General features: G+C 35.8%; 2 protein-coding genes across 15 annotated transcripts; one reads left to right on the top strand and one right to left on the bottom strand.

Moving 5' to 3' along the window:
- Nucleotides 1–13,109: 13,109 nt before the first annotated feature.
- Nucleotides 13,110–117,432, bottom strand: ZNF644 (zinc finger protein 644). Of its 14 annotated transcripts, XM_032867092.1 has the most exons (9): nucleotides 117,155–117,432; nucleotides 115,768–116,361; nucleotides 113,177–113,328; nucleotides 83,602–83,662; nucleotides 31,633–34,670; nucleotides 30,848–31,453; nucleotides 28,797–28,919; nucleotides 14,154–14,256; nucleotides 13,110–13,364 (listed from the first exon to the last, which is right to left on the bottom strand). In XM_032867092.1, the coding sequence occupies exons 4-9, from the start codon at nucleotides 83,643–83,645 to the stop codon at nucleotides 13,172–13,174; spliced, it is 4,107 nt and encodes a 1,368-aa protein (XP_032722983.1). In that variant the 5' UTR covers nucleotides 83,646–83,662; nucleotides 113,177–113,328; nucleotides 115,768–116,361; nucleotides 117,155–117,432; the 3' UTR covers nucleotides 13,110–13,171. The 14 variants fall into 14 exon arrangements, with proteins under 14 accessions (XP_032722983.1, XP_032722987.1, XP_032722982.1 ...); XM_032867096.1 differs by lacking the exon at nucleotides 113,177–113,328 and having other exon boundaries at nucleotides 116,305–116,361; XM_032867091.1 differs by lacking the exon at nucleotides 113,177–113,328.
- LOC116873486 (60S ribosomal protein L37a-like) lies at nucleotides 42,766–78,693 on the top strand. The gene is made up of 2 exons (XM_032867274.1): nucleotides 42,766–42,924; nucleotides 78,354–78,693. The coding sequence occupies exons 1-2, from the start codon at nucleotides 42,766–42,768 to the stop codon at nucleotides 78,654–78,656; spliced, it is 462 nt and encodes a 153-aa protein (XP_032723165.1). The 3' UTR covers nucleotides 78,657–78,693.
- Nucleotides 117,433–144,179: the final 26,747 nt, after the last annotated feature.

The raw sequence follows: 144,179 nt of genomic DNA on the forward strand, positions 1-144,179 counted from the left end.
AGGTCTTGCTGCTCCTTCAGCACACCAGACATGCTCTGCTTGCAGAATTTGCACTTGTTCCTTCAGCCCATTATACGTCTCCCCAAGATAATTACGTAACTAACTCCCTCACCTTCTTTGGCAACTTTCTCTAATGTTACTTTCTCATAGACACTGAAATCTTCAAGATTTAGAACATGGGGAGTGTTGCAGAGACAGACCAGGAGCTAAAAATCTTTGAGGCTGTGGTATCCAGGGGAACCACTGGATGGCTACAATGGGCTTGAGGAGTGAGCGGTCTGATAGGACAAGCTTCAAAACTGAGAGTTTTAGGGAGGACAGAGGGAGGAGTCTAGAAGAAGCAATGAAGGACAAATAGGATCAGACCTTTCTTTCCTTTGAAAAGTTAAATAAAATATGGAATTGATTAGGGATACTGGTAGATCTTACATAAAGTTAGCCCTAACTGAATCCATTTACCATTAACTGCACACACTACATTTTGAACGTGTTTTTAGGCAATTCAGAGGATCATCCAGAAAATGGGTCAGGAAAATAAAGTAAAATTTACTGTTGTGCCTGTATTACTATTGAGAACCCTGTGATTATAGCAGTAATTATGTGAGGAATTAACTTCCTGTTAAACTGTGTGGGTCCCAAACCACACAGCAGACTACCTACTCTACTAGAGTTCCCAATCATCAATTCAAACAGCCACGTTAGCTTCAGACTTAAGGACATTTGCCTCCTGTGTCAAAATAGGAAATAGAGCAGTAGCTCTTTAAAGCTATATATAGACCTTTAAAGTTATATATAAGAGAATATAAGTTTCTCCATCTTCTCAGTGAATGGCCTTAAGTCCTTATTGTATTGGCCTTCTGGGTGAGGTCTCATAAGCTAGATCTCTAATATTTGGAACTCAAAGGGCTTAAATATACTATGTAAATGATAGCATGAGTCTTGGTAAACCACATTCACACATTTTTCACCCTTGGTAAGTGTTTTGGTTCTGAAATGGCATCAAAATACATGTTTTAAATTAGCAGCTTGGTTACTTTGAAGAGAGAAAAATGGGCAACAAAATGTCACCTGAAAACAAAAAACTGAAAAGCAGAATATAATATTTAAATCACAGGGTAAATAATATACTCATTTTAATCATCTGTTGAGGCGACTGGCTGGTTTAGTTGGTAGAGCATGCAACTCTTGATCTCGGGGGGTGGTTTCTGGGTTCATGCTGTATGCTGGGTATAGAGATTACTTAAAAAAATAAAATCTTAAAAAAGAAATCTGTATTTTAGACTAATTTCTAAAAAAATAAAATACTTTCATTTCTTATCTTGTTCTATGAATCTTTATAAAATATATATCTAGTGACTGCAATGAGTAGGAAGCACTCTTCTGATATTCTGAAAGGACTGACTTATATGTAGAAAAAAAAGAGTTGAGGCAGATAAAAAGAACATTGTTTTGAACATAAATACCATGTGCTGTAACATGATTTCATAATGGTTTAAGAAAATAATATACTACTCCAATTATATGAACTTTTCTCCTATTAATCAAAAAAGGGCTTTCATGTAAATTACATGTCTTATAGACTGTGCAACATACTGAAGTTTACCAGTGACTACAAAATCACTGGAGAAGTGATCTGGGTGAACTGGGAAAGTTATACATTCACAATAATTTATGGATTAGTTTCTGAAGTTTGGGTCAAGATCCCTAAAAACTGACACAAAGAAAAAATGTGAAAGTCTTTAACAATGCTGGGAAAGAAGAGAGTGTATTTTGATTAATCAGAAACTATGAGTAATCCTGCAAAAAACAGATGATAAATGGAATCTGCCTCAAAAAGGAAATCCAAACCCACCCACTGTACTTAAATACACAGGACTTTATGTATTCTTCACATAGACTGTAAAAAGATATGTACTAAAGGACAGAGATTTGGGGCACCTTAGTGGCTCAGTCATTTGATCATCTGACTCTTGGTTTCGGCTAAAGTCATGATCTCAAGGTCGTGGGCTCTGTGCTCAGCATGAAGTCTGCTTGGAATTCTCTCTCCCTCTCCCTATATCCCTCCCCCACCACTTATGCCATCTCTCTAAATAAATAAAACAATTTAATAAATATGGAAGCCAAACTTGAGAGGGTTGAAAAATACACATTGCTGAATAGGAAGGAAGTAAATCATGCTAAGGTTCTTGTGCTGGTGGAGGAAAAGACAGATATTGATTATAGTAGATGCTAATTAAAAATTATTAACTGTTAAAAGTTTTAAGGGTGAGGAAATTATAGGACAGGTGTGATTTTAACAATTTCCTTTTCCTCTACTCTCAACACTATTAAACTTTAAGTTTTTTTCTAAGCCAGATGACTGTTGAGACTTAGAGGTAAACTGGTGTAAATGCGAGACATGGGGCTCTCTTGCAGTCCTATCTGAGAGAAAAGGGAACTGATACAGAACTTTGTTCTTCATGTGTTGAAGCTCAAGGGTTAGGACTAGAAGATGGTGGGTCCTAGAAAGAGCTTGATAATCAGAGCTATCTGGCCCCTATGTAAGCATATTATATCCTTTTCAAGACCAAAAGGAACTGAATGGGTAAACTGAATCCTCCTTGCTCCGGAGATGGATATTATAGAGTGCAGAGAGACATCGGGGATATCCTTCAGGTACCTCAGCAAGGGATTGCCACTTCACTTTTCATTACTTGGAAGTCTGTTAATATAAAGGATATCCCCATATCCCAACAAACAGATCTGAACCCACTGAGCTGAAAAAGAAAAATAAGCTACTTAAGGCAGCCCAGCAACCAGAGAGGAAATCAGCAAAATAATCAAAACATATACTCAGTAAAACAGAAATACTAGAGAACATGAAAACATAAATGAAAATAAATCACAGCACATAAGGAGATTCAAGTGCAGTGCGCACACACATATGTGCGCATGCACACACACACACGTTTCCGAAAGCTTAGTAACGTATTTTTGAAACAAAATTTTATTTTATTTTGAAACAAAACTTAAGTGAATTTAAGAGGAGCTCATTCACTGTAAGTGCAAAAAATATTTCAAAGTACAAGGCAAATATACATAAATGAAAATCATGAGGGTGTAGATTTGAAAAATAGGTCAAGGAAATACAAAATGCAGATAATAGAAATTCTGGAAGGAGAAAAACAAAAGCAGATGGAAAAGATAAAACTATTCAAAAGATAATAGAAAATTTTACCTGAGTTACAGAAAGCTTGGATTCTGCTAAGTTCCAGGTTGCACTGGTGAGAAAAGCACACATTTAGGCATGCTTGGCAAAGTTCTAGAATTCTAAGGATAAAAAGACAATCTTATAAATATCCAGGTAGAAAAAGCAAGTTACTTAAAGGAAAAAACTCAGATTGGCAATGAAACAACACATCTACGCACCATGAGACAAATAGCATCTACCCATTCTGAGAGAAGAGGACTGCCTCTGAAGAGTCTTTAGTCAGTGAACTTATTATTCACCTTTCAGAGCAAAAGTAAAAAACAAGCTAAAAAGAGACCTCAAGATGGAATAAGAGAAATGGAAACACTGGTTAGCCACGTGAAATTAAACAAATGAATAAGGCCAGACATCTCACTGTTATGAAAATAGGGAATTAAAACTTTTGAAGCACAATAGCAAGGCAGTAATATCACTCTAAATATCGCACTCTGAGAGAACAGTAAAGAGGATAAGTATATTCTAAAGAGGGACAGGGAATTTTGCTCTGCCAGTTTCAGAATATAGCCTAAAAAACCCCCTGTAATCAAACAAATACAATATTTGTTTAGTATAGACTTAGAAAAAAGACAAAAACAAAACAACACACACAAAAAACAGTTGAACAGAACAGAGATTCAGGTGCAGATCCCAGGTTACCTGACATTTAATATGTGACAAAAGTAGTAGTTCAATTCTGTTGGACAAAGAACAGTATAAAAAATTGGTGTTGTACAGCTATCTTTCCATTATGGAAGGAGAGAGAAACAGACACCTACACTACACCAGAAGCAAAAACAAATTTCAAATGGATTAAAGACTTAGTTTTTTTTGTTTTGCTTTGTTTTGTTTAAGGATTTCATTTATTTATTTCACAGACAGAGACCACAAATAGGCAGAAAGGCAGGCAGAGAGAGAGGAAGGGAAGCAGGCTCCCTGCTGAGCAGAGAGCCCGATGCGGGGCTCGACCCGAGGACCCTGGGATCATGACCCGAGCTGAGGGCAGGTGGGCTTTAACCCACTGAGCCACCCAGGTATTCCAAAGACTTAGTTTATTTTTATTTTTATTTATTTTTATTTTTTTAAAGATTTATTTATTTATCTGACAGACAAAGATCACAAGTAGGCAGAGAGGCAGGCAGAGAGAGAGGGAGGGGGAAGCAGGCTCCCCACTGAGCAGAGAGCCCGATGCGGGGCTCGACCCCAGAACCCTGGTATCATGACCTGAGCCGAAGGCAGAGGCTTAACCCACTGAGCCACCCAGGTGCCCCACAAAGACTTAGTTTAAGTTAAAGTGTTAGTCCATTCTGATTGGTATTAAAAAAAGAAAACACCACAAACTGGGTAGCTTATAAACAAAAAAGAAACATTTATTGCTCATAGGTCTGGAGGCTAGAAGTCCAAGATCTGGATGCTAGCATGGTCAGACTGTAGTGAGCCCTCTTAAAAGTCACAGATATCTCATGTGGTGGAAAGGGCTAGAAATCTTTTTTTAAAAGCACTAATCTTGTTCATGAGGGCTCTACTCTCATGACCTTATCAGCCCCAAAGGTCCCATCTATTCATACCATCACCTTTGGTGGTTAGGATTTCAACATAAGAATTTGGCGGTGGGGATGGGTAGGGTGGGGAAAACAACACAAAAAAGAGACCACAGTAAAGCCTTAATTTGAAAAAGTACATATATTCCAAGAGAATCTAGAAACTGTATTAAACGAAAGAGGTATTTTTCTTTGTCCTATAAAACCTCAATACAAATATATATATATAATATACATACATATTATATATATGTATTTAACAAAGAATACTCAAATTCAATAAAAGATAGGAAAGGAAAAGAAACATTAAGAAAATATAATACATAGAAAGTATAAGATAATATAGACAGAATAAGCATAAACATATACATAAGCACAAAAAAATGAGTGGTTATATTAACCTATTCATCTCAAACTGGGCTATATGTTATTGACAAAAGGCAAACCCAAAATAAAACGACATTAGAAAAGAGGTGCAAAAAAGCATATCAGGTAAATAATAAAAATTAAAAATGGGGCTTCTTGGTGGTGTTTCTATTGCATCCAAGTAGATTCAATAGTCATCATGAACCTTTATATATTCAAGAACTGTGACTGGAAATATAGAAAAAGCAAAATCTGAGGATGAAGAGAAAGAGACATAGTAGCAATCATACTGGGATCCTAACATAATTTTCACAGAACCTGGCAGGTGAAGTACATGACACAGGAGTATGATATAATTTAAATGGCATTGTTTAAATCCTGAATGTACATATATATATATATACATATACATACACACACACTTTCTGTGTACTTATATATACACACATATAACACTTATGTACTTGGCATGTTTTTAATATATGACTTGTATCACAAATATATCTACATATATATAATTCTGTACCCCAAAACTCAGAGATTATACATTGTTTTCTTACATGAGATATCACCAACAAGTAACTATATATCTTAGGCTACACAGAAAATTCCAACAAATTCCCCAAAGGTAAAAACTGGCTAAAAAAGAAACTGAAATGGAAACATAAGGTAATAAATAACGATGAGAGCTCTATATATTTAAATCCATGAGATATGATCAATTTTGATATGCTTCTGAAAACATACAGCCTTATGTATGGTTTTTAGAAACCAAAAGCTTGAACGAAAATAAGGCTTAAGTTGTGGAAGGTAGAAAAATAGAGGTGATGAAAAAAATACCAAGTAGAAGTTCTTGAAAAGACTAACAAAAACAGATAAAAACTTCAGTAACTTTAATTAAGGAAAAAAGCTAAGCTTGAAGTAAACACTAGTAATGTGAGCGAACTATTGACAGATGTGGAGATTAAACAACTTGTAGGAGAATACTATGTATAACTTATTCCAAAATTTTAGAAAATCTAGAAAAAACAGGTACTCTTCTAGGAAAAAATATAACTAAACTTGCTTCAGAGAGGGGAAAAAATTAACCAATGATTATAAAAGAAATAGTAAAAGTAATCAAAAGATTTCTCTTTCAAAGGTATTAGGCTCATGAGTTTATGGATGAGTACTATCAAATCTTTAAGAAAGCAAAACTGCCTATGTTAAGAGAATTCTTTCAGAGCATAGGCACATACATTTAAACTTCCCAACTCATTTTATGAGGTCAGCATAACTTGGGTACCAAATCCAGACAAATACAGCAGAAGAAAAAAGTAAAGTCCAATATCAATAACAGACATCAAAAAATACTTTAATGAAATAGAAGCAAATTAAGTTCACAGTATGAAGCAAAGCAAAGACTAAGGACACATTTAAGGATGGTTCAATGTGGAAAAGTCTGTTAATTTTTTTTTGCTAACACCAACAGATTAAATAAGAAAAATCATATGCAAATCTCAATAGAGGCTGAAGACACAAGTGTTAACACTGAGAGTCCATTTTTTATTTAAAAGAAAGTAAAAAACCCTTATCCAATAAGAAATAAACCCTTTTTAACTCAATAAACTGTGTCTACAAGTAACTTCCAGTGAATTATATTTAATGATGCAACAAAAGTATCTCCATTACAATCAGAAGCAAGACAGTAATGTAATCTATCACCACTAATATTCAATATCATACTAGAGATCCTTGATAATGTAAGAACACAAGAAAAAGACTAAGGATAAATATTGGGAAGGAAGAGAAAATATCACAATTTGCAGATGATATGATTGTCTATAGAAATGTCAAAAGATTAAGTGAAAAAATATTAGAATAAAATTATGAGTTCAGCAATGTGAGAGTATATAAACGACTGCTACACAGAGAATCAGTACTTTCCCTTTACATCAGCAATATTCAACTAAAAATTCTGAAAAGAATCCACTCACAATAGCAGCAAAAGCTTAAATATATGGAAACAAATTTTAAATGTGCAATTCTTTATGAAGAAAACTGTAAGACTTTCATGTAAGATATGAAGATAAATGAAAAAAATAACAAATTCCTTAAAAAGACCCATATTTTCCTATTCTCCACAAATTACTTCATAAATTCAGTACAGTTCTAAGCAAAATCTCAGAGTTCAAATGGAATTTGACAAACTAATTCTTTTTTCAACAAACTAACTTTAAAAATACAGATCTGGAAGAGCAAAAACAGTTAATACTATATGATTTCACTCCTATGTGGAATTTAAGAAACAAAACAAACAAGGAAAGGGAAAAAAACCCAGAGATATAAGTAAACCAAGAAACAGACTTGTACCTATAGAGAACTGATGGTTACAAAATGAGAGGGGAGTGGGTAGATGGATTACATAGGTGATAGGGATTAAGGAGAGCACTTGTGAAGAGTACTGAATGTTGTATGGAAGTACCGAATTACTATATTGTACACCAGTAACTAATATAACACTGTATGTTAACTAACTAGAACTTAAATAAAAACTTTTTTAAAAAGCCAAAATTTATTTTTAAGAAGAAAAGCAAGGGGAATGTATCCCATAAAGTATTAACATTTGCTTTGAAATAACAGCTTATTCACTTAATCATTAAGTGAATACTGACTGGATGTACACTATCAGAATTATTTTTTAAAAAAATTTTAGTTATTTATTTGAGAGAGAGGGAGAGAGAAAGAGTGCTTGTGAGCATGGGGAGAAGCAGAGGGAGAGGGACAATCAGACCCCATGCTGAGTACAGAGTACAGAGCCCAAGGCAGGGCTCCATCCCACCACCCTAAAATCATGACCTGAGCCGAAACTGAGAGTTGGACACTTTAACCCACTGAGTCACCCAGGTGCCCCTAGAACGCTTATAGGAAAAGAGAACTGAAAAACACACACAAAATCCTCTCTGCCAGAAATTTATATAAGGACTTCTGATTCTGATAATAGTAGACTACCTAATTTCAAGAACTTCTCTCACTGAAGTCAACTAAAAAGGTCGGATTAATAAAAACAAAAACATCACATAAGCAATAAAAATATAACACAAGAGTAAAAAATTAACCAGTCACACTCTAAGGGAAGACAAGAAACCCTGTGGGACCACCTAATAAAGCCTTTTATTTTTGCCCAGAGGGCATATACTATCTGGAAGAAATAGCTATGAAACTAAGTTGCAATTTCGGTGGCTGCATGGAGCTAGTAGAATGAACTATATATATTCACAGCGTAAAAGGTGAACCAAAGGCATATGAACTTTCCCATAATCTAGCTCTTACAGAGCCTGACTTTGTGTCATCTAGTAGACTAAGAAAATACAAATCTGGAATTTGGGTTTAACATGTTCTAAACTGGTAGAACTCTTACTCATCTGGCAGAAGTAAATGAAAATCCTATGGGAAAAGATACTATCCTAGGTTTCAAAATAGTGCTACAATAGTTTTCAAATATAATGTCGAAAAATAACGTACTATTAAACATCTAGGCAAATAAAACAAGATACCATGAATAAGAAGTAGGGAAAGCAACTATCAATAAGCCCAGACCCACAATTATTTGGAATTATCAGAAGGAGAATATATAAATAACTATGTAGACCATATTTAAGGAAATAATAGTCAAACAAGCTATGAGAAACAATAAAAAGCGTATCTGAAAAAGAACCAACAGAAATTCTAGATCTGAAAAATATACAACCAAAATTAAGACTTCAGTAAATGGGGTTAGTAACTGAGAAAATGAGTAAACTAGAAGTTGGGTGAAAATAAATTAACTGAAATGTAGCATCAACAGACAGAAAACTGAGAAGAAATGGTTAAAAAAAAAAAAAAAAAACCTAGAGGACACAGTGAGAAGGATTTAACATACATTTAGTTCCAAAAGAAAGAGAATGAGGCAGAAGAAATAGCTGTGAGACAATGGCTAGGAAATTTCCAATGCCCAGCAGAGATCCCAAACTTGACAACAGTAAAAAAATAAATTCCCACCCATATAGCAAAACTTTAGAAAACTAGAGATAAAATTAAGTAAATATATGAAAAGTAATCGGGAAATACAGAACAGCTTATTTTAAAATGATTAACAGCTGAACTTAGAAGAATAATGAGACAACTGGTGGCTGGGGGCCCTTAAATAGGTTCAGGATGGGAGCTGATCACTAGAAAAACTAACACATGATTAGAGGACTACAACTTCTAGCTCCCCTCCCCACCATCCCTACTATAAGTTTATCCTAGAAGTTCATCCCTTCTATAAGTTTATAAGACCAAAGGGAGGGGGAAAAGAGCTTGAGATTGAGTTAACCACCAATGTCCAGTGATTTAATCAATCATGCCTATGTAATAAAACTTCCATAATAATGTCTAAGCAATGGGGGTTCAAAGAGCTTCCAGGCTGGTAAACACATCAAGATGCTGGGAGGGCGGTGCACTCTGAGAGGGCAGGGAAGCTCCATGCCACCTTCTTCCCTGCATAACTTGCATGTCTTTCCATTTGTCTGTTCCTGAGTTATGTCCTTTATTTATTTTAAAGATTTTATTTATTTATCATTTGAGAAAGGGAGGGGGAGCAAAAGGAGAGAGGGACAAGCAGACTGCGCTTAGCACAGAGCCTGGTGTGGAGCTCTATTACAGGACGCTGAGATTATGACCTGAGCCAAAATCAAGACTTGGACACTCAATTGACTAAGCCACCCCGGTGCCTTCTGAGTTATGTCCTTTATAATGAACTGTGAAAGTCATATGTTTTCCCTGAGTTCTGTAGGCTCTCCTAAGAAATTATTGAGTTTGAAGAGGGTGTTGTGGGAACCCTCGATTTATAGCCAGTTGGTCAGAATTACAAGTGACTCAATACTTGTAACTGGCATCTGAAGTGTGGGGACTGAGCTCTTTAACCTAAGGAGTCTGCTGCTAACTCTAGGTAGTTAATGTTAGAATTGAATCCAATTCCTGGATACCCAGATTGCACCTGGAGAATGAGAAAATTTGCTGTTGGTATTGGAAAAAGCTCCAGATCTAGTATTCAAAGCTTAGTCTATACATTGCACCACTCAAATTTAAAACTGGGAAAGCAGAATACATTATATTACATACAATCATAGGTACACTGAAATGATAAGACAAGAGAAAGAAATATAACAAGCTATTACAAGTAAATGTCTTTGAGTGATTATACCAAGGTAATGTCTCCATTTTTTACTTTTTCGTTTTCGTAATAGTTCCAAAATGAGCATATAATAAACTTTCTTAGGAAAAAAAAATCAAAGCTATCTTTAAGACTAATAGATTTTAACTATACAGTTCTTGAGTTTATATGCATGTCCATAAGAAAAATCTATTAAATTACTACTGAAAAACTATCATTTCCTTAACCAATAATTAAATGTGAACTCCAAAATAGAGATATTCGCTACACCAACATTCTAATATATTCTAAAGAAGCATAGTAGAAAATATTACTTTTAGAGAAGTTAACCTTTTTGTTTTGATGCTGTTAAATAAATCAATACTTTTAATCAGATTTTTTTAAAAAAGAAAAAACTCTAATACTGTAAAAGCTCAAATATTTTAGATAATGATAAAAAAAAGAATTAAAAGAAAATTAGGCAATAGTCAATACTGAATCATGCCATATTCTGATACCATGTAACTTGAGACAATATAATTTCTTTTCTAGTGCAAGCCAAACGAAAATAAGTCTTAATTCTCTAGTTGTCAACTAAAAGATAAACTTGGCTTCCAAAAGAATTTTTAAAAATTTGAAACCTAAATATCTTTACCATGAATAGTGTTTTTTACTTTACTTTACTTTCCAGGAATCCCTCTAGTTTACTGTTTTTAATCTTAAATTTTCCATTTAATTCTTCTCACATGTAGAAAAAGAAATGCTTATTTTAAATAGCTTAACAAAAAAATTTAATATAGATTTGCTTATAAAATCTGTGATCAAACTACCTATTCTATCTGTATTCTGACATCTTGATCGTTTGCTTAATAAAAGTCACAGAATTATAAAGATTAGAGCTGAAAGGGGTTATAGTGATTGCTAGTCTTTCCCTCCCCAAACTGTAATTTTTAAAAAATTTCTGAACTCTACTTGCTATGTAAGTAATTCTTCCAATTTAAAAAATATATTCATTTATAACTATGAATGAAACATGCTCCGTAGGAGACAACTAGTATATACAGACTTCGTATAATTTTAGTTGGAAGTAAAGAAATCTGAAATTTTAATTAGTTTCATATTTATAGAGAAATACAGTTGCATTAGGCATTTCAAAATATAAAAGTAACTTAGAAGTACTTTTCCCTTATCTAGTACCCCAGAGATCCGGAGACCCTTGGTTAATAAGAATGATCCATCTAATCCAACTTCTTAATTTCCTATATAAGGTATACAAATAAAGTAACCTGCTAAGTATAAGCAGTTTAAATAAAATAAAACACAACCTCAAGTGGACTATTTCCACCAGTGATAAAAATAAGAAATGCTTCACAATATAGACATTATAATTTTCTTTTAAGTCTTTTTTATTTAGAGATTTTTCTGGTAAGGAGATATACCATAGGAAAGCAATTTCACTGGCAGTGAGGTATGTATATACTCTACCAAAATACTCCTTATTTTAACTGTTTTTAACTTTATTTACATTTGAAGAAAATTATCAATGCATATCCTTATTTCAACTATAGTATTAGCCATACTACATGAAATAAAATGAAATGGTGCTTGCATACAAAAACTATTATTTGTAAAGGAATCTGACTGTAGATTAAAAGAAATATTTTGTTTTTGGAAAGAGTTTAAAAGAATCACAATTTATCATGACCAAGACATCTGCACCATATTTTCCATTCCTCACAGCACATTTATTTCAGTAATTCCGTTATGTCGATTCTTAGCATGAGCATAGTGTTACACGATTTTCGTACATATAATCACATCCAAAACAAGTTCTAAAATTTAAATTGTAAACATTCTCATCATACGTAGAAATATTTCAATTGGTGTATTAAGTTTTGCTAACTGATCAAATTTGGAATATAAATGAGAAAGCCTATTCTAAGTTGTGTAGTGAGCATTGTTTATTAATTACATTTCTACAATGTTAAATAAAGTAAGAGGCAAACCTGTCCTGTAAGCATGTCAAAGTTTAGGTAAAACATTAAAAAGAAACAAATCTGTTAACAAAAGGATGTCTTGCAATAAAGAACATTAGATTTTTTAAATCTATTATGATACAAAAATGTAAAGGGTAAATAGCATCTTTGTTGACAAAGTAGGAGGTAGCATGGATGCACCACTTTATTGTCTGAGAAATGCAACTGGAGTAAAGAATATTTCCTTACCACAAATAATTTCCAGGACTATGTACATATTTCTTTTAGAAATACTTGTTTAAACAAATCTCCCTCCACTTTTTAGTATAAAAAAAACCGTTCCATGTGATTTTAAAAAAACACTTACACATCTAGATAGAATAGTACTCTGCCCTATTTGAGTGAACAGTCTCAAACTATGAAGTACATGATATTTAATGCCCTAAGTTGAGTAAATTTAGTTTAGCGGTTCCTGGTATTATACAAAACACTAAATACATACAAACAAAATATAATATCTTATTTTTCAATGCAAGTCTTGTGGGGAATAAAGAGAACCTTGATTCCGGTAACACTGAAGAAAATGTAATTTTCCAATTAAGTCTGTCTATCCATGTGTAACAGTTTACTAATGACTGCTTACATGTACTGATCTTTCATTGAGTGAACACAGTTAACTGACAAAACTTAGTAAACCTTAAAAACACATCCTCCATCCTATATAAAATATATAGACTACTTACTGTTTGAAGTACTCAGTTTGCTCTGATGTCACTGTAATTCACTTTTCCCCATTTTCCTGCTTTAGTATTTATAAACGGATAATTTAACGTGGCTTTAAAAAAAAAGACAAAGAATTTCAAATTTACATCCAATTTAAATTTGCTATTTAAAAGGTTTCCTTGTTCTATGAAGCTGCTTCTGCCATTAGTAGAGAAAATGAAGTTTCTGTAATGGAGGCAGGCTTTTTAAGTAGTGACGTGACTTCCACCATGCCAGCTCCAGTCCGTGGAAGATTAGCGTTTACAATGTGTCGTTGTAAGTGCTTAATCCAGTCTTCCTGAACAGACAGTGGTCCACGAAAGACTAGGCCACAAAACCTATAGAAGAAGTTGATAACAGTTCTCTTAACATGACCAATTCCCTTTATTTAAAACCAATTCACATAAAATCCATATACATAAGAAGTAGGCTTCACTATATCTTGGAGATACTATCACAAACTGGACTACTTAACAAAAGTTCTTAAATACATATAAAGTCAAAATTATTTAATACAATATAAAACTGCCAATTCATGTGCTTAACAGCTATATTACCTGTAGTAATATTTGTAGAGGTAGAACCATTATTATTAAATTAAAATTAATTAAAAGGTCTTAATACCTATACAACTCAATACATTTAAAACAACTATAATACCAAAATGTACCATTCTTTTCAAATGACCCTTCCCCAACTCAGAATTCCTTAAACTGCATGAGGATGAGTAGAGAAGAAGGTGGGAATAAGTTTGTATAGCTACACTTAGAAGTATGAGTGGAGAGAAATGTATTCCCAAGAAATAGAAACGCAAGACAAATTAAAATTTTTTCAAACCAAACCAAAGTACATAAATGCAAAAGCAAAGCAAATAAATAAAACACCACAACAAAAAAGCTCCTTTCATAAATCACAGTATCATCAAAGTTCTGATATAATATAAAAAATTTATTCATCTGTTGTGAAATAGTGTATTATGAGCTAAGTAAGATTTTAAGCCTGTCTTCAAAACTTCATTTATAACTTGATAGCTGAGAATGCACCTTCTGCCACAAATTAAAAATCCCTAATATGTCTCAAAGCAAAATCTGAAGAAACAGAGCAGATACGGCAACATAAGCACATACCTGCATCGGAGAATGTAAACCTCGTCAGCACCATGAGGTAATGACAGCATCTTCTTCTTGCTTCCAGATCTTGACCTTGATTTCTTTTGCTTACAATCTAAGGCTAAAAAAGGGAAGAGAAAGACTTAGCATTTCATATATATTCTAAAATAGAAATACATACTTCTAGAGAGGTCAGACCATCTAAACCAAGTTAGAAAAAGTCTATATTCATTTGTATTCCCTGAAGCATGCACTAAACTTGCAGCTGGGTCTTTATTATTATCTGTATGCATTCGTCCTGCACTACTTTTCAAATAATGCTTTATCATATACCAAACTAGAACTGAGAGAATGTAACTAAACTCGAAATTACTAAATTGTCCAATTATCACAATGATAATCTTTCCTCTTATGATCGTAAGTATGTTATTTTCATATCTAATTACTCTTCCTTATTTCCAGGAAATTACAACCCTTTATTTAAGATCATTAAATTAAGTTTCCATCTGATTACTATTCCATTAAGTAGGTCTCATATGCTTTGAAAACTTAGTAAAGAATCATCAACATCATAAAAAGTCAATGAGAAATCAATTTTATAGCAAATACGTATCAAATAGCTCTTAAAATTATATGCTGGCCCAACATTTGGAAGGGCAAAAAAAGCTCAACTCTCATTTTTTTAAAACTCAACCTGTATTTCATGTACAGTAATGTTTTATTTTATTAAGAAATAAATGTAAATCCAGATTATCTCACATAAATTTACAAATGGACTGGAAACGTAATGCTAATTATTCTTTACATTTTTAAAATAATTTTACATTTTCTCCTACAACTTATTTTTAAAATGTGATTAAAGGAGGAAAAAGATTTTTATATTAAAAGTGGATCAAAACTTTGTGCTGTTCTTGAAATTTTTCTATTACTTGACTTCTCCTTCAATCACGTATTCTAAAAAATCTAATTTAATAAAGGGAAAAAAGGTATTTTTTTTATAAGTAGGAATGATAGGACATAACATTTTATTGGTCTTTGAATATAACTACACCATTCCTTCGGACAAAGGGATGACAATATTCCAGGGTGCTGCTGGTCAATTAGCAGGAAGAGAAGGTAAGAGTTTATCTCTAGGGATCTAAGGGGGAGGGAAACAAATGTAACAGAAAAGTTACACAAATGGCTTTTCTTCTGTTAACCTGTCACATGAAATCCCCTAAAATTCTAGGTAAGAGAGAATAGGAACTGGCTATTCAAGGATTCTATGAAATGAGTTGTTCCAAGTCCAGATTCCAAAAGAATAGATGCTACTATTACAAAACCAGTAAACACAGTTCCTTACAGTAGTCAAGTGGCAATGCTAACAGAAATGTCATATAGAAAATTAAAAACCATGAGAAGCCTAGATAAATCTCATTCAAGCCGCTGCTTTCTGTTTCTTGTCACCTGCCTCTTTAAAAGTAAAAATCCTGCTTGGGCCCAGAGTATTCCCTTGCTTATGCTCAGAAGAAGAATCTAGTAAGTAAAGAACTGCAGGAAATCAAGTTAAGAATGGCGAATTTAAAGCTAAACAACCAAAATCTGGAATAGAAAAATCTTACAAATTATTAATTATATCAATCAAGAGCCTGGCACATAGAAACTCAACAAATATTTCTGGTGTAAAAAACAAAGGAAAACCCAAATTTTTAACCTTTGACATTTAGACAGCATATGAATGGAAATTTGTTCTACCACTATGCAATACAGGTAGCATTCCTGCAAAACACCTATGGGTCATTTGTTTAAATGAGTATGTTGCTAACAGTCACATAGAAATTCTTCATTGATCAGTCTACAGATGTGGAAACTAAGTTCTTCACAACCAGTAGGAAGAGTGAGGTATCAAGTACTTTGTAATTAGTACCTTCTGTTTCCTAGTTGCACTGGTAAGCAATCTGAATTTAAGTGGATTTTAAAGCATAGAGCAATTCATACACTAGAAGTAAAGAGTTTAGGGAACTCAAAGGGTTAAGTGCTACTAGATGTCAGCTATTCTTTCCCTATCTAAAAGGTAAACCACACACACAATCCCTGTCTTTGTTATGTGGAACAGAGTAAGCATTTGGTTTATCATGAGATTATAGGGAGAATCTTACTTTGATGAGCTTGCTGGTTGTCAAAATTGCCACAGTGTATTCAAATTCCTTTTAAAATGTAAATAAATTACTGTAGGATACAAACAGAATGCATTATAACAATCCTTTAAAAATCTGTTCACAGAATGCTAATGTTAAATGTGTAAAGCAAATTGAGGGAAAAGGGCAGAGGGTGATGGGCAAGTAGGCAATAGAATGTTTTGTCAGTTATATTTAGATGCTATAATTTTTAAAAAATGGAAATGGACATTTGAGATATAGAAATGTTTTGACTTTAATACAGGAAAAAGAAATTTTCTGACTTTTGATGTTGTATGGGCTCTAGAAACCGAGGTTTTATGAATGATCAGATCTAAATTTTAAATGACAATGTCACAGGCTTTCATAGTAATTTAATTTTTGAAAGTATGACTTTGGAAAGTAGGAGAACTCTGCCAGCATATGATTGAGAATCTCCATTACCCAGGATTCCAAGTAAGTTTAGAGAACCACATGCATTGGGCATCCTTGGAAGTTTGTCCATAAAGTAAGGATATGAAAAACTTGGGACCTCGGGTAGTTACACCTAAATACCTTGGTGTCTTAATATCTCCATGATCATTTTTAAATTTCTTATCCCCTGAAACATCACTTATTTATTTTAGATGGTAAAACATGAATACATTTTACAAGAATAGTTTTTTCTAATACCAACATCCAAACTTCACCCCTGCATTACTGCCCAAACATTTTAGAAAAATCTGCAAAAAAATGAGTATTTAATATGTTAATATGCACACAAAGGGGACATCCATATAGTATTTTCTACATGAAAAAGATGATTTACACAAAATGTTCCACTAAATGAAAAAGATGATGCACAAACATATTATACAAATGTTCTCATTCAACAATTTTTATTGTATCTAAAGGGAAAAGCAGTTTTATTCTGGCCTGCACCAGGAGTCACTAGAACATTAAAAACAGAACACTAACCCATCCAGTTTTAGTATAATGGGGCTTATCAATATTTGTGATAAATAGCCAAAGGTTTAACAAAGTTGTTTATATTAATAATCTGCCAAATACATAACTTTATATAAAGTCTTTCTTTGTAACAGGATTTTATTTGTTAGTGTCAAAAAGTAAAAACACGCACACTTTTTTATCTCTTCCAAAATATTTTAAATCTACCAATGTTTCTATACTTAAAATTTACACAAAATACTAGACTGGTTTTAGAATCTTGATTTTCTTCTCCTGGAGTTTAACTGCATTTTAGAAAGGAACAAAATCATTCAAACCGTCCTAAGGCACCTATGGGGGGGGGGGGCTGAAAAGTGATCAATTTTAACTAGAAGACTGTTGAAAACATCTTTGCAGTTATCTGATTTATAAAGGATCTGATTTGCTACTGAGAGTATTTTACTTGTAAGGAGAATAAATTATCCTGTAAGGCTATATACAAAGTTTTAGAGTATACCTTTCCTTTCAGTAAAACAGCTGTTTGATCAAATAGGAATGAAAGAGAAATAGAGTAGACTTATGGATGCTCAAAAAGAACACCATACTGCTATGCTACAAAATACAACAACAGCAAAAGCAAGAACAACAACAACAAATGTGTCTAAAGCACTAAACCAAATCAGTTAAAAGCAAATCAATGAGTAACACAAGAGATACAAATTTGAGTTTGTTTTCTGAGCCTTATTTAGTTTTATACCTAGAAGAAAAAGAATTTACTTTGGGCTCCAACAATAAGTCCTTTTGACCTTTCCACCTTTCTTCCCATTACATACATCTGTTTGAATTTCATTTTCTTTTTAGTTCACTACACAAATGACCTCCAAATACGAGAATTTATTTCTTAGAAACATCTGAAGCTTCAGTGTGGTAAAGAAGCACATCATAACTAAGTTGACATTTACCTCCAAAATATTTTTATTTGCAGTCATCCTCTCCTACAATTGAAAGTCCCATCTCATTTGTTTTGTTCCTAGCTGGTTTTTGGCATCTCTGGAGTAAAGTGAAAATTAATACAATGGCTAGGTTATATACATCCAAAATAAGAGGTATGGTATAGCTCTACTAGAGGGTAGAAAAGGTCTTCTTCATCTAGTTGGCCTGTATAAGATGGTAGGCAGCAACAACAGCTAAGAACTCATTCAGGAAGACAGTAAGAATAAAAAGATGGAAGCATGTAAGACCTCATTCCACCACCATTAACACACTGGTAGTGGGGTAAGTTACGGCAATGCAAAAGTTGGGAGGAGAATGCATATGTCCCAAGGGGCACAGAAATTTGAGATGATAAATAAACTCAGTTCTAGTTGCTATAATTAATCCTTCAAAGTTCATAAGTCCCAATCATATAAAGAACTGTGCAAAGAGCATTTTCTTTCCCTCAGCCCCAACCAAAAGGGAACATCGCTTTTGGGGGGATGGGAGAAGAAACATGTTACCTTGTATAAAATAGGGATGGGGGAGAGAGGAAGCCAAATTCTTATTTCTTCAGTATACGCTCTTTTCTTTGCAAAAAGTGCCTATAAGACTTCATGGGTATATGACTTGTGCAGTCACATAGGATCCCATACTTGGTAAATACTGTTGTCGTATGCGGTCTTCAAATTCTTAATAGTTTTTTAACATGAGACGTTACATCTTCATTTTGCACTGGATCCTGCATATTACGTAGCGAGATCTGGTTCCTGAGTACCTGCCACTCTAAATGAGAAAGGCAGCCCCTCAGCTCCACCTCTTAATCTCTTGGCTCATTAAAAAAAATAGCTATTAAGAGAAAAATCATTAAATCCCAATCTCTATAGTCCATTAAAATGGAAAGGACTTTCCTACTCCCTATACCAATTTTTTGTTTCTAGGTATACTGCCATAATCAAAACAGTCATTATTCCCAAGATACATATAAAGCAGTTTAAGGGGTTTATTGTCATGGAAAGCAATGTTTCCCTTCTAATCAGAATTAAGCATATAGATAGATATACAATTAGCAACCTCAGAAGTATATTTCTACCATTATTTTCTCTTGACAGTTTCACTCCAAAATTGGATATTTTTTCCAGGATCCTACATGTTACTTTCATCAATTTTTAGAGTTTCCATTCTCAGTAACTAAAAGTATAACTAACCCAGAATCACAGAGCAATCATGGCAAAGTTAATTAGATCCTGCATGATTTAACATTCTACCTAGAAGAGGAAGGAATGCAAAATATGTGAAAAGCAGATTTCCTTTGCTTTAAGTATGAGGTTTATTACTTAAAGTATTAATCTAGAAGAGGCAGGTAGCTTGAGTTTGCCCTACATATTAAGGATTATATTAAGGGTAGGGAACAGCCTTCTATCCTTGGTTCAGAGAATGAGTTCAAGCAAATGAAGGTAGCCTTTATTTAAGCTTAGGTCTACTTGGGAGAAAAAAGGTACATTCAATTTGTAGAAGTCTCTGCTATTTCAAAGTAGGGGAGATATTTGTAAAAGAATATTCTGAGCAACAGTCCCTTAGGTGAAGGAAAAAGCTAAAAGTAAGTATACTTCAACACAGATTTTTATAAACAAAGAAACTGCAAGCAGACTAGTTTTTCCAGCTTGTCAAAAGCTAAAAGCTAACAATACCCTGGATATAAGTTGTTTACTGGTCAGTTAAGAGTTAATAAGGATAGCAAATTTATTATTTCTCTGTGGTAACAGGTTAGGAAAAAAACATTTAAAATTCCTTAAGTGGGTTGGACTTGCATGCTGTTTTACTAAAGCAAAATATGCACTTACCAATATCAACCACTCTTCCAAAACTAAGACACATCTAAAATTGGAATAAACATTAAAATATATAACTAATCTGTTATAAAACTTTTGTTTAGAATTATTTGTATATAATCACACTCCCTTGACCCCTAAAAGCCTCAGTATTTTCAAAATAAATCATTTTATATTTAGTAGGAGTAATTAAATACATGTTTCTGATTATAAAATTAGGTAATGAAACCACATTACTTTAATATTGCCATAAATTATCTTTACTATAAGCATGTCCAAGTTATACAGGGCGCACAATAATTATAACGGTATATCTAAAGGTCACAAATGCACAAATCCCAATAGATCTGATTTTTTTTTTAAAGTAATTTTGAAGTGTTTACACATTCCAGCCAAAACCCAAACTATAATCAAACATGGTGCTGACCAGGTACCTTCTGCTTTGAGTTAACTTCCAGCTAAGGCCACGATTAAATATATATTCTAAACATTGCACAGCAAAAATTAAACTTATTCCTCAAAGTCCAGACACAACAAAGAAAGAGTGAATACTATTTTTCCACTTCTCAGATACATGAGGGAACAATAGCCTCCATCAAGTCATCCTCTTGCCCTTACCTCCAAAAGAAAGTCTGTGTATTGTTTTATTATTTCCATAAATCATTTAATGGCCAGAACATGCCTTGTTACTTGTAAGGTATAATTATATCTTAATCCAGATTATAAATAGCATTAGAAAATTCATGTTAGAAATCATAGCAAACAGAAAACATTACAACAAAGGATATAAAGGTATTAGACATGTTAAAAAATCCAAATATATAAAAATCTAGGTTAATACAATTGTTAAAAAAAATCAAACACGATATAAAAAGCAAAACTCAGAAATTGTAACAGAATGAACAAGAATGGTAGGGGACTAGTTAAGATTTTTATGAAAAACAAGTGGTTAGTAAAAAAAGATTATCAACCAAATAGAGTTCTCAAATTTTATAACTAATGACATCAAAAGCAGGCATCATAAAATGTAAATATTTGGGGCTACAATGGTACAAAACTCTTCAGGGTTCCACTCTCCTATACACAAATTTACTGACTGAATAAGTGTGGTTATTTGCTTTGTTACAGTGAATAGCTAGATGATAACATATTGCTGGATAAGTAATGAAGTCTATCTACCTTTTGCTTAGAAACACCATGGTAGCAGATTCAGACTATACTGACTGGTATAACCACCCTCCTGGTAACATGATTTAAAATCTGAGTCATCTCTATCTCTGTCCTCTTACTCTTCCATCTCTAACCAATCTGCCAAATTCTTATCTTACTTCCATAATATTACCTTTCCTTTACATTCATAGTCATTGTCCTGGTTCAGGACTCCTAAAATGACCTCACCTACAATTTCTCCACCTCCCCAGCAAATCCTTTAACTTTTCTCAAATTCTTAAAAACAAAAACAAACAAAAAATCCTCCAAACCCCCACAAAACTTCACTTTTTCCTTACTACAAAGTTAATTCCATCACCAGAGATTAGCATTCCATATCCTTTATCCGTCCATCTCTACTTCCTACTTCCTCATATTTTCAATAAACTTCCCACTGTCCCAAGTTGCTCCCTCCAGTAGGTAAGCTTCTTCCCTACCCCATCCCTATCTCCATTTCAATTAGCTATCCTCAGGGTCCAAATCAAAAGTTACTTCCAAAAGCCTTGCTGGGTCCTGGTCCAGCTGAAAAAGTACCTTCCCCCCTCCTCTGAACTTCCACAGTATATCATGAGGAGAGGTGTACCTCTCCAATGGCCCTTAAAATTTGTCCTGTATTACAGTTATGTGTAATGTGCTTCTACTATAAGATCCAATTTATCTCTGTAGTACTTACTAGCACAATGCATAAACCAAGCAAGAACTGAAAAAATTGCTTGTTGAATTAGTGAATAAATCAGACAATCAATTTTTAGTATTGTGGGCAAACAGCCCATTTCTTGCTGGAATTATAAAACATTAAGGGTGACTCTTATTTACCAAATGATTAAATTATAGTCAGTCTACAGTTTCACAAGGCAGAAATAACATTTTAGAAACATCATCAAAATGGTTAGGATAAAATTAAGTGTGAAACTAGTCTTTGAATACCTGGAAAATTTATTCTACTTGAACAATTTAATGTGCTAATGTTGAATGATGGTACGTTATTGTGCAAATATATAGAGACATACACTTTTAATGAGGAACAGTACTACAGAGTAAGTTAGAGCCAAGAAAATATAGAAACCTATCTTCCACTTTATCAGGGATAACTTTAAAATAAAGTTTGACCACATTATTCCCCTATTTTAAAAAATCCTTCCATGATTTCCTAAAATTTTTAGCAAGGATTCAAAGCGTCAACTCTTTCTTTCATTACTGTGTTCCCAAATACCTGTAATTCAATCTTCCAGTACCTTCTGAACTCAAAATTTCATCCCTTTGTGTCTCAACTATGTCCTTCGCTCTACCTAGAATGTTCTATTTCATCTCTTCCTCCTAAAACTACTCATCCATCAAGTCTAGGGTCTAGTTGAAACCTTATCAACTTTTCCATGTTAGTGCAGTTGTACTTATCCCCCAGGATCATGAGTATGTTTATGCAGCTCAAGTAAAGGGTCTTACCGCCTCAGAGCTAGCACTGTCCTGGTATACGATATAGTAACTAAAATTTTGTTTAAAGAATGAAAATTTTCTGACTACCAGTTTTAATCTCTCACTTTAAACATACTGACAAGAAATATAGCAACATGAACTACTCTTACTTTTCCTTTTTCCTTCTTTTTGAGGCTCTATTTAAAAATGAGACAAATTGTGAGAACAGCAGGAAAAAAGAACCCAACTTAATTCCCAGCTCCCCTCAAAAAGCCCAAAGTAAAATAAACACCTTTATCTCCTACAGCACATATACTTTACTTCCATTCACTTGTATATTACCTTGCATAGCTCTAATTTTGATAGTTTTATACGTGTTGCCAATAATGCTCTCCTAAGTTCTCTGATAACAGGGACAGGTTTTCATACTTCTCCTGTATCCTCCATATAGCCTAGTCTAGAGTAATTACAAAGGTATCTCTTTTAACTAAAAGCTAGTTTGCTCCTTTAAAGTTTGATCATAAGATAAAAAATGTTCTGTTTCTACTACCTTTTCAGGCGGAATGAATCACTACAAAAACATGCAATTTCCTCAAGATGCAATATAATAATTTTTAAAAAACTGCAGAGACACTCACAAAAAGACAAATACTTTAATGCTATCTTGAGCTTTCACAATACTATTTTTTTCTTTCCACCACAGGAGAAAAGTGTTCCTATAGCACTTTCCACAATAGAAGAATTACTTTCTGGTGGCTTATCCACGCACTCAGCACCTGGCACTGTGTTACACATTCATTAGCACTGCTTGTTGTAGGCCTCTATGGTCAATTATATTAAAGCTGAAAATAGTCAAAAGACCCTATTAAGTAACACACAATCTACTAATCCACTTAAAAGTGGATGGTATGAAAAATAAAACACTGACTTTACTAAAAAAAGAATGCGGATATATTGCACTGGTGGTATTGACCGAAAGACTTTCTAGTATCAATTTTTAAGTTCTCTTTTTCTCATTGGAAGTTGTTTATTAATTATGATGGTGGTGAGTCTATTGGTGTAGAATAGCAATAATCCTGCATTACTTCTAAAATGTCATGGAAGTATTCTGAAGGTAATGAAATGAAGCCCTTCCCCCAAATATATTTACATATAAAAATGTTTTCAGGGGCACCTAGGTGGCTGAGTCAGTTAAGTATTCAACTCTTGGTTTTGGCTCTGGTCACGATCTCAGGGTTGTGGGATCAATCCCTGTGTTGGGCTCTGCGCTGGACATGTGCAACCTACTTGGCCTTCTCTCTTTCCCTTTTCCTCTGCCCCACCCCTTCTTAAAAAGAAAAAAAAAATTTTTTTTCTTGCATTAATTTTAAGTAACTAGAAATCTCCAATTTACTTTAAATATTGGAGGCCAGCATTTTATTTTAAAAATATGATCTACAGATAAACATTTGAATACAAAGAGTAAAGAAAAATTACTGTTGCCATAGAAGTAGTATTGTGATTTCTTAAATGTTACTATTGTTGATTTTGGTCAGTACTAGTCCCTAAGAGAAAAAGTTACTTAAGGGGAGTGTTTTCAACCTGTGGGTATTAACTTCTTAGTAGGTACTAAATCAATTTACTGGGTCATGACTAGCATTATTTTTAATGAAATAGAATAAAATAGAAATATTAGAGTATATCACATTCAATTCAGGTGAATAATGAGTGAACAAATGAGTATGTGTATTAATATGGGTTTGTATACAGGGTCAAGATGTAAAATGGAACTCCAATAAAAGTGCTGAACACCACTGTTACTCTTTCTTCTTTCCAAGAGATAACATGGCTCTGTACCACAGGAAAGCATAGTGCAAACATGCATTTACCTTACTGATACATTTCCTTTCACAACAACCTACTCAGACTTTAATTATTTCCTTCTCTTTACTTATTAGAATTCACTCTTACTTTGATCTCAAAATATTTTTCTTTTCTGGTTCTTTTTAATGGCATTGATAGAATATACTCTGCCTTAAAAAATTTTAAATATTTTAGAAACTTTAATAACAAAAGTGATCATATAATTTATTGTCCAATCTGGGACACTTATGAAAAGAGGTACTTTTCTATTACTTGGTTGGGACAACAGAGCTAACCCAGTGTGTACAGTCACTCTATTAATAACTTAGTAATGCTGTGTTTTTAATACTGCCAGTATAAAAAGGATATCATTTAATTTAAATATTAAACACAAAAAAGTCAATAGTAAAATTAAAAGTCTAAAAGCATTTAATATGAACTACATAAGATTTCTGATTCTTAATGAAAATTATGTAATGTTCTTATTACATTGTAGAAAGAATTAACCAGAAAAAATTTACATGAGCAGTTTAATCTAAAGAGAACAAAACCTGAAAAAGAATTTTATTAAGAGTGTAGTCTATCTTAACTGTAATAAATTCCTATTTAGAAGTATGCCTTGAATTTACAATAAAGTAAACCCTTTGGCACTATTCTCTTTAGACAAAAATCCATTTTAAAAAAAGTTTAAAAAAATGCTTCATAAATGATTATCCACAATTGCATGGAAATTATTATATAAATTATTTGAACCTGCTCTATGGATTATAAATTGGATCAGTTCTGGGCAAAATGAAGTCTATTCTTTTTTGACAGTTTAACTCTGTCCCAAGTATGGCTATCCTTCCATGTCTTCAATTCTAAGCTTTCTTACTTTATTACTCATCATGTCCTTTTACTAAAATTATGAAGCATATTATATTTTAATTTATATTTGTGACCATATAAATTAGTTTTGATGTTACACAGTTCCAGCATTTTAACTATTTTCTAACTCATATTAAAAAAAAAAAAAAAAGATTTCTTAGGGTTCCTGATACCTAGTTCTGTGTCCTTTCTACTACATTCTACTTCATTTTTCTTTTGTCATCTCCTCTTTCTCAGCTTTCCACCAGAGGAAGAAGGGTCTAGAGATGATAACCTTCAAGAGATACAAAACTTGTGTACAGAAAACTTTTTATCTATGGCTGAATAAGTACATGTTTCTGGGATGGGGCCCACAGCTTTCATAATTCTCAAAGAGGTCAATGATCCAAAAAAGATTGAGAACTATCACATCAGAATTATGTGATTCCTCAAACAAATAGCTATTTGGGGAAGCAGAGGAGCATCCTTTTTGGTCTATTCAGGCTAGCTAGAATATTTACCTCCCCCAACAGACTGCTAGTTCCCATAGAAGAGGTGGCTTGGGGATTTGTTCTATCCTAGGTAACCATGCAGACCAAAGACCGAAGACCGCAGACCATAGACCTCAGACTGCAGACTGCTAGCATTTACTCTAGGGATACCTAAGCTTTTTCTTCAAGAGGAGGCCACATCCACATGAATGAAGACTACTTGAATTAAGTACCAGACATTCTTATGGAGGCTTTAGTCCTACATATTTTCTTACATTGTTTCAGCTTTATAATCTACTTGGATTAAGGTAAGGTTTTTTAAACACAATTTTGTATTTCTTTCATCAAAACATCATCAACATATTCTTGAAAAATAATGCTTGCTATTCATATGAATTGATGAATCTCTTATAACAATCCAGTGGAACTCTCCAGAAACTAAAGGTTGGGACCACTAACTTATACCATGAAACTGATATGGGGAAAGAAAATAGGCAGGTGGAATTTATAAATATAAAATACAATGTTCCCACTTGGAAAATGAAAAATGTCACTAAAGCTGATAAAAAAAACTTCTTAGTAGGCATAAGTAAGTAGCAAATACATATTCCATGTAGCTCTACTGGTCAAGAAGCTTTCAAAAAATCAGGGGGAAAGTATCAGAATTTCTTAAAAAAAAAAAAAAGGGTGCATGCATTTTAAAATTTTTCTTAAAAGTAGGTGTGGGCTGTAAAAAATGCCATCCTAGACTTTCTTCAGGTTTTCATTTCCTTTCTCTTTGCCTTAGGACTGCCAAACACACAATTTATATTTTCTAATACTTCTGACATTTTGGTTAGTATTAAAGTTCTTTAAAAAGTAATATCCTCGGGGCGCCTGGGTGGCTCAGTGGGTTAAAGCCTCTGCCTTTGGCTCAGGTCATGATCTCAGGGTCCTGGGGTTGAGCCCTGCATCGGGCTCTCTGCTCAGCGGGGAGCCTGCTTCTCCCTCTCTGACTGCCTCTCTGCCTACTTGTGATCTCTGTCTGTCGAATAAATAAATAAAATCTTAAAAAAAAAAGTAACATCCTCTTTTTTTCCTTGATGCCCAAAGAAACATATCCCCATTCATCCTATATTACTTTTTTTCTTTAATGACATTTTTTAGATAATAAAGTATTTTTGATAATGCACCCTTGGTCAGTGAAGGGTTATGCTCAGTTATTTATAAATAATTAAACCTACATTTCGAAAGATTTTCAGATGAGGTAAAGCCATTTTTTAATGGCATACAAAATCTGTACTGGAGAGATGTACCTCATTGAGTATTTGCCATTATCTGTCTGAATAGTCAGACTGAAACATTTCTCTAAAGTCCTCTAAAATCTACTCCAGGCCTGTTTCTTGGGTCCCTGTTCTTTCTAAGACTCTTATTTATTCAGTCTTCAGCAGAATGCTCCCCACCTTAAAGTGAACTTCATTTTAGGATTTCCAATTACTTATGTTCTATACGTTGCAGACAATAGTGATTACAAACAGAGGTCTAGGATAAGACAGCCTCGATTTTTCAACTTTGTTATTAATAACTACATAAGTTTGGGTAACTTGCTTAAGTTCTCTAAGCCCCAGTATCCTATAAAATTATTGTACCTACAACTCATACGGTGGTTGTGAAGCTATATATTATGCATGAAAATTGCACAGCACAGTGCCTGACACATAGTAAATGTTCGATAAATGTTAGTGATTATGATAACAATGATGAATTTCTGTTTCCACAGTCTTTTATTTTTACTGCCTCCCTGCTTCTAATGTCAGCAATCACCTTCCAAGGCTGATGAAGGTAGGAATAATCTCACAAAAACTAAAATTTCACAGTAAGAGGTTATAATCCAGTAAAGTAAAACTCACTCTATCCTTTTTAATACAGTCAGCGGTCATCCCTGGTCATTTGTATATCAAGTCAAAGGATAAAGCAAAGAAGCAGAAGAAAGAAAGACATTAGTATGAATACAAGTGTTTCTTTGGTAGCAAGAACATATTGGATGTAAGCCATAGAAAGACATGAGGAAGAACGAAAAAGGTTGGGAAAACAACAGCTAGAAGAAAGCAGAAGGCAGTGATCTCAAAGAGCAAGAGAAATAAAGAGATTGGAAGGAGAATTTTAGTCAAAAGGATTTATGTGGATATATTTAGGAAACAGGGTATATTTTAAGACGTGAGCAAAATGGGATTTGCTAAAGCAGGGTAGCTTGAAAGGCTACAAATGAAAAGAGCAAGGCATTTTGTAGGGTAAGAAGCAGTATTACATGTGAGTAATTTAATAAAATTCTTCACAGGCTAGCAATATGAAGAGGTTATCTGCAAGGTTGGGCTAACCAACCAAAAATAACACAGAAATGTGCATGTTAACATTTATGTGCTTGGCTATATTTATTAATCCTAAACATAGTTTAGGAGCACTAAAAGAAAAATCTATTCAGTTGTCAACATGGACCATTATTAAGGCTTGTCTCTTTAAAGACCTGATCTATAAACTAATGAAAATTCCTTAAGTTTTGCTTAGTTTTCTAATTAACCTACATATTTGAAATTTCACAATAATTTCCTTTCCTAATAACGCATTTCCTCAAGCTAGAACTACAATCTATTTTACCAAAGAGAGGTGCCTTACTGGAATCCACTAATAAAAATAAATTTAAAAAATCAAAAATTGTATAATTTAAAAATCAATGGGAGTTCTGTAGACTCAAAAGTTCCACACCTCTGTTGGTTTTCTTTTCCCCTAAATCAAGTCGATAAGAGCCAAATGAAAAAGAATAACTTCCTTAAAATTATATCTAACAGTTTACAAGTTGCTGAAATTTAATGTATATTCAGTCTCAACTGTGCTTACCAAAGAAAGCTATAAATATCATCTGAACTAGCACCAGTCTGGTGAGAAAAAAAGTGTACTGTACCAAGCAGACTTGCTGTGTTATCTGTTCAAACATACCTGTACCAGTCAAAAGTCCAGCACTCTTCTTTCGTGCATAAGCGCGTAAGTGGTTGGACAGGCTAACAGCACTTGTAAACGTCGTATTGCAATGCACACATGTTCTAAGCTTCACAGGCATACCTATCATTCAAAAGAAAACTATAATCCAGTTCTCACTTCAAAAAGTGAAATTTTCTTAGCTAAAAGCGTGAAGAAAAGTACCACAGTAAGGATGGTTTTAAAAAACGTTCATTGAATTAGCTTAACTTAAAATAAGGAGGGGGAATTAAGTTAATTAACTATGATTAGTTTGTTGTTAGTATTTAGAGCCAACCCATGCTCTTTGGAAATGTGGAAGAGGAGTGCCATGAACCTCTGAGCTCCTCTGGATTTAACACTTCTTATCACTTTCTTGCAGATTTCTGTGTTACGCAGATCATTTCCTAAACCTAAAATACAATCCTGTGATTTGAAGAGCACAGTTCAGTTGAGAAGTTTCAAAGCTTACAACATTACCAATAAAAAGAATTAAAAAGTCTAGTTGACAAAGTGGTAATTAAAGTGTTTTACCCACAAAACCGTAAAAGGCTCAATACTAAATTAGGCTTTCTGATGAAGGCTGGGAGAAAAGGTGGTAAAACACACCATTGAGCAGCTGTTAGACACAACATTTTATTCAGGGCATTTTATGTTCATTACTCTGAATGCGCAATCAATAATGAAAGTTAATGATTTGAAGTTTTTTGCTAAAATCTTTGTGCTAAATAAATGATCAACAAGCTAACATCTTAGTCATCACCGGAAAGAAAACATGTTGAAACAATAAGAAACTCCTAACTTCAAAGACAATCCTCACTCCCCCAACACCTTTCAGTTGGTTTCTTCAACAGTAACTATGATAATCAGCCACAAATACACTTTCCATCTCTCAAGTGTACCACACGTTAGTCAACACAGCTAACACACCTTCCTTACATTTTCTCCTTCTCAAAAAGGTGGAAGATTTGACTTTGAAAGACTCACTTCATACAAAAGAAAGAACCCTATTAACCACAAACCCATACAAGATAGTTTTGCAGACCACTTATAACACAAGGTAATCTTTCCTTAAATCAAAACTGCATACAAATATCTGGGCTACCCCAATGTCTGCCAGAGCAAGCAAATCAACATTACCATAATTATATTCATTATTAATCCATTGACCAGTTACTTTTACCTTAGACACATTCAACTCAGGGCTAAGTTATAAGACCATCTAAGTTCGTTTTCAACATTTTTAACCTCCAAAAGAAACCTACAAAGACACTTAAAATTTTTCTAGTCTAAAAGTATAAGCCAGACTTAGCAAGAACACATACAGTTTTCTATTTTACCTGCTACATCACTTGCTGGCACACACAAACTATTCTTTTGAAAAGGAAAAACTATTGGTGCACAAGCACTAACCTAAACCATCTGTTCTGTTCCTTTAGACCACCACTGTAAAATCTAAAACCCCAAACAAATGCTTTATACTCACAACAGTTCTCCAAAACCAAACTATCCCACAATATAATGAGGAACTGGAGAGGGAGATGTTTCTTCGGGTTAATCACAACACACAACAGACACCAATCCATTCAGTTTAACGAGTCTATTTTTTGTTTGTTTATTTGTTTGAGCAGAAGGAAAACCAACAGCTTTTACAACACATTATCACCTTGGAGCACTGGCATATATAGGACAGGTATGCCATTTCAGTAACGCTACGCTTTTTGAACAACGTCGGCCTCCCATCCATAGGACCATCCCCCAGCCACAGCAAATTTTATTTTTACAGATCAGCTTTTTGTTTGTTTTTGTTCTCACCTTACATTCTGACCAAGAAATGAGGCACAGAGAATTCCGTGCTGATGAACATCAACTGATGACTTACATAGAAATGACAGTATAACCAATCTCTGTTCTGCAAAAAAAGCAGCTTAAGTAAAAGGATCCTAAGAAAGTATTTTCTACAAATATTCCATACAAGTAAGCATAATAAATTGTGTTTAAATTCTATACGACAGTCATAGGCATCCTCTTACCTGAGTGCATAGTCAAATCCATCCTTTGTGGCTGATACATCAACGGACTGTCTTCACTTAATGGAAGAACACACTTCTGAACAAATCTCTTCCTTGCAGTTTGATTATGAATTTTTTGAGGAGACATAGCAGAATTCCTTTCTTCTCCCATCCTTTTATTTTTAAGCAGTTCTATCAGTGTAAGAGACTGATTCTTTTTTCCACTGGGTAGTTCTGGTTTTGTTTCATCGTATTCATTTAAGAAACTCAGCCCTTCTTCTTCTGATGCAGACACTGATAAAGCTTCAGTCTTTAGGCCATTACGGTATGCTTCAAGAGGTATAACATTTTGAGATAGAAAGTCATCACTTGATGCAAGTTTTTGAGCTACAAATGGTCTGGGAATAATACGACGACTGTTCAATGCTTTCAAGATCTTTTCATATTTTTCTTCATTTTGCATCATCTCATTCAGAACACAGATTGGAGATTTGTGAGCATCCCATTTGGTCTTTCCAAGTCTTTTCAGATGGCCTCTAACATGATTCGATAATCCAATTTTAGTATCAAACCAACCACCACAGAGCTGACAAGTGTGTTCAGAAGTGGTTTCAGACTTCTCTATAGCTAAAAAAAATTTTTTAAGAGTAACATCAGAATCTTTTATAAAGTGATCATTGTAAAGCCAATTAATTCTGAAATACAAAATTAGATGATTCTAAAAAGACCAAATTTGAGCAAAACCTTCGAATCCTTTGAACTTGAATACAGACATATTAACCCATATTATCCGCATGGAAACTTACCTTTTCTAACTCGCTTAACAGGTGTCCCTGTGCCAGTTCTTTTGAAATGTTGCATTTTGTCACTTGTGGCTATTTGTTCTGGTGATACAACATGTCGGGCTTCATAGCTTAGTCCAGCTCTGTGAAGATGTCCTCGGACATGATTTGACAATCCAACACCTGTTTCAAATGTTGCTGGGCAGTAAGGACATGATTTCTTCTCAAGAGACAAATCAGTCCAGTGAAAAACAGAACTATGCTTTGACAATGAAGTTTCCGCATTTTCTAAATGCTGAGGATCATGTATGTCATGCAAAAAGTTATTAGTTCCAGCATCTTCATAATATTCAAAATAAAAGCCATCATTTTGATCATAACTAAGGGTAGCATTTTCTCCGGGCTCTTGACCTTCCACCTTGCTTTTAAACAGCGGGAATAAGTTTACATGTTCTTGATTAATATCATTATAGGTTTCATCTTCTATAGCCTGTGTAGTGTAGTCACCTAGCTCAACATTATCCCAGGAACTTTCATCTTCTGTTTCATAGCTATCTTTCTTTTCAGCGGAATTAAGTTTTTGCAGAACAACAACAGTCATTTTATGCAAGAAATCTGGATAGCTATCCAAGTCTTCTCCTCCAACAGAACTTTCCTTCTTAGACTCCTTAACTACTCTCTTTACAGCTACACGCCTGTGTTCTTTGAAGCTTTCCGGCCTTTTGGTGTCAGAGTTTTGAGGGTCTGAAATGAAACTATTGTTGTGAGAATTACCTGATGACGAGAACAGATGTAAAGAATTTAATGAACTGGGCTCTTCTTTTTTGAAATGTAGAGGATATGATTCACCTGATTTTTTGATCATCCTGTAGTTTTCATATTTGTGTCTATATAAATAGTTGCTGTTTGCCTTGGCATTAGATTTTTCTTTTGCTGCTTGATGGAAATACTTCGGTTTTTGGTCAGTGCTGCTTTTAATCATAACAGTCTTGTGAGAATTGTTTTGATTGCACATGTTTACACCTGACTGGGCAATGCTTTTCCGAGCTTTTTGTATTCTGTGTGGTCTCTTATGGAATTTGGAAAAATTACTTGATTGTGAGGATGATCCAAATGTTCGCTTTACATCTTGTTTTAAAGCAGAGTTCTTTGGAAATGTCGTTGACTGTTGTTTAATTAATGGTTTAGTGCTATCAATATCGATAGGTTCTTCGAGAACGTCACTTTTTCTTTTATCAAGTCCAAGAGGACTACCAAATGAATCAATGCATGATGATGAATGCAAGTATTCCACGTGTTTTTTTAAAATACTTCTAGCTGAAGTAGTAAAAGGACACATCTTACATATGTAGGTGGCTGATTTTTTGGATGATCCTATAATAGAATCTTTCATGAAAGTCTTTTTTTGCGTTTTTCTCTGGGCTACATCAGAACTGACGATAGGGCATTTTACCACTGCTCCATGGGCAATGCCTCGATGGCATTCTAATTCATTTTCTGTCACTGCCATGAAGTTACACTCTTCACAACAGTAGTACCTTTTATCTTTTTCATGGGTTTTAGCATGCTGCACAAATGTCTTAGGGCAATTGGTACCAAACACACACTGTGGGCACTGTAATCGTGCACTTCTTCCTTCATCCTGAAGTTCTTTCAATTCACGAATTTCCTCCATCAACTTCTGTCTTCTTTCTTGGTGAATAATCATATGCTTTAGAAGTGAGTTACGATCTCGGAATGTCCGTCCACATTCTCTACAAGCATATGGCCTTGGGACATTAAGATGGCGAAAGTGGCTATTCCCATCTAAATGATACATCATATGCCTGTGGAGGTGCTTTTTCTCCCTAAAATTCACATTGCACTTTGTACAGGGGTAGAACGATGGCTCTTCAGTGCTGAAAGTAGCAGGTGACTCGGAATCACTTTCTTCACATTTCTTTTTTAAGGTATTTGAAAGAAAAGTGCTACTATGAACAGGTGAACTGTCTTCTCCACACTTATCTGGGTTATAAATTAGATGCTGAAAAGCATCCACAGATTCCAAGTCTTCATCAGTTGATTCAGGCTTCACTTTTGATAATGCATATTTCTGTGAGTCTATTGCTTGTAGTTCTTCATTCTGTTCCAGAAAGTCTACCTCTAGCATTTTTGACTTATTGGGTATACAATTAGAATCACTAAAACAATCCTCAGTATAACGAGTAATCTTGCTTACATCCATTTTTCGCTTTCTCTTTTTCTCTAGACCTACTTTAGAGTGAACTGGAGCTTTATCCACTGTGTCTTCATTAGTCATAAGAAACTGAATGAACTCTTTTTGGGGATCCCAGTTTGTGTCATTTTCTGACCTAAATTCATCTGTACCTGAGGAAATTCCTGTCAATGTATCGACACAATCATCTTTTACCAATAAATCGTCACTATCCTCACCCACCTCTACTTGACTTATTAAAGTGCTCTCTGACTTTATACTACTCCCTACTGAATTCTGAATGTCACAACCAATGGAAGCAGAGGTAGGTAGTTTTTTAATGGAATGGGTTGGATTTTTAGCATGTGCTACATCTGATAACAAAAATAAAACTTGGTGTTGACTTGCTTTCTGTGGTGTAGATAGTTGAAGATCAGGTGCCACCTTCAAAGTTGAACAAGATTCTGTTGTTGGCTGATCCACAGGTTGTCCAGTGGTTAATGAAACGCTGCCTTTATTCATATTGGAAGTCTTAGCTAAGGAGGAGTGTAAAACTGGTCCATTAACAGCAGCTCCTTTAGGCAAGATAAAGTTTTCACTAGGAACAGTAGGAGCACCAGCATGTATAAACAGAGTAGACTGGCCTCCACTTAAGGCTTTTTCAGATTTGTCCTTTGACAGTTCTTCAGGCAGAGTGAGCGTATTATTTATCTGAAATGATGTTTGACAATCTTTTGGTTTATGAACTCCACTCTCTTTGTCTGAGATAAAACTGTTGTTATCTAGGAGTTCTTCTTTAGCACCAGTAATATCGGTGTTTATCTTCACATCATCCATATTGTTGGCAAGCCCATTTAACACATTTAGTCTAGAAAATGGAAGAAAAAAAATTTAGATTTGCATGAAAGAAAAAATTCTATTAGAATGTACGGAGAGTTCAAAGCACACATTTTTATTAGTGTAACTCCACTGTTTATAACAAGATCCTAATAATTTTCTAAGAATGAAGAAACACTTTAAGGAATGTGAAAGACTTTAAAAGTATCTCAAAGGTTAATTTTTTTCTTGTGCTAAGCAACAACCACCCCATATTGCATATCTACAAAATGTCTAGGGAACAGCAACATTAGAATTGGCCACATTATACTGTAATTGCCTGTCTCCTTGGAAGAATGTAAGCTCTTCGAGGGCAGGTACTATACACAGTCACTCTCATATCTCTAAAATCTAGCGCAGTGCTTGGCACAGGTGCTTAGGCAGTATTTGGTGAATAAAGTACTACCATGTTGAATGAATAAAAACACAACTGCAAGATCAAAGCCAAAGTATGCAAGAGGAAAAACAGTTTTCTTCCTATGAAATGTAGACACCCCATTCAAATAACACAAATTCCATCATAGTTCTGACTTCTTGACCCAGCAATGACAGCAAGGCCTTCAAAATGTCCAATAATCCTCAAGTACAATATAAAGAACCTGCTGCTTGGCAACCCTAGGTATGAACTATCTGAAGTGCTGGATAAAACTCTGTACTTCTTTTCCTTTTGTACAGGTAGCAAGTACAGTTTATTCATTCTCCAAGTATTTACTGAGCCCTTACCATGTGCCAGGCACTGCTTTATTATTGGGAATACCAGCAGTAAACAAAACAGACGAGGTTCCTGCTCTCTGATAAAGAATAGTCTCCCATTTTTCCCCCCACAGTATTTTTAATTTGTATAACAAATAACACTATTTTAAGACACGAGGAACTTAATTGATATTTAGAAATTAAAATATTTTCAATACAGTTCATTATTTCTAATATCTTTCATGGTACTAAATATATGCTCTGTAAAATATTAAGTCTAGTTAAAGAATAAAAATATTATTTCTAATTACTTTCTTATTTCACAATTTAGAATAAGCTCTTCTAAGTATGAGCTTACTCTTTCCACAAGATGTGTTCTTCATTACAACAAATATTACAAACAAATACAACAAATATCTGTCTTTGGCATTATTATTTATACCAACAATTTTTCTGCCCCTCCTAGGCCTCAGAATTCTGTTTTGAGATTGGCAAACTTCCACAGTAATAAAAATAGACGTCCAATAAGATCATATTCAATGACATCACCCCAAAATGGTGCTAATGCAGCACCCAGCAGGAGTCTCTACATCACATACACAGAAGTTAAAAATGGGCAGCACATAAACATGTGTTAGGGAAGAGTGTGCAAATGTCAATGAAAAGCAAAGCAAACCTTGACGCTATAACTATTACCCATTCCTGACATTTCTCATGAAATTACATAGAAAAAGTAAAACGTTCAAAAAGGAATGATCTCACAAATCTGAAGTGGACAACAGAATTTTTAAAAAACTAGCCTGCAAGACACTTACTTTGTATTCCTGTTTATTATCATCACAGAGGTAGACAAATATATGCTCAGTCAATTTGAAAGCCTATATTAGTATTTCTCAACAGGAAGCAATGCTGCTAACGAAGTGGTAAATTCAGTGTTAATGAGTGGCTTCACTGTTACCACCTCAGAGGTAAAACCTTCTATGTTCCATGTTCCACCCATCTGTTCTGGTGTTAGAGGTTCAGAGATGGAACAGACGCTTCCCATTTAAAGCAACTTCATTGGTACCCCCTGAACAGCAGGGTGACAAACTATGAGAATATCATGTCTGCTTGGAGACTGCATTCTCATTACCAGAATGGCTTTATAGGAGCCTTCCAAAAGTTCACATTCTAAAGATACCAAACTGGTTTGCTCAGAAACATAGTAAGAATATATGTATATGACATCTTCTGTCTATAAAATACATCTAGCAGAAGGAAAAACAAAAGATCAAATATTGTTAAAATATAAAATGAAGACTTTAACAAAGTTTTCCTTCACACCTAAAGAAATATACCTTATCTGTCCCCAAATTAATGATTACCTCTACTCAAAAATAGAGGTTATTCTTTTTCAGAATATTTATTAGCACATTAATATTAAAAATGTACCCCATCAGTTAAAAAGTATGTTATAAGAAATGGCTCCTAGCTAGTATCTTAGCAACAATAAAAATTTTTTCCTAGTTTAATTTTCAGAGTATATCTTAACTAAAAAGTGTTACAAATACATTTTTTCTTAAGAGTATTCAAAACTTATAGCTGTTGCATTGAGATATAACGCAGAACACTGAACCATCAAAATACTTTGCAGTGAATAATGGATCTAGAACTTTGACATCAAAAATTATTTCCCTACATTCATGGATGGTTATGTAGCATGGAGGCAAGAAAGCATTTAACCTACAAGTTAATTTCACACTTACAAACACTTTTTCCAACTATCTTTATGTAGTTAAATATATGTAACAGAGCCATCAACACCAGTTTATGTTAACAAAACTAAGTGGGGGACATATGTGAGGGTAGACATTATTCATTAAGTTCAAAAAAAGGGAAACTAATATATTAAAATAATCAAACCAATGTTATATTGCTTCGACTCCTTAAATTTCAGTGACTCTGCTATATCAATTAGGATATTTAAATAAAATGCTTAGATACTTTTACTTTATCCTCCTCCATGTAATCATATAACCGTAGAATTTTTCTTTTAAATGAATTTTAAAATATTCCTTAAAAAATTCACACACTTTATAAAAAGCTGTAAATGGAACTTTAAATCTACATAAAACATATTTCAGTTTCTTGAAAATCATAATGAGTTCTACAGCTATAACTGCCTGTAGTTATATACTATGAGCATTAAAAAAAAAACAGTACAAAGGTCAGATCTGTCTTCAAGATGACAGATCATCACTTTTATGCCTCAAGCTAGACTTATTGTCTTAGAAATTTCAAACATCAGTATTTTTGCAAACTATCAGCACTTGCTATAACACCCTCACTACACTACATCTTGAGGTTACTATAGAAGAAATGAGGTGATAATTGCATATTAACATAATTATTCTGTAATCCCTCTGAGCAAGCTTCCTAGGTCACTCAGTAATTCAGATTAGATACAACCTTCCTGTCATCAAATCTATGCTGTCCACTTTCTGTTCATGAATAATTTTTTATAGAAAATTAGCTTAATTTCATTCTTTTATGTACATTATTAATTGTATTTATTGCTAGTAGGTTAATATTTTGTGGGCACTTATTACATAATACCAACCTTTGTCATGTAGTATAATTTCATACGAAAATATAATACAATTTGCCCTCATTCCACATTAGCTCATTAATAGCTATATTGCCCTACTAGCTGAGTTACAGTTAAGATATGTCGGATTTTCACAAACCCCAAGTTCATTTAAATTATCCTTAAGAACACAAGACATCTTCAGTTAGTCATATATAAGAATGGGTCAAGAAGAGAAAAACATTCACAACTGCCATTCTAATTGCAAAACAAATCTTAATTAACTGAAATACTATGTGTATAATTACTGTGATATTTAAGTCTATATATATGTATACAGTGTACAAATATATAAATGCAAGCCTCACCTAATACATATTTCAAGTGAAGACATAGTATACTATTTAACCATATCATCTAGGCAGTATCCTACTCTGGATATCATTGAAAGAAAATACTAAAAAAATACAGAAATTCGTAAGGGTATCCAGCATGCCACATGATGAAATAAAGAGAAAACCTGGTATGCTTAGAATAACAATTAGCCAATACAGTTAACAATCTTCAACTGTTCAAAGGTGTGGCATATAAAAGATATGATCGAAGTGTCTGAATCACAAAGATGGATTTCATCTCAAGATTAAATAAACTAAAAACAGGAAACAGTCAACCTATTGCAAAGGGTTGTCTTACACAATAGTGAACTGAATGGCTCAGCAGTTTAGATTACTGTCACTAACACTGTAGAAGGTAATATGGCGCTGGTGATTGGATAAGATGATTTCTAACATCCTCTCTGATATGTACTATATATGTTAAATTTTTGGTTATTACATTATTAACACTTAACATTACTTGAAATAATGAGCTAAAAATGAAGTGAAAATTATACTATCGGACTTCAAAAAGATCCTCTAAATTCATAATTACTTGAAATAATCCCTTAGTTAAATTATAATATGTTGATAAGCTGATTCTTGAACAATGATATGGTACTAAATGACTAACACACCGAGGCCACAGAACTATCTGCAATCATGAAAACTACATAAAAAGGTTTTTTCCTATTGGTAATACAAAAAAAAAAAAAAAAAAAAAAAAGTCAATGAGCTCAAATAAATAGAAAATACATAAATAATGAACAGGAAAAATAAAGCAAGACTATGGATTCTGAAAAACAATCTGAGGGTTTTGAAGGGGCGGGGGGTGGGAGGTTGGGGGATCCAGGTGGTGGGTATTGGAGAGGGCACGGATTGCATGGAGCACTGGGTGTGGTGCAAAAATAATGAATATTGTTACACTGAAAAAATAAAAAATTTAAAAAAATAAAAGATAATATGAATTTAACAGAAAAAAAAAAGAAAAAAAAATAAAGCAAGAATACATTGGGCACATAATGCTTTCTTCCCAAGCAGCATGCAATACTACCATTACAAACTAATGATCTTTATGTAATTTTACCACCTACCATCAAATTACAATGAACTTATTGAATAGTTTCATTCCTGATACCATGAATTATCTTCATTATTTAGTAGGAAAATGTTAAAAATAGTAAGGTACTAAATCATAAACACCTCATAACACAAAGTTACCCTTACTGCTGAGTATACTAAACATAATCTGACACATCTCAAGAAGCAGGTAACTACAAGGACAAAAGGTGGTGGGGAGCTGCAAAGGCCTAACTTTAGCAACCTGACAAAATTATACAATAATGTGAAGTAAGAGTATTCAAAAAAAACAAATGGATAGTCACTAAATGAAGGCTAATTTCCTAATGAAGAGCTTTGTATTTTTAAGAGGTAAGGCAATAAATTACAGTTGCAACCAAAGGAAAATGCTAAATCATATTCAGCATGGAATGACAGCTTATTGTATTGTTTATGCTTTCATACAGTCAGAACAAGATAAGTGATCACTGGGACACCTGAATGGCTCAGTCAGTTAAGCACCTAACTTCAGTTCAGGTCACGATCTCAGGGTCCTGGAATCGAGCCTCGTGTAGGCTCCCCAACTCAGCAGGGGGCCTGCTTCTCCCTCTGTGCTCCCCCTCACTCCTGCTCATGCTCTCTCCCTCTCTCTCTCTCAAATAAATAAAAAAACTTAGAGAAAAATGTTAAGTGATAATCAGAGCTTTGTTAGGGTAAATAATGTACATATGCACTACTTCAACAATAACAATTCATGTAGGTTTTTTTTTTAATGAGTGATAACCTCTTTATATATTTTTCAAACAGAGCAAATGTTTGAAAACAATTATATAATTAACATAAATCATAAATGTGTCACTCCAAAGGTAGTGTGTCAACTCTACCCTCCACCAACAGATTATTAACTAAGATTAATTGTTATTTTACTTTGGGTCTTCCAGTGTCATTTGATCAGTTTACTCTTTGTGCTTAGAGTTTTGAGATATTTTATAAACATAAACCCATTGTGTCCAATAAATGCAAAAGAAGTGTAAGTGTTAAAAGTCCTTGGAAGACCAAACATAATTATATTAGAAGTGAAAATAGAGATAATAGTAATACCTAAAGTGGTAATATAAATATTATATACGCATATGGAATAACTTCTTGAAAGCTGAAATAATTGTGAAGGACAAAGAGATTTCACCATTGAGAAATTACTGTGCCTACACATCTGACAATAATCGGCAAGAGATAAGGAAACATGACAAAAGAAGTTCTTAAGAACAAAATCAGCATCAATGTTAGATGTCTGTTTGCCAATGGTTTTCAGGAAAGACTAGGAATTTGCTCAAGAACTTAAAAATAATAATGTTCAAAGTGTTGCAGATGAAACTTCTACCCCAACCATGTATGATTCCACAGGACAAAGGTCCATTAGAATATGCACATCAAAGTCAGTGACATTATTGCAAACGCAAACAATTGGGCTTTGAAGAAATTTCCCACAAAAGTAGAAGAGATAATCTGGCATCAAAAGACTGCCTGAAACATAACAGATGTCTCCTTCTAATACTCAATAATTTTGCTCTTTCAAATTCAAAACCTCACATATTCAACTGTTTGTATATTTTTGAAAAACTTTTGTAGATTTTACAGTTAAACTCTTATTACTAAAGTTCCATTAATTCATATAGTAATCACATATTAGTCATATTTATAAAGTACAAAGCTATTTATGGTCAGGGAAATAAACTTGAACATTATGAGGTCGAGAGAATAAATTCTGTAACTGAATTATAATTTAATTTTATTGAAAGGTGCTAAGATTGTAAAAAGAAAACTGCAATTCTGTAACAATCTGTAATGACTACTTAGCCTTTTACCTGTATTATGTACATTTAAACTCTAGTAGGTAAATTCAAACTTATATATAGATGGGAAAGTTTGACACTCTAAGAACTAGAAAAATGAAACACAACCAGAAGTTTTACTTTCTATAAAATTATTTTCATTAAATCTGAACTCTTACTGATACCATTTACTCAACTTACCTTTTCTTCTTTCTCTAAAATCAGCCCCCCAAATACAATTATCTTCTAAGAAAAATATTCCAAAGTAATCAATATTCTACAATAATCTTCACTTAGGATGGTAAAAATTCAAATACAAGAAATCTGCTTTCCTTAAAACAAAATATGCAGGAAGATGCACCTCTCTTGCACCAATGTCTTAAAAAAACAAAAAGAACATATTTTGGTGATGGCAAATCACAAACTGGCCATGACATTTTTCTGATTTAACAAGTTTTCCTTACTACATGTTCAATTCTGGAGTTTCATGTATAAAACCAAAGACATTTATTTACTGTGAATATAAATAATAACAAAATTTCTCCAAAATGTTAAAGAAAATGTTATCTAATATTTAGGAAATGCAATTACTTATTACTAATAATCAAACTTAAATGGCTCTCTTCAAACAAGTGTGATTTAAAAGAATTTCCTTTTACTTTACTCCTATGAAGAGAGAAAGATGGCAAGGTCAAAAGTAGCAATTGTGAACCAGAAGAAACTTACAGAACCCATGATTTCCAATTTATTCAATATCCATAATGCCGAAATTATGAATATTATATTATTGTTTTATAAAAGGTGACTAAAGCATAATTGAGATTAGGGGTGCCTGGGTGGCTCAGTGGGTTAAGCCTCTGCCTTTGTCTCAGGTCATGGTCTCAGGGTCCTGGGATTGAAACCCGCATTGGGCTCTCTGCTCAGCAGGGAGCCTGCTCCCCCCTCCCCCGCCTGCCTCCCTGCCTACTTGTGATCGTTCTCAAAAAAAAAAAGAGATTATTTCAGAGAAAATTTTAATTATTATGATTAATCAAATGTTATTGCTGTCAATTTTTTTTCTTACTGTATTGCTATCTAAGGAAGACTATATATAGGACACTTATGCATAGTGTATAGTATAATACACATAGTATAAAAAACTACTATCAGTAAAAGGCAATAAATTATGTCCCCAGTGAGTAATATGGATTATACTTTTTATGGTTCAGAGGAAATAGAAGGTTCTATAAAATACCATGGATAAGAAAAGCCTCAGAAAAATGAGAGTGTTAACTAAATTTTATAGTGTACTGAGCCAGGAGAATCACTCTTTGGTGTCAGACATGCCAGAGTTTGAAAAATGGCTCCACAACGTCCACCTTGTAGCAAAGTTACTTCCACTTTTCTTAAACTTCAGTTGCTTCATCAATAAAGTACATATGAAACCTACTAAGAGGACTGTGAGGATTAAATAAGACAATATAAAACATGCAGCAACGGACCTGGTATTTAGTAATTACTCACTAATATAGGGAATGTTAATTCCCTATAACCCTGCCATAAACTTGTTTCATTTATGGAATGATGACAGTGAATTTGTACGTTGCTCCTACTGATGAAGGAGGGCCTTATAAGCAGAAATTTATTCTGGGAAGAGATACCTGGTACCTTAAAACCACTGCTAAGATAAATGGGCAGAAGCTAAACCATCAGAAGAAACACATCTTAGGAGTTGCTGGGGCTGTAAGAATAACACTCTTGTGGGGATAAAGCAGGGCTTCAGTAATTCAATAAGCAATAAAAAGGGGAATTACAGTGCTTGACCAGTGCTCCAAGGAAAAAGAACATGAAGAGGCCACTCAGGATTTAGGAGTTTGATTCCTTAGGGTCCATTAGGACATGAATTTAATTGTCGTCTCTCATAAAATGTCAATGAAATGAAAGCAGATGAACTAGAACAGAGAGACATACCAAAGTGGTTAAAACCGTAAACTAGAACAGTCACAGATGAGGACTGCTGGAAAGAATGGAGAGGGAGATCCCAAATAAAACAAACAAAAACAGGGGCACCTGGGTTGCTCAGTGGGTTAAGCCTCTGTCTTCAGCTCTGGTCACAATCTCAGGGTCCTGAGATTGAGCCCCACATTGGGCTCTCTGTTCAGTGGGGAGCCTGCTTCTCCCTCTCTTTCTGTCTGCCCCTCTGCTACTTGTGATCTCTCTCTCTGTCAAATAAATAAATAAAATCTAAAAAATCTATAAAAACAGATTTTATACCAAAAAATATAAATCACAAAAGCAACAGATTTTTCACTGTCAAGAGTTAACTATTATGTCAAGGGTACAATAACATCAGAATTTGGGGTTAAAATTATTTTGAGTATAGAATCTTATACAGAGACAGAATACATAATATTCAAGTGTAATGGCATAGGGTCTCTAAGTTCACCACTCACCTACCATCTCAGAAGTTTTTCCAAAAGGCTGAATGTGGGGGAGAGGTGTGTCTTGAAAATGGCTAAAATTATTATGTTAAGTGTATGAAATAATGTATAAACTTAAGTGTTCGTCAGAATTATAAGGTTAACCACTAGAAGAACAAAAAGTAAATACACTTAAGATCCTCAAATTCTATAAACTATTGTGTTTTAAGTAAAGAAGTATAATATGCTCTGAGCAAGAGGGTGCCAAAGAACTTTGAAATAAAAAATGACTACACAGCAACAACAATAACAACAAAAGAACTCTCAGTGGGTGAGTTGAAAAGCAGAGTGAATATGGCTGATGAAATGGGGTATTCTTACAAAGACTTCTTAAAAAAGGGAGTAAAAAAACCCATGAAATTCAGATCCCCAGATTATACCAAGTAGGAATTATAGGAAAAAGCAAAACAAAGCAAAGCCCAGGGGACTAAAGAAGAGGACACAATAGAAAATCTTTCAGAGCTCAAAAAATACAGAAGTCTTTAGATTAATAGGACCCAAACAGTGCTCAGTGGATGAAGAAAAAAATATACTTCTTGACAAGTCCTGGGAAAATTTCAGAACTTTAAGAATAAAAGGTAGAATTCTACTCACTTCCAGAAAACAAGATAAAAACAAAAACTAGACTACCTAAAAAACAATAACACACAATTCTTCATTGGCAGTGTCATCAGATTTTGGGGATCAAATCCCACATTGGGCTACCTGCTCTGGGAAGCCTGTTTTTCCCTCTCCCACTGTGTCTCTCTCTGTCAAAGAAGTACAGTCTTATAAATAAATAGCCAACATTTAAAAATAAAAATAAATAAATAAATAAAATCTGTCTGAATAAATTATCTCATCTATGTTTTCTACTCTCTCCTACTTCAGTTGCCAATGTAGTAATAGTCTGGTGTTCTATTCCTTTTTCTTATTCATACAAACATATGACATGTTTGTTTTCTGATTTTCTTTATAGAAGTGGGATTATATAATATACATGCTACCATAAATAACCCTGTACAGATAGCCTTATAGTATTGTTTTTATTTCAATGATATAGATTTTTCAAAGTTCCATGTGTATTTTTGTTTACTACACATTTCCAAATCATTCCCCAAATTTCTATCAATAAGTCAATCTACCGCCAATGTGTAAGAATGCCTATTTTTCCCACAGTCTTAAAATTTTTTGCCAGCATCATGGTGAAAGATGTGAAAATACTTTTCAACCCAGAATTCGATAACTAGCTAAAGTACCACTCAAGCATAACAACAGAATATAGACATTTTGGACAAGCAAGGATTCCAATAGTTTATCATCCACTCATAGAGTAATTCTCCAGCACAGAAACAAGAATACATAAAAAGAAAGACACAAGAATCAATAAACAGCAGTGCCTGGGTGGCTCAGTTAGTTAAGCGTCTGCCTTCGGCTCAGGTCATGACCCCAGGGTCCTGGGATCAAGCCCCACATCAGGCTCCCAGCTCTATAAAGAGCCTGCTTCTCCCCCTGCTTGTGCTCTCTCTCTCTGTCAAATAAATAAAATCTTTTTAAAAAGTCAATAAACATTAGTAAGCAATTAAACCACTGAAAAAGGCAACTAAATGTAGTAACTATTAATTGTTCAAAAAGATTACTATGAAAAGAGAGTTATATTGTATATAATAATACAGAAACTAAGAAGCTCAAAAGATTTCACCATGGAAGGTTAGACTAGTGGACACTGATTCAAAGAAAATCTTTTAAAAAATGTATTAAAATGCTAAGGGTGCCCAAATAAAATAGTGAAATAAGATATATAAAATTTCAAATCTGTAGAATTAAAAAGTAAAGAAAATTTGATTAAATTAAAATAAAAAAGTAACAACAGAAGACATCAAAGAGAAAATAAAAGCAGAGAAATCCAAACACAGTCTTCTCAATAAATATTAAAAGTTTATAAATTAAGAAAAAGGCATTCATACTTGTTTTATTTTGATATATGCTATATGCTGTTTATAAAGGAAAAGGAAATGCTGAGGATAATAGATGATAAAAAGATTAAGCAAATGTTAATAATAACCATCTACTATCAGAACAATCTAATAGAATTTAAGGCAAAAAGCACTACACCTGCTAAAGATGAGTATTATATATAATAAGATACAATTCACCAAGAAGATATAATATTCATGAGCTCCTCTGCACACAACAAAATGGCTACATAATAATACATAATTATAATAATACATAAATAATAAATATCTACAAGTGTTAAGCAAAACTGACAGTCACAGAGGGAGGCTTTAAAATTTCTCCCCAAAAGTCAACAATCAAAGACAATATTCCAGTTTTACCTAACTCTTCCTTCAAGATCACCCTTCTTGCACTTGAGAAAGGTTCCCAACAAACCTGCAACCTTCCCTGTCTCTGTTAGTTATAACCTTGGAGCAATCTTCTTCATTCATTTATTCACACTTCATACCAAAACTATCAAGAAATCTTATTGCCACCATCTTTAAATTATATCCAGAATCCAATCACTTCTCACTACTACTACATCCAGATAGATCCACTATTATCTCTCCCCTGTACTATTTCAATAGCTTCTTAAATTGGTCTTAGTGCATTTACCTTTACGAACGTACTGTTTACTCTTAATACCAAAACCACAGGAATCGTTTTAAAACCTAAGACAGGTAACGTTCCTCAAAAATCCTTCAATAACTGTTGATCTTATCCTCTTAGAGAAAAAAACACAACATCTTTATAATAGCCTTAATGCCCTACAAAGAACCTATCCAGCAACATTTTGATCTCACTTTACTCCTCCCCACAACTCACTTACCCAGTTCAAGTCACACTGGCTTTCTTACTAGCCCTTGAACACATTCTCTCCCATATTAAGGTCTTAGTATTATTGATTATTCTCCAGCTAGAATGCTCTTGCTCCCAGATACTCATGGCAAATTCCCTCATTTAATTCAAGCCTTTGATCAAACATTTTCTTTTGAATAATGCCTACCTAGACCATTTTATTAAAATTATATCCCAAACTCCCTTACCTTCTCTTATCTGTGGGCAATCTCAAATAAACCTACACTGGCTTACCCCCTCCTTTTTTTTTTTTTTTTTTACCTCAAAATGCTTATCACTTTCTAATATACTGTGTAATATTTATTATGGTTATTGTCTGTATATCCTTCCTACAGAACTAAGGGCATAGATCTTTCTATTTGTTACGGAATCTCTCAAAGGTCTAGAAGAATGCCACCATTCAGAACCTTGGTATTGTGCATTGCTTTGATAATGCTCTACGTAAAAACCTCTGGGTACTAAGTAAAAAGGAGGTTTGGGAAATAGGTATTTCCTTACCACGGCAGCAAAGCAAACAACATGGAAAGGCTATATAGTCTTAGCTCATTGAAAAACTCAAGGCAAAAGTCCAGTGCTTTGTCCCTTTCACTTTGCCTGCTAACCCACCATACTCACTTTCCCTTTTTTCATACCCCCCACAATCCATTTCCCAGTTTTAGAATTAAAATTCAGAAATGAAAAGGCTCTCAACAGCTAAAAGCATGATACCTGAATTTGAAAAGTAAAGCCAAATTTTTACTGACAAAGGGTTACTTTGATTTAGCTGGGAAGACTGGCTGAATGAATTAAATCTACAGTGCAAAGATTTTGAAGAAATTAGATTTACAGCACCTACACAATACATAAACACTGATAATTATTTTCACTCATGACAAAAAAATCCAAATGCCAACTTAAAGACACCAGTTTTTCAAAATTCTATTACGAAATAATAAGGAAAAAAGTGTAAAAACTATGATCAAATATATAGATAGCACCATACAACAAGAAACCAACATTCTTATTTTAAACATATATACGTTTTCTTACTTCAAAACATTAAGTAGAACATTTATAAAACCTGACTATATATTGTAATAACCATGGAGAAATTCCCAATAGAGACAGAAATCTTATAGACTGTATTCTCCGGCCACCATGCAACGAAACTAAAAATTAGGTATTAAAGAGTTGATTAACACGTCAATTACATCTCAATAAAACTGGGGGAAAAGAATATCTACTAAAACAAAGCAAACAAAAAGAGTTAGTGAGCTAGAAAAAGGTCAGAATAAAGTAAGAATGAAGAAAGGAAACACAAGAAGATAGAAAACCAAGAAAGGAACAGAGCCAAAGGATGATACAATAAAAAGATCCAGCATATATTTAATGGGAATCCCAGAAGTTAAGGAAAGAGAAAATAGGACAGACACAATCTTTGAAAAGATAATGGTCAAGAATTTTCTAAAACTTGACAAAAGACAAGGAGCCATGGTTTATGGAAGCACCAGGAACTCTAAGATGAATATATAAAAAAGAAAAATATACCTAGATACATCACAGTAAAAGTGATAACAATGCAAAACAATAAGAAAATCGTAAAAGTTGCAGCAGAAAAAGGAATAGATATAAAGAGATAATAATTTCCCCAAGGGGAGAAAAAAAGCAGCTAGCTCCCGAAGTCCAAGCACTTAATCTGATGCCTTTAGCTAAATCATATTGTTCTCCTGTTGAACATAAAATATCTCACAGAATTATCACTTCAGAGAAGGTCACTGCATAACACAAAGTACTTACCATGCCTTTCTCTCACTGAGCTGACTGCAATCTTCTTTGTCAATTATAAGCTGGGATACCAGTTTCAGTCTACCTACCCTACTAATTAGTTAAAATTAATTTATTAAGGAGTCAAGATGGCGGAGAAGTAGCAGGCTGAGACTACTTCACATAGCAGGAGATCAGATAGATAGCTTATCTAAAGATTGCAAACACCCACAAATCCAACGGGAGATCGAAGAGAGGAAGAACAGCAATTCTAGAAACAGAAAATCAACCACTTTCTGAAAGGATCTCCTCTGATTTGGTTAAAGCGTATTTTCCTCGGGTTTTTGCCACCCTTTTAGTATTTTACTTACTCCTTCATATACTCTTATCTGGACAAAATGACAAGGCGGAAAAATTCACCACAAAAAAAAAGACCAAGAGGCAGCACCGAAGGCTAGGGACCTAATCAATACAGACATTGGTAATATGTCAGATCTAGAGTTCAGAATGACGATTCTTAAGGTTCTAGCCGGGCTCGAAAAAGACATGGAAGATATTAGAGAAACCCTCTCGGGAGATATAAAAGCCCTTTCTGGAGAAATAAAAGAACTAAAATCTAACCAAGTTGAAATCAAAAAAGCTATTAATGAGGTGCAATCAAAAATGGAGGCTCTCACTGCTATGATAAATGAGGCAGAAGAAAGAATTAGCGATATAGAAGACCAAATGACAGAGAATAAAGAAGCTGAGCAAAAGAGGGACAAACAGCTACTGGACCAAGAGGGGAGAATTCGAGACATAAGTGACACCATAAGACAAAACAACATTAGAATAACTGGGATTCCAGAAGAAGAAGAAAGAGAGAGAGGAGCAGAAGGTATATTGGAGGGAATTATTGAAGAGAATTTCCCTAATATGGCAAAGAGAACAAGCATCAAAATCCAGGAGCTGCAGAGAACCCCCTCAAAATCAACAAGAATAGGTCCACACCCCGTCACCTAATAGTAAAATTTACAAGTCTGAGTGACAAAGAGAAAATCCTGAAAGCAGCCGGGAAAAGAAGTCTGTAACATACAATGGTAAAAATATTAGATTGGCAGCAGACTTATCCACAGAGACCTGACAGGCCAGAAAGAGCTGGCATGATATATTCAGAGCAGTAAACAAGAAAAACATGCAGCCAAGAATACTATATCCAGCTAGGCTATCATTGAAAATAGAAGGAGAGATTAAAAGCTTCCAGGACAAACAAAAACTGAAAGAATTTGCAAACACCAAACCAGCTCTACAGGAAATATTGAAAGGGGTCCTCTAAGCAAAGAGAGACCCTAAAAGTAGTAGATCAGAAAGGAACAGAGACAATATACAGTAATAGTCACCTTACAGGCAATAGAATGGCACTAAATTCATATCTCTCAATAGTTACCCTAAATGTTAAATGCTAAATGCCCCAATCAAAAGACACAGGGTATCTGAATGGATAAAAAACAAAACCCATCTATATGTTGCCTACAAGAAAATCATTTTAGACCCGAAGACATCTCCAGATTTAAAGTGAGGGGGTGGAAAACAATTTACCATGCTAATGGACAGCAGAAGAAAGCAGGGGTAGCAATCCTTATATTAGATCAATTAGATTTTAAGCCAAAGACTATTATAAGAGATGAGGAAGGACACTATATCATACTCAAAGGATCTGTCCAACAAGAAGATCTAACAATTTTAAATATCTATGCCCCTAATGTGGGAGCAGCCAACTATATAAACCAATTAATAACAAAATCAAAGAAACGCATCAACAATAATACAATAATAGTAGGGGACTTTAACACTCCCCTCACTGAAATGGACAGATCATCCAAGCAAAAGATCAACAAGGAAATAAAGGCCTTAAATGACACGCTGGACCAGATGGACATCACAGATCTATTCAGAACATTTCATCCCAAAGCAACAGAATACACATTCTTCTCTAGTGCACATGGAACATTCTCCAGAATAGATCACATCTTCGGTCCTAAATCAGGTCTCAACCGGTATCAAAAGATTGGGATCATTGCCTGCATATTTTCAGACCACAATGCTCTGAAGCTAGAACTCAATCCCAAGAGGAAATTTGAAAAGAACCCAAATACATGGAGACTAAACAGCGTCCTTCTAAAGAATGAATGGGTCAACCAGGAAATTAAAGAAGAATTGAAAAAATTCATGGAAACAAATGATAATGAAAACACAACGGTTCAAAATCTGGGGACACAACAAAGGCAGTCCTGAGAGGCAAATATATAGCGGTACAAGCCTTTCTCAAGAAACAAGAAAGGTCTCAAGTACACAACCTAACCCTATACCTAAAGGAGCTGGAGAAAGAACAAGAAAGAAACCCTAAACCCAGCAGGAGAAGAGAAATCATAAAGATCAGAGCAGAAATCAATGAAATAGAAACCAAAAAAACAACAGAACAAATCAACGAAACTAGGAGCTGGTTCTTTGAAAGAATTAATAAGATTGATAAACCCCTGGCCAGACTTATCAAAAAGAAAAGAGAAAGGACCCAAATAAATAAAATCATGAATGAAAGAGGAGAGATCACAACTAACACCAAAGAAATACAGACAATTATAAGAACATACTATGAGCAACTCTATGCCAACAAATTTGACAATCTGGAAGAAATGGATGCATTCCTAGAGACATATAAACTACCACAACTGAACCAGGAAGAAATAGAAAGCCTGAACAGACCCATAACCAGTAAGGAGATTGAAACAGTCATCAAAAATCTCCAAACAAACAAAAGCCTAGGGCCAGACGGCTTCCTGGGGGAATTCTACCAAACATTTAAAGAAGAACTAATTCCTATTCTCCTGAAACTGTTCCAAAAAATAGAGATGGAAGGAAAACTTCCAAACTCATTTTATGAGGCCAGCATCACCTTGATCCCAAAACCAGACAAGGATCCCATCAAAAAAGAGAACTACAGACCAATATCCTTGATGAACACAGATGCGAAAATTCTCACCAAAATACTAGCCAATAGGATTCAGCAGTACATTAAAAGGATTATTCACCACGACCAAGTGGGATTTATTCCAGGGCTGCAAGGTTGGTTCAACATCCGCAAATCAATCAATGTGATACAACACATTAATAAAAGAAAGAACAAGAACCATATGATACTCTCAATAGATGTGGAAAAAGCATTTGACAAAGTACAGCTTCCCTTCCTGATCAAAACTCTTCAAAGTGTAGGGATAGAGGACACATACCTCAATATTATCAAAGCCATCTATGAAAACCCACTGCAAGTATCATTCTCAATGGAGAAAAACTGAAAGCTTTTCTGCTAAGGTCAGGAACACGGCAGGGATGTCCATTATCACCACTGCTATTCAACATAGTACTAGAAGTCCTAGCCTCATCAATCAGAGAACAAAAGGAAATTAAAGGCCTCCAAATTGGCAAAGAAGAAGTCAAACTATCACTCTTCGATAGTCAAACTATCACTTATCATATCATTCGCAGATGATATGATACTATATGTGGAAAACCCAAAAGACTCCAAAACTGCTAGAACTTGTACAGGAATTCAGTCAAGTGTCAGGATATAAAATCAATGCACAGTAATCAGTTGCATTTCTCTACACCAACAACAAGACAGAAGAAAGAGAAGTTAAGGAGTCAATCCCATTTACAATTACACCCAAAACTATAAGATACCTAGGAATAAACCTAACCAAAGAGGCAAAGAATCTATACTCAGAAAACTATAAAGTACTCATGAAAGAAACTGAGGAAGACACAAAGAAATGGAAAAATGTTCCATGCTCTTGGATTGGAAGAATAAATATTTTGAAAATGTCTATTCTACCTAAAGCAATCTACACATTTAGTGCAATTCCTGTCAAAATACCATCCATTTTTTTCAAAGAAATGGAACAAATAATCCTAAAATTTATATGGAACCAGAAAAGACCTCGAATAGCCAAAGGAATATTGAAAAAGAAAGCCAAGGTTGGTGGCATCACAATTCTGGACTTCAAGCTCTATTACAAAGCTGTCATCATCAAGACAGCATGGTACTGGCACAAAAACAGACACATAGATCAATGGAACAGAATAGAGAGCCCAGAAATAGACCTTCAACTCTATGGTCAACTCATCTTCGACAAACAGGAAAGGATGTCCAATGGAAAAACAACAGCCTCTTCAATAAATGGTGTTCGGAAAATCGGACAGCCACATGCAGAAAAATGAAATTGGACCATTTCCTTACACCACACACGAAAATAGACTCAAAATGGATGAAAGACCTCAATGTGAAATAGGAATCCATCAAGATCCTTGAGGAGAACACAGGCAGCAACCTCTTCGACCTCAGCCACAGCAACATCTTCCTAGGAACATCGCCAAAGGCAAGGGAAGCAAGGGCAAAAATGAACTATTGGGATTTCATCAAGATCAAAAGCTTTTGCACGGCAAAGGAAACAGTTAACAAAACCAAAAGACAACTGACAGAATGGGAGAAGATATTTGCAAATGACATATCAGATAAAGGGCTAGTGTCCAAAATCTATAAAGAACTTAGCAAACTCAACACCCAAAGAACAAATAATCCAATCAAGAAATGGGCAGAGGACACGAACAGACATTTCTACAAAGAAGACATCCAGATGGCCAACAGACACCTGAAAAAGTGCTCCACATCACTCGGAATCAGGGAAATACAAATCAAAACCACAATGATATATCACCTCACACCAGTCAGAATGGCTAAAATTAACAAGTCAGGAAATGACAGATGCTGGCGAGGATGTGGAGAAAGGGGAACCCTCCTACACTGTTGGTGGGAATGCAAGCTGGTGCAACCACTCTGGAAAATAACATGGAGGTTCCTCAAAATGTTGAAAATAGAGCTACCCTAGGACCCAGCGATTGCACTACTGGGTATATATCCTAAAGATACAAACAGTGATCTGAAGGGACACGTGCACCTGAATGTTTATAGCAGCAATGTCTACAACAGCCAAACTATGGAAAGAACCTAGATGTCCATCAACAGATGAATGGATAAAGAAGATGTGGTATATATACACAATGGAATACTATGCAGCCATCAAAAGAAATGAAATCTTGCCATTTGCGACAATGTGGATGGAACTAGAGGTTATCATGCTTAGCAAAATAAGTCAATCGGAGTGTTAGGTCTGCGGGCTCCGGGAGTTCAGAAGGCACAATAGAAATGACCGGCTGCTCTGAGAGTGCAGGAGGAACAAGAGAAATGACTGCCAGGTCCCGCCGGGGTCCCGCAGTCTTCCAGCCTCCTGCCTTTCCTTCACCCTTGACTCTCCCGCCAAAAGGATGTATGCCCAGGTCACGTCTCCATAGGTAACCCGATACCTATGCAGGAAACAGATAAAAGACCTCCACCAACTCCCTCCCAGTGCGACTTCCCCCACTCCCCTTTCCGGAGTCAAGGAACCTCACCCGAGTGTGCCCACCTCCTCCCGGCGCAACTTTCCTGGCTCCCCTTCTCCTGAGCCCTGAAACTTCGCAGGAGAGTGCCTTTAATAAATCTTGCCTTGCACCCACTTCGCCTGGTGTCGTGTTTATCTCGCCTATAAAACCTTACACGGAGAAAGACAACTATTATATGATCTCCCTGATATGAGGAAGTGGTGATGCAACATGGGGGGTTAAGGGGGTAGGAGAAGAATAAATGAAACAAGATGGGATTGGGAGGGAGACAAACCATAAGTGACTCGTAATCTCACAAAACAAACTGAGGGTTGCTGGGGGGAGGGGGGTTGAGATGGGGGGTGGGGTTATGGACATTGGGGAGGGTATGTGCTAAGGTGAATGCTGTGAAGTGTGTAAACCTGGTGATTCACAGACCTGTACCCCTGGGGATAAAAATATATGTTTATAAGAAATAAAAATTAAAAAAAAAAAACAAACCACTCAAATGCTGTGCTTTAAATGGATTTGGTTTATGGTATGTAAGTTGATTAAATCAATAAAGTTGATTTAAAAAAATTAATTTATTAAGATGGTAAACCTAAGATGAATGAAAACCAAACAGAATATACAAAGACATGGAATGTAGCAAAAGCAGTACTCAGAAGATAACAAGGGGTGCCTGGGTGGCTCAGTTGGTTAAGCATCTGACTTGATTTCAGCTCAGGTTATGATCTCAGAGTTTTGAGATCTGGGTTTTGGGATTTTGGGTTCTGGGCTCCACACAGAGCATGGAGCCTGATTAAGAGTCTCTCTCTCCCTCAGTCCCTCACCCCATGTTAGTGCACTCTCTCTCTAAAAAAACAAAAGAGGGGTGCCTGGGTGGCTCAGTGGGTTAAAGCCTCTGCCTTCGGCTCAGGTCATGATCTCAGAGTCCTGAGATCGACCCCCGCATCTGACTCTCTGCTCAGGAGGGAGCCTGCTTCCTCCTCTCTCTCTCTGCCTGCCTCTCGGCCTACTTGTGATCTGTCAGATAAATAAATAAAACCTTTAAAAAATTTAAAAAAAAGAGATATCAAAACAACAACCTAATTTTACACCTCAAGGAACAAGAAAAGAATAAACTAAACTCTAAACCAGCAGAAGGAAGGAATTAAAAAATATTAGGGCACAGATAAAATATAAAAATAGAGTAAAACAAATCAAAAAGTTGGTTCTTTTAAAAGGTCAACAAAACTGACAAAGAAATTAAGAAAAAAAAGAGGCAAAAATTGGAAACAAAGGGACTACTACAGACCTTAGAGAAATTAAAAGGATTATAACAGAATACCATGAACAATAAGACAAGTTATATGAAAAGGACAAATTCCTAGAAACACAAATCTGACTTAAGAATAAATAGAGGGGCGCCTGGGTGGCTCAGTAGGTTAAAGACTCTGCCTTCAGCTCAGGTCATGATCCCAGTGTCCTGGGATTGAACCCACATCGGGCTCTCTGCTTCGAGGGGAGCCTGCTTTCTCCTCTGTCACTGCCTGCCTCTCTGCCTGCTTGTGATCTCTGTCTGTCAAATAAATAAATAAAACCATAAAAAAAAAAGAATAAATAGAAAATCTGAACTGATCTATAAGGTAAAGAGACTGAAACAGTAATCCAAAATCTCCCCTAAAGTTAGAGTACAGGGTCAGATTGTTTCACTAATAAATTCTACCATTTAGAGAATTAACATCAATCCTTCACAAACTTCCAAAAATGGAAGAGGAAACACTTCTTAACACATTTTATTAAGCCAGCATTACCCTAAAACCAGGGCCAGATAAAGATACTGAAAGAAAACTACAGCCCTTATGAATACAAATGTAAAAATCTCAACAAAATACTACCAAACTGAATCCAACAGCACATTAAAAGATTACATACTATAACCAAGTGGGACTTATTCCAGGAATGCAAAGATGGTTCAAAACAGGAAAAGCAATCCAGGTAATACATCATAGAACAAAGGAAAAAAAAAATACACGGTCGTTTCAGGAGACACAGAAAGAATACTTGATAAAATCCAACACTGTTTCATACAAAAACACTGAGTGAGCAAACTAGGAAAAGAAGGGAATTTCCCTAAATAAAAGGCATCCATTAAAAACCCAGAGCTAACATCCTTATCAATGGTTAAAAACCAAGCTTTCACACTAAGATTAGTAACAAGACTGCCTGCTTTTCATCACTGCTATTTGACACTGCACAGGAAGTTCTAGCCGCAGCAAGCATACAAGAAAAAGAAATAAAAAGGATCCAAATCGTAAAAAAATAGAATTATCTCTATTTGCAGATGCCATGATTTTATGTATTTTAAAAATACTACAGACTACACACAGACACACACACACACAAATTCTATACAGAGATAATATATGAATTCAGCAAAACTGCAGGTATAAGATCAAAACACAAAAATCAGTTGTTTCTCTATGCAAGCAATGAGTGATCCAAAAGAAAATTAAGAAAACAATTCCATCTACAAAAGCATCCAAAATAAAGAATAAAAGTAAACAAGGAGGTAAAAGGCTTATACACCTAAACACCTAAAAAAAGGTTTATATACCTAAAACAACAAAGCAGTGATGAAAGAAATTAAAGAAGGCATAAATAAATGGAAAGACATCCATGATCATGGATTTGAAGATGAAATATTGTTAAGATGAAAAAACTTCCCAAAGTGATCTAGAGATTTACTGTAATTCCAATGAAAACTCTAAGGTCCTTTGTTTGTGGAAATGGATAAGCTGATCCCTCAAATTCATGTGGAACTGCAAAGGACTCTGAAGAGCAAAAGTAATATTAAAAAGAAATGAAGTAGGAATACTCACTCTGACTTAAAAACTTATTAGAAAGCTATAGTAATCAGGTGTTGTACTGGCATAATGGTAGACCTAGAGACCACTAGAAAAGATTTGAGAATCCAGAAACAAACCCAAACACCTGCAACAGAATGATTTTTAACAAAGGTGCCAAAACCATTCAACAGGGGAAAGAACAGTCTTTTCAACAAATGGTGCTAAGACAAATGGACAATCACATACAAAATAATGAAGATGGACCCCTGCCTCATATCACATACAGAAACTAAATCAAAATGGATCAACACCGTGTGTGTGTGTGTGTGTGTGCGCGCATGCGTGTATCCACTATATATTTATAGTAGCTGAAACAGTAAAGCTCTCTGAAGAAAGCGTAGGGATGAATCTTTATGATGTTGTATTTGGCAATAAATTCTTAGATTTGATACCAAAAGCATGATGAACAAAAGAAGATATAGACAATTTGGACTCATCAAAATAAAAATGTTTCTTCATCAAAGAGCATTATTGAGATATATTTGATAAGAGTTTAATATCCAGAATATATTAAAAATTAAACAAAAAAAAAGACAACCCAATTTAAAAAATGGACAAAGGCTCAGCTTAGAACTAATGTGGAAGATGACAAAGGAGGACCTTAAGCTCCCCTGATCATGGATACAACCACATAATACCAAAGGAGGACCTTAAGCTCCCCTGATCATGGATACAACCAGATAATACCCACATCAGTGTAAATATCCCAGAAAATGACATGAAGACCAGCAGAGCATACGGTCCACAGTTAAATGTAGAAAAGAGGGTAGGAAGGGTAGAGACGTGGTAGGGAGCCAAACTGACCAATGGGACTACCCAGGAGGGAGGGATGTCGCAGGCCCAAAGAAGGGAGATGGACAGACTCCATATCAGGCAAAGATGAATTCCCATTAACATTTGGCTTTGAAAACCAGGGGACTGGAACTTTAAAAATCATCAGGCAAGGTGAGAAGAAACTTAGTCCCTGCCCTTCAAGAGACACAGTACTACAAACAGGCCTGATGAGCTACAACATAGAATCAACAGTCTGAAAAACGCCAGGGGTGTATACAGGAGGGAGATTGGTTTACTAATCTCAGAGCATGTGCTGGAGGGTGCAGGATCTTTGGAAGACTTTTCCAACAACAAAAGAGCTAGCAAGTGCCACTTCCCTCCACTGCGTTCCAGCCTAGATACAGGGATACCTGTGGGAACCAATGCAGCATAAACACTCTCTACCTAGCTTTCTAACAGGGTTCCCACCTCCCACACTCTTCTGCAGACTTGGTCCCTCCATCCTGGGCAGCTACAAGTCCCCTCTTGCAGAAGACTGGCAGAGACTTTGCTGGTACTCTGTACCCTGTCACCATGCTCTCCTGCAGGTCCAGAGGAGTCCTTCCAAAGCAGTGTGCAAGCAGCCCTGCCAGGGACAAGCACAACTCCAAAATGACTCATACCCCAGGGAGAGGAAAAGATAACCACACACATCAGTCCAACTGTGGCCCTAACAGTAGGATAAGGGCACACATCGGGTCTGACTGCAGGCCCTGCCCACCAACAAAAGCTTCTCAGGGGCAACAAAGAGAAAGTATCCTGCAGATCAGTGCTAGCACGGCTCTGGCAAACACCTAGTAAGACACAATTCAAGCCCAAGGAGGCCCAGACTTGCCCACTAACACCACAGGGACCAAATGCTGCCCACTGCAAATGGCAAAGAACCATTGCAGATGACTGGACTGATGGCAAATGTAGTTCATCCACAACAGTAGGACAAAACCAAAACAAGTTGGACAAGACAACACGTAGGCCAAGACACTCCTGAGATGGCTGGTTCTGGTGAACTGGGGACATTGCACTGCAGGGCACTACAGGGCCTCTTCCTCATAATGCCACTACATTTAAGAGCAGGAGAAACAGATGATTTTCCTAATACAGAGAAACAGACAGAAGGTTACCCAAAATGAGGAGAAAGAGGACTACGTTCCAAATGAAGGAACAGGGTAAAATCACAACAAGAGAGCTAAATGAAATGGAGATAAGTAATATGTGTGATAGAGAATTTGAGGTAATTGTCATAAAGATATTCACTGGACTCGAGAAATGGGTGGAGGGCCTCAGTGAGACCCTCAACAAAGAGAGAAAACAAAAAACCAATCAGAGATGAAGAACTCAAAAACTGAAATTAAAAACACAGTATAGGGAGTAAGTAGTAGACTAAAAGAAGCAGAAGAATGGATCAGCAATATGAAGGACAGAGTAATGTAACGTAATAAAGCTGAAAAGGAGAGAAAAATAGTAATTAAAATTTAAAAAATAAATAAAAAATGATAATAGATTAAGGGAACTCAGTAACACCAACTGTAATAACGGTCACATTATAGGGATCCCAGAAGGAGAAAGAGATAAAAGGGGGCTGAAAATATATTTGAAGAAAGAAAAAAACTTCCCCAAATCTGGGGAAGGAAAAGGAAATCCAAATCCAGGAGGCACAGAGAGCCTCCAATAAAATCAACCCAAGGAGGTTCACACTAAAGGAATTAAAATGACAAAAAGGGATCAAGAGAACTTAAAAAACAGCAAGAGAAAGGAAAATAGTTACATACAAGGGAAACCACATAAGGCTATCAGTGGACTTTTCAGCAGAAACTTTGCAGTCCAGAAGGAGTGCTGTATCTCAAATAAATAAAATCTTTTCTAAAAAATTAAAAAAAGAAAATGAAAATGAAAACCACAATAAAATGTCATTTCACACCCATTAGAATAGTTTTAATTTAAAAAAACAGAAAATATGAAAATAACAAGTGTTGATGAGAATATGGAGAAACGAGATTCTAGTCCATTGCTGGTGAGAATGTAAAATGGTGCATCCACTACAGAAGACCAGTTTGGTGTTTCCTAAAAATTACCATTTGACCCGGCTATTCAACTCCTAGATGTATACACAGGACAAATGAAAGCTTATATACACACAGAAAATGGTACAAGAATATTTACAGCATCATTATTCATAATAGCCAAAAAAAGAAAAAAAAGTACATGCTACAACTTGGATGAACCTTGAAAACATGATGCTAAGTGAGAGAAGTCAGACATGAAGGTCACATATTAACATCCAGAATAGGCAAATCCAAAGAGACAGAAAGTAAAGTGTATCAGGTGATAGTGGAAGGAGGAAATAGGAAATAATTACATAGTTGTTAGTGTGTCAAAACAGTTTTGAAACAAGAGAGCTGATGGTTCCATAATATTATGAATATACTAAATAACAATGACCTGTACATTTAAAATGTACGTTTAATTGTATGTTTCATGAATTTCACCTCAATCAAACAAAAGATGACAGTATTAAAATGTTCCCATGTTCTGACAACATCCAATTTGCAGCAAACTTCTGCTGCCTTAGATTCTCTCTAAAATTACTCAACCAAAATCCAAATCCTTAATAGGTTTTTTCTAATACCATCTTAAGAAAACACCAAAGGTTCCCTATAAATACATGAAGAATCCCTCACTGTAAGAAGTATTAAAAAAAAAAAAAAAAAAAAAAAAAACCTAAGTGTTCTTACTGGTCTTTTTGGCTGGAAGGCATTGACAAGACTAACAACTAGGAAATAACGGAAATAACAAGCGAGGACACCTAGGTGGCTCAGTTGGCTAAGTATCTGCTGTCAGCTAAGGTCATGACGCCAGGGTCCAGGATAGAGACCCAGGAGAAGTCTGCTGGCTGCCTACTCAGGAGAGAGTCTGCTTCTCTCTCTCCCCACTGCCCATATTCATCTCTGTCTTGCTCTCACTCAAATAAATAAAACCTTTAAAAAAAAAAAAAAAAGAAAGAAATAACAGAAGCCAGAACATAAAGGGATAATACCATATTTAGAAGAAAACAATGGCCTACTCAGAATTTTAACTAGTAAAAATGAAGGTGAAATACAGAACATGATGAGACCTCAAATATGGACAATTTTTCAGCATATACTCTTCAAAAAAAGGGGAAGTGATCACAGATGGAGAACTGCATATGCAGGAAAGAGTAAAAAGTGATAAGAATGGTAACTATATGGGGTGCCTAGGTGCCTCAGTCAATGAAGCATCCAACTCTTGATTTTGGCTCAGGTCATGATCTCAGGGTCCTGGGATCAAGGTCCATATTGGGCTCCCCGCTCAGTGGGGAGTCTGCTTGTCTCCTCTCTGCCCCTCCCTGCACTCATACTCTCTAAAATAAATAACTCTTTTTTTAAAAAGATAACTATGTGGGTAAATCTAAAATAATGAGATAAAACAGTGATGATGTCTTATGGGGCTTAAAATATACACAGAGTTAAAAAAACATGAGTATTGCCAAAAATAAAAATTGAGTGAAGGGGAAAGAATTGATGGAATTAAAGTGTTTTAATTGTCTGGAAAATATAAAATAACTTAATTAGACTCTTACAGGTCAAAGATATGTATTGTAATCTCTGGGGCAGCAGTTCCCAAAAGTGCGATCTGCAGACCTCTGTGGGATCCCTGAGACTTTATTAGGGGATCTTTAAAATCACAACTATTTTCATAATAACACAAAGACCTGATTTGCTTTTTCACTCCCATTCTCTCAAAACTACAATGGTGTTGTTCACAGTCTACTTGACTCATGATATTACAACAGATTAAAGCAGAAGCAGGTGTAAGAATGCAGCTGTTTTCTACTAAGCTAGATATTGAAAGAGATTTGCAAAAATGTACAAGAATGTTACTCTTACCACTAAGAATTTTTTTTGTTTTGTTTTGGAAAGTATATTCTTCACAAAATTATGTTATTTATGTTAACACTTAATGGGAAACTTTTCCCATAAACAATTAAATTATCTGACCCAAAATGTCATCTATGCCAAGGATGAGAAACATTGATATAACCAAATAAACAAAGTTCTTTTTAAGAATTTAAATGGGTCTTGAGAACACAGAATTTGAGATTCCTTATCTAAATAAATAAAAAGATAATATTACATTCATGGATTGGAAGACAATACCATAAAGATGTCAACTCTATCTCAAATTAATGAATAAATTCAATTTTTGTAAAACTGACAATGTGACTATAAAAGTCTACATGGAAGTGCAAAGAATCAAGAGGAACAAGGTAGAAAGATTTGCCTTATTGAATATAAAGACTTGCTGTAATGCCATGTAAATTAAAACAGCATGGTTTTGGTGTAAGGGTAGATAAAGTAAACCAATGGGGAAAAAAAAAAAAAAAACAGCCCAAAAGCAGACCTATATGTCACTTGACTTATGCAAAGGTAATCCTGTCGAGCAGTGGGGAGACAATCTTTTCAATAAATGGTGCTTCATACAATACATATCCCTAAGGAAATAAAGAAAAAAGAAAAAGAAAAAATGACCTCTGAACTATACATTAATACAGCTGACCCTTGAACAACATGGGTTTGAACTACTCAGGTCCACTTACACATGGATTTTTTTTCAGTAAAATAGTACAGTACTATAAATGTATTTTTCTTATGATTTTTTAAAAGATTTTATTTATTTGACAGAGAGAGACACAGCGAGAGAGATAACACAAGCAAGGGGAGTGGGAGAGGAAGAAGCAGGCCTCCCACGGAGCAGGGAGCCCAATGTGGGGCTCGATCCCAGGAGCCTGGGATCACGACCTGAGCCGAAGGCAGGTGCTTAATAAATGAGCCATCCAGGTGCCCCTTATGATCTTCTTATTAAGATTTTTTCTCTAGCTTACTTTATTTTAATAATATAGTATATAATACATATAACATACAAAATATGTGTTAATTGACTGTTCAGGTTATCAGTAAGGCTTCCTATCAACAGTAGCTAAGTTTTTTGGGAGTCAAAAGTTACCTATTGATTTTCAACTATGGATGGGTCAGTGCCCCAAACCCCATGTTGTTCAAGGGTCAAGTGTATATACAATCAGTTCTAGGTAGAAAGTAAATCTAAACAAATAAACAATATACAAAATAATATACAATAGTCAGTTCTAGGAAGAAAGTAAAAAGCAGAATAATAAAGTTTCTAGGACAGTGTCTTACAACCTCAGCACTAGTGACACTCTGGGCTAGGTAACTGTTTTGTGCATTATAGGATGTTTAGCATTCTGTGCACTGTAGGGTGTTTAGCAAGCATCCCTAGCCAACTCACTAGAAGACAGGAGTACTCCACTCACCTAGCTGTGAAAACTAAAAATGTCTCTGAACATTACCAAATTTTCTGCACCGGGAGGAAAGTGTCGGGTGAGTGATGGGAGAATTGCCTCTAGTTAAGAACCACTGTTCTAGAAGACAACATAAGAGATATTCCTCTCTTTGGAGCAGGGAAAGAATTCTTAAACAGGACAAAAGAAGCACTGACTATAAAGGAAAATAATGATAAACTGAACTACATTAAAATTATGACCTTCCTTTCATCAAAAATAATAATAGTTGGGACGCCTGGGTGGCTCAGGTGGTTAAGCAACTGCCTTCGGCTCAGGTCATGATCCCGGAATCCGGGGATCGAGTCCCGCATCAGGCTCCCAGCTCCATGAGGAGTCTGCTTCTCCCTCTGACTTTCTCCCCTGTCATTCTCTTTCTCACCCTCTATCAAATAAATAAATAAAATCTTAAAAAAAAAACTTAAAATAATAATAATAGTAGTGTAAAAATCAAGCCATTTTTCTAACAAATGTAACTCAACAAAGGTCTTTTATCTAGCACATATAAAAACTCCTAAAAACAAAATGACATAAGCACCAAAAGGAAAAAAGGGGCTCATATCCAGAAAGTATAGAACTCTTATAAATTAGGACTACAGAAAATTCAATAATAATAATTAATAAAAGGTGGGGGGGAAGAGACTTATTTGCAAAAGAGGATATTATAAACAGCCAGAATATTTATGAAAAAGTACAATCTTATTTCGAATCAGGGAAATACATCTTCCAGAAGAGCTACAATTAAAGAGGCTATTAATACCAAGCGCTGGTGAAAATACAGAGTAACACGAACCCTTATATCCTGTTGATGGGATAGGTACAACCATACTGAAAACAATTCTTGCATTATCTTCTAAATTTGAACCCAAATATGCCAACGACCCAGCTATTCCACTCCTGGTATCTAATCAACATAAATATTGTACATGTACCCCAACACGTACACGAATATTATGACAGTATTATTCAATCCAAATGTAAAAAGACAGTGATAAAATACAAGTGAGCTACGACTACTTCTGTAAATATCTATGAGCCTCCCAAACATAATGTTAAACAAAATAAGCAGAGACAAAATACTACTACTGTGTAATTCTATTTATATAAAAGTACAAAAGCAGATCTTAAAAAATATATTCTTTGAAGTCAGGCCAGTGGTTGCTCCAAAGAAATGAGAAAGAGAGAGTGATTGGGAAAGGAAACATAGGGAGTTTCTCAGTTGCTGATAATATTCTATTTCTTGATCTGTGGTAGTCATGGGGTGTTTACTTTGTGGTGATTCACTGAGCTGTACACTTACACGTTGTGCACTTTCTGGTATGTATTACATTTGAATCTTAAAAAGACACAGATCACGATCTTTTATATGCTGTATATGTAACCTAGAATACCTTAATTACAACTGCTTTAGCTATTATGATATTAGGCATCAACTATTTAGGAGTAAAAGTCATGTCTGGGGCGTAATAACTTTCTACATTTCTGGATCCTTTTCTCTATTTAAATAAAACAAATAAAATATCTTAAAAAGGATCGTCAGAGTATTATTTTCAGTATGCTGCAGAAAGACATAATTAAACACATTTGTATATTCTATTTTCCTATATGTTTAATTTGGTTTGATCACCTAAAAAGAAAAATCTAATTTCTTAGCTTTATATAAAATACACAGCTTGAAAAATTTTAACATAAAAATTGAAGATGTTTGTTTCTAATATTAAAAATTTTTCTTACACTTAGAGACAAAGAAGATTAAGGCAGAATATAAATGACGCCTAACTAAAAAGATATTTCTCTCAAAAACTGGAATGCTTCCCTCCCTACCAAACTAAGCCTTGGTTTTATTTTTATATTCCATATGGCATTTAATATAACTCAAGTTTACAACACCAATTATTATTTTGTTTACAAAATAAGAGTCAAATATTTATAATATTAAGTTGCTTAATATCAAATTGATCCCCTCTGAATTTAATCATTTATGTAGAACAGCCGTTAACAGCAGACAATTCGATTCATTTTTAAGCCAAGTAGTGCCACCAAGTGGTGGCAAATTTTTTTCTTAACATAACCGCTTTGAAGCAACAGAAAGTTACACTGAAAAATAGTATCAGAATGGAATAAAAAAATCAATCTGACAATAAATTTTAAGTAGATAAGTTTGCAAAATATTTGGTACAAAAGTTTAAAAAACAAAAAAAGGTCAATCTTCTTGGAAAACATCTGTATCACCCTAAAGAACCTATAGTTTCAAATTTAAATTTTTCTTAGAAAGCAAACAACTATGAATATAATGCTGGAGCGTTTACTTTTTGTTGCTTGTCTTTTAACTCCAGATTTTCTTAAAAGACTTAAATTGCTTTAGAACTTAGTAAAACACACACAGTAAGAGACCTGAAGGGTGTTTTAAAATTTTATTTATTTGAGGGGGGAGGGACAGAGGGAGAGAATTCCAAGCAGACTCTCCACTGAGCATAGACTCTGACCTAGGGATCGATCCCATGACCCCAAGACCTGGTCTGAGCTGAAACCAAGACTCAGAGGCTTAACCAGCTAGCCACCCAGGCACCTCTTGACCTGAAGGTTTTATAACACTATTACCCCCATTAAGTTTAAAGAGTTGTAAAGGATCTGTTCCGGCCTCTCCTTGGCTTATTGATCATCTTCCCATGTCTTTTCAAACTGTCTTCCCACCATGTGCATGTCTCTGTGTCCAAATATCCTTTTTTTCATAAGGACATCAGTTAGTTATAAGTGGGTTTGCCCCATCCTCCTTAATGACCTACCTTTAACTCGATAACCTCTGTAAATCCCTATCTCCAAATAAGGTTTACTCCAAGGTACCTACTTCAGGTCCTACCTAGAGGCAGTGGAGGTGAATTCATGGTTGGGGGAGGTGGTACAATTTGAAGCAATAACACTAATCATTTGTATTTTTGATGACTGCATTTTCTTACTTAAAAAGACTTAATAGGGGCACCTGAGTGGCTCAATCAGTTAAGCATCTGCCTTCAGCTCAGGTCATGATTCCAGGGTCCTGGGATTGAGCCCCACATCACTGGGCTCTCTGCTCAATGGGGAGGCCTACTTCTCCCTCTCCCTCTGCCTGCCATTCCCTCTGCTTGTGCATGCACATGCTCTTTCACTGTCAAATAAATGAATAAATCCTTTTAAAAAATAGATGGGGTGCCTGAGTGGCTCAGTCAGTTGGACATCTGCCTTTATTTTAGCTCAGGTCATGATCTCAAGGTCCTAGGATCAAACCCCGTGCCTGGCTCCCTGTCAGGCGGAGAGTCTGCCTCTCCCTTTGCCCACCCTGCCTTGTGCTCTCTCCCTCTCACTCTCTCAAAGTCCTTAAAAAAATAAATAAATAAAAGACAAAATAGCTCTTAGAAATTATTAAATGAGGGGCACCTGGGTGGTCAGTTAGTTGAACATCCCACTCTTGGTTTTAGCTCAGGTGATGATCTCAGTGTCATGGGCTCCAAGCTCAGCATGGAGTCTGCTTGAGACTCTCTCCCTCTAAAATAAATAAATCTTTTATAAAAATTATTAAATGATGAATACTTGTGATATTGTGATTTATAAGAGACATATATGGTCTTTCTCCCTGTTTCTGGCATAGTGCTCATAAAACCCTTAGGAATTTCCCAAGAGTAGAGAGTTATAAAGATGTCTTTTGCTATATTAGTGAGATGGCTTTTGGAAATCACCTAAGGTTGGGAACTGCTAGCCAGAGGGCACCATGCTAACTATGTGGCTTACCCACCGGAACTCTGGAGGGGAGATGGGTTAGAAGCTGGGTCAACTGACTTCTGCTAGTGATTTAATCAATCCTGCAAATATAATGAAGCCACCGTATAAGCCCTAAAGGATGGGGCTTGGAGAGTTTCTGGGTTGGCAAACAGGGATGTGCTGAGAAAGTGGTGAGCCTAGAAAAGACAATATAGAAAAGACAATGGAAGCTCCACACTTCTTCCCATATATCTTGGCCTATGACTCTCTTCTGTCTGTTCTGTCTGTTCCTGAGTTATATCCTTTTATAATAAACTGGAAATCTAGTAAGTAAACTGGTTCCCTGAGTTCTGTGAGCTGCTGTAGCAAATTAATCAACCCACAGAGGGGGTCACGGAAACCCCTGATTTATACCAATGGGTCTGAGATACAGGTAACAAGGTAACAACCTGGACTTGCAACTGGCATCATAGGTCTTCCTCCAACTATATGCATAGATCATTTCCTTTAGTTCCAATGATCTCAGTTCTTAGATCATCCTAAATAAAAAAGCACCCTTAGTCACTCTTCATCCCCCTCTCTGGTTTTCTTTTTCTTCAAAGTACTTACTAATAAGAGCAGGTTATACAGTTATTTGATTACCTGTTTTTTCTCCCCCACTACAAAGTAAGCATGAGGGCAAAGACTAATGATTTGTTCGTTGATGTACCCCTGACATCTAAAACAGTACCTAGTGTGACTACTGTATTTGTGTAGTGTCACAAGCATAAAGAATTTTTAAAAAATTAATGCTTCCTGGCATGCTTGAGTGGCCCAGTCGGTTAAGCAGCTGCCTTCGGCTCAGGTCATGATCTCAGGATCCGGGGATCAAGCCCCACGTCAGGCTCCTTGCTCAGCAGAGAGCCTGCTTCTCCCTCTCCCTCTGCCTGCCACTCTGCCTACTTGTGCTATCTCTCTGTCAAATAAATAAATAAAATCTTTAAACAAAATAATGCATCTGCTTCCTAACTGGATCTATTGGCTCCTTTCTAATCAGTTCTTCACATCCAGAGGCAGAGTGACCTTTTCAAACTCACTACTTCTCTATGGAACCCAACATTTTCCTCTCTCACAGAACAGTCCCAAGTCTTTATCACAGCTGAAAAGGCTTTGCTGGATCCTGTCTACCTTTCCATCTGGTCTCACAGTTTTCAGGGATTCAACCACTCTGGCCCTCTCTCAAATTCCCCAGTGTGTCCCTTCTCATCACAGGGCCCCTGCACATGTAATTCCCCTGATTTGGAATCCTCTGCTCTCCTCTCCCCAGCCCTCCATCACATAAACAGTTAACTCCTAAGCTTCCTTCAGATCATGGTTCTAAATGTCACTTACTCTGGGAAGCCTTCCTCAAGCACTCTGTCAAGTTCCTTTGTCATAGGCTTTTGAAGAAAAGAAGTGTTCCTTTCAGAGCTCCAATGTCTTTAAAATATTTAATTTATAACATTTTTGATTAACATATTTCTCCCAATGAACCTAAGTTCTAAGAGAACAGGAATCAAATTTTTGTTGTGTATACCGTGTTTCCAGCAACTAGAAGGTGCTTGAATACCTAAATAAAAAGACACAGACAAAGCAGGCTAACAATAAGTGAATAATAAAGCCTGTAATCAATTATGAGAATCAACAAAGCAAACTTTCTTTTTTATTAACTTTGTTTTATCCAGACACGTTGCCTGTTTCTAGATAACTGCCTACCTCTAGCCATCTGTGTGTGCACAAAAGAGAAAAACTTATTTAATATTTCTACTAATTAGAATATAAGAGTAATATAAATCTTTACAACATTTGTCATTGTATCATTTTTTTTAATGAGGAAACCCTGACACTTAAAACCACCTAGATGGACCTTAAAGGCATTATGCTAAGTGAGGGGTGCCTGGGTGGCTCAGTCATTAAGCTAAGCGTTTGTCTTTGGCTCAGGTCATGAACCCAGCATTGTGGGATGGAGCCCCATTGGGCTTCCTGCTTGGTGGGAAGCCTGCTTTCCCTCTCCTAGTCACCTGCTTGTGTTCCCTCTCTCGCTGTGTCTCTGTCAAATAAATAAAAAAATAAATAAAATCTTAAAAAAAAAAGGCATTATGCTAAGTGAAATAAATCAGAGAAAGACAAATAATGTATGACTTAAACAATATGTGGAACCTAAAAGGAAAAAAAAATTCACAAAGAGATCAGATTTATGGTTACCAGAGGTGGGGTGGTAGTGGGAGGGGGAAATTGGGAAAGGTGACCAAAAAATACAACCTCCAGTTACAAGACAAGTAAGTACCAGAGATGTACTATACAACATGATGACTATGGTTAACACTGCCATAGGACATACAGGAAAGTTGTTAAGAATGTAATTCTTAAGAGCTCTCATCACACACAAAAAATTCTTTTTCTCTTTTTTTGTTTTTTCTATTTTATCTATGTGATGATGGATGCTAACTAAACTCACGGCAGTAATCGTTTCACAATGCGACTAAACCCCTGAACAACACAGGTTTGACTGTGTAGGTCCAGTTTTAAGCAGTATTTCAGAGTACAATACTATAAGTGTGTTTTCTCTTCCTTACAAAATTTCCTAATAACATTTTTTTCTCTAGCTTATTTTAAGAACAGAATCTAACACACAAAGTATGTGTTAATCAACTCTTCATGTTATTGGTTAAGTCTTCTGATCAACAGTTGCCTATTATTATTTAAGCTGCTAGAGAGTCAAAAGTTATATACATGGATTTTCTACTGCAGGGCATCAGCACCCATAACCCCCATATCATTCAAGGGTCAACTGCATATGACAGTCAATCTATTATGTTGTACCCCTTAAACTTATATAGTGATATATGTGAATTATATCTCAATAAAACTAAAAAAATTAAAAACTAACAATAGAGGGAAAAAAATCAACATGCAAAGGTCAACTACATTTCCATAAAAAGACAATGGCCATCCTGAAAAAACATTAAGAAAATGATACCATTTCCAAAAGCATAAAAAAATATATAGTATCGGGGTTTCTCAGTGGCACAGTTAAGTGTCCAACTCTTGATTAACTTGGGTCTCAATCTCAGGGTCATGAGTCCAAGTCCCGCCCTGGGCTCCACACCGGGTGGGGAGCCTATTTAAAAATTAATTAATTAAACAAATATTTAGGAATAAACTTAACCTAAGAGGATAAAGACTTGTATACTGAAAACATTTAAAAAAAAATTCTTAATAAAGAAATTAAAGATGACAAAAATAAATGAAAAGACATCCAATGTTCATGAATTAGGAGACTTAGTAACATTAAAATGTTAATAGTATTCAAAGTAGATTTAATGCAAACCTTATGACTATATCAGTAGCATTTCTTCAGACATAGGAAATTTCATTCTAAAACTTACATGGAATTTCAAGGGACCCTAAATAGCCAAAACAATCTTGAAAATGAAGAACAAAGTTACAGGTCTCATGTTTTCTGATTTTAAAAATTACCACAAAGCTACAGTAATCAAAATAGTGTGGCAGTGGCATAAAGACAAACATACTGATGAGTGGACTATAACAGATAGCCCAGAAATATACTTTCATATATAAGGTCAAATGATTCTTGACAAGGATGCCAACAACATTTAAAAGGCATAGATAGTCTTCTCAACAAATGATGTTGAGAAACCCAAATAAACATGCAAAAGGATGAAATTGGACTCTTTCAAATGTTGAATCCATTCACTTACCTGGGATAAATCCTACCTATTTTTAGTGTATAATTGTTTTTATACATTGTTTTGCTCAATTTGCCAATATTTTGTTGAAAATTTTTTGCATCTAGGTTCATCAGAGACATTAATCTGTAGTTTTCTTGTTTTTGTACTGTCTCTACTAGTTTTGATATCAGTGTAATATTAGCTTCATAAAATGAAATGGAAAGTGTTCCCTCTTCCATTTTCTGGAAAGGATAAGATAGAATTGCTGTTAATTCTTCTTAAAATTGTTTACAGTAATTCTCCAGCTTGGAATTTTCCACTAAAACTTGAATACTAGAAAAGTTACCCATGTAAAACTTACTGTCTTGGCCTTTAGATTTCTTTTTGGGGGAGTTTCACAATTCTAAATTCAATGTTCTTGACAGTTACTGGGTTATTAAATATAAATTTCATATTGAGTGAGTTGTGGTTGGTTGTATTTTAAGATACTGGGCCATTTCATCCAAATTGTTAAATTTTGCTTGTAAGTTGTTTACAGTAAGCTCTTATTTTCCTTTACTGTCTATAATGGTCTACAGTGATACCCCATTACATTATTTTTATCCACTTTCTTTTTGTCAGTCCTGCTAGAAGTTCATCAATGTATTGATTTTTCAAATAGTAGCTTTTTGTTTCAGTGATTTTTCTTTTAATTTCATTTATTTCTACTCTTAAATTTATTATTTTCTTCTGCTTGCTTTGGGTTTGTTTTGCTTTTCATTTTCTACCACGTGAACATTTTTTTTTTTCAAATGTAACATTTAATACTATAAATTTCTCAGCACTGCTTTAGCTGTATTCCACATATTTTGATATGTTGTATTTTCCTTTTCATTCTTTTTTTTAATTTTGAGAATTTTTAAGCAATGGATTATTTAGAATTGTGTTAATTTTCAGTCAAGAGAGGTATTTCTGTTATTGATCTCTAATTTGATTCCATTATGGTCAGAGAATATACTGTGTATAAAACAATATTGTTCAGGTTTGTTTTACTGTTGAAGATGTTGTCTAACTTCATGAGTATTTCACGGGCACTTGAATAAAATATGTATCCCATGTTGCTAGGTGGGATGTTCTATATAGGTCATTTAGATCCCGTTGCTTTACTGTGTTCAGATTTTTTATATTCTTGATGATTTTATGCCTAATAGTTGTATCAGCTGTTAAGAGGAGATATTGAAGTCTTCAATTACAATTGTGGATTCATCTCTTCCTTTTTCAGCTTTATCAGTTTTTTTGGTGTGTGTGTGTGTGTGTGTGTGTTTAGTGTAGATTATGGCTCTATTATTTGGTACATACACATTCAGGGTCATTATGTCTTTCTGGTAGACTGATGCTTTTATCATTACTTAATCTCCTCTTGGTCCCTGGTAATTTTCTTTGTTCTGAAGTCTACTTTATCATAATTTAATGTAACCATTCTTGCTTCTTTTTTACGTTAATGGTTGCATGGTATAGTCTTTTATATCTTTTTCAGCCAATTTATGTCACTGAATTTGAAGTAAATTTCTTGTAAGCTACATATAGTATGGCTGTACATCTTTTATCCACTCTGTCATTTTCTTTCTTTTGATGGATATATTTATAACATTTACATTTAAAGTAATTTCCAACATACAGATTAAATGTTCCTATTTACCTGTGGCAGGTATGACTGTGTTAGAAAAGCCACTTGAAAACGACATGAATAATGACTCAATATAGAGAATGTGAATAAAGAGATGAAAATGCACAGAGCCTAAGAGACCTGTAGACACCATCAAGTTTACCAACCTATTTATAATGAGACACCAAGAAAGAGGTGAAAGAGTATTTTAAAAAATAATGACGATAAATATCCAAAATTTGATAAAAGACATGAAACTAAATAGCCAACAAACTCAACAAACTCCAAGTAGGAAAACTCAAAATAGATCCAGACTAAATCATATTAACATAAAATGGTCAAAACACAAACACAAAGGATGAATAATAAACACAGAAGGAGAGAAGCAATTAGTCGCATACATTGGGTCCTAAGAAGACAAAAAGCTAATTTCTCCTCAAATACCAGGGAGGCTACAAAGCATCAACATAAGGAAGTGGTAAAAGAAAAAACTTTTTACCCAAAAATTCAATAGCCACCAAAATTATCCTTCAAAAAAGGGGGGGGGGATTAAGATAGTCTCAGCAAAACAGAAGCTGAAGAGAGTTAACCACTAGAAGACCTGCCCCACAAGAAATGTTAAAGTGAATCCTTCAGGCTACAGAACACACTATATGGTAACTCAAAGGTATAAAAAGAAGTAAAGAACAACAGTAAAGACAATTACATAGGCAAACCTAAAAGCCAGTACTACTGTGTAAAGTAACTTGGGACAGTAACACCAAAACAGAAGAGGGATGGAGCTGTATAGATAAGTCTTTACACTACGAACACAAAGCTGGTATTAATTTAAACTAGATTACTGTAATCTTAAAATGTTAACTATAATTACCAAGGTAAACACAATAACTAAAAAATATACATAAAAGGAAATAAGAAGAAAGTCAAAATGATGCATAACACAAAGATCAATTAACAAACCCCCAAACCAGTAAGGGATAGAACAACCACACAGATTTTGAATAAGGAAATAGAGAACTTGATTAACACTACAGACCAAGCGAACCTAACAGACATATACAGAATAATCTACCCCAAAACAGCAGAATATACTTTCTTTTCAAAGTATGCATGAACATTTTTTAGGACAGACCACATCAGGCCACAAAATAAGTCATAAAAATTCAAGACTGAAATGATACAAATACCTTTTCTGACCACAAAGGAATGAAATTAGAAATCAGCACAAAGAAAACCGGAAATCCACAAATCGGTGAAAATTTAACATTCTTAAACAGCCAAAGGGTCAAGACAAAGAAAAAAAGGGAAATTAGAAAATACCTTGAGACATGGGGCACCTGAGTGACTCCGTGGGTTAAAGCCTCTGCCTTCGTCTCAGGTCATGATCCCAGGGTCTTGGGATGGAGTCCCGCATTGGGCTCTCTGCTCAGCAGGAAGCCTGCTTTCCGCCCTCCGCTTTGTCCCTCGCCCCTCCCCTCACCTGCCTCTCCGCCTACTAGTGATTTCTGTCAAATACATAAATAAAAATCTTAAAAAAAAAAAAGAAAGAAAATACCTTGATACAAATGAAAATGAAAACACAACAAACCAAAACTTGAGGGACACAATGAAAGCAATGCTAACAGATAATTATACAGTTGTAAATACTTAGATTAAAAAAGAAAAAAGATCTTAAATCAATAACCTAATTTTACAATTCTAGAAATTAGAAAAGGAAAACATTAACCCAAAGCTAGAAGAAGCAAACAGTAAAGATTAAAGCAGTAATAAATGGCATAGAGAACACAAAAACAATAGGAAAAAACCCAATGAAACAAAGGTTGGCTTTATGAAAAGATCAACAAAATCAACAAGCCCTCTGTCAGGAATTAATTAAGAAAAAAAAGATTCAATTAAATCAGAAATGAAAGGGGATGTTATAAACAAGGTCACGGAAGTAAAGAGAATTACAAAAAAATACTATGAACAACTGAACACCAAAAAATTGGATAACCAACAATAAATGGATAAATTTCTAGGAACGTGCAACCTACAAAGACTGAATCATGAAGCAATAAAAAAATATGAACAGACCTATAACTAGTAAGGAAACCGAAGCAGTAATCAAATCCCATTCTCCCAAAAAGGAAAGTCCAAGACTCAATTGCTTCGCTGGAGAGTTCTACCAAATATTTAAAGAATTAACACCAATTCTCTTGAAACTCTCCCCAAAAAATTGAAGAGGAGGAAACATTTCCAAGCTCATTCAATGGGGCCAGCACTACCCTGGTTTAACCAAAGTCAAAGACAAAAAAACTATAGACCAGTATCTTTGACGAATATTGATACCAAAAAATTCTGAACAACCTAAAAGCAACCTGATTTCAAAAGCACACTGAAAGGATTATTACACCATGAGTAAGTGGGATTTTTCACTGGAATGAAAAGATGACTGAACATATGAAAGTCAATCAGTATAATATACCACACATTAACAGAATGAACAAATACAACATAAATCATCTCAATTGATGCAGAAAAAACACTTAACAAAATATGACACCATTTCATAATAAACAAAACTCTCAATAAACTAGAATAGAAGAAATCTACCTCAACATAATGAAGTCTACTTACAAAAAAACACAAGAGCTAAAATCATACTCAGTGGTGAAATACTGAAAGCTTTTCCTCTAACACAAAGAATAAGACAAGACCATCTGCTCTTGCTACTCCTATCAAACATATAGTACAGGAAGTCCTAGCAAGAGCAGTCAGGCAAGGAAAAAAAAAATTCAAATTAGAAAAAAAAAATTATCTCTTTTCAAAGACAACATGACCTTGTGTAGAAACCAAAAAAACCACCAAAAAAAACGGTTATAACTAATAAACAAATTCACCAATGTAGGATATAAAATTAACACACAAAAATCAGTTGTGTCTATACATTAACAATAAGCAGCCTAAAAATTTAAGAATCTCATTTACAAAAGCATCAAAAAGAATAAAAAGCTTAGGAATAAACTTAACCAAGGAGATGAAAGACTTGTTAACCAAGGAGATGAAAGACTTGTGCAGTGAAAACCACAGAAAAAAATGCTGAAAAATGTTAAAAAAAAAAATGGAAAAATATTTAGTGTTCAAGTATTGGGAGACTTAATATTAAGATGTCCATATTATCCAAAGCAATCAACAGATTCAACATAATCACTATCAAATTCCCAGTGGCTTTTTTTCTTTTTTTGCAGAAGTAGATAAATTCACCCTAAAATTCAAATATTAAGAGCTCCCAGGGCACATGGGTGGCTCAGTCTTCAAAAGCATCTGCCTTCAGCTCAGGTCATGATCCCGGGGTCCTGGGGTAGAGCCCCTCATAGGCTGCCCTGCTCAGTGGGGAGCCTGCGTCTCCCTCTCCCATTCTGGTTCCCCCTGCTTATGTTCCCTCTCTCACTGTCATTCTCCCTGTCAAATAAATAAATAAACTCTTAAAAAGAAAAATCAAGAGATCTCAAGGGAAAGCAATTTTGAAAAAGAACAACAAAGTTGCATGTCTCATATCTATTAATTTAAAAATAAATTTACAATGCTACAGTAATCAAAACACTCTGGTAATGGCATAGAGACAAACAGATCAAAGGAACAAAAGACAGACCCTGGAAATACACTCACAAAACAGTCAAATGATCTCTGCCAAGGATGCCGAGACCATTCAATGAAAAATGGACAGACTCTTCAACAAAGGGTGCTGGGAAAACCGGATAAACACATACAAAAGGTTGAAGTTTACACCATAAATAAAACTTAACTCACTATGAATCAAAGACCTAAACATAAGACCTGAAACTATAAAACTCCCAAGAGAAAACATAGAGGAAAAAGTTCTGTGACATCATCAAACTTGACAATAAGTTCTTGGATACAGAAAGCAGAGACAACAAAACAGAAATAGACAAATGGAAGTACATCAAACTTAAAAACTTCTGTGTATCAAAGCACACAATCAACTGAGTCAATAGGCAGGTGATCTACAGCATGGGAGAAAATATTACCAAACTGTAGATATAAGTATTTAATGTCTAGAAAATATTAAAAAATTCTTACAAAACAAAAACCCCCCAAATAACCCAATTAAAATTTGAGTTGAATAGGTGTTTCTCTAAATATGATCTAAAAATGGCCAAGAAACATGAAAAAATGCCCAACATCATTAATCATCAGAGAAATGCAAATTGAAACCATGAGGTATCACTGCACATCCATTAGGATGGTTGTGATAACAGAAAATGACAAATGTTGGTTAAGGTGTGTGCATTGTTGGTGGGACTGTAAAGTGGTGAAAAAACAGATGGACATTCCTGGAAAACTTAGAAATGGAATTATCATATGATCCAGCAATAACACTTTGAGGTATATATTCAAAAAAAATTTCAAAGAGTCTTGAAGAATATTTGCACACCCATGCTCATAACAACACTATTCACAATAGCCAAGAGATGAAGCAATCCAATGTCTACTGATGGATGAATCAATAAAGGAAATGTGGTATATGACACACTGAAATATTATACAGCCTTAAACAGGGGGGAAAAAATCCCGTCACATGCTACCCAATGGATGAACCTTAAGAACATTACACAGAATGAAACAAGTCAGTCCCCAAAAGACTAATATTGTATGATTCCACCTATATGAGTTATCTAAAGTAGTCAAATTCATGAAAACAGAAAGTAGAATGTGATCACCAATGGCTGGGGAAAGGGGTAAAAAGGGAATTTGCTGTTTAATGGGTACAGAGTCTCAGATTTGCAAGATGAAAAAGTTCTGGATATCTGTTTCATAACAGTGTGAATATACTTAATACTACTGAACTACACACTTATAAAATGATTAAGATGCACACAGCAGCACTATTCAAAATAGATTAAAAGTGTAAGCAACCCAAATGTCCATCCAAAGATGAACAGGTAGAGAATCTATAGCATAGCCATACAATAAAATATTATTCAGGCATAAAAAGAAGTACCAGGGTGCTTGAGTGGCTCAGTTGGTTAAGTGTCCGACTCTTGGTATTGGCTCAGGTCATGATCTCATGGGTCCTGAGATGGAGCCCTGGGAAGGGATCTCAGCTCAGCAAGCCATCTGAAGATTCTCTCCTTCTGCCTCTCCTCCCACCACTTACGCATGCACTTTCTCTAAAACAAATAAATAAATCTTTAAAAAAAGAAAAAAAAGGGAAAGAACGAAGCACCTACATACTACAACATGGATGAACCTCGAAAATGTTATGCTGCATCTGGCTGGCTCAGTAGACAGAGTGTGCAGCTCTTGATCTCAGGGTTGTGAGTCCGAGCCCCATGTTAGAGTAGAGCTTACTTAAAAAATTAAAATCAGGGGCGCCTGGGTGGCTTAGTGGGTTAAGCCTCTGCCTTTGGCTCAGGTCATGATCTCAGGGTCCTGAGATCAAGCCCTGCATGGGGCTCTCTGCTCAGCAGGGAGCCTGCTTCTCCCTCTCCACCTGCCTCTCTGACTACTTGTGATATCTCTCTCTGTGTGTCAAATAAATAAAATCTTTTTAAAAAAATTAAAATTAAAAAAATTTATTATTGAGGTTCCTGGGTGGTTCAGTTGGTTAAGTAAGCATCTAACTTCCACTGAGGTCATGACCTCAGGGTCCTGGGTTCGAGCCCCACGTCAGGCTCTCCACTCATCAAGGAATAATCTTCTCCCTCTCCCTCTGCCCCTTAGCCTGCTCATGCTTGCTCACATGCTCTCTAATAAATAAATATTTAAAAACAAACAAAACACTCCAAAAAGAACCAATATTATGGTTAAGTGAAAGAAGCTAGACACAAGTGTTACATGCTATATAATTCCTTTTATATGAAATATCCAGGACAGGTAAAGTCATAGAGATAAAAAGCAGATTAGTGGTTTCCAGGGACTGGCGGGGGGGGTGGGGGGGGGGGAGAATGAGGACTGACTGCTTAATGGGTTTCCTTGGGTATGATGAAATATAATGGAACTAGTTAGAGGTGATAATTGCACAATACTGCAAATCTAAAAAGTCACTCGATTTTTTACTTTAAAATTAATAACATATTTTAGGTGAGTCCTATCTTGGAAAAAAATCAAGTGTATTACCATATACTAACAATGAACATACAGAATATGAAATTAAAATCACAATGCTAGCTCCAAAAAAACCAAAATATGTGATAAACTGAGCCTCATAAAAATTTAGAACTTTAAAGATGCTGTTAAGAAGACAAAAATACAAAGTATAGACTGGGATGGGACAAAGTACTTAGAAAAACCCTATCTAACAAAGGACGGGTAGCTAGAATACGTAATTCTCAAAAGAACAGTAAAAAATAATAAACAATCCAACCAGACAATGAGCAAAAGACATGAACAGACATTTCACCTAAGATAAAAATGCACATAATCACTTAAAAGGATGTTGAGCATCATTAGTCATTAGGGAAATGTAAATGTAAAACACAATGAGAGCTCTCTCAAGTTTGCAACAGTGTGGTTAAATGCATCAAGAAGGTCAGAATCATAGGTAAATACGGGACCCATTACGGTCCCTCACTCAGGAAAATGGTGAGGAGTGAAATAGGTCAGTGTGCCAAATACACCTGCTCCCTCTGTGGCAAAACCAAGAGGAAAAGACAAGCTGTCAGGAGCTGGTATTGTGGTTCCTACATGAAAAGAGCAGCCAGTGGTGCGTGGACCTACCAATACAACACCACTCCTGCTGTCACAGTGAAGTGCGCCATCAGAAGACTGAAGGAGTTGAAAGACCAGTAGAAGTTCCACCTTTTGAAACACTGCTAGCCCATAATAAATGGGTTAATCCATTAACAAAACTACTTTGGCTTGTTGTTATATTTATTAATTGGATGTTCTGATTTGCACTGCATTAATTTTGCTTTCTCAAAAGACTTGGAAATGTAAAATCCTTCTTAAAAAAAATGCACCAATAAATACCACTTTTCACCGATTAGACTGGCATGGATTAAAACATGAGTTAATAATACTTGGTGGGGTGTGGAGAAAGATATTCTCAAACACTGCTAACAAATTTTTTTTTTTTTTTTTTAAGATTTCATTTCTTTGACAGAGACACAGCGAAAGAGGGAACACAAGCAGGGAGAAGCAGGCTTCCTGCCGAGAGGAGAGCACAATACAGGACTCGATTCCAGGATCCTGGGATCATGACCTGAGCAGAAGGCAGACGCCCAACGACTGAGCCACCCAGGCGCCCCTGCTAGCAAAAATATTAAGCGATATAATCTCATTGCAATTTTGCAGTATCAGAAATTAAAGTGCACATATACACTGACCCAGTAATCCATTGCTACAAATTATCTTACATTCTCACACAATTCCAATAATGTAGTGAAGAATATTTATTGCAGCACTGCATATACAAGCAAAAAACCTTTAGATTTACCGAAGTGTCTCTATCAACAAGGAAACAATTATATTAATGTAATCCATATATGGAAAAATGTCCAAGACATATGGCAAATGGAAAGAGAAAGATGCAGAATACGTATCAACTATTTCTGATAATTTACAGGGAACACAGTGCTGGGTGAGAGAGTTTACTCATTCTAAACATCTATACACTATTTGCTCATACGTAAGTAAGTGTATGTGACTTCCATTAAAAAAAATAAAATTTCAGGGGCACCTGGGTGGCTCAGTGGGTTAAAGCCTCTGCCTTCGGCTCAGGTCATTATCTCAGGGTCCTGGGATCGAGCCTCGAGTCGAGTCGGGCTCTCTGCTCAGCAGGGAGCCTGCTTCCCTTCCTCTCTCTCTGCCTGCCTCTCTGCCTACTTGTGATCTCTGCCTGTCAAATAAATAAATACAATCTTTAAAAAAAAAAAAAAAAGTAAAATTTCAAAAATACTAAATGCTACCTGGCAATATATTTGAAAAAGGTCAAATGTGCACTGTGCAATCTCATCTAGAATGAAGAACAAATTTTTTTTAATTTAAGTCTTATTCACATTGCAACAAAGGTCAGCACATAACTACATTGCTACTAAAGACAGTGAAGCACAGAGAACTTAATTTGAAAATGAAGGAAATTAGCTAATATAAGGTAAGTATATATAAAGAACTTCAAATCCTTGGATTCAGGGACTCTGTAAAATGGAAAAAGCAGTGGCTGACCATATAAAATAGTGAAGCACAGAATGAAGACGAAGAGTCTGAAACTGAGGTATACCTATCTGTGAAGAGAAACTAGCCCAAAATCTTTCAAATACACGTAAGTCAAACAACCTGAAGGTTATATTTCTCTGAATACTCAAATTTTATCAACAAGAAAACTAAACATACTTCACATCAATGATGAAATAAAACAAATAACTGAAGTTCTAACATTTGATAAGAATCTATGTCTAAGAAAATCCTTGTAGAGATCTGAAGAAACAGCATGAGATGGGGTCAATGTCCAATTCTGTATTCAACCTTTATGGCAGAAGCTGTAGAGAGGAAAAGCAACAAATTGATCCCAGTGGGGAAGAACTTCTCCTTGCTTTGGACTTGCTAGAAGGCATAAAAATCCCCTAGGTGACTACAATGGCCAACCCAACAAGCCTAATTTCAAGAAAAAAACTAGTGTAAAGTATTTTATAATATTTTAAAAGTTTCTTAAGTAAGCATATTATTTATATATTACAGACCTACAATGAAAAAAACAAATTTTTTAAACTTCATCAAACAGCAAGCTTCCTAAGCTATAAAAATAAATATTATCACAATTCCAGACTATGATTCAATTTCCTTCTCTACTCCCAATTTCTTTTTTACCTTTAGGAAAATGAGAAGTTTTCTTTATAGATGTGACCAGTCTTCCTAGCCTTCTACTTGTATTAATCTAATACATCCTTTAAAATCTTTAAAGAAATAACTAGCACAAACTCACTAAAAGAATACTGTTAGTAGCAAGCACTCCAATTTCTATGACATGAGTTAATGCCTTCATTTGAAAAGAGTAATCAAAATCAACAGTTTTCCTTAAGGTCTCAACTAAGAACATTACTCGCCATTTTTTTAAACTGGATTGAAAGAAGACTTGGGGGATATTTTAGGGCTTTCCAAAATACCTACAATGCTGCTTCCGTATTATCCCCATTGGCTCCTTCCTACAGCCCAACAGCAACTGTGCCAATGTCCTCATCCCATTCCAGCCAGTATTCTGAATCCCTAGATGACTGAGAGAGAATTATGCTCACTGTTCCATGTTTTACAAAATTCACTAAGTACACACAGTACTCTGGCATTGTGCTACTAAGGTAAGTACAACATTGATGGTGTCTACCTTCAAGGGGCTCACAGTCCAGTAAAGAAAACACACTACTGCAGTATGGCCAGGTCTGGCCCAAAGGATAAGAGAAGACTGCAGTATGGCTCAAAGGAAAAGAGATATTTCAGGAGATATTTCAGGAGATAAGCTGATGAGCAGGAGGAAGGACAATGATGGCTGGGGGAGGTGAGAGGCTGGGGAAGAGTGACAACATATAATTAGGACTAAAACTAAACATAAGAAACATCAGATTTAGTTTATTCAGATAATTCTAGGCATTCTGGAATAGCTGCAGGGAGACCATTGTATGCCAAGTCATGGAGCTTACATTTTATTGTGCAGGTGATACGGGAACAGTAAAGAGGACAACTAGAGGAAGGAAAATAGTGTAGAATGCTGGAAAGTGAGGTCAGAGAATAGAAGAATCCAATAAATAAAATTACAGAGAGAATACATAAAAGATTTATAGCACGGTCATACAATGGAATAGTACTCAGTAATAAAAAATAATGAACTACTGATATTCATACAACAAGATGTATGTTGATTGAAAAAAGCCACATATAAACTAATGCTATTACATAATTCTATATACATAAAATTCAAGAACAGGCAAAACTAAGCTATGCTGATAAAATTCAGAAATTTTACCTCAGGAGGAGAAGGCTATTGGACTGGAAAGGGAAGAGTATGAGGAACTTTCTGAGCAATAAAAATGTTCTACGTCTTCATCTCTATGGTAGTTACATGTGTGAACATATATGTATGTTTTACATATGTTTTACATAAGTAAAAACCTCATTCAGCTCTATACTTTAAATTTTACCATACACAAATTACAACTTAATTTATATAAAAATGTAAGTTATACATGTGAATTAAGTTCTATGCAAAAAAATGCATAATTGTGGTAGAACAGGGTCAGAATATGTTAAACCAATGTCATCCCTTAAGCGATATCTGACATAAGAAATTAGAATAAAGGTTCTAAAACACTGTATATTCAATTAACAAACAAAATCCCTATAATACCTTAAGAACAAAAGTCTAGCTTCTTTTTCCCTACAAGAAGATATATAGGCAAGTGTTCCTTATAATAGATGCTGTGGAGATAGTGCACTCCTCCTAAAGAAAAGAAATAGCTCACTATAAACCAAAAAAGTAAAAATTTTCTACACAGGAGTACCTACCTTACAAAAGTACTATAAAGATTAACAAGGCATGAGAAGCAGTTAACACAACATACAGCACAATCACTACAATTACTATTATATAATAGCAATAAAACGGAAACTCTCCTTCAAATTATGCCTAAACCACTTACTAAGAACACACTGTTTAACTGCATATCACTCATCTACAGCACTTCTCATACTAGATTTTTAATTTTCCTCTTTTTAACTTTGAGATCAGCAAGTTTCCAACAGCTTAAATGTCTAGTTACATTAGAGAAAGACCAAGTTAACTACAATTTAAGTATTCCTTTTAATCTGTTTATATCCTGAAACCATGTTCATTTGCCAAAAGACAGTAAGTCTTTTTAACATCTGAACAGTTTCTATTATTAAAAAGCATTCTTTCAGAGCGCCTGGGTGGCTCAGTTGGTTAAGTAACTGCCTTTGGCTCAGGTCACGATCCTAGAGTCCCAGGATCAGGTCCTACATCAGGCTCTCTGCTTGGTGGGGAGTTTGCTTCTCCCACTGACCTCTCCCCTCTCACACTCTGTCTCATTCTCTCTCTCTCTCAAATAAATAAATAAAACCTAAAAGACACACACATACACACACACACACACACACACACCCCAAAGAACATTCTTTCACATATCAGACCAAAAAAGTACATGATCACAATTCAATTTCCTGAAAGTCAACAGTCTTAAAAAAAGAATGCAAATCAGAATGCTAAATTAGAAAATTCATTCAATGACTTTGACCAATTCAATGACCAACAGAGATACTCTTTGAAACAATCATTTATATTCAAAACATTATATTAATATAAAGAAGTCACGATTTGGCAAATTTAATCAATTTATGGAAGTACTCCATTAATCAAAATAAGTAAAATTCACAAAAGCAAAAACTACTCGAGCACTATAATCTACTCAGAACATTGAAGCATGCAGCAAATCTCTTACTCAACTGTTTTCTGAATAGCTAAACCGAACACCAGCTCAATTTTCTCAGATGTTTAATAGTCACATACTTAAATTCAACATAAAGGAAGGAAAACTAAGAGCACAATTTGATGACTCTATTGTTACTTCCACCAAATCAACTCAAGCAAGTACCTCAAAGTCAATTCTTTGTATTTCAAAATTTTATTGAAAAACTCATTAAATCTGAACTTGAAGGCAGAGTTTTAAAACATAATTTTTCCTATTATTCCTACTTTGATATATAACATTTAACAAAGTAGTCTTCTACTTACCTAGATTTTGTCTTATTAACATCTCGTTGCAAAAACAATCTCATTCGAAATTAACTCAAACCTGAAAGAATACATGTAAAGACCATCATTTAATTTTTGTGTCAGGTATGAATAAGTACATCTATGACACACTTACTCTTTGAAATTAAAAATCACAAAACAAGTTATTTTGACATAACGTGTCCAAAAAAGTGGTTCAACTAAAACATGATCATATTATACTTTCAGGAAACTTGCTCAATACCACTTTTTTTATGAACAATAATCTATTCAAATGACAAACTTTCTAGTTTTCTTTAAAAAAATTTACAACTTATTTTCATTAATTTTAATAGTATAGCAATTAAAATCAGTATTTGTTAATAAAACACATACTTCTATCTAGATGCTTATCTAATACTATTACATATATACCAAAAAGTACACCAAAAAGCTGAAGAACAAAAAAGTATGAGATGGCATAAAAGTATACTAACAATAAATACAGTAATGGCTAACAGTGATTAAATACTAAATGCCAAAGACCATTATTCTAGAGGATAGTACATATTGATACTCTCCTGCTTCTTCCATTTAATTCACAATCTAGTATAACAGCTATCCCAACATTCCACTGAAAACGGACTTGAAAAATCTACCCCTAATTTTATCACATTCCATAAATTCTGAAAACTCAGTATGTCTCATCCTGTACTCTACACAACTTCCCCAACCTGAAACTTATTCTTTTGCATTCTTATTCACAAAAAATGGCACCACCATACCTACTGCCATTCTCACCTAGATTCCTATAACTATTCTATTTCCAGACTATCATCTCAAATTTATTCTTCCTAGAATCATGTAATGTATAATTTTGCAATGGCTATTCTGAGGATATCAAATCTATGATTCCAGTCCTTCAACAGTACTCACCAACGATCTCATCCTTATCAATTATCCCCAATCTTTACTTTCCCATTCACTGCAGGTTTCTAATACTAAACTCCTTCAAATTACAGAACAGTCCCCATGCCTTCTCAGCTTTCTCGCTGCTTCGCATAGTGAACTATCCTACCTTCTATCTCTCTTTAATTTTACTGAAACTTTTTTTACTAGTTTTGCAATAATTAGTTTAGTCACCTTGAAAGGTCCCATCTCAATTTCTTCACAGTTACAGTGTTTCTCAATTGGTACAGAAACTGGTGATAACTCTGTATCAGCTGTTCACTTACATGTTTTCTGAACTACAGTATGGACACATGGAGGATAAGAATTCATTCATCTTATTTCAGCATTTTCACTGGGTAGCACATACTAAAAGTACAACAGTGTAGGCCCACTTAAAGATTAGGAAAAAAGTTCACAACACTTCTGAATCCAGTAATATTACTTTATGAAATAACTATAAGTAAAAACACAACTGATAAAAACCAGCCTGGTGCAAACTTTTATCATCAATACCAAGATTTTAGTACTAAATGTTTACATCCCTACAGAAAACAAAGTTTGTGGACTATAAATCCTAGACTCATTGAAGTATTAGACTGAAGCAGAAAAGAGCTAGAGAAGGAGGTGAATATGGTCTTAACACTAAAAATGTCAACAGTCTGACAAACTGTTTCTCAAACTTTAGCACATATTAGCATCACCCAGAGGGCCTGTTATACAGACTGCTAGCCTCCACCCTCAAAGTTCCTGATTCAGTAATTCTAAATTAGAGCCCAGTGATTTGCACTTCTAGTAAATTCCTAAGGTGATGTTATTTCCAGGACCACACACTTAGAACCACAGACCTGGAGTTTTCTTCGTTAATGTCTAGAAGAGGCAAGAATATTCTCTTGGCCACCCACTGCCCCCAATCTTTACCTACTCATAACTGGATACTGTGACCTATTACAAGCTAAGCTATAAATCACAGTAAGAACACTAAGTCTACTATGAATTGCTGAGTGTAATGGGATGAAAAAATAATGGCTCTGCAAGAGAATCCACATTCGAATCCCCAGAACCTGTGGATATTACCTTATATGACCCTTCCCCCCTCAAAAGAAAAGTCTTTACAGATGTGATTAAGTTAAAAAAAATTTTGAGATGGAGAGATTATCCTGGATCATCTGGGTGGGCCCTAACTACAATCACATGTATTCTTATAAAGAGGGAGGCGAGGAAATTTCACTATACACAGAGAATGCAAGGACAGAGAAGAGAGAGATTTGAAAATATTGGCCTTGAAGATTGAACTCATAGTCAGGAATGTGAGTAGCCACCAGAAATTGAGAGAGGCAAGGGATAGAGCCTCTCCTAGAATTTCTGGAGAGAATAACACCGCTGACACCTTGATTTCTGCCCAGTGATACTGATTTCAGACTTCTGGCTTTTAGAATTGCCAGACAGTAAGTTTGTTGTTTAAAGCCACCTAGGTTGTGATAATTTGTTAGAACAACAGTAAGAAATGACTATACTGATGATGGTAGGTTCTCTAGGAAATAAACCAGAAGCACTACATAAAAGGTGTTTAGAACTGATTATTCATATGTTGAAACCCTAGTTCCCAATGTGACTGCATTTGCAGAAAGGGCCTTCAAAAAGGTTAACCGAGGTTAAATAAGGACATAAGGATGGGGCCCTAATCCAATAGGATTGGTGTCCTTATAGGAAGAAAAAGACACATGCACAGAGGAAATGCCACTTAAGGACACAGGATGCATGCACAGAGGAAATGCCATGTAAAGAAACAGAAAGAAAATAGCCATCTTGAGAAGAGAGAAGCCTCAAATAAACCTAACACCTTAATCTTGGACTTGTAGCCTCCAGAACTGTGAGAAAATAAATTTGTTGCTCAAGGCACCAAGTCAGTGTATTTTGTTATTGTAGCCCTAGTAGACTAATACAAGGATATACACGTTTGCACAACAGTGTGAATGCACTTAATGCCACTTACCTATACTTTAAAATGCTTTAAATGTTAAACACCACACAAAGACAGTAACCTTTGACTTTAGTTCTTTTTTATTTTTCTCTGTAATATTTCAAAGTCTGAGGAAAAAAAACCTTGTAATTGCATTTGTTCCCCAGAGAGCCAAACCAAGTCACTGTAAACACTATATTTTTAAATGGGGAATTTATAATGAAGTTTGATAGGAAGTACTTTTAAAATCCATACCTAAAAAGTATAATTAGGATATTGTTTAGGTGAGTGTGGAAACAATGAGAAAACAACAGATCGATATACCTGGATGAATACTGAGCAAAAATCCTCAATAAAATACTAAAAACCAAAGTTAACACATTGAAAGAATTCTACACATTGACCAAGGTGGATTTATTCCTGGAATGCAAGAATGGTTCAACAAATGAAAATCAACAGAATACACCATATTAACAGAATGAGGGACAGAAACCACATGATCATCTCAATTGGTGCAGAGAAAGCATCTGTCAAAACCCAATACCTTTTCATGACAGAAACACTCAACAAACTAGGAATAGAAGAAAACTACCCTCAACATAATAAATGCCGTAAGTGAAAGGCTCACAGCTAGCATCACACTCAATAGTGAAAGATGCAAAGATTTTATTTTCCTCTGAGATTAAGAAGGAAGGGTGCCTATTCTTTAAAAAAAAAAAAAAGAAAAAAGATTTTTTTTAATGGGGCGCCTGGGTTGCTGGTTTAAGCCTCTGCCTTTGGCTCAGGTCATGATCTCAGGGTTGTGGGATCAAGCCCCACATCTGGCTCTCTGCTCAGCAGGGAGCCTTCTTCCCCCTCCCCTCCTCTGTCTGCCTCTCTGCCTGCTTGTGATCTCTATTAAATAAATAAATACAAATTTAAAAAAAAAGATTTTGTTTTTAAATAATCTCTACACCCAATGTGGGGCTCTAACTCACAACCCTGAGATCAAGAGTACCTACTCTTGCTACTTCTATTCAACATGGTACTGAACTTCTAGTCAGGGCAAACAGATAGGAAAAAAGCAGCAAATGATCTCAAAATTGGAAAGGAAAAAGTAAAATTATCTGCTGACAACATGATCTTTTAGGTAGAAGATATTGAAGAGTCTTAAAAAATTTACTCTAATAAATGATTTCAGCAAAATTTCAGAATATCAGCATGTGAAGATCAGTTGCATTTCTATATACTAATAATGACCAAACTGGACAACAAAATTACAAAAATATCATTTACAGGGGTGTCTGGGTGGCTTGTCTGGTTGTGTCCAACTCTTGGTTTCAGTTTAAGTCACAAACTCAGGGTGGTGAGATCAAGCCCCAGGTGAGGCTCTTTGCTCAGCAGAGAGTCTGCTTCCCTTCTTCCTTTCCCTTTGCTTGCGTGCATACACTCTCTCTCTCTCAAAAGAATAAATATATCTTCAAAAAAATTAAAAATAGAATTGCCCTATGATGGAGCAATCCCAATTCTGGGTATATATCCAAAAGAATTCAAGTAGGATCTCAAAGACAGATTTATATACCCATGCTCACTGTAGCATTATTCACAACAGTCAAGTGGGAGAAGCAAGCTGAAAGTTCACAGACAGAGGAATAGGTAAGGGAAATGTGCTATATACATGAAGCACTGGAATGGGATACTGTGCAGCCTTTAAAAATAAAGTAATCCGATCACAAGTCACATTAAGGATGAACCTTGAGAACATGACGCTAAGTAAAATAAGCCAACCACAAAGGACAAACATGGTATGATTCCACTCATATCGAGTATTTATAGTAGTCAAAATCACAGGAAAAAAAGTAAAAAGGTTGCTAACCAAGGGTTGTAAGTGAGGGGGTGATAAAATTAGCGTTTAATGGGTACAGAGTTTCAATTTTGCAAAATAGGAAGTTCTAGAGATCTGGTGCACAACATGTGAATATCCTTAACACTACTGAACTGTACCCTAAAATGGTTCAGATGGTAAACAATCTTTTTTTTAATACCATTTAAAAAATAAGTACCAAGAAAAAAAAAATACACATAAGGGCCAACATAGATTAACAGTTTGCCCTCCATCTGAAAACCCTAAAAAACCAGACCTATATATGAAATGACAGTTTTCAGATATTATATAGGGAAATACAGAGGGTGAACCCCAAGAGAAGGAAAATAGATAAGGTAAATAAACCCTCCAACAACCCCAACTTACTACAGACCCTCACCTGAAAATAGGATACTCAGGCTTGAATCTGGTGGTTTCTGAGTTGAAGAGACTTAACTGGAAGTCCAAAGCTAAGACAGCTAGGGACTGCAGGGCAGAGTACTAGAGAAGACAACTGCACAGAGCGAGAACACCCATATTATTAAAACAAGCCCAAGGCCAAGCAAAGAGCCACTCAAAAGAATAACATGGATTATTGCCCTAGTCTCACACAAAGGCAAAAATAAGACCTGCTTCCTTCAGACAGAGTGGAAAAACCTCTTAATTCAGGTAGCACTGACTAGAGTAACCCTAGACTAAATGCTTTTGAAAGACAGACCCAAAAGGGGAACGTGGCTCAGAACGGAAGAATCACTAAAAGGCATGAGGAAACTTTCAGGAGTGATAAATGTATTCAGTATCTTGTTTGTGTGGTGATAGCTTCCCAAGTGTATACTATACATATCTCAAAACTTACACTGTCCACTTTGTACTTCACTACATGTCAATTATTTCTCAATAAATCCATTTTTAAAACCTCAATTAAAACAAAACAACCCAATCAAAAAATGGGCAGAAGATTTGAAGCCACAAATCTTTTGGTGAAATCTTTCATCAAAGATATACGAGTGTTAAGTACATGAAAATATACTATTGCTTTTCATTAGAAAAGTACAAACTTAAGCCATAATGAATTATCACTACACAACTATAACAATGGCTCAAATTAACAAGACCAACCATACCACATGCTGGCAAATGTGTGAAGGAACTGAAACTCTCATACACTCATACAGGAAGATTTGTAAAAAGTAGTTCTGACATTTTTTTAAAATGTCAAGTATACACTTACTACATGTATGATCAGTCATTCCACTCTCTTACATATTCACCCAAAGTAATGAAAGCATTTGTTCATATAAAAACTTACATACAAATGTTCTTTATTTGTAATAGCCAAAAACTGAAGGAAAAAACATCCATGAACATGTGAACCCTTACATTATAGCTTTATATTGGAAAAAGAGTGAACTAATGATACATGCAATGTGGATGAACCTGAAAATAACTATGATGGGTAAAAAAAATGTAGACAAAAAGATTATATACTGTTAAGGGGAGAAGCAATAAGTAGGAAAGAACTAAAAAGGGGCACAAGGAAAGTTTTGAGGGTAAAGGATATGTTTATTATCTTGATTGTGGTGATGGTTCCATAGGTGTATATAGATACCAAATCTATTCATATTATACACATAAAATTTAAGATTTATTATATGTCAAATACACTTCAACAAATCCACTTAAGACCACAATATGCAAATATTAATAAACTTGGGGAAACAATGAAATCTCAAATTAAAGAAGTTAGAGTAATAATAATGAGCACAAAAAGAATACCATCATTTATAACCCAAAGAGAACAGATGCAAAAATCACTCATCTTTCAACACCTATCACTGGTACTACAATTACTCTACAATTGGTAATTCAATGCATGAGCAATGCTTCCAAAATATCATCAGATATATCCTACAAATCAGATATATCCTACAAAACATATATATATATGTATATATGTATATATACATATATCCTACAAAACAGATTGATGTATTTAATTTATACCTGTTTCAACTTCTATACTCAAACACAATTCCTACTGAAATATAATAGTGCTCAACCTAGAACACAGAAATGAGCTTTACAGCATGAATCAAAAAATCTGTCTGCAAAAATAGCCCCAATTCTACACTACTCCATTATCCATGCATTTGGCAATGAAGCTTTGCAGTTTCGCTCATCAAGAGGCAGAGTGGTTTCCCCTACCCTTTAACTCTAGGCTTCCTTTTAAAGAAGTCCAACAGAATGCATGCATGTCAGTTTGCCAATTCTGAGTTAGACCTCAAGAGACCTTGCAGGCTTCTGCTCTTAGAATCCTGCTACCACCATAAGAACAAGCCCCGTCTAATCTGCTGCAGGAAACAAGACAGCCCAAATGTCCCACCACAGGCCATCCTAGAGAACCCTGCCAAGAGCAGCAAAGCCACCCTCCTGAACTGCTAACTGCAGACCCATAAACGAGCCCAGCCAAGACCAGAAATACTTCCCAGCTGACTCACAGACTTGTCTTAATAATAAACACGTTGTCTTAAACCACCAAGTTTTAGAGTAACTTCTTACACAGTAATAGCTAACTGATACAACTTTATCCTAAAGATAGCAGATTAAATTATCCCTATCCCTAGAAGAATAAGTTTAGATTAATAATCGGTCTAGATCTTAATTTTTGAAAGCAAGGGAAAAAAGACATAAAAGTATTTTACTGTTTTACTAGCAGTGACTCTACAAACATTTTGTCAGTTTGTTAATCTCAAGAGACATATAAACTGAGCAAAATCGTTTTTTACAAGTAATGTTACCAGTCAACTACTATTTTTTTTTTAATGAAATTCTTTTCAGGATACTCCAAAAATCTATGAAAACTATTATAGAGCAATCTGTTATCTCACCTAACATTCCTTTTCCTATTTATGTTAATAGCACCCTGACTGCCCATTAATAAAACACTTTTACTCAACTGTTAAAATGGTACCCATCACACAGCCCTGAACTGAGGAATGAACAAGTGACACCCACGCTGATGAGAATTCCTCAGGTAGCCACAGTAATTTTTTCATGGGTGAGAATGTAGGCCAGAGTAGGAAATTAAAAATCCTTCTCAGGATGTCAGCAACTACTAGGAAAGGTATACTCTTCAGTGGAAATAACAGCTAGGAGAATTATGTATGTCAGAGCAGCCAGTAGCTATCTCTGCCACCTCCTAACATAATTAGGAATGAAGCCACCACAGAAAAAACCCAAGCCATGAGATATAAACATTATCACAACGATACGCACCTATCAATCCAAACATGTCTGAAATAACTACAGGTAATAGCAGAATATTCAAATATTTATCAATCCTTCTACTGAAACCTACTAGAGAAACTGAGCAAAATATTAAAAACAGTCACCACAAAGGCACCGAAGAGCTAACACAACAGTTAAGAATGACCAGGCCAGGATCAAAGATGGAAACCTATAGATAAAAACTCAGCACCCTGGAGTGCCTGTGTGGCTCAGTTGGTTAAGTGGCTGCCTTCAGCTCAGGTCACAATCCTGGGGTCCTGGGAATGAGACTCTCTTTGGGCTCCCTGCTCAATAAGGAGTCTGCTTCTCCCTCTCCCTCTCCCACCCACCCACCCCCCATGCTCACTCTCTTTCTAATAAATAAATGAAATCTTAAAAAACAACAACAACCCAGCACCCAAGGATACTTTTGCCTTGAAAGTTTGTTTTGCCAATCCAGATGAGGCAGCTGAGAAACTGATGGTTATTTCTAACATTGTTACAGATTTAAGGGAACCAAAAAGGGAATGCAAGGTTCAAAAAAGGTGGGAACCATGCTAACTGCGGCCCACTATTTGAGCTGAGACCCCAAAGGACTAAACTCTAGTGAGCCAGAAATAAACAAGTCCTTGCATGTACTGCAGCCCTACCTAAAGATATTTAGGTGAAAAAATAAACTCAATCCCTAAAATTTAATTAAAGTAATCCCAGACTGCTGGAGATCCCATACAATACAAGTAATGGTTGACATTACTTGGTTTGTACGGTGCAAACAAAAATCATCTCTGGAAAAAGATATTACCGTAGGGCTCAGAACTTAAGCCTAGAAAGGCAGCTGAAAATTTAAATGGAAATTTAAATGAAAGAATATGGCAGTAAGAACCAGAGAAGCAAACAAAAATTCTCAGTATAAATTTTGCCCAAATGACTGGATGACTGATAAATTATGTATGCACAAAGAACAACTGAAGGGGTCAAGGGGAAAAAGTCAGCAGAGGTCAGTATATTTACACTTGATAAACAGAGCTGTACTACTGATGCTTTTTCAACAGCATGAATTTCTTAAGTGTGCATAGTTTGGGCAACAGGAAGCTGAAGCCTTATAAGGCTGAAGTGCCAGAGAACAGAACTCAAGACCAAGAGAACACATGGAAATTAGTGGCATCTCTAGGAGCAAGAAAATCACAGGGCAAGTGTCAAAATCAGACTATAAATTTCACCCAACAATTCCCAGAAGAACATGAAAAGAAAGCAGAGTCACTAAATCATATTCATAATGTCCAGTTATCGAGCAAAATTATATCATATACAAAGAAACAGTAAACTGTAATCCATACTCAGGAAAAAAGGGGGAGTCAATAGATACTGATCCTGAGTATCCTGAATGTTAAGGTTAACATATAAAGAATTCAAAGCAGCTTTTCTAACTATATTACAAATATTAAAAGAAAATAAATTCAGGGATGCCTGAGTGGCTCAGTCAGTTAAGCAACTGCCTTCAGCTCAGGTTATGATCCCAGGGTCCAGGGATCAAATCCTGCATCGAGTTCTCTGCTCAGTGGGGAGCCAGCTACTCCCTCTACATGTTCTGCCTGCTGCTCCCCCTGCTTGTGCTCTCTCTCTCTGAAAAATGAATAAGGTCTTTTTTAAAAAAATAAACAAAAAAAGAAAATAAATTCAAAGATTGATAGAAACCATAAAGAAAAAGTTAAAATAACTGAAATTAAAAAATCAACAGAAGGGGGTGATTAGAGGCAGAAAAATAATCAGTGAGTTTGAAATATGGCAATAAATTACTGTCCAGAGAACAGAATAAAATGAGGAAAAAATCACCAGTCTCAGAGACCAGTAGGACAATATCAGGCAGTCCAACATTAATATAACCCAACTCAACACTGATGTGCAAGATGCAACAGAAGAGAATAAAAAAGGTTCAAAATAATGTTTGTTGAAGAAATAATAACCAAAAACATCTCAGATGATAGAAAACATTATAGATCCAAGAATCTCAACAAACCCAAGTAGGATAAATATCAAGAACCATTTCTACACACATATCATAGTCAGACTGTTAATGGCTGAAAAGAAAACCTTGAGAGCAGCCAGGGAAAAATGGCTACATATAGGAAATGACAATGACAACACAAGTAATGGTTTACAACATCAGAAAAAAAATGGGACATACTAGGGCAACACCTTCTATATCCTGTAACAATTTCCTTCAAAATTAAGGTGAATAAAAAAAAGATTATTTTCAGATAAAAATACCTTTGTGAGATTTGTGGCTACAGACAAAATAGTTAAAAAAAAAAAGATGGGGGGAGGAAAGAATAAAAAGACAGCAAGAAAGGTAAGAAAAAGAACATAACAGAATAGAAAGCACATTAGATTGCACATTTATGCCCCAGTACATCAATAATCACAAGAAATCTAAACAAACTTTATACTGTAAGTAAAAGATGAAGAAGTGTTAGATCAGATTGAAAGAAAAACTGATATGGTGGATACATGAAACAATTCTGAAACAAAAAAGGCACAGAAAAACTTAAAGGTTGGGGTGGGGAGGAATGAACCACTCAAACACTAACTTTAAGGCCTGTGTAGCTATATTGTTAAGGCAGACTGCAAAGCAAAGAGAATTACTAAAGACAATGAGAAATAATGATGATAAAACGTTCAACTCATCAGAAACATTTCAGAAACAATTCTAAATTTGCAAAAATGGGCAGTAACACAAGAAAGATAAATCCATAATAACAGTAGAAAATTTTAACACATCTCTAATTGAGCCAACATACTGCAATTAAATTGGTGAGAATGTAGAAGTTTTAAACAACAAGCTTAACAAAACTGACTTGACACGTATATAAATACCGTACCCATTTTGTACTGCAAAACACATTCTTTTCAAATATACACAAAATATTTATAAAATCTGGTCAATAAATATATAAAAAGGTACAATCACATTTGGAATCAGGGAAATGGGAAATAAAAACACTACACATCCACTAAAATTGCTAAAATTAAAGATTAACAATACAAAACGTTGGTGAAGGTGTTGGTGAAGATGAAGTGCAAAAGTGCTGATGAGATTATAAATTGTTACAAAACACTTTGGGAAGGAGGTCTTTAATATCTTCTGAAATTAAACATAAATACACTCTAAAACTAGGCTATTTAACTCCAAAAAATTCACTAAATATAAATGTGTGCATATGTGCACTAGAGACATGTACAAGGAAATACACAGCAGGATTATTCATGAAAGCCTAAACAGGAGAAACAATCCAAATTTCCATCACTAACAGAATGAATAAATTGTGAGCTATTCATATAATGTCCCCCATGATACAGGCACACCTCAGAGACAGCGTGGGTTCAGTTCCACACTGCCACACTACAGCAAAACTGTAATAAAACCAAGTCAAATGAATTTTTTGGTTTCCTAGTACATATAAAAGTGTGTTTACAATATACTATAGTCCATTAAGTGTGCAATAGCAGTATGTCTTCTAAAAAGCATATACCTTAATTTTAAAATATTTTATTGCTAAAAAATGCTAACCGTTTTCTGGATTATCAGCGAGTCAATCTTTTTGCCGGTCTTGCCTCAATGTTGATGGTTGCTGACTAATTAGGGTGTGATTCCTGAAGATTAGAGTGGTTGTGGCAATTTCTTAAAAATAAGAAAACAATGAAGTTGGCCACAACTACTGACGCTTCCTTTCATGAACTATTTCGCTGTAGCATGTGATGCTGTTTGGTAACATTTTACCCAGAGTAGAACTTCTTTCAAAATTAGAGCCAAATCCTCTCAAACCCTGATGCTGCTTTATCAACTAAGTGTGTATATAATATGTATTTCCATTGTTATCATTTCAACAGTCTTCACAGTATCATCACCAGGAGCAGATTCCATCTGAAGAAAGCATTTTCTTCTTCACTCATCCTAGGAAGCAACTCTTCATCAGTTCAAGCTTTATCATGAGATTGCAGCCATTCAGTCACATCTTCAAGCTCCACTTCTAGTTCTCCCGTTGATTCCACCACATCCGCAGTTATTGCCTCCACTGAAGTCGTGAACCTTCTAAGTCATCCATAAGGCTGAATTCAACTTCTTCCGAATTCCTGTTTATGTCTTTATTTTGATCACTTCTCATGAATTAAGTGTTTTTAATGGTATCTAGAATGGTGAATCCAGGTTTTCTTTTTTTAAGATTTTATTTATTTGAGAGAGTATGTGAAAGAGAGAGAGCATGAGCAGAGGGGAGAACAGAGGGCGAGGGAGAAGCAGCCTCCCTGCTGAGCAGGGAGGCTGGTGTGGGACTCAGTCCCAGGACTCTGGGATCATTACCTGAGCTGAAGGCAGTTACTTAACTGACTGAGCCACCCAGGTATCCCTGAATTTATTTTCTTTTAATATTTGTAATATAGTTAGAAAAGCTGCTTTGAATTCTTTATATGCTAACCTTAGCATTCAGGGTACTCAGGATCAATATCTACTGACGGAAGGCAACCACTTAACTGAGTCACCCAGGTGCCCTGAATCCAGGTTTTCAATTTACTTGGTCCACATCTATCAGGAGTCACTATCTATGGCAGCTACAGTCTTACAAAATGTTCTTCTAAAACAGTAAGGCTTGAAAGTTGAATTTACTTCCTGATCCATGGGCTGCAGAATAGATGTTGGGTTAGCAGGCATGAAAACATTGACCTCACTGTACACCTTTGTCAGAGTTCTTAATGAAGTGCACTGTCAGTGAGAGGTAGTATTTACAAGGGAATCTTTTTATCCAAGCAGTTGGTCTGAAGAGTAGGCTTAAAATAGTGAAACAGTTATAAAAAGATACGCTATCAACCAGGCTTTGTTATTCTATTATACAGCACAGGCACAGCAGATTTAGCACAATACTTAAGGGCCCTAAGATTTTTATAATGGTAAATGAGCACCGGCTTCAACTTAAAGTCACCAGCTGCATTAGCCCCCCAACAAGAGTCAGCCAGCCCTTTGAAACTTTGAAACTAGGCACTGGCTTTTCCTCTCTAACTATGATAGTCCTATATGGCATCTTCTTCCAATGTAAGGCTGCTTTGTCTACTTTGAAAATCTGTCATTTAGTGTAGCCATCTTTGTTAATTATCTGAGCTAGAAATCTTTTGAAGAACTGGCTGCCGATTCTACATCATCACTTGCTGCTTCATCTTGCTCTCTTATGTTCTAAAGGTTTCTTTCCTTAAACCTTGTAAACCAAACTGCTAGCTTCAAACAGTTCTTCTGCAACCTTCCCACCTCTCTTAGCCTTCACAGAACTGAAGAGAGTTAGGGCCTATTGCTCTGGATGAGGCTACGGCTTAAGGGAATGTTGTGCCTGGTTTGATCTATCCAGACCACTGACACGTTCTCCACATCAGCAATTAGGCTGTTTCATTTTCTCATCATTCATGTGTTCACTAGTGTAGCACTTATAATTTCCTACAATAACTTTTCCTTTGCACTCATACCTCAACTGGTGGTGTAAGACTTACCCTCTGGCCTTATCTCAGCCTTTGACATGCCTTCCTTACCAAGCTTAATCATTTCTAGCTTCTGATTTATGTGAGAGATGCACAACTCTTCCTTTCACTTAAAAACTTAGAAGCCATTATAGGGTTATCAATTGGCTTAATTTCAACACTGTCTCTCAGGGAATAGGGAGGCCCAAGTTAAAGGAGAGAGACAGGGAAATAGCCAGTCAATGGAGGAGTCAGAACACACAAAACATTTACTAAGTTTGCCATCTCATATGGCTGTGGTTTGTGGCACACCAAAACAATTACAACAGTAGCATCAACAATCACTGATCACAGATCACTATCAGAAATAAAAAGTTTGAAATGTCGCAAGAATTACCAAAATGTGACAAAAAGACATGAAGTGAGCAAATGCTGTTGGAAAAATGACACCAATAGACTTGCTAGATACAGGGTTGCCACAAACCTTAAATTTGTAAAACAAAACAAAAAACACCATTTGCAAAGCTCAACAAAGTGAAGTGCAATAAAATGAGGTATGCCTGCACAGCCATGAAATTGAATGAACTATACTTACACGCAAAAACAAACATGAATCTCACAAACAATGCTGGAAAAGCCAAGATCCATTTATATAAATTTCATTAATAGGAAAAAACATATAGTTCAAAAAGCAGCAAAAATATAAAACAAAAAGGTGGCTACCATAAAAGGTTTGATGGTTGTCTCCCAAGGACAGAGGTGGACGTCTGATTGGAAGGGAAAAGAATGGAGGAACTGCCAATGTTTTAATTCTAGAGTTGGTTAAGCAGGTACACACTTTTGAACTCTAAAGTTTTATATTTCTTACCACGCATTATTCTGAGTATTTTTTCCACATTAAAAACATTTCAAAATTAAAAATACAGACATTGATGGTTTTAAAATTTCCCCTAAGCACTGGCATTACCTTATAGTATTGTTTTTATTTTAATTAAAATTATACAACTGCATATTTTAAGAATCAAACAAAGCTTGTATGAAAACTAGCACTACCCACCACCTCTTCTCTAACCATCCCTCCCCCACCTGATTTCTAAACAATTTGGTTATACTGGTTTTTCATTTTGGATCTAACTGCCTCCTATATAAGAGAATGAATTAACTCTCTAGAATTCATCTATATTTTCTATAATCTCCTCAAACTCCTACATGAGGATGGCTAGCTGACTTTATCACAAAAGTGTAGAAGCAATTTAATGGGGGGAAAAAAGTCTTTTCAACAACTGGTGCTGGAGCAACGGAATATACAGAGAGAAAAAAAAAGAATACCAACTTAAATCTCACACTCTATACCAATATTAATTTAAAATGGATTATAGATTTAAATGTTAAATGTAATTAACTATTAATCCTGTAGAAGATAGAAATCATCAGTATCTAGACCTAGAAAAGGAATTCTTAGAAATAACACCAAAAGTATCATCCATAAAAGAAAAAAATAAACTGGACTTCATCAAAGCAAAAATCTTTTATTTACTCTGTGAAAGATCCTGTTAAGAGGATTAAAAAACAAGTGACAGAGTTGGAGAAAATGTTTGTAAACTACCTAACAAGACTCTAAAATAGAACTCTTGAAACTCAAGAGTAAGACTAGCAAAAATGTCAAAATAAGGACATTTGAAAATCATCACCTCCATTAAATCAACAAGAACAATGGCAAAAAAAAAAAAAAAAAAAGAGTCAACATTTTCCAAATGAGAAATTAACCAAAGTCTTGCCACAATCTGGGGAGAACTTATTCAAGAAAGATGGTTAAATCTTTAAGACCAGCAAACTTTGTAGCATTTTATTTTGTTCTATTCCCATCCTGCCACTGCAGCTCTATAGTAGCTTTGAAACTCAACAGTCCACAAACCTGGTGAAAACTAATAGCCTGGCAGCTGTATGGGGGAAAGGGGAAGGCAGAAGATGATGAGACCACCTCTACTACATTCCCAGAGGACTGTCATTATTCGATATGTTGTGTGGTTTCTTGGAAGATCCCACTCCTAAAGTTATCTTAATTTGACCTCAGAGCTCACCCAATGCAAAAATAAAACAAAGCAAAACTTCCCCAAGGGTGTTTGTCAAAAAACTATCAGAGGCAATTGTTTCATATTGCAGCTGACCAAGGCAGTAGATAAGAGCTGAGACAAATAACAGGCTAACCAAAGAGCTTAAAAAGAAAAACCAGGCACTAAGAAAAGCTGCAATACATTCCTGAGCATCTAGATGGTCACATGTAAGCACAGGGATGTGCATAGGCTCAGGAAAGGCCTGAGAAGGCCCTAAGCACTCACCTCTGGCTAGCCAGAGGCTTTGTACAAGCAGTAAGTGAAGAAGAAGGTAAAGTTATAAAATTCCATTCTGAATTTTGAGACTGGGAGATTTCAGGCATTTAAGGACACCTCTGTCGAATTACTAGACCACTAAGCTAACTGAAGAGAAACTTCAGTGGCCACCCATGATAAAGAAAACAGTTTTGACAGAATTCATTTTAAAAAATCTGTTTATTAGTTCAATAAACAAATAACAAACAGTAACAACAACAAGCACTGAGAAGGGGAGAATCTGATTATCAAAGGTGCCACATTATTTAAAATGTAGTTTTCAACAAAAAAAAAAATGGTAAGACATAACTATGAGAAAGAATGGCTAATACACATGGGAAAACAAACAAAAAGTCAACAGAAAGTGTCTGAGGAAACACAGACATTAGACTTACCAGCCAATATTCACAAATCACTTATTTTAAACATGTTCAAAGAACTAAAGGAAATCTATCTAAAGAACTAAAGTAAAGAATGAGATGGATGTCCCACAAACAGAAAACAGAGAGAAAGAATTCATGAAAAAGAATGAAACAGAACTAGAGTTGGAAAGCAAAAAAATGTAAATAAAATTTAAAATTCACTGTTAGTTTTTAGCAGCAGATATGAGCAGGCAGAAGAGTCAGTGCATCTGAAGATTGAGATTATCTACTCTGAAAGCAAAAATAAATGAAGAAGGAAAAAAAAAAAAAAAGAGGAGTCTAAGATACCTGAGGAACACCATTAAACATGCCAACATACATATAATAGGAGTCTCAGAAATAGAGGGAAAAGGGCAGAAAAATAGCTGAATATATGATCACTGAAAATTTCCCTAAATTTAATGACAAATATTACTCTAACATCCAGAAAGTTTGAGGAACTAATATAAACTCAAAAACCAGAGAATCAAGAATCCTGAAGGAAGCCAATAGATAAGTGACTTGTCATACATAGAGATCCTCCATAAAATTAATAGTTAATTTCTCATCAGAAACCATGGAAGCCAAAAGGCAACAGGAAGACAGATTCAAAGTACTGAAAAAATAATACTGTCAACCAAGAATTCTTTACTAAAATGAAAGTGAAGTAAGACATTCACAGATAAGCAAAAATTGACAGAACTGGTTGCCACAAGACCTGCTACACAAGAAATACTAAAGGGTGAAATGAAAGGACACTAGACAGTAACTTGAATCTACCTGAAGAATAAAGAGCACAGGGAAGGTAACTGAATAGGTAAATATGTAAGACAGTGTAATTCTTAATTTTTTAACTTTTTTTCTTCTGACTTAAAAGACACATAGAGACATCATTTGCATGACAAAATATCATAAAGGAAAGAGAAGGAATGGAATTATACAAGAGCAAAATTATTGTATATTATTGAAATTGATATTAATCTGAACTAGATTGAAATAAGTTATTAACTACAATTCCCAGGACAACCACAAAGTAAAAAATATATAGTGAAAAAAAAGGGATTTAAATGGTACTAGAAAACAATCTATTTAGTAAAAAGGAAGGCAATGGTAAAGGAATAAAAGAACAACAGAAAAAAATCTTAAGACACAGAAAACAACAAAATAGCAGACATAAATTCTCCCTTATCAGTAACTACATTAAATGCAAATTAATTGGGCATTCCAATCCAAAACCAGTGAATGACAGAATGGGTAAAAAAACACAACCCAATTAGATGTTATCTAAAAGACACACACATACGAAAAATAATAAAAGACACACTGTAGCTTCAAAGATACTTTAGATTCAAATAAGCTGAAAGTAAAAGGATAGAAGATATACCAAGAAATCTGTAACCAAAAGAAAGCTGGAGTAGCTATACTCTCATCAGACACAATAGATATTAAGGAAAAAAGTGTTACTGGAGACAGAGAAGGACATTTTATAAAATAAAAGGATCAATTCATCAAAAGTTATGTATCAACTATAAACATATATGCTCTTAACAATAAAGACTCAAAACACATGAAACTGAAACATATAAAATTGAAAGTAAAAATAGACAACAGATAAAAACAAGTAACAATAGGGGTGCCTGGGTGGCTCAGTGGGTTAAAGCCTCTGCCTTCGGCTCAGGTCATGATCGCAGGGTCCTGGGATCAAGCCCCCCATTAGGCTCCCTGCTTAGCAGAGAGCCTGCTTCTCTCTCTCCCTCTGCCTGCCCCTCTGCTTACTTGTGCTTTCTCACTATCTCTCTTGTCAAATAAATAAATCTTTAAAAAACAAAACAAAACAAAACAAAAAACACAAGGAAACAAGACTATCACTATAAACTAACTAGACTTGCCATACATCTACAGAATACTCCACTCTACAGAATACTCCACTCAAAACAAACACTTTTTTCTCAAGTGTACATGGAATATTCTCCAATACAGACCATATATTAGGCTATAATACAAATTTCAAAAATTTTAAGGGAATAAAATCATACAAATTATGTGCTCCAAACACAATGGAATCAAATTGGAAAGCAGTTACAGAAGAAATATGGGAAACTAATATGTGAAAATTAAGCAACGAACTCCTAAATAACCAATAGATCAAAGAAATCACGCAAGAAAATTATAAAATCTGTTAAGGTCAAACAAAAGCACAACATGTCAAAATTTAAATGAAGAGAAAGCAGTGTTTAAAGGGAAGTTTTTAACTATATATGCCTACATTAAAAAAGATCTCAAATCAATAACCTAACCTTTGACCTTAAAAAAACAGAAAACTAAACCCAAAACAAGCAGATGAAGAAAATAATAAAGATTACAGCTTAAATGAATGAAACTAAGAACAGAAAATACAGATCAATAAAAGTTGGTTCCTTGAAAGTGTCAATGAAATTTACAAATCTTCATCTAGGCTGGCCAAGAAAAAAAAGACAAATTATTACAATCAAGAATGATAAAAGGATCAATACTACTGGTGTTATAATAAGGAATGAAAAGGATTATATGGGAACACTAGGAACAACTGTATAGCAACAAATTAAATAACCAAGAAAAAATGGACAAATTTCTAGAAAAAACTACTGAAACTGAATCAAGAGGCAGAAAATCTAAACAGACCTATGCCAAATTAAAGAGATGAAGTAATGAAAAAACTTACCAAAAATAAAACAGGATTAGATGGATTCTCTGGTGCAATCTACCTTTAAACCAAAGTTTGGAGAATTGACACCAAACCTTCTCAAACCTTCCCCAAAACAGAAGAGGAAGGAACATTTCCTAATTCATTTTATTAAGTCATTATTACCTTCATACCAAAACCAAGACATCATAGGAAAACTACAGATAAATGTTCCTTTTGAATAAAATCACAAAAATCCTATTTCATGTGTGCTCACATAGAAGTCTTTCTAAAGACATACCTTTTAGATCCTCTTTTCTTCGTCCCAATCTGAACTCATCATTTTTCAGAACTGCTGCACAGCCTACCCTCCCTGGATCTCCCTTCACCATCATTTTAGGTATGTATTCTCTTTACTTCTCTCCTATGCTAAATTCTATTTCCTGGAGAATTCCTCTTTTTTACTTAACTCATCATTTGCTAAAGTCCATGTCCTCTAGTAACTTCCTGAGATACAGTGCAGTTGGAGGAAATATTCCAACGACCTCTTATGTTTCATAATTTTAGCCTACTCCCACACTTGACAGCTTGGAAAGGTACAGAATTAGTAGTTTGGAAACGCTTTTCCTTCAAGAGTTTTGAAGGCATTATTCCATAATGATTCCTTTCCATTGTTACTGATTCCTAATCTCCTTTATATGCTCCATATGGGAAAGATATTGGGATCTTCCTTTTATTTCTGGTGTCTGAAATTTCATTATGATATATTTTGATATGTTGTTTTTCAATCACTATGCTGACCATTCTGTAAGACCTTTCAATGTGAAAACTCAAGTTTTTTGTTCAATTATTATTAATTTCTTCCACACATTTTCTTCCACCCTGTAATTCTTACCTTTCATATGTTGAATTGGTAAGTATGATCCTCTAATTTCCTTTTTACATCTCTTTTTGTCCTGCTTTCTGGAAGATTTCCTCAATTTTATCTTCCAAACTTCTACAAGAATTTAATATTCTAAACTTCTAACTCTTCTATTAAATATCTCATATTCTTTATTTCCAATCCTATTATTTCATATTCTAAATGTCTAAGAGCTTTTGTTTTCTGAGGGTTGCCTTATAGCAAGCTTTCTTTCTTGATTCAAAGATACAATTACCTTACTTCCAAACATATTTCAGTAACTTCTTTTTTTTTTTAACTGCTGTTTCTATCTCCTCGTCTTTCATACTGGGGTTATCCTCAAATGTTTAATGATCTATAATGTCACATCTTAAAATGAAATATATAAAAGCTGTCTGGAAATTCTGTGTTAATGGGTAGGTGTCATTGCAAGATGATCAATCTGGGCCATTTTCCTGGGTGGATCCACAACTGTTACTATCTGGTGGTCTTTTCCCCTGATCATTAGTTTGCTGTAACAGGATTAATCTTCCAATCTCACATCCGGGGTTATGAGCCTGATACCCAGTATTCTCAGAACTAATAGAAGAAAAGAGGCTGGGGATGATTCCTGATTCAACATGTAGATTTCTAAGTAATTCTAGAAATTCCAGTACGATAATTCCAGTATGATACCCTTAACCCAAGCTGTGTGTAGAGTTCTCAAATACAGAAATTCTCATTTGAATATCAGAGAAGAAACATGAAGGTAAGAAACCCTTTCCTAGTATCACAAGTATTGTTTACTTGTTATTATATGCCTTGGGGCAATTCTTTCAAACTACCTGAAGCCACCAATTTCTGAAGCCACCAAATTTCAATCCCAGCATCTATAGTACCAATTCTAGGCGCCTCCACCCCGACTATGGCGGAAAATTCGGTTTTCTCATATCTACAAAATTAGTTACCACCTGCTTTCAAGCTTCCAAAATTTTACTTCTGTAACTAGTTTTCCCATTTTCTTTGTCCTTGACACCCAATGCCTTTTTAAGAAAACTGCTATTAAAATTCTATCAGGGATTTGATAGCAAAGTAAAGTGTTTTAATGCATCATGTTTAAATGAATATTAATCTCATCCGTTTCTTCATGTCAGGAATTCACTGTTGTTAACCTCTAATCAGTATTAAATTTAAGCTTAAATCCCAGTCGGACACAGTTTTCATCATCCAAGTAGTTAACAATCATCTAGTTTTATTACTTTAGTCAGAAAACATTGGCCTATACAATTTGTCTAATTTAAAACCTTAGGATTCTCTTTGAAGCCCAAGACACAATTTTCTTAAAAATTCACAGGAATTTGAAAAGAACGTTTTTTCTCTATTTGGAATAAAGTTTTGACATACATCTAGTAAATAAAACATGCCACTATTCAAATCTTCATAGCCTTAATTTTTGTTTATTTTTTTCTATGAAATTCTGAGAGATAAAGTTGCTCTTACTAATTTCTCTAAAGAAAGGCTACTTATACTATACTTTACATTTCAATGCTGTTTATCACACAAAAGTTCAAGCCTGATAGTGTTTAGTTGTTCTAACTTATTAAAAAGTTTTACCCTAGGTTTTTTTCCTTCACTTGAATTGATGAACTTGTAAGTTTTCATATTTTTGCCATTCCTTTATTTTTAAGGTTTCTGTTATTATGTCTAAGATAAAACTCAAAACCACACACAAAGAATGTGTAATCCAGTATGTAAAGGCAGGGAGTAAGGAGGACCAATTCCTGTTATGTGAAGAAAAAGCTGTTGGAAGGGTATCAGGTAACCAAACTTGACAGGAAGTTGGTGAGTAAGTCTTGGAAAATAAGATGAACCAGGAGGAAGTTAGACAAGGAATATCACACTAAAGGACACCTCCGGAGGATGCCATCTATATCACTCTAAATGGCACTGCCATCATTTTGGCATTCAATGACCTAACACAAGATTTTTGGTTCCATCACAGCCACTGGAAATTATCGCTGTCTCCTCCACCTCTTTCCTGTATGAACTTTTCAGTGGGATCCATGTGTATGGAATAGTCAATTTTGTTTTCTAGTCCCTCTCAAACTGCAGCCTCTCCTCATGCACATGGTGATTTTTCGTTGCTTTTCAGCTGGTATAGACCCAAGGAGCACAAAAAGGTGGGGATGGATCTATTTCCAAGAAGTTTACAGGCAAACAGGGAAGAGGAAAAGAGGTCCAGAGAAGGACTTTCAGGGATGCTTCCTATTCCCATACCAATAGTTCATCAGGATAATCAGAGAGTAGACAGTTCTGCTGTCATCCCTTCTCACCCATACTATTTACACCAAAATGCCAAATTTCAGAGTGATGGATGAAATCTCTATTTCCAGTGACAGTAGGGAACAGCCTATTCTCTTTTGCTTTAACTGCTATCTCAACAGGTAACTTGGACACAGTCAAATGTACCTCCCTATTTTGCCATGTTGCCAGAAAACTCTTTACTAACTGAAATTAACCCTATATTAGCTGTGAGAATGGTTAAAATGTAAACTTGTTAAAGACTATACTATCTTATATTCCTAGACTCAACTTCCAAATTCTGTTCTATTTACTAACTCTAAAAAGCACAGAAAACAATTTTTAACTGTACTACTTGTATAAATTTTTCATATTTTCCTAGTTCTTCTGTGTTAAGGGGCACCTAGTTAGTGCAGTCTGTTAAACATCCAACTCTTGGTTTTGGATCACGTCGTGATCTCAGGGTTGTGGGAACGAGCCCCCATCAGGCTCGAAGCTCATCACAGAGTCTGCTTGAGACACTCCTCCTCTGCCCCTTCCCATAGCGCTCTCTCTCTCTCTCAAATAAATAACTCTTTTAAAAAAAAATCTTGTTTTAAAAATAATCTTACTCACTCTAAGACATGGTACACATTCAAGAACTCTTAAAAACTCTAGTAAAGACAACTTAGATCTTAAATATCAAAAAATACTATTGCTCCAAAGGAACTATAGGGAACTTCCCCCCAATAAAAGCAGTGGGTTCTCAACTACCCTAAATTTTAAAATAAGCATTTTTAAAAACAAATTTAACACTGAAAGTCCAGACTACTAATTTTTATTATGTGTTTCCCAACTCCCATACCAATTAAAATAGTTCTTAAACCATGGCTAAAATGTACTATTATAACTCAAAATACAACATTACAATTACAAGCTCTTCTTACTATTCATCTCAAGTATTTTTTTAGTTCAAAGTGCTAGCAATTCAGAAAATACTATAGTGTAACTTTTTTACTTAGTTTTCAAATCAAACTTAAAAGTTCATCAGTTTTTTTAATAGAACAAGGCAGATGTATCCTAATTAGTGTTAATAATTTATTTGTAAATTATGTCCAAGTAAATTTACTTTCAGTATCCGGAGATAATAAAACTGTTCCATTCTAATTTTAACTTTGTATGCAAACTTAAGAGCCACACATTTCACCTGCCTGATTTTAAAACTACCCATCCTTACTCTTAAAATATCCTTCCTTCCATCCACCAAGATAATAACCTCTAATTGGCCTTCTTCACTTCAATCTTTTCTCTCAATTATGTTATATCTGGCTGCTAATCTTTTTTTTTCTTCATTTATTTCTGTTTAGTGGACTTAGTTGAATCCCTTATTTCTAATTTCTAATCCAAATTTCTTTAGATTCCTCCAGCTCAGGCCACAATCTTATCAAATTTATTCTTCATTACTTCATTTAAAACAGATTCTACTTTGAGTAAGGAAAATGCTTGCATTCCACAATTCCCATTTCTGTGCTTTTTAACATGCTCTTCTCCCTAGTTGATACGCTCTTCCCTTTCCACGAATCTATTCATTCATACCACTTCTTCAAAACCTAGATTATGAAAACATTTTTGCCAAGAAGCTTAATTAGTCCAATCTTATCTGATACCACTCATTTTATTTTGTGTCCACTCAGTATTTCAAACGTTTCATTATTAAGTACTCCTCAAGTTGTGTCTTAGTTCATGAGCTCTTTAGAGGAGGAACCATATCCTTTGCTCTATTATTACAACATTCTTACCCCCAGCAAGATACTATATGAATTTTATATATAACTAACCCAATGAAAACAAGCAAAGGTTGAAGATACAACCATACAAATAAGGTTTTTCTGCATACAAAAAAATCCAATCTCCCAAAAGGACATTCAAATACAACATCCAGTTTTGTCAAAACAACACAAAAACATACAACACACCCTTAAATGTGTTTTTTCTTCCCATAGAAATCGGCTCTTAAGATTATTAATTAGTAACATTCTAATTGTTTTGTTTGTGGTTTTCTAAATCTTACACAAAAGGTACTACAATTTTGTAGATAATAACCATATGTTTTCAAGGTCTAATCTAACTAATTTGCTTTAGCCTTCTATACTTCACAAATATAAAACCTATATAAGTTGATAGATGAGGTTTTATTTCAAGACAACTATTAAAATTTTTAGAGCAAGAGTATAATTAAGCCAAGTTATACATTTTATAAAACCAAAACTTTATATTTTCATTCATAAATTCAAAAGCATTCATAATTCAAACATTAATGAGGAAGTATTTTCATGTCCACTTATGCACAATTTATAAAACATATCTATTCCTCAAAACTAGGCATACTAGAATGTAAAGATACATATTTTCATTATTATGTACTTTTTACAACTTTATTATAATGCAATATATTTCAGAAATATTTCAGAAATAAAAATCCTTCTCCCAAAAGCACCAATTGTTACACTAGTAAACAATCCTTCCCCTGCTCAATATTTATGAAACACAATGTTGTAACCATTAATTCATTTGAAAAATAAATTTAAAAATAAATAATAAATAAATAAATAAAAATAAATAATAAATAAATTCAAGCACTAGAAGTAAAAATCATGATCAGTAATTCCATTTCAGTTCTCATTTTATAAAGTGTACCTCAATAATTTTAACCATTCAAATTTTTGTGCAACTGTCCTTAAGGTAATATTTTAGTTCTTCACACATAAATGTCAAAATCTTTCAGGTTGAGAATGGAAACTAACTGAGCTGTAAACAGAAGTATACCAATTTATTCTTACCCCTACAATCACAATCAGAAATACTGAAATACCTTATTAAGTAACCTGCAATGCTTGAAAGCTAACTCACATAATGCTTAGAAGCTACTATTTAAAGAGATTCCAAAAGGCCTCTATATAAGGAGGCAAATCAAGACCTCCTCTACCTACTTCTTGGCTATATGCCTAAAGGACACTGTAATGAAAATAAGCCAGATAACTATGTTATCTGAAGAAGCAATTCAAATCTCTGCATTCTAAACAAATTTTCTCATCATAAAACTTCTAAAGGGTCAATATTAATGAAAACTAAGAAATACCTCTCTGATTTTGGCATACTCCACACTGGGGGGGTGGGAACCAAAACACTAGAAGAGCCATGGAACCAATTACTTTCCAGCTCATTACCTCCAAATTCACTTAATGCCAAGCAAGGATAGAAAAGAAAGAGATTCAAGCCATCAATTCTGACTACCCTTGGAAAGGAGGACAAATATGCCATAAACAAGTTCAAAAATAAGCCAAACTTATTCATGGTGATAGAGACTAAAATAGTGGTTACTTCTGGAGGGGAGAATAATAGGAGGGGGCACAAGGCACCTTTCTCAGTGTTCTGTATATGGATCTGAGTAGTAGTTATGTGTACTTATATATAAAATTTCACTGAGCTGTATTCTTAAGATTTGTGCACTTCACTATATTTAAACTATATCTAAATAAAATATATAGGGGTGCCTGGGTGGCTTAGTTGGTTAAGCATCTGACTCTAGATTTCAGCTCAAGTCATGATCTTGGGAGTAGTGAGATGGAGCCCCATTTTGGGCTCTGCACTCAGCAGGGAGTCTGCTTGAGATGCTCAACCTCTCCCTCTGCTCCTCCCCTCTGCTCGCTCTCAAATAACTTAATACATCTTTAAAAATAAATAAAACAGTTAAAAATAACTTACCAATAATGTTCAAATCTAAAAACCTTTTCTCAAATCTCATCTGCGTTGATCATTCTCCATCATATTGCTAATCACAGATCACTAATATACCCTAAGCACAACTCTTTGCCCTTAGGAGACCTATGAGGCTTTGTTAGTATTCTTCCAGCATTTTTCTTGCTCTGCCTCATATTAACTCACTTAAATATTAATATTCATTAAATGCTCATGTGTACAAGACATGATTAAGCACCCTCTAACATATATTTCACATATATATCCTCCATATAAAACAAATTCCCTAGAATCAAGCCACTCTATTACCTGATTTCAAATTATATCTCCTATTTTAATTCCCATCACTACAGATTTGTTCTCCAGCATACTCTTTTCTTAGCTATTCTTTAAAGCTCAGTTCAATTTCTACTTTATCCTTTCTCTGTATTTGTACAGAACTTACTATAGTTTCCCCATCCTTGTACAGAACTTACTACCTATATCTGCAATGTCCAATATGAAAGCCATATCACTAATAAGTACCTGAGGTTAGCTAATCTAAATTGAGATGTGCTTTAAGTGTGGAACACACACTTTTGATTTTGAAGACTTGGCATGGGAAAAAAAAAAAGAATGCAGAATAACTCAATTGTATTTATATATTTTAAAAATGTTTTAAATATACTGGGTTAAATAAACACATTAATAAAATTAATTTTACCTATTTCTTTTTATTTTTTAACAAAGCTATAGAAGATTTTAAATCACATTTGTGGCTCAACATATTTCTATCAGGGGGTGCTGTACTATACAATCTATTTATAAAAGGCCCACAATTTTTTTTAATACGTGCCATCCACCCAATTAGAGTATAAGAATTCACTATTTTTTCCCTTTTATAGTGTTTTTTAAAAATATTTTTTTTATTTATTTGACACAGAGAGGGACATGAGAAAGGGAACATAAGCAGGGGGAAAGGGAGAGGGAGAAGCAGGCTCCCTGCTGAGCAAGGAGCCCGACGCGGGGCTCTAGCCCAAGACCCTGGGATCATAAACTGAGCCAAAGACAGATGTTTAATGACTGAGCCACCCAGGCGCCCTGTAGTGATTATTACATTAGGAATTACGGATAGTAACTAAATAGAATTAAGTGCCTGTTAAATTTTAGTATCACTTTTAAAATATAACAAGGAAGCTTATGGCATTTTAAAATATAAAATTATTTAAAAAGTTGTTCTCTGACGGCTATAAATTGAAAATTCATCTAAATTTTATGTATCTCCAATTTTGAGTTAAATGTCTCATCAGATAGTATTATTAAACCTGTAGCTTTTCTAATACCAGAAAGTATTAGTTCTGATTAACCTACATTATTTTTCTTCTTGGTCACTCAATAAAGAAAAAGGCAGCTTCTACTTTGACCAATATCACTGTACCAATATCCAGTAGCCAAGACAAAGAGCCTTTATATGGTAGTATGAATAAACAATGTGGGCAATAAGATAGCGCTTGAAATAAGGGTAGGCAGAAAAATGCTTTTATAATGTTTTATAAGTAGGAAATAAAACTTACAAATTGTAATAAAAGTATTGTTAAAGTATAGATAGAAAGGAGAGGAAGGCAGAATAGAATTTATCTATAGAAGCAAGCTATGCCTATGTTCAAAGTTGGCTGCTGGACTATTTACTATGTGACATGAGTCTGAATTTGTTTCCTTGCATATAAAATGGGAATATATGTATGTATCAAGCATCATTATAAGGAATACATAGATGTTTAATTAATGTCAGTCTCATATCCCTTTCCTTTAATACTAATAACTATATAATGGTGAAAAGATTATGGGTGACATTTCCCCCCTTCATTTTCCAAACCGCTGAAAGTATTTTTAAGCATATATGAAACTTCTAATTTTTCAGACTCACACCCCTCTGCATGTGAATTTACAATTACTTTTACTAGCTTCCTTTCACAATTTTTAAAAAAAGCTTAAGATTTGTCTGGCAGTGAGAGGAGTACATGGTAGAAGAAAAATTAAAGACAGAAGTAAGTTTAAGATTCTATCAGCAGAAACAAATACAAAACAAAGTATAGAGAAGAAAACAGCAAAAGGAAATGCTGTTTGAGGAAATTCCCCTAACTCAGATTAAGCATTGAAAAGATTCACATGCCTCTCCTCTCCTCAATCTAGCTGCTGTTGAAGCTTCTCTTCTCTCCTATCTGGAGTTTATATGTTATTACGTACAAATACACAAAACCACTCACTTTCTCCTCTCTACTAATGATCACCACCATTCTCACGGTCAAAATTTTAAAGGAGAGTGAAGAAATTTAGGATGTTTTAACAAAGATAAACCAATACATTGGTTGGGAAATAACTTTACTAGAATGTACTCATTCTCAAGTGCCTTTATTCATCAGTTGACAGTAACAAAAGCGAATGTGTTCCTGAAATACTGAACCTGTTTAATAGATTTTGCTGCTAGAACTGGAGAGGGCAAACTTTGGTGCCTGCCTCTGACTTCCTTACAACCTTACCTTTATAGACATGGGTCTAAAAAAGGAAAAGCAGCAAAAGTATACGATTCCAAATCACATGCAGATGAAAATATCAAGTTACTATAAAAAAATTAAACAATGGTAATAGTAATAACTATTATTATAAAAGGTTAACATTTGTGTATTCATTGTGTACCAGAAAGCTAAGGACTTTACGAGAATTATGCAATGTAAACCTTAAGCTTCTATGAAGATGTTATTACTGTTAAATCCTCTTACTTAGTGCTCACACAGCTAGATTTTTTTTTTTAAGTCCTCTCTATGCCCAATGTAGGGAGTGGGGCCTGAACTCACAACCTGACTCAAGACTCACATGCTCCACCAACTGAGCCAGCCAGGTACCCCCACACAGCTAGATTTACTTCAAGGCTTACGCTTTTAAACCTTATCTCATCCTGCTTCTTTATTCATATACAATTATAAATGCAACTATGATTTCCTGTGTGTGTATGTGTACATATACATGCTTGTGTGTGTGTGTGTGTGTGTGTGTGTGTGTATTATTCAGTAAATCAATAATAAGCAGCAGGAAATTAATTCCCACTTTGGCAAGGTTTTATCCACCTTCACAAACCATTCAACAATTGGCAATCATTCCCTCCCCAATAAATGCTGTTTTGAAAATAAAAGTTACATTTAACATCTTTCTCAAGAAACTGATGAAAAAGATTTGCATTAAGCCTTCCAGTAAAAGGATAAATGCTATGAAAGAAAAGGATAAAAATGTTAATCTCTTATAAAACGTAGATAAAAAAACTGATATCATACAGATATCTATGCTTTGTATTTTAATCCTAACACTTTATTAGGATTTTATTTTAAATTACCCATTTGGTCCCTAACATATTTACATTTCTGGACTTTTTACAAAGTCTTTTAAAAACTTTTAAAGGCTATATATTCAACTTCAATGAATGATACACATACTAAAAGGCTTATTACCTAAAAATCATATTTATCACTCTAACCAACTTCAACTGTACCACAATCTAGACTAATAGAATTAAATTGCAAGGAACAAATGACTCATCTATACTTTTTACAAAGTTACTCACAAGATCACAGTTCGAAGAATCCCAAATGAAATGGGAAGGCTATAGCTTGCAAACAGAAGAGGTAAAGCAAACATTAGTAGAGGGAGAGTATAAAGGTAGTATCTTAGAAACACTAATCTTAATCCAGCCTCACTTTCCTCCATTTGGAAGTGTGCGCTGCTGCTTCTGTCCTGGCATGCTTCTTTTCTTCTCCCTGAAATCCTCTGCTTTTCTCCTCCTGGAAAGTTATCTCACAGGACTTTGTTTTCCATGCTAACATCTCTCAATTGTCAAAGGATGTCCTATCTTGAATTTAAAAGAACAAAAACATAGTAACTCTTCATAATCACATAAGAGTTCTAGTAAATTCAAAGAGGATAGTAACTCCACAATTCAAATTTGGCAGATTTTAGAAAAAACTTAACAGTAGAGCAACTAAGACCCTAAAGATGAGAAAATACCTTTTTCATGGAGAACCCCCCCCCCCATCTTCCTGAAGAAAGACTATGAATTGAATTTGCTGTTCTACCTTCTAGGTCTCTAATGATCTTTGTATTTATTTTTAAGAGAAGACAGAAATACTTCAGCCAACCAGCAGGGTGAGCTAGTGGTAGAATCAGATTGATTACTGTCAATTTTCTGAAAATTCAAAGATGTAAATGGTTTATAATATTAAAAGCAATGATATCCCTCTAATAAACCTGAATTAAAAGACAATACTTCTAGAACTGCTTTAGTCATTGCTACATCTCATAACTTTGTAAATATTTACAAATTCCATCTATAAAATAGTCTCTATAGGGATTATTGTAAAAAGTTAGAACTCATTTGAATACCTATCCAAAATATCACAGTAGCCATCCTTTATTCTCATGTTTTACTATATAGAGTTATCAATTAAAAAGTTAAAAATACGTTTTTAAAAAGAATGTTCTAAAAATTAGGAATTGTTAATTCATCACACCTATTTCTGAATTCAGTGCAAACCTCTGCCTTAAGATTGCCTGAAAAGCAATCATGAGGAAAGTATTCCTACAAGAATAAGATCCACTCTTTTCCTTTGGAATCATACCATGAGAAGAATCTAAGTAAGTAACCCTAACACTAACTGTGTATCTCCGACAAACCTGATCTTTTCTATCAATTTCTCTAAATTGCAGGTATCCCCACCACTCCCAGTAACTGTCCTTGACTCTCTCTTCTTGTCCTGCTACCCAATACAGTCTCAGTTCAACCACACCAAAACTCTCCCTCTTATAACTTGAGTAACAAACTAAAACTGCAAAATGTTTAAGGTTTGCAGGTAACAGACTCATTCTGTAATTACAAATCATCTGAGAATAATCCTAATTATCATAAGACTAAAATGCAAGTAAACCCACTCACATGGTGTTGAAAATAAAGCAATAGCTTACCAACTTTCTTCAAAAATCAGTAATTTAAACACATTTTAAATAACCCATAAAAGCTTTAAAACCTCAATACAATTTAACAAGTTTTTGTTATATTTGATAAAGAAATTAAAGAACTGTGAGATTCTACTATAAATGACTTTGCTACTTGTTGAATTTCCTAATAGATCTTACAGATCTATTCGGTGGTCGTAGTAATCTTAACAAATTTTTAACAAAAGCCAATCTAAGTGGCACGTCCATTTACCCAAAAAAAAATCTATTACAAAATGAAGGCACTACATCATTGTTTTTGGCATCTCATTTCTTATGTAATAACTGGTAGTAATGGCAGTTACTTCAAACTTTCCAAGAAGTTCATCAAGCTATTTGTTTCTTTAAATTTTGGGGGTCAAGACTGCTTTCTGAAAAACTTGAAATTCAAAAGCAACATTGCTCCAAAATTAACCTGAAATGTCTGTATTTGGTATCTGGAATTATTTCACTGGAAGTCACTTTAAAAACTACATCACCATATCATGTTAAATAACAGTTTTTAACTTATTGTCACAAAAGTTCTCATTAAAATAATAGTATGTAACAGATACTTTCAAACATACTCCCTTGTTTCATTTTTCAACCATTAGTTACAGAGAGTCACCTTCTCATCCCAGCAATGTGACCAAAGAAAAGAGCAATGGGGTAGAAGCTGAAAAGATAATTTTCTATTATGCACTAACATAATCATATCTGGCCCTCAATATATCATAAAACAGTGGGTATAACTAGCTGCTCCCTGAGATTCCTTTCACTCTAACACTGAATGACTCAATAATACATTTTGCCAATGTTAATGTATCTTCTATTCATTAATACAATAAGATTGTTCTCTATTAGAAGAAAAGCTAAAAGGGGGAAAATATATATCTGAAAGAAGCAAGGAAAATGAAAGTTTTAAGTTACATTAAAAAATTCAAATTTTAATTTGAACAGATCTAAAGTTAACGATCTCAATGTGTTTCTCCCTCCAATCACATTATTTACTCTGTTAATGTGACCCAGCCAAAACAAAACATTAGTTGTCTCCAAGTTTTGTATTTAAAATCCCAGTTAACACAATATACAAAGTATGATGCAGCCATAAGTGCAGCATAAGGTTATGTTAGATTTCTAAAATTTACACTGCCATGATTTTAACAGCAATATACTTATCACTGCACCAACAGTGGTCAAGCCTTCATGTTTCACCAATTAAAATGTCTAAACCAAATTATAACTTCCTCATAAAAACTAATTTTTTCTCACCAAAACTACCAAGGCAAGATTACTGCCATCAAGTTCCCTGGATACTTACACACGACACTGAAGGCAAAGAGCAGGTTTCCTTTGAGTAACTTGAGTTGTCTATTTTTTGAAATGCTGTCCTTCTTCTTGGACCAAACAAATGGAACTAAACTACAGCAGAGAAGCAATATACTATTAAGGCAAATCTAATCTATCATCCAGATGCAACAAGACTGGCATTAGTCGGAAATGGCCAGAAGAGATGATGGTGTTTTGGTATTTCTGTTGTAATTATTGACTTGTATACAAAACAGGACCATCATTTAGGCCCTCATTGTGTTTACCCCCTTGTTGAGTACTTCTTAATGACCACACAAAATCTGAAGTCTAGACATCAAAGTTTTATAAAAACTAAATTTATGTCAGTATTACTCAGTTCAAGAAAAGTTTTCCACTAATGTTGCTAAACCATGGATGGATCCCAACACGAGAGTCGTCTGTGGAAGTCTCGTAACAAGAAACCTTTAGCTCCACCACCTAAGTTTCCAATCACTGAGAAGGGTCTGGGACAACTCATCTTCAGGTTCACGGGAGAAGTGGAGCACACCTGCTTTCCTCTGGCAGAGATTAAGCTCCCAGGGACACAAAGGCCAGGGAATCAGACCTGGAGAAGCAAAAAGCTTTAGCTGGACACCCACCAAGCCCCTGGCAACCCAAACACTTTGGGCGATTTACCTCTTGCTGTTACTTCCCAGGCACCTAGCGGCATAAGATCTTGCAGAACAGGGGGAGGGGACGGCTATGCGGTCCTGGTCCCACGTTAGGGGAGGGGTGTGTACAGTTAATGCCAGAACTGGCGCTTCTGGCCAAAACTGAGCAGCTCCGGAGAGGGTTTGGTGACTGCTCTCGGACCGCCCCGTTACTCAGTGCTTTGCAATGGCGACCGCCAGGCTCCCCAAGCCGCCTGATCTCGGCCCCTTCCCCCTACTGCTCACTGGCTGCTCGGCTTCATGTGACTAAACAAAACCCCCAAGTCTAGTGCCCAGCTCAGCCCCTTTGTGTCCGCTACCGGATTCTCCGACGCCGCCGTGGAAAGGTCCCCCACCCCCACCCCCTCTCCGTCGAGTCCCGCCCCGCGGCGGCGGCCGCCGCTCACCTCAGGCTCCGCCGCCCCCCGCGGCCGCCGCGGCCGCCGCCTCCCCGAACCCGGGGCCCGGGCTCCTTGTGTAGCACCAACTCCGCCTCCTCGGCCGCCGCCGCCATCTTAGCCTGTGCGGCAAAACGCGTCCTTTTGGATGGTTGGGACCCAGCCTAGGGCGTAGCTGCCCGGGCCCGAGCGCCGAAGGTCGGGTCCCCCAAGTTCTTCCGCCACCCTCAATCCCGCCGCTGCCACAGCCCAGAGGCCCGAAACCCACTCGAGTCCCGGAGAATCCGACCAAATAACCCCTGAAACTCACAGTTTGGTGCCGTGTGCGTCAAACCGGGGCGACGTTGGGAGCGCGCGGCGTCCCCGCGTCACACGCCGCTCTGTACGCTACTCGGCTCCAACGGCCCCCCTCCGCTCCCCGCTTTTCGCCTCCGGCCCCGGTTCCCACGGCGCAGGCGCGCTGCTTTCCCGCCTCTACCGAGCTGCGGGCCGCGGGGGCGGCCAGCGAGGAGCTCTTGGGCTTCTTTGCTCTGATGGAGCGCCTGGGCCAATTAGGTAAACGGGGGCAGCAGAAACAGTGCACCACTGTTCTCGGGTGCCAGAAACCAAACAAGGTCACCTCCCCCAGCGCTGATCTAATCACTCTCAAGGAGGTTCCCGCCCCAAAGTAGGCACGCTCCAAATATGGTGGTGCCCAAACTCTGCAAGACCCAAGCACTTAGGCAAGCCTAGGCCCTTTAAGGTGGAACAGGCCCATATTTGATTTCCATAATCACTAGCGTGCCAGAATTCCTTTTCTTTTCTTACTGTTGATGAAAACAGCTAAGGAACTCAAGATCTCCAGTCACAACTGTAATGGCAGAGAAAGGTTTGGATCCTAAGGGAACCAATTGTTGGGAGATGCTTGATAGCCAGGCAAAGCATCAAATGTGGCAACTCAATTAGCAGAGCAGCCTACCCTAAAAGGTACCCAGGATTTGGCCCTATTTGATTCTTTCAGATTTCAAGTGCAGGGAGGACATTTTCTCCCCACGTTACTCAGTATGCCAGAAGTCTCCAAATTAAGGTTATGTAAGAGGCAATTGAGATACCGGTTAACTCTTCAATGAATCAGTAGGTTCCCAGAGAGTTCTGGAAAGCTTCCTTTTTAACAAGCATCCACCCCAAGAGACTGAGAGCAGAGTTTCACACACTATACTTCGAGAAACACTGACTTGGGCTGTTCTCTTTGCTTTTGAACTGAGCAAACAAGAAGTTGCTAATATGTTTGACATGAGCTAAAAGTTCCCAAGGAATCTAAAAGTCCTGTCTTAATAAATTCTTCAGCTTTTCTGAATCTCTGTTTTCAATTTAAAAGGAAAAAAAGTTTCATTAGTTTAGCAATTATGATAAACTGTGCTCCTCCAAACCCTCAAGATGTTACTGATACTCAGAGAAACACAGTACAATTGCGCTTATTTGATAAGAATGAGGAACATTCTCTTTCCTGTACTATAGTGACTATCAACAGCAGCAAACACAGATCTCCGAAAACATATTTATACTTGCTGCATTAGTTAATAATAATAGACAACACTTTTTTTAATAGCTAACACTTGAGCTCTTACTAGGTACCAAATACTTTTCTAACTCAATGAATTTCATTACAACCTAGTAAGGCAAAGGGAGATCAGGTAATTTTCTCAAAATCACACAGCTCTTTAAACTCTTTAAAGTGTGAATTTTCCTTCCTTATTTACGTAAATGGGTAAATAATAAAATATAAATGTGTATATTTTTTAAGCAAATTGAGGGGGGATCCCTTTGGGTCATCTCATCTGCAGAATCATTAAAATTGGAACTTATCCATTTACTACTGGACTTACAATTGATAAAAATACTTTGTACTTGAAAATTCTCCCAACATTGAGTCACTACAAAAGCAACTACCAAAAAAAAAACCATGAACAAAAAAACCCAACCTCTGTTGTAAATGTATACTACTGACTGACCAAGATGTGCAGACAGATCCTATTATAAGCAAATAGAACCACTTAGAACTCAACCATGATCCAGAACTTGTCTTACTAATAGAAGCTGTTTATACTAGAATCCACCAACTAAAATGTGATACTATAGATACAGTAGTACAAGTAATAGTAGTAATTACAAAGTAAAAGTAGTAATAGTTAATGAAACTATAAACAAAATAGATATCAAAAAACTTGATAAGGGTAGAAAGCTTGAAAAAGTTAATACAAAAAGAAAAAAAAAAGTAGGCAACTGGAAAAATCCAAGGCCCAGTTATGTGGTAAAATGCCAAAATATTTAAAGACATTAAAAGGAAATGGCAGTTGAGAATAAACATCCAAGATGTGGAAAACAGTTTGACCCTGGCAGAAAATTCACAAAACATATCTATTCACTGTAATAAAGTAATGCTCTGATAAATACATCTAATTAAGAATCTTTTAAAAGAAAGAAAGAGAGGGGTACCTGGGTGGCTCAGTTGTTAAGCGTCTGCCTTCCGCTCAGGTCATGATCCCAAGGTCCTGGATTCCAGCCCCACATAAGGCTCCCCGCCCAGCAGAAGCCTGCTTCTCCCTCTCCCACTCCCCCTGCTTGTGTTCCCTCTCTTGCTGTCTCTCTCTCTTTTTCTGTCAAATAATTAAATAATCAAAAAGAAGGAGGAGGAGGAGGAGAAAGGAGAGAAGAAAGTTATTCCAGTGAATGGAATTACCCAGTAAAAGATACAAAGTAAACTGTGGTCTCAAATGACTTAATCAAAAAGAAAATGCAGTTTGATTTTGGATAAAGCAGAAAACTCTTCACATTCGAATACTTTTGAATTCCAAGCAATAAGAAAAAATGAAACCTCATTAATCCACTATCTTAGTAATAAAGTCAAGTTTTGGATTTATCTTAGGGCCTGACTAGTTCTAGACTCACCTCTGAATACCAAGACTATAAGGTAGTCTCATTTGTGGAATTGCAAATATTATGTTTGTCAGTTGGGGTGGGAAGTAAGAGGTTGTTTGGCATGGGAAAAGATGAAGCAAATAGAAATCAAGTCTTATATTTTCTTTGTCTCACATTAACTCCAGCACAGAGCCCTATATATAGCAGGTATGCAATAAACAGTTTTGTTCAATTCAACCAATATTCACTGACTGCTGACTCTATGCAAAGTGCTGTACTAGGTACCACAGCAAAAAGAAGAATAAGACGGTTTGTTGTACATATTTAATAAATCGTAGTTGAATGCATGAGGAGCTTTTACAGTCCAATAAAAGAACTAGCAAAAACTATCATCAACTCTGAATTTACTACGGAATAGGGAAGATGAGGAAATAGATAATAAAGATTTCAAAATCATGGCTAACACAGAACCTCATAAGGGGTGCCTAGGTGGCTCAGTCAATTAAGTATCTGGCTCTTGATCTCGGGATCCTGAGTTCAAGCCCTGCTTTGAGCTCTTTGCTCGATGTGGAGCCCTCTTAAAAAAATAAAAAAAAGTTTTTAAAAACAAAACCTTATAAAACACAGTACAAAATAGGTTAAATACATATATATTAATATTTAGTAGGAATTATATTTAATATTTAGGAACACATTCCTTACATAACAGCATATCAGAAATAGACCATGAGAGTCCATGAGAATATATAAGTTTGTTCACAGAACACATGTAGAGAAAGAAAATAGCTATGGAAACTTAAATAAATATTTAAGGAATAAATGGAGAAGTCTACAAAAACAAGAAATGGAGGGACAGAGGTAAAAAAAGAGATTCAGGCATGAAAGTAACCCCACAGAAGCCAAGGAAGTATTGGTAACAGCTGACTACCATAACAAATAACCTCAATGGCTTCACACATTCAAGTTTCATTCTTACTCAGGTCACCCTCCACTGTAGTCAATGGGAAGGAAAGAGAAGGCCCCAAAGCACCGAAAGTCCTCCCACCATTTGACTATGCCATCTCCTAAGATCTTAGAGTCTTCTATGAGAAGACTCTTCTGCAAAGAAACGGAGAGTACACATGGAGAAACGAGTGCAGTAAGCTGAAGTGGCCAAGCCCAGAAGTGGCACAAATCACTTCTCACTTTCCACTAGTCAGCAACTTAGTCACATGGTCCCACTTAACGGCAGGCGGAGCCTCAGAAATGTAGTTAGGCAGTGTGCCCTGGAGGAAAAGGAAATGGGACTGGTGAACACAAAGCAGGGGCTCTGCACATCCTGAGTAAATGTAGCAAAGAGGTTATGAAAGATAAGTGGTGTCCACTGGGTATACAAGATCATTGGTGACCTTGGTAAGAGCAATGTCAGTGGAGTGACTCAGCCCACAGCAGTGGGTTCAGGAGTGAATGAAAAGGAAAGAAGGGGAAAGAGCAACTGAGCCACTGGACGCACGAGGCTGAGAGACTAATCTCAGACTCTAGGTAAATGCCACTGCTCAAGGATTCTTGGCAACTAACCATTCAGCCTTCTCTTGGTTAGAAGAAAGCCCTCACTAGATCTTCATCAAATTTCCACACACATTAAATTGGAGAAATGCCTTTATTGTTTATTTTTTTCCACAGTGAAAGATTCCAGATGTTCTGGGATATTTGGCTGAGATCCATCCAAGGAAAAAGGGCATCTGCAATTTCAGCCATCCCATGTGCTTTACTATAGAAAATGAACATAAAATAGCAAGCCAATATTTTCCAGCATATGTATTGATTTCCTCTGTAATCAATAATTAGGAGTTATAACTGTACAAATATGTTCCTTTTACTACATTCTAATAATTAGAAATTAGACTTTGATATCTCTAGTTTAATTGTAAATAAAATTAAATATCTTCAAAATGAAACTTAAAATTTTCTCTATCATCTACTTAAATTTTCTAAATATGTTCTAAATACATTGAAGAAGGAAAAGAACAGTAGTTATAACCTTTAAAAAATAGATTTAGGAATCATTTAGTATGAAATAAAAATAGAGTCCTAAAAATATGATACAATAATGTCACCATTATTTTTCTTATCCATTTCTCTTTTTGTTCCAGGACATTAAATTTTTTCTTATAAACTCTGTCAGATTCATTCCTGATTGTCATACTTCACCCTTAACATAGAATGGCTTTGGTCTCCAGGTAGCTGATGAATTTAATTCTTTTCTACCTAGGCCTGAATGGTACACTGAAAATATGGAGTCATTCCCTTCTTTAACATTCACATAGTGCCTACAATATTTCAGACATTGTACTGGGCCTCTTGGAAGATGTGAAGGTAAGTAGAACACTCTTGACTCTCAAATGTCTTATGGTCAAATAGATCAAAACTCACATGCTCAAAGTGCTGTTTGCATTTTAAAGTTGACAAAGAAAGAGATCAGCTCATTGTTCAACTAGTGCCTCATGTGGTAATGATAATGCCAATAAGTCATTTTCTTCTAGGGTTTGGCTCTTAGCTTTGCAGTTTGAGAATCAATTAGGACAGAATTGATCAAGCTCAGAAGCATGAAATATATGAGAGACAACTGTATAAATCACATGTTAATATATTAATTTACAGGAAAAGTTTTGACTGCCAACCATAATAGAATACTCAGACGGATTGATCAACACATTCCCTCCCCTGCAGAGAAGGGTGCCAGGAACGCCAAATTACTTGCTCAATGAGCATGGAATGATATGAAAGTGATCTTAACAGATGGTGTCATGAAACTTTGATAGCAAACTGCACCTGCCATGAAGACGTACCTGTCAAGGGAACTTAAACTCCTAGACTGTTCTCACCAGGAAAATAACTCTTATTTTCCTTAAAGATATGACAATATATTAAAACAAAAAAGAGATGGAGGGGTGTTTGGCTGGCTCAGTCAGTGGAACACACAACTCTTGATCTTGGGGTTGTGAGTTCAAGCCCCACGTTGAGTGTAGAGATTACTTAAAAATAAAAACTTCAAAAAAGAAAAAGATGAGGTATTTTGTGATTGAAATTTCATCAGTTCTATAATGCTTTCTCTTAAATATTGTAACATCTCTGAAATCAAGATGTGTTTTACAAATCTTGTTTGTAATTGGCTTTTTTTTTCTTTCTTTGGGGTTCATAAAATAATGGCATGATCTCTTTCATTTAACAATGCCTTAGAATAATGAACATTTTTAGAAACTCCTCCATTTCTGTTTTATTCAGTTGACTTTCATCAACTTAGTTGCCCTAATATATCATTACTTATTGCCTGAGTTCAAAAACTATGTCAAGCTTTTGTCTTCTCAATTCATATTTGATCAGGTGGTTATAAATGAGCTTTATTCCCAAAAAATATAGAATATTGGAGAATAGTTCATACATAAGTGCTTTCTTTGCTACTAAAGTAAACCAGAAATAAGCTTCAGGGGTTTTGTGACCACTGTTTACTGCAGGACTCTTATGACCCCTGGAAAATTCCTTAAGGCATTCTTATGTACTCAAGAACAGGTCTGACCAACTATCCCATTATTTCCCTGATATGACAAGCTATCTTCAGTGGCTATAGTGAGTCTTCCACTGGAAATGACTGCCTCTCACATGTCACCACCATTTTCTACCAGCCACATCCATAGTCATAGCTGATTATCTAGAATACATGTGTTACTAAGACAGCACTGGGATCCTTAGTCTAAGGTTCCATTTCTATGGACTATTTTTTAAATATTTCTTTTTTTTTTTTTAAGATTTTATTTATTTATTTGTCAGAGAGAGAAAGAGAGAGCGCAGGCAGGGAGAGTGGTAGCAGAGGCAGAGGGAGAAGCAGGCTCCCTGCCGAGCAAGGAGCCTGATGTGGGACTCGATCCTAGGATGCTGGGATCATGACCTGAGCCGAAGGCAGCCGCTTAACCAACTGAGCCACCCAGGCATCCCTTAAATATTTCTTTAGTATGTCAGTCCCTTTACTAGTCAGTCACTGCAGAGACTGTAGTGAAAAATCCCCAGGCTCATTCTGTATAGCTCTGGAGTTCGTGTGCTTCACAGAGACACTCAGCTGTACAGTGAATAGAGGCTAAAATCCAGCCCATTTTCCATTCACCAAATCATGCCCTTAGCTCAGGGCTGATCTTTCCTTAGGAAAGGATGCCATTTTTCTTCCCACAAAAGTGCCTTCCCTTGTGAAGCCACCCTTGCGCCTTTGGGCCTGCATTGCCTGTTTTAATTCTTCCGCACAGAGTATCACCTTTTTAATTCTTCTGCCCAGAGAGTCCTTGTACCTGCTTCACAAAAAGGGAACTGATAGGCTACTTGATCCTGAATACTCAGTCCCGGCTCTCAAGGAGCTTCCAGTCTAATGGAGGGAGATAAACAAAGAAAAAATACCATTGTGATATGTGCAATAAATAGAGGAGACAGGACTAAGCAGCCAGCAGAGTCTTGAAACCCCAAGGAGGAGGCCTACACTAGTCTGGGGGATCAGAGAAGGCTCTGCTGCCCAGAACACCTTTCCACTCTCTCACCTGGTCTAAATCCTACTCACCCTTCAAGTTTCAGTTGAATATCCCAGTCTCAGAGAGGCTCTGCTCCATCCCCCTCACCCCACCCACATAGCAATCTTTGTTTTACCCTTTGTTACACTTGTCTTCTCCCTACAGTAAACCCCTCCATGACAGACAAATAGGGCCCCAAAATTCAATTTCATTAATTAGAAGGTCATATTATTGTGAGACTAATGAAATGACTGGAGTGAGACTACATGGTTTGCGGGCTAGAGTTCCAGAGGTCTGGCTGTATGATTAAAATCCATCCTACTCTCAGCTAGAGTTTGGACCAATCTGCTGGTCCTTGACTTCTCTAGCTTAAATGTACTAGGAATGATTCTAGGTCCTATGACTAGCTAGGAATTCCAGAATCACAGCATTGATTCCAGGAATCTTTAAGTTACCTGGCACCCATTTCACTTGCCTAATCCAGGAAGACTGGGTTGGGAGAATATTGGGAATGCAGAATCCTACTTCCTCCATTTCACCTTGCCTCTCTCCATCCCAATTTAAGAAATTTAACCCACCTCATTGGAAATTGGGAACTGGGCAGAGGACAGGACTAACAGCCAGATGTGTTATACTTGGTTTCCCATTATCAGGGAACATGTTTTTAACTCATGGTAGTTGCTCAATAAATATTTGCTAAGGGGCCTGGGTGGCTCAGTTGGTTGGGTGTTTGTCTTTAGCTGGGGTCGTGATCTTGGGGTCCTGGGATTGAGTTCCCATGTCGGGCTCCCTGCTTGGCAGGGAGTCTGCTTCTCCCTCTGCCACTCCCTTTTCTCCTCTCCCCACTGCTCATGCTCTGTCTCTCAAATAAATAAATAAAGTCTTTTAAAAATAAATAAATATTTGCTGAACTGAACTGCCGTTATATCTAACATGATATCTACGAGAATCTTGAAAGCTAGCTTGGGAAAAAGAGTTGGAGGGAAAATATTCTATGCAGAAGAAACATGTAAAAAAAGCCCAAGAAGAGCAAGAGTGTGATATGTTGGGGAATGGCAAGTAATTCAAATGGCTAAAATATAGCATATAAGTGGAGAATCGAGAACGCTAAGAATTGAAACTGGAAGGGAAAACAGAAGTTGAGTCTCAAAGGTCAAGAAACTTGGACTTTACCCTAAAGGCAATTAGGAAACCATTGATGAAAGTTTGAAAGGAAATTATATGATCAGATTTGCATTTTAGAAAGGTCTACAGTATAAAAAATTTATTGAAGGGAGTGTAAAACTTGAGGCAGAGAAAGAGTGGGATATTTTCAGGATAGAATCTGGTGCCTACATATAACCATAACACATGTTAAAGGAAACTGCCCTGCCCTCAGCCCACATGGATAGTTCTCTGCAACTCTCCTTCATACTTTGCAAGCCAGCTCCCTCTAACACTTGGCTGCAGTGACTGGTCCATGGATAGGAACCTGATCCAAAGAAAACCAATTCATAGGCTGGCAAGGGGCCTATAACATAACTGGCATGGAAGACAAATAGATCAATGGCAAGAATAGAGCATCCAGATATAGATCCACAAATACATGGTCAATTAACTTTCAGCAAAGGAGAAAAGGCAATTCAGTGGAGAAAGAATAGTCTTTTCAATAAATGATACTAGAAAAAAAATTAATATCCAATATGCAAAAAATTGAACTTTGATCCCTATATAAAAATTAACTCAAAACAAATCATAGACCTCATATAAAACCTAAACCAAAAAACTTCTAGGAAAAAAGTCTTTGTGACCTCCAATTAGGCAAAGATTTCTGGAATACAACACCAAAAGCATTATTCATAGAAGAAAAGAATGATAAAATGAACTTCATCAAAATTAAGAATTTTTGCTCTTCAAAAGACTGCTAAGAGAATGAGAAGACAACCCACAGATGGGCAGAAATTTTTGGGAAGTTGCATAATTGATAAAAGACTTCTATTCATAGTATCTAAAGAATTCTTAAAACTCAGTAAGTAAATAACCTGATAAAAAATGGACAAAAGAGTTAACAGTTTTTTTTTTAACAAAAAAGATACACTCATGCCAAATAAACACAGGAAAAATGTTCATTAATCATTAGAGAAATGTAAATTAAAACCACAAATGAGATATCCTTATACACCTGTGAGTAGGCTAAAAGACTGATTGTGCCAACTGTTGTCCAGGTTGTACAGAAACTACAACGCTATTACACTGCTTGTGGAAATGTAAAATGGTACAACAATCTTGGAAAAAAGATTGGTAGTATCTTTAAGAACTGAAACATGGGGTGTCTGGGTGGTTCAGTCAGTTAAGTGACAGACTCTTGGTTTCAGCTCAGGTCCTGAACCCATGGGTTGTGAGATTAAAGCCCCTAGTAGGGCTCTGCACTCAGTGGGAAGTCTCCATAAGGATTCTCTCTTTTTTTTTTCCTCCTCCAACTTGTGCTGTCTCACAAATAACTAAATAAATCTTTAAAAAAAGAAGAAAAGAAAAAAGAAATGAAACATACATACCATCTAGTGAATATGATTCATCCCTTTCACCCCTGGTTATTTACCCAAGATAGAAGAAATATACATCCACAAAAGATTTGTACAAGAATGTTCATACCAGCTTTATTTGTAATAGCCTCAAAAGCCCATCAGTGGGTGAATGCATAAAGCTAGCCTCCCCAAAAGAATACTTAATGTATGATCCTCTTTATGTAAAACTCTAGAAAATGTGAACAAATTTTATAGTGACCGAAAGTGGATCTGTGGTTGCCTTTTGTGGAGGAGGAAAATGAGACAAGAGTGGAGATGGATAAGGGATTATAGAGTGATACAAGGATATATTTGGAGATGATGGATATGTTCATTATCTTGATTGTAATGATAGCTTCAGAGGTGTAGTCAGATGTCAAGGCTAACCAAACTGTACATTTTAAATATGAACAGTTTATTGCTTCCATAAAAGAGTTTCAGTAAAGACCTTCAATAAAACTCTAAAAATTTTCTAAGACAGAGATAAAGAAAGGAGTGAGTTCCTTGAAGGAATGGAACAGAAGATTAAGATTAGACTTGGACAGGGAGAGATAACACTCCCATTTGACACATTTCTACATGAGGTGTCAGGCAGATGAGATTATTTCTTTGGTTAGATGTTGTCCAATTTCTCTGTAAAATTGGCAGCAAACCTTTCTGTACTAAGTGACCTGAAGGAGGCAGGCAGAAGGCTTGAGGATAGTGGAATAAGTCTGAAACGGCTGCTGCTGAGAGTGGGAGAGCCCAGACCTTAGCATTTGGATAGCACTGTGGTTTCCATTGATATGAGAGAATAAGAATCGTAGTGACGCCACTCTTGTATCATTATGTAATTTTCTCTAGCACAAGTCAGCTGTACACGTGAAGGAACAGTTCTCTCACTTCTCTGAACACATCTTTCCCAAAAACTTCTTCAATCTTCTAAGCATTCAGATTTCTATGGCAGCTGTTCTACCATTTTGCCAGGCATATCAAGACATTTTTCATTCGTTCATTTGTTCATCCGGTCAACATATATTGAGCCTTTTGACTCGGGTATGAGATGTCTAATAGCACTGAAGATACAATAGTCTAAATACATATGGTCCCTGTTCTCAGGCTTTCGTGCCTAAATGAGCAACTTGCTCTCCCAGGCTCTACTCTGACCCCGTGAGACTGCAGGGGACCAGGCACTACCCAAGTATAGGTCACCATGGGACTCATAACAGTTACAGATCACTTGACCATCGTTAATCAGGGTGGCCTCATTTCATGTCTCCATTTTTAAACTGGACCCAATCATGTTCCTTCTTTCTAGGGTTAGTATTGTGAGCTGGGAGAAGTATGTGACCAATATTGAATTCCTAGGATCTATAACCAGAGACCCAAGGGTAAAAGGAAATGTACACGATATCTACTACACTGTCAGGAAGAGCTTTAGGTATTTTCTTTGCTTGAAATTCAATAAACCTTCACAATGTCCTTCCATTAAAGATGAACGCTAACCTGTTCTCTCACTCACTTTGGGCAACAGATTATTATGAAATCTTTACGTATTAAATAATGTGGCTCTAATGCATAAAATGAGAGTGACACATTAAATTTGTTCTTTGTTTGGGGCGCCTGGGTGGCTCAGTGGGTTAAGCCGCTGCCTAGGGCTCAGGTCATGATCTCAGAGTCCTGGGATCGAGCCCTGCATCGGGCTCTCTGCTCAGCAGGGAGTCTGCTTCCTCCTCTCTCTCTGCCTGCCTCTCTGCCTGCTTGTGATCTCTCTCTGTCAAATAAATAAATAAAATCTTAAAAAAAAATTGTTCTTTGTCTTCTTAAAAGAGAAATATCAGATGCATAATAGCCAAATACAAGTGTGTCTTTATTTACTGTGTATTTGTACATATTGGACATTGAGTTAGGAATCACTTTACATTGCTTTGAGGGAAGATAGAGAAGTAAGAGTTTCCTTCTACACTTGTAAATCTGTTTCAAGTAGAGCAAGAAATCTTATATGGGACTATGCCTTGGGGCCAGAATCCAGTGTACAGTGGTCACCTAGCTGGCTGTCATTACTCTGTCTGTGAGGCACCAAGAAGAGACAGCTAAATAGTAATAAAAGAAAAAAAGATATAAAAAGATGTATGCATGTTATTTCCTCTACTGCTGTGAGCCAAAAAAATTAAAATGAAAACTATGCACAGATGCATAAGGGATGTTTCTTTTAGTGAAAGGGGGAAAATGAATCTCTAAGGGTTGGGGATAGAAATTGATGAATTTGGCAGTAGGCTTTGGAAAAGAACAGTGATAGCCAACCTGACTAATAAGAAAAAAATGTTGCAAAGAAGCACTAGGACCAAAAAAGCAACATTTTTTTTTAATTGTACAGGAAAACAAAATGGTCTTGTAATTATTCTTCAGGGAAGCTTTCTCGTGACAATGAAATTTTCCAAAGGAATGAAATGGAAAAAGGGGACTCTGCCTACAATAGCCCTAAAGAGATCAAGTTAATCTCTCTCTATCCCTATGGGTAATAATGAACTTTTTTTTTATATAGGGAAAGTAATCATGTGCCAGATATTTCCCTAAATCAGGTCAATACACAGATTCTCCATGCAGCCAACCACAATAAGGAATCCTGAGTAGATTCCAGGATGATCATCATTCATAATTAAGTATAAAAGTCACATCTAGCCAACTAGTAATATTTTGCCTGCAAATATGGTTGGCAGAAGAAACTGCTGAAATGGTAACAGAAAATAAGAGATGATCCATGAGTCTGTGATTTAATCATCCACCCCCCCACACACCCATACTGAATGAAGAAGACTGGTGCTAGATTCATAATTCCCCTGTAGCTTTTGGGAACCTTAATCATTGAGAGAGGGAATTTTAAGAAACTGATTATTACAAGCATATTCTCAGTATTTTTGTGTAGATAAATAATCAGAGAATACTTACATAAATAACTCTAAAACATCCTTTTTAAAAAAAAGATTTTATTTTTATTTATTTGTCAGAGATAGAGTGAGAGCACAAGCAGGTAGGAGAGGGAGAAGTAGGCTCCCTGCTGAGCTGGGAGCCCAGCACAGGGCTTAATCCCAGGAACAGGAATCACCACCTGAGCCGAAGGCAGATGCTCAAAGGACTGAGCCACCCAGGCACCCACCTCTGAAACAGTCTTAAAACAGATTACTTTGTGAATTACTTATGGCAACTTGTGAAGAATTTCCCGTTCTCCCAAAGACAACTTGCTCTGTCCCTCCTCACTTCATTGGCTTGTGTCTAGGAGGATTGACCTGCAGAGCTTTCAGGTAACCTTCATGAAAACGGTTTCACTTAGCTGAGCTTTTGATAGGCACTTGGCACCCATGAATTTATGATTTTATTCTCTCTCAAGTGCCAGATCACAGCATGTCTATGATCTGCTGTGATCGTCAGCCAAGTTTGGGGCTGCATCAGCATCAGATTGATTGAGTCAGCTGTCACCTGTCATGTCACCCACCACGCTGAGAATCACCCTGTTCCTGATACTGGGCATAATTCTATAAACAAGACCAACAAGGTCCCTGCTCTCATGAAGCTTTCATTCTAGTGTATTGACTAGCTCAACATTAGGAAAGAATCTGTAAGAAATCAATCTGGACACTTCAAGCAAAGAATTCACAAGTAATCCTGTGAATAAAGCAGGATAAGAACTGTTAGGAAAGGGGAAAAAATGAAATTAAGGTATTGATCCTAAGACAGCCCTCTGGCTGGGGAAGCCAAGGTTTGCTCAGGGACACAGCTCTGGGGAGGGAATGAAGGAAAAACCTATTGTGTTGCAGGTATGGTGGGCAACTCAGCTGGGGCTCATTCAGATCCAAAATAAAGCATTCCTGGAGTGAGAGCAGGCTGTTGATTATGAGCGATGATTTGAGATGAATTGGGAAAGCTGCCAGTTCAAAAATGTCTCTTCCACAGATGTCTGGAAAATGTGAATGTTTACTTCTCTTGGGAGAGGTGGTGGTTAAAAGCATGGACTTTGGAATCAGATTCATTTGTGAATTGCAGCTGTGCAACTTACTATTTAACTTTGGAGCACTTATTTTTCTCTTAGCCTCAGTTTTTTCATCTATAAGATGGGAATAATCATGCCCCATCACAGAGTTTTTAATAGAGCTTAAAATAGTAATTATAAATCAAGCACTAGCATAGGTGCCCGGAAACAAGAAATATTCAATGAAATATAGATATTCTTAGTATTATTTATATTGATTGATTCACTCATTCATCAACTAACATTGGTCGAACTGCCACCATGTACCAGGTATTGTGCTGGTCATGATGTAACAGAAAGATAGTCATGGAAGCAACAGACTATAGTAAAATGTGAAAGGTGTCCTAAGAGACAGTAATACATTGAAACTTCTTTTCACTTTCCCAAAGCAGATAGAGGAGGGAGGACATTTCAGGGAGATGGAATGTAAAAGGCTCAGTAAATGAAAAATGTTTTAGATCATTTCTTCCTAGAAACAGAAGTAGATGGTAGGAATTGGACTGTCAATATAAGAGGATACTTGCTCCTAAAAACACTGTGTTCCCTTGGCTTCTGTGGTACTTCATTCCTCTGGGTTTTTTGTGGGGTTTGTGTGTGTGTGTGTGTGTGTGTGTGTGTGTGTGTGTGTGTTTCAGTCTCTCTGTGGGTCTGTGTCAGTCTCCTTTGTGGCATCTTTCTCCTTTACCATTATATTTTGGAACTCCTTAAGATTGCCTGAAATGATTTTCTTACTCTATATACTCCCCTTAGGCATCTCATCCATTACCAATAATATCCTAGGGATTTCAATTACCATCCAAATGATAAGTCCCAAATTTTTATATCCACGCATATCTCTCTTATAAACACCTCCTATTTCTAACTGACTCATATTTCCAGTTATTTAGTGAGTATCTTTACTTGGTTGTCTTAAGAATGTCTCAAAATTCGAATACTCAGAACTAACTTACCTCTTTCCCAAAGACCCTTCCAGTGTTCCCTATCTCAGTAAGTACACCACTATCTACTCAAGTCCTGTCAAATTTAAAAATCTGGCAGTCATTCCTGACTCCACCCTCTCCTCCAGTCATCACATTTAATCAGTCATCAGGTCTATTCCTTCTACTATCTTCAATGTGGGTACGTCAAGTCTATTTCACTATGTTCATTACAACCACCAGTCTACCCAGACCTTCAGATCATCTCTCCACATTTAGCCTCCTCCATCTTTACCCAATCCAGTCTCTATGTAGCAGCCAGAAAAAGCAAATATATCTGTCATTAAACACTTCCTTAAACACTTCAAAATCTTCTCATTGCCCTTAGAAATAAATTCCAAACTCCTTACCAAGCTCCAGTCATTCTGCCACTTTCATTTCCCGGGACACACTATCCAAGCTATTGCTTTCCTCATAGGTTTATCCCACTTCTTCTCTCTGCCTGGAATTCTTTGCTGTCCTCCTCTTCACCTTACTGGTCTTAGTCATCTTCCATGTCTCACCTAAAGGTCACTTCCTCCTTGAAACCTCACAACCCCTCAGTCTAGGTCTAGCTCCCCTCTGACTCTGGTGTTTCAATATCATGGTCACTCAGCAAGAACCCACTATGGGTCAGATACTGGGTCTGGAACCCAGGATATACATTAGTGAGGAAAAAGAAACATAGTACCTTCCTCACAGAGCTCAGAGCCTTACGGGAGAGATAGAAATGACCAGACAATCATACATGTACATATAAAACTGTAACTATGAAAAGGGTTATGAAACAGAAATACACAATGCTTTGAAAGGACTTGATGGGACAGGAAAGCACCCCCCGAGGAAGTGAAGATTGATCCAGTTGTGAAGGTGGAGGAGGATTTAATGGTGAGCTGGAAGAAGGAAGTGAGTTGCCTTCTGGAAGATGGCATACCATACACCCTGAAGCAGGAGGGATTTAGATGCATTTAAAAACAGAAAGAAGGCCAGTGTAACTGGACAGCAAAGAGTAAAGGGATACTTACAAAATGACTTGAAGCAGGAGATGGGGCCAGACTTTGCAAGGTGCTCAGGGCGATGCAAAGGATTTGTTTTTAAAAAAAGATTTTATTTATGAGAGAGAGAGATAGAGAGAGAGAGAGAGAAGCAGACTCTCCACTGAGCAGGGAGCCCAACATGGGGCTTGGTCCCAGGACCTGAAGATCATTACCTGAGCCAAAGGCAGATGCTTAACTGACTGAGCCACCCAGGTGCCCCAGATTTGGGTTTTTAATGCTAAGAGCTAAAGGTTAGGGGGAAAGTAGATGGATAGGAAAAAAAAAATCATGATCCAATTTGCATTGTGAAAATATCACTGTGGATAATGTGTGGAGAACAGATGGAAATAGGTGAAAATGGATGTTTCCAAGAGTTAAGGTGGTGAGAAGGCTATTGCAGAGGTGTAGGTAAGAGATGATGTTAGTTTGGGTCAGGGAGATGGAAATAGAAATGGAGAGAAAGTAATGTCAGATATTTTGGACATGAAATCAATAAGCTTTGGTATTGCATTGTATTAGGAGGGGGAGGCTTCCATACTCTTCTGATTTTCACGAAGAGAGATTTTTCCTTAAAATTTCCTGGCTTCTTTTTCTTTTTTTTAATTTCCTGGCTTCTTTCCTCATCTCATACTCCTTCCACATGACTGATGAGTTTGGGAGAGTGAGTTTGCAAGGCTCAGCCCTTCCTGCCTTCTCTTTAGGACTGGCTTGTCTATAGGGAGCATGTGCTCTTGGTCTGCATAGGGTCTATTTTTTTTTTTTTTTTTAATAAAGAGATTATTCTTCTGAGGAGAGGGCTGCTGTGGCCTGGTGCTACCTGGGACAAGGTAGGTAAATCTTCCTAAAGCTGGGATTCAGAGTTAGGAAACTCATTTTTGCCATGTATTTAAATAACATTCTTCAACTTGGGCGTCGTCAGTAGTAAAACTGATCTCTGTTATCATGACTGTTAGCTACTCCTTTATTTATTCAGATTTCGGTCGGGATTTGTGGGAGGGAGGAGACAATGAACAATGATGACTCCTCAATTTCTAGTTTATACAACTGCATAATTTATGGTGCCAATTTTTTCCTTCCTTTCTTCCTTCCTTCCTACCTTTCTTCCTTCTTTTCTTTTTCTCAGGGGGGATGGAGTCATATCTCACAAATTCAAATTTTGGAACATGTTGAATTTGAGATAACTTTAAAATTGGTGTGGAAATGTCAAGTAGGCAATTATATATACAGGTCTGGGACTTAAGGATGTAGCCCATACTGAAGATAGAAATCTCGGAGCTGTCAACACAGAGATCATGGTCATGGGCATGGATGAGCTCACCTGGGGAGAGATTATATAGAGAAGGGAAGGAAGTCAGGCCTGAGCTTCAATGAACTACAATAGTAAATACCCAGCTTGAGGTAGATGAGTATAGGAATGTAGGCCAGGTTTTTTATATTGGAGCAGTTTCAGAGGCCAGAGAGGAAGAATTTAAAGAGCAATGGGGGAAGGGCTGAACAAGGGGCAAGAAAACACAGAGCTTTATGAAGATGATAATGTATAATGATAGAAGACCAAAGGTGGGCTTATACTTTGGGCATTGAACACAGGGCTCAGATTTAGTCTCAGAGCTTGTAATAATTTAATTACTTATCTTGATTTATGTAAGGCCTGGCTTCTCCTCCAGATAGACTTTGAAAAGCTCTCATTTCTTAGTCACTGCTGAACCCTCAGCCACATCCAACAATGCAATTCCTCAGAACAAAGTAGGGACTCAATATCTTTTGACTTCTTGCCTCTATATTTATTGATAAAAAGATCTGAGAAAGAGAAGCCTGATGGCACTTCTTAGGGTAAGCACTAATTACAGTCACAAAGAGAGAGGGGTTGGTGAGAAGAAATACATGTTTGTTACTCACTGCATTCCATACTGACTAAATGCACATTCTTAACCATTATTATTAGCCAGCACTATTCTCCTTTGGTATGATAATTATTTGATTGTATGGAACCCCTCATCAAATAATTTGAAAAAATCTTCAGGCTCCCCCAAATAGATCTGGCTCACAAAATCATAATTTCAACTATGTCAAAATACATACTAACATAAGACCGGAAGGTAATGTAGTAACATGTCCATGGTAGTATGAGAGTGATTTCTCCCATGTAGATCTAGGTTCTAAATATTCTCATTATTCTATGTTATTGTTTTAAAGGATTTTTCATATTTTGTAGATATTAATCCTTTATTGATTATATATTATAAATATTTTCTCACAGATACTCCTTTAACTGTGTTCGTCCTTTAGTTTTTAACATCTTTATGGAGGTATAATTTACATACCATAAAATTTACCCATGTTAAGTATACAACTGAATGGGTTTTAGTAAATTTGTATAACTTTGCAAACATCACTGCATTCAAATTTTATAACACTTTTCTCACTCTGGAAATTACATTGTGTCCATTTGCATCAACTCTCACTCTCAGCCCCAGGAAACCACTGATCTTCATGGTGAAGTTTTTCCCTCTCCAAATTTTCATATAGATGGTATCATACAACATACAGTCTTTTAATAGTACATGGCTTCTTTCATTTAGCGTGGTGTTTATGAGATTCACCCATGTTGTTAGATATATAAGTAGTTGGTTCCTTTTATTGCTGAGTTTTTTACTTATCCATTGAGTGGATATACCATTGTTTGGTAATGCATGTACAGATTGATGGAAATTTGGGTTATCCCCAATTTGTGGCTATTACGAATAATGCTATTATGAAAAGAGTTTGGTGGGGACATACGCTTTAATTGCTTTGGGGTAGATAAAATCTGTGATTTTCATTTCCACTTACCTAATGACTAGTGATGCTAATGCGTATTGTCATCTGTATATCAATTTCTGGTTTATGTGGTAACTTTTCCTTTTTAAAGATTTATTTATTTATTTGAGAGAGAGAGAGAGAGAGAGCGCGCGCGAGCACAAGCAGGAGGGGCAGAGGGAGAGGGAGAGAGAATTCCTAGCAGACTCCATGCTTAACCTGATGCAGGGCTTGATCTCACTACGAGATCACCACCTGAGCCCAAACCAAGAGTTGGATGCTTAACTGACTACACCACCCAGGCGCCCCTATGTGGTAACTTTTAAAGAAACAGCTAGATTGTTCCTAAGTGGCCCTAACAGTGTGCAAGGGGTTCAGTTTCTTCAAATCCTTGCTATCACTTTGTATTGTCAGTCTGAGATTTTAGCCACTCTTTGAACGTGTAATGAAATCTGTGATTTTCATTTGCACTTACTTAATAACTAGTGATGCTAGTGTGTATTGTCATCTGTATACCTTTTTGAATGAAGTGACTAAACAAACCTTTTGCCCGTGTCTGTTATTGGGCTGTTGGTCTTTATTGTTGAGTTGTAAGAGTTTTTAAAATATATTCTGGGTACAACTCCTTTATGAAATACATGTCTTGCAAACATTTCCTTTCAGTATCTTCTAATTTTTAAAATGGTATTATTAAAAGAACAAGCATATTTAATTTTGATAAAGTTAAATCTATCAATTTAAAATTTTTATTATTTGTGCTTTTTGTGTCATATCTAAGAAATCTTTACTTACTCAAGATTACAAAGATTTTTCTCATGTTTTCTTTTCTTTTTTAAGATTTTATTTCTTTATTTGACAGAGAGAGAGCACAAGTAGGCAGAGCAGCAAACAGAGGGAGAGGGAGAAGCAGGCTCTCCGCTGAGCAGGGAGCCCAACATGGGGCTCAATCCTAAGAGCCTGGGATCATGACCTGAGGCAAAGGCAGACGCTTATCTGACTGAGCTACCCAGGCGCCCTCCCCTTGCTCATGTTTTCTAAAACATTCCAGAGTTTTAGCTCTTACATTTAGGTGTATTATATATTACAAAACATTCCATTTTGAATTAAGTTTTGTGTACAAGTGAGGTAAGAGCAAAGGTTTTGTTTATATAAAAATGTCCAGGGGTGCCTGGGTGGCCCAGTTGTTAAGCGGCTGCCTTTGGCTCAGGTCTTTCAGCCTGCATTGGGCTCTCTGCTGGGCAGGAAGCCTGCTTCTCTCACTACCACTCCCCCTGCTTGTATTCCCTCTCTCTGTCTCTCAAATAAAAAAATAAAATCTTTTAAAAAATTTTAAAAATAACCATTTCCAATTATCTTAGCACCAGTATTTGAAAAAAAATTTCTTTCCCTTTGACTTGACACCTTGTCAAAAAAAAAAAAAATCAATTACCCTTATATTTATGTCTGGATTTTCTATTTTATTTCCTTGATCTATATGTCTATCCTTTCCCCCAAACCATATTGTTTTGGCTAATATAGGTTTAAGGTATGTTCTGAAATAAGGTGTAAAAATCCTCCAACATGTTTCTTGTTTTTCAAACTTTGTGGCCATTCTAGGTTCTTTGCATTTTCAACATAAATTGTATTTTTTTTTAAGATTTCATTTATTTATTTGACAGAGAGAGATCACAAGTAGACAGAGAGGCAGGCAGAGAGAGAGAGGGAAGCAGGCTCCCTGCTGAGCAGAGAGCCCGATGCGGGACTCGATCCCAGGACCCCGAGATCATGACCTGAGCTGAAGGCAGCGGCTTAACCCACTGAGCCACCCAGGCGCCCCATAAATTGTATTTTTTTAAATACTTGATTTATTTATTTTGAGAGAGAGAAAGAGAGAGAGAGAGAGAATGAGCATGGGAAGGGATAGAAGAAGAGGGGAAGCAGACTCCCCATTGAGCAGGGTGCCTGATATGGAGTTTCATCCCAGGACCCTGGGATCATGACCAGAGCCAAAGGCAGATGCTTAACCGACTGAGCCACCCAAGTACCCCTCAACATAAGTTTTAGAATCAGTTTCAATTTCTGCAAAAACACACATGTAAAACAAAACAAAACACCTGCTGAGTTTTTGTTAAATATTGCCTTGAATCTATAGATCAGTCTAAGAAGAACTGCCATCTTAATAACATTTCGTGTTGTAATTCTTGAACATGTATAGCTCTCCATCTATTTAGGTATCTATGTGCATTATTTTTATTATTAGAAAAAGTCAACAACACTTCTCCCCCTTTCCTCAAATAGCTTTCTTTTGCTGGTACCATATATTCTTAAATGAGAATAGATTTCTCCTATAGCAACTCTTTACAGTGACGGTAACTATCACAGGTGTCGGGGGGTGCTGCTCTCAGGGAAGTGCTCTAAGCTATTCAGAGCATCACTGACACTGGTAATTTACTACAGAAAAAAGAGATGCCATGAAACTATGGTGAGTGGGCAGCAGAGATCAATCCGTCAAAATCACGTTCTGCTCTGCTTCTTTTCCACTTGTTTAAAATACTTATAAGAAAGGGCCACTTAATTTGTCCATCTTCATCAATACTAAGTATGTAATCTTACAGAAAATAAATACTCAAATACTTAATAGTTTTTAGTTATTGAATAATCATTAGAAAATTCTGGAAGAATTTTTCATGATAGCATTTTCAACACATGAAGAATAATAGGTGAAAACATTGGTGTTTTTCAGAGATCATTGTTTAAGACTTTTCTTGCTGCATTTTATTGATAAAGTAATTTACCTTGAAATGTATATCCTTACCTAAACCAGACAATTTATGTACATTAAGGAATGTTGCTCAAATATAAATCCCAATACAAGCAAATTATAAAATACAGTAAATATATTGGAAGATTTTTTAAAATACTATTATCTACTAATATATTAAAAATACTCGATGTATAAAATATCTTTAATAAGTGAAAAGGCAACAACAGCAAATCTTCCTTTATAAGGAGTGAGAAAAATTTTTTCTTTACAATTTTTCTATTTGAGGAAGCAAAACACATTTGCACTAAGATAGAATAAACTTAAAAAAAAAAAAAAAAGAGCAAGCAGTAGCCTGCAGAAAATAAAATGTAACACTTGGTAGCTCCAATTACAGAACTGTAGAATAAGAAAGAAATAAATGAGATGTAACAAATATAAATACTTTGTATCTCTTATATTCAATGCTTCATGTTATCAGCTCCAATTATAAAGAAAACATAAAAAGACTCTTCAGTAAAAAAAGGAAAAAGATATAAAGCTAATGCAATTGCATTCTTAAATCTGTAAAATTCCTCAAATATAAAAAAGCATATTTCAGGCTTTCTGGGTGGCTCAGCCATTTAAGTGTCCAACTCTTAGTTTCCACTCAGGTTAAGGTCTCAGGGGGTCATGGGATCCAGCCCCATGTGGGGCTCCATGCTCAGCCTGGTGTCTACTTGAGATTCTCTCCCTTTGCCCCTCCCCTGCTTGCTCTCTCTCTCTCTCTCAGATAAATAAATAAATAAATAAATAAATAATAAACTCTTTAAAAAAAAAAGACACATGTCTTAACAATCAACTATGATAATGCTACTTGAGTGGAACATATTAGGATTCAAATATTCCTGCATATTTAATAATATATTCAACATTAAAAGGTTTCATTAATGGCCCAGTGGTAACTAACAATTACAGGTCAAAAGAAATGTTATATGTAGAAAGGAGATAGACCATAGATATAAAGAAATATAAACATATATAACACTTCTGCTAGATATATTTTTTTAGCTGTATTTTGCCTTTCTGAAGGGAACTACAGATCATTTTGTAGGCCCTTAATTATGTTTCTGAATGGATGAAAGGATTTATCTGTCCTGATTTCTTCATTTTGCAGTTGAGAGACTGGTGGTCCAGAAAAGTTAAATGACTGGTGCTCATTCATTCATGCCTGCATACATTTAGTGAACAAATAATTTTTGAGCACCTACTATGTGCCAAGCCCTGAGCTAAGAACTGGGAATTCACAGGCAAACCCAAACCCACGAGGTACCTAATCTATGGAACTTATCATTTAGTGGGAGGAGATATACCACTTACACAAACAAATTACAACTGTGGATAAGTGCCCCCAAAGATGTATTTGTGGAACTTTGCAGAGGTAGAAGAAAATGCTGTTATCATGTAGCTCAAGGAAGAGTGGCCAACCTGAAGTCCTACGAAACACTAGTTTGGAAGGTCCCTTTTCTCCATGAGTTTCAGAGGGAGGTCCGGCAGCTGCATGAAAGAGCAAGGTGTTTAGGACTGGACAGTTTGGGGTTTGAAGTCTCTCTACTATTTACCATCTATGGGATTTAGAACAACTTATGTAACTTACCTTAGACTTAGTTTTCTCTTCTGTAACATGAGATTAATAAAATCCCTGCTTCCCTGGTTTATTATAAAGATTAAGGAAGATTTTTGTTAGGAGTAAAAGTTCAGTAAAATGTTGCTATTCTTAAAACAAACACAGGTTGATGAGTTTCTAAGTGAGTGTCACTTCCATATCAAGCTTCCAATCCTTTCCTGGATTTGTCTTGCTTTTCCTTGAAATACAGCGACCAGCTTTAAGTATGTTCTGACAAATCAGCTATTGTGTAATGCAAACCTGTCATGACCCTTGAAGACCAGGACAAAGATCAAGGCTCCGAAGCACTGCCTTTTCCTCTTGTATCACCTACGGTGCCCTTTGGCTATTTCTGTGCTATTGCAATTATTTGCCCTCTTAAGTAGAGGATGGAAATAAAGCATTATACAACACCATTTACAAATACCTAGAAAAAATTTTTTAATAGATTTGTAAAGAAAAACTTAGGGCTGTTAGCACATGAAGTGTTAAAATTTGGAAAGAAACAAATACTGTTTATTGTGTTCTAAAATAATTTCTTTTTAATATCCCAACAATCCCCATAAAGGATACTATGTTGAAAATTATCAACATAGTCATTTGAGTAATTTGCTAATCTAAATGACCCATCAGAAAAACGTAAGAGTGTCTTCAGTGCCTCAGGATATCTATCATCATCCCCTTGACCCATCCCAGCAAATGACATTACTGGAGAGCCTTTTCTGAGTCCGTCTGGCCACAACCCCTACATTTAATCAGTTACCAAAGCCTGGAGAGAAAACCTGTTAAATATTCCTTAGGTTCAGCCCTCCTCCTCCTCCCCCTCCCCCGCCTCCATTTTATTACTATTATTATTTTTAAAAATCTCTTCATCATCATTGAGCTGGAATAGCCACTTGATTACTAGTCTTACCCACATTCTATTCTAGTGAGATTAACTCACACAGCATGCTGAGTAAGATAGCAAAAAAATGTGGAGGTAAAGTGCTCCCCTTGCCTCCCCAACTCTGAAAAGTGCCTTAATCCCTGGAACCTCTGAATGTCACACTATATGGCAGAGCAATTACGGTTTTATATCTCATGATAGGGAGTTTGTCCTGGAGTATCCATGTGGGCTCAGTCTTACCACATCAGCCCTCAAAGGTAGAGAACTTTCCTCAGCTGGAGTCAGAGAGAGATGGGTTGGAAGAGAAAGAGGAGAGATACGGCCAAAGGGGAAGTCAGAGAGATATCAAGCAAGAAAAAGATTTGACATGCCATTACTGGCTCTGAGAGTAGGTACCCAAGCCTCTAGGGGCTAAGAGTGTGCCCCCTCAACACCCATAATAGCAGCAAGGGAAATGGAGATCTTAATCCTGTCACCATAAAGGGCTAAATTCTGGCCAATAACATGAATGAACTTGAGAACAGATTCTTCCCTGGAACCTCCAAGAAGAAACACAGCCCTGCTGACACATGTTTTTTAGCCCAGTGAGACCAATGTTGGACTTCTAACTTTCAGGTGTCATTTTAAATTGTGGTAATTTGCTGTGGTATCAGTAGAGAACTAATACACAAAAGAGTTCACTGTTCAAAGCTAACTAGTGGCTCCAGTCAGTCGTACCAAGGATAAAATCTAAGCTCCTTAGCATAGTGTAAAAATGTTAGCGTTCTCTGTTCCCAACCTATCCATCACACATGTCCTGGCCTTCATGTCCTGACCAGAAGCTACCTTCTTTGTGAAAGTCTCATTGACACCCCTGTGGAGTTTCTCTTTTATTCACTCAATAAATATTTAGCACCTACTATGTGCCAGGCACTGTTCTAGGTGCTATGAACAAGACATTAAAAGCCCAGGGGCTCCTGACTGGCTCAGTCTGTAGAGAATGTGACTCTTGATCTCAGGGTTGTATGTTCAAGCCCCACATTGACTGTAGAGATTACTTTAAAAAAGTAAAATCTTAAAAAAAAAAAAAATAGTTAAGTCTTGAAAAAAAAAAAAAAAAAAGCCCAAGTTTTCATGGAGCTTCCACTCCAGTTGAGAGGAGAGGGAGAAGAACACAAATAAGCAAGCAAACACATAATGAAGTTCACATTGTGATAAATGCTCTGAAGGAAATTAATAGATTGACATGATACAGAGCATTTTGATGCAGAAAGGGCACCTTTAGGTAGGGTGGCCTGAAAATGCTTTGAGGGCAGATCTGTAGGATGAGAATGACCTGGCCATATTGATGAGCTGTACAAGGGCAGTTCAGTCAGAGGAACCTCAGCTGAAAGGATCCTGGAACTTAGCTTGTTCCAGGAAATAAAAAGATGCCAGTGTAGTGGGAGAGCAGCGCTGAGGGGAGTTCATCTTGGGCCAAGATGAAGCTGCTGATGGACAGTAGACTGTAGAAGCATAAGCATAGGAGCAGGAAAAGCCATGTCAGAACCCAGTGGGAGAAGGAGAAGGACTGGCTGAGAATGGTAGCCATGGAGAAGGAGCAAAGCAGAACGTCTGGAAAGATATCCTGAAAGTGAGATCAAGAGCATTTGCTGATAGATTAGCCTGGAGATAAAAATCTACTAAATATTCCCAAGATCCAGTCCTTCTTAATTTCTTGATTCCTTGACTCCTTCCCCAGAGCTTGCTCCAAGTTTTTGGCTTGGATGGTTGGTGGTGCCATTCACTAAGACAAGGAAGTCAGGGGAGGTGGGGGAGGGAGGGTGGAGACAGGTTTGGGATTTTAAAAAATCAATAGTTCTGTTTATACTGTGTTAAATTTATGCATGTGAAGCATCAAAGAGGAAATATCAAATAGTTTTTTGGATATGCCTGGAGCAAGAGAGAGGTCAAAGTTAGAAATGTGAAACTTGAAGTCATTGGCATGTGGATGGTATTTAGACTTAGGCACTCTTTTCCATGCTCTAACTGAACTTTGTAGAGACTTTTAATGATTATCATACCATCTTGTAATTGTCTTTGCATGAGTGTCTTTTCAAAGGATTGTAAGCCTTTGAGGCAAGGAACTATGTTGTATCTGTATTCTCCTTTGTTATATGATAGTTTCCTCAATTGATAGAAAAATAGATGATAGATAAATAGGTTTTCTTGATTTTACAGAAAAGTATACTGGGGTACAGGGAGGCAAGTGAGTTGCCCAAGATCACATAAATAATAAGTGATAGAGGAGGGTTCCAAACTTAGCATGCTGGCTTCTGGGGCCCCAACTATTAACCAGTCAGGTATAACTGTTTCTCCAGGAATGTGGCATTGTTCAATAATGTAAGCACAATGTAATCAGAACAAAATTATGAAGATATATTATTGCAATTTTACAATTCTCACAAATGGCCCTCCAGCTCAGACCTGTACTCAAAGGGCCCTTGTGATGTACAACTCCAAAGATACTCCTATGCATAGAAGAGAATGTGCGTGGTATCTTTCCCAGAATTGTGTAAAGCGGTAGAACCCATTGTCTCATAACTAAGTTAACTATCCCTACACAGGTTTGGGTTTGAGTAATCATTCAAAAGAACTTCATTTAGAGTCAAGGGTATTAGTATTTACCTTATTCTAGTTTCCTGTCTTGGTTGAAATTTTATATTTAAACTTGGTATTTTGTCATCATGGAAAACAATGGGCAATTGTTGTCACGTATGTATTGGACATTCCTCAAATCCATGAGTGCACAGGAAAGGGAGAAATCAAGTGGAAGCAGAGGAGCATGTAGCACTAGTAAGTACCATTTACAGTTTATTGAGCACTAAGTATGGACCAAGCACAGAGCTAAATACAATTAGGAAAAAAATGGGAAGTTACTCACCCTCGGTTCACAGTTGTAACTATCAGACACGATAACCCAGACCCATTATCTTTCCAATATATCTCTAGTCAATTGGTTAAAAGCACTTAGTACTAACCTTAAAGGATATCTCAGAAAGCAAAACACAAACTTTATTTCAGAAATTATGAGTATATCTTCCTATAATATGAATAAATTAGTCATAAGCCTTTAAAAAGCAGTTAATTCTTATAAATCAAATAAACAGAGTTTGGTAAATGGTGCCAGGTAAATTGATCATTCTTTTGGCAAAAGTAGATGTTTGCTTTGCATATCATGGAAAACTCAGTTCCATTTGACTTAACGATCAAAATATATCTTTACAAAAGTAAAAAGTAGAAAAGATATGGAGACACCCAACTGGCTCAGTTCATAGGGC

The sequence above is a fragment of the Lontra canadensis genome, unplaced genomic scaffold (genome assembly GCF_010015895.1).
Source record: "Lontra canadensis isolate GAN:19392208 unplaced genomic scaffold, GSC_riverotter_1.0 scaffold33, whole genome shotgun sequence".
In the NCBI taxonomy this organism is placed as follows: Eukaryota; Metazoa; Chordata; class Mammalia; order Carnivora; family Mustelidae; genus Lontra; species Lontra canadensis.

What these genes read in the sequence shown, in the direction of transcription:
- LOC116873486 (XM_032867274.1), top strand. Translation starts at nt 42,766, where the DNA reads ATGACAGTGAATTTGTACGTTGCTCCTACTGATGAAGGAGGGCCTTAT. An exon ending in TCTTAGGAGTTGCTGGGGCT is followed by an intron (nt 42,925 to 78,353) that starts GTAAGAATAACA and finishes ACACAATGAGAG; the next exon opens with CTCTCTCAAGTTTGCAACAG.
- ZNF644 (XM_032867095.1), bottom strand. Translation starts at nt 83,645, where the DNA reads ATGAGATTGTTTTTGCAACGAGATGTTAATAAGACAAAATCTAG. An exon ending in TGTTAAGCGAGTTAGAAAAG is followed by an intron (nt 31,454 to 31,632) that starts GTAAGTTTCCAT and finishes AATTTTTTTTAG; the next exon opens with CTATAGAGAAGTCTGAAACC. An exon ending in GTTTACATTCTCCGATGCAG is followed by an intron (nt 13,365 to 14,153) that starts GTATGTGCTTAT and finishes CTTCTTCTATAG; the next exon opens with GTTTTGTGGCCTAGTCTTTC.